General features: G+C 37.8%; 1 protein-coding gene across 2 annotated transcripts; it reads left to right on the top strand.

Annotated features, from left to right (window-relative positions):
• The first annotated feature begins 37,158 nt into the window (after positions 1-37,158).
• USP9X (ubiquitin specific peptidase 9 X-linked) lies at positions 37,159-138,729 on the top strand. Of its 2 annotated transcripts, XM_086766451.1 has the most exons (45): positions 37,159-37,173; positions 56,986-57,239; positions 59,140-59,285; positions 59,591-59,670; positions 65,768-65,880; positions 66,665-66,883; positions 68,115-68,230; positions 68,480-68,731; positions 68,809-68,947; positions 70,578-70,730; positions 74,687-74,791; positions 76,311-76,517; positions 77,434-77,570; positions 83,380-83,513; positions 88,104-88,191; positions 89,725-90,067; positions 91,414-91,509; positions 93,145-93,356; positions 95,002-95,242; positions 95,452-95,601; positions 95,704-95,824; positions 96,299-96,429; positions 96,687-96,965; positions 99,605-99,730; positions 101,899-102,024; positions 105,312-105,478; positions 113,126-113,234; positions 113,826-113,972; positions 114,093-114,239; positions 115,057-115,264; positions 117,605-117,825; positions 118,216-118,406; positions 118,851-119,024; positions 121,220-121,361; positions 121,537-122,287; positions 122,808-122,931; positions 123,843-124,068; positions 125,191-125,320; positions 128,598-128,783; positions 130,509-130,729; positions 131,876-131,964; positions 134,166-134,322; positions 134,773-134,985; positions 135,431-135,526; positions 136,962-138,729. In XM_086766451.1, the coding sequence occupies exons 2-45, from the start codon at positions 57,144-57,146 to the stop codon at positions 137,094-137,096; spliced, it is 7,644 nt and encodes a 2,547-aa protein (XP_086622577.1). In that variant the 5' UTR covers positions 37,159-37,173; positions 56,986-57,143; the 3' UTR covers positions 137,097-138,729. The 2 variants fall into 2 exon arrangements, with proteins under 2 accessions (XP_086622577.1, XP_010119686.1); XM_010121384.2 differs by lacking the exon at positions 37,159-37,173 and having other exon boundaries at positions 115,057-115,279.
• Positions 138,730-144,179: the final 5,450 nt, after the last annotated feature.

Here is a 144,179-nt window from a genome sequence, read left to right as displayed (position 1 = left end):
TAGACAAACAAACAGCACTTCTACAAAATGCACAAGGTCCTAGCAAGTGACAATTGTCTCGTTCATTCTATAGAGTCTACACGGGAGGTATCCTGCCTGTGTGTTGATTTGTGGGAAGGGTTGCGTTTAAAACTGGGCTCTAACTAGCTGACCAGTGTGGGGCATTGTGCGGGGTTGTATAATCCGAATGAAAGACCTTATTGTAATGGGTGCCGCTTATGGCATAGAAAACTGTTGTGAGACGTTCAGGCTCAAGTCCCCTGTTAACACTATCCCAACACCATGCTATTTGTGCAGTGATTGTGTTGCGTTCCCTTAAGGAGCTATCGGAAGACAATCCAAATGAAAGATTAGTATGTTGGAAAGGAAAAAAAAGAAAAGGAAACCAGTGTGTAGATTGCAAAAGTAGAGGTATACTGGAAACCTCACCATCTTTTACTCTAGCCTTCCTACAATGCAGGATTACATCCACTGATGTGGATTTTTCTTTCTTCTATTACACATTCTTACCCAGCAATTTTGTATTTAATGGTAAGTGCCTGAAGAATGTTACAGCATACATAAACTAGGACAAACCCCCAAAGTTGATAAAGCCTGATGTAGACAGTCTGGAGCATTAAAGAAGAAACCAAGGGAATAAACATAAAAGTTCAAGACCTGAGTTGGACTAAAAATGGTTTAAACCTATGTCTGGACTACCAAGATATCTACAGTTACATTAGATCACATTTCAGATATTTGGAAGCAATACAAAGTTTCCTCTGTTAGTAAATTATTCCCTTAACTGTCCACTACAGGGTTTCTTTCATTTCCTCTCCCAAACATCTGGCAGTAGATGCTGCAGAAGCCCACAGTCAGCAAGATACGCAAGCAGGGGCCTAACTTTAGTTCATGAGTCATCTCCGTGGCTCCAGTGGGACAGCTCAGGTGGTTAAAGTTAAGCATGTGCTTAAGTACTTTGCTGAAAAGAAATGAATCTGTGCCAGCGAGAGGTTACTGCCTAGGTGGAGAACTGGTTGGCCGCCTAATGGCATCTCCTTGAGTGTTTATAAAAGGGATTCATTTAAGACATAATTAAAAGGCACATCTCTGCTATGAGAGCAGAGGCTTTTAAAAAGCAGACCGCTGTCAGCCTTTACAGTCTCTTGCAGGCCCCCCGTTAGTGTGGAGCTATTAGTCAAAAATGCTTTAATCAGATTCAGCAGAGCAGAGATCGATTGCTTACCCTTGCCTTACAGGGCTCAGCCAGTCTGTGGGTCGTGGATAGAAAACTGCTGCTCGAGAAGCGGGATACCTATTCTGTTACAAAAGTGTTGCTTTTGTGTAAATAACACTGGTCCATAACTATGTTTCCAGGCAAAAATGTCAGTTGATGGAGTCGTCATTGCAGAGACACAAAACCAGAGCGCTTCCTTTCCGCCATCCAAACATTCATGGAGCTTAAAAATCTTTGTATTTTTAAATCCATTTGAAGCCATTTTATCCAGGCCACGTTGAGTGTCTTCTTTGAAGCCTCGATCACCACAAGGCCTATAATTAATTCTGCTCAGGCTGTAGTCGGGTTTCCACGACACCCCAAGTATTTGCTTTCCCTCCGGCTCCAGTGCTACAAACCCAACCACAGGTAACCAGCTGGTGGTTTCAGTGGGTTTTGGACTTCAGAGTAGGCACATTTGAGCAGTGCTTACTCAGAATATCAATCTTGTATTATCTTGCCTACACAGGAGCCGTATGATGCTTTTGAATAACCCTTTTTAATTAAATCGGATAATTATTTATAACTGAAAGAATGGTTTCAAAACTCTTTTTAAGAGTATCTGTGTCAGCAGTAATTCTTTTTTTTTCCTGAATATAAAAAAAAAAGAAATTTAACTTTTGCCAAAACCAGAACAATTTCTCCTAAGCCCTAATATCTATGTAGTATTTCTCCTTTCACATTTTTCCCCAACTTGTCAAAATTATGAGACTGAAAATTATAAAGCCAGCAGCTTTGCTAGAAAATGTCAGGCAATCCTACATTTTTCAGAAGAACAACAGAGTCTATTTTATGCTGGGCAGCATTGTTTAAAATTGAGTTTCAGAAGTCCTCAATTTTTCATTTCCAAGTGAAGGCTAATGGAGAAATTTCACTTCCAAAGGTAAGATATGGAGCAACCGAAAACAGGGATTTAGAAAAGAACTGCCATCTCAGCAATCGTTTTGAACATTAGTATCTTTTGACATTTTAATACTGGTGGCAGTGATTCACCTAGAAGAGAGACTTAACTAGGATTTGTTTATATGTCTTTCAAATACTAAGCATCAATCATCATGTCTCTATTTTTTCCTCCACAAGGTCTCTATAAGCTCTCAGGGTTTCTCTCATCCGTTGAATCATCATGCAGTATGGACTTTATTATTTACTCCCCATTCAGCATTAAGCAAACTTTTCCGTCCTTCAGTAGTTTTATTCTGTGCCTATTGAACACGGCCTGAATTGGAGACGTGTTCCTGAGGTGGAGAAACCGTGCTAATGGCACATGATGGTGTCTCCATTTCTACCCAGCTGTAAACTCTGCACTGCTCAGAGGCTGAGATCACATGAAAGGCAGATTGTAGCACAGTTGGTTAAGAAAATGAGTATGAAGATAAGTAACAGCATTAGAGGAAAGCACAGAGGAAAGTTTTGAGTTGCCATCTTTAAGAGAAGTTAACTCAGGGCACTTTTTTTTTCATAAAATGCATGGAAAGGTTGCTTTGGCCAGATCCTGGGGAATGGATGCAAGAGAGCATTGTCACACACTAATGCCCTCCTGCTGCTAAGCAAATATCATGGCCTTTATTTGAATACACATGCATAATCAATCCTTGGCAAACAACCCACAAAAACTACCAACAGTTTCCTTGAAATTAAGAACATTCCAGTATTTCTCCAGTGCAAGAAATTTTCACTGCAATGCCTCTGTTCCAGCTGAAGAGCCTTGTCCAGTCCCGCCACGCAGTGAACTGCCCACCTTCCTTTTAAATGGTCGCAGGCAAAACCTGGGTGGAAGCCTGCCATCCTGGGCTGGAGAGGTTCCTGACTTCATTTCAAGGTAGGCAGAGGGATGACAATTCATGCTGTGGGAGAGGAACAGCATTGAAATGGCAAATGAAAATGACCTACCCTGGCAGAGAAGCATAGCAGTGGAGTTCAAGAAGCAAGGCCATTCTCTCCACAGGATCATCATCCGCACCATTTAAATACATGCATAGTCCTTGCAGGCATGTTTCCTGCTTACTCTGGCTAAAGGAAATAAGGTAGCAGGGAATACAAAAGGGTCACGCAAAGGACCTGCATCGAATTACAGCTTGTACAGCTGTCCCTAGAGCAAGACTAGGCTGCCCAGAGAAGACTATGGAGAAAAAGAAGGTTAGTCTAGTAGAAGGAATTCTTCTTTCTGCTCCCTTTCCCCCAGTGTCTCTTTTCCATTCCCTTACCTTTCCCCTGACTCTTCTGTCCTGCTTCCATTCCTTAGAGTAACTTCAAAAAAGTTCTCATAGTTCATCACCAATCTTGTCACTATTTCCTGTACAACCAAGTAGAGAATATAGCCTGAGTATGAATGCTGAGCATCTTGCAGCACAGTCTGGAATCAGCCTTTTCCATCCTCAGTTTCCCCTCTTGTCCCCACCCTGTCCCCATTCCGGTGCTTCAGACCGAATGTGTCTATAGCATGGTCATACACACCGCTGCTGAGAGCTGTCAATGAGCTCTTCTTCTAGCAGTCATTTATTTGTGATCCGACAGGCATATATACTCCATAAAACTTCTTCTTTAAAAGCCTTTTTCTTTACGTTATCTGAAGTGATTGTTTAATAGTACCCTAAATTTACTCACCTGAAATCCCTACCTGAACTTAGGCATCTATCACATCTGCCACAGACCGAATCACAGCAATCTGCTGGATTACTGGTCTCTAGAGACAGAGCTTATCACTCCAAGAACTTGAAAATGCTTCTACATGGCAAAGTCTTATATCCAGGCCAATTACTTATCTAATGCAAAATTTTCTGAGGATCACTTCCATTTAGAGAAGAGGTCAAAAAAAACCCTCTCAAAAATTAATTTTCAATTGCTCTGAGCTAAAGGAATGCAAGAGTGTTTGACGCAGTAGTCATATTAATATGCTCCGTAAGTCTGTCTAGAATAGGAAACGAGTTTAAACAAATTATTTCATACAGTGTCGTTCTGTCTCTGACGAAGAGGAAGTGATACTGTGCCGTGACACTATTTAACCCTTGGAGGACCAAATATTAGCAGCCTGGCTTAAATGACAGTGTTGTTTTGAATGTTTTCTCATCCCAAGCGGAAGTAGAAGCAAGCAGATACGAACTCTTCCTGAGGAGAAAGAAGCTCTCAGAGTGTATGCCTACCTCGTTTTAAAAATGTTACAGAAGTGTATGTTTTTTTTTAATAAAACCAGATAAATATCATTATGCCATGGCCAGTTGTGCCCCCCATTTTAAACTAAACAGCAGATGAAGCCCAAATTTAAGGAGGGGGAAGAACTTGTTCTCAAAAATATATTGTACACATACATAAGTATCTCAGACATATTAAGAACAAATGTAATTTGAACAGACAGCACACTATGTCATAAAACAATGCAAGGGAAGTTTAGCAAACTGTGATGAAGTGTGACTATTTAAAAAATTCTCTGAAGAGTGTTTATTGCCATTAGTATGCTAAGTAGCCCATTACCCACAGCTCCAGAATGAGCGAGTTGAAATCAGCAGTCAAAACCTTTGCTGAAGGAAACAAAATGTACAGACATCAAGGTCGAGCACAATAGGTACCACTTCTGGTACTGCAGCTGTACAAAAGTCTCACCTGTGCACTCTATAAACAAAAAAAATCCCTACTGTGGATACCGTTAAATTGACAAACCTTCATTTCTCACTGCTACAGCAGAACCTCCACCCCTTGGAAGAAATGAGTGCTATCGATGGAAGGGCTGTAGCAACTACATTCTGCTAGTATAACAATGTCTGCAGAAGGGTTTTCTTCTGGCAGCAAAGAATACTTTGCCTCTTTATACCCCCAGGAGACGTAGGTGTGTTTAGAGCTGGCAAAACGCTGTAACAGAGACCTGGGCTTCCACAGCGAACAGTACAGTGCTATTTCTGAATAATTACTGCCTTGAGTGTTTACACAGCCATATATGTAGATTAACGTTCAGAATGGAAATCAAGTAACATCTACCTTTGCCTTTAAGGGGAGACAAATAACAATTTTCTAAACAAGAAATAGATTTTAAGGTGCTAATGGCAAAACAAACCAAAACAAACTTTGTTACAGGTGTCAAGGCTTAGCTGTAAAGAAGCAGCTGTGTGGTCAGCATCACGCTGCATAGAAATATCTGTGTCAGTCCAGAACAAAGCTGAATTTGTGGCAATTTTCTTCTTCTTTCAAAAGCTTTTTGTTCTTTGTCCTTCAGAGAATGGAATGCAGTTCCTTCTTTCATCACTACCTTTCCCTCCGAGTCTGATGCAATTCCTAGTTACTGCTTTGCGATGAGAATGTGTTTATGATTCTGCAAACATGAAGAAATATGTTGCTCTCATTTCCTCATCCTTCAGGCCCTGGGAGATAAATGGTGGGATTCCTCTGGCCAAGTGTGTGCTCCAGCAAGCCCCCAGAGGCTCTCTGCAGTGTCAGCTGGAAAGAAATAGGCCTTTGTAAGGCATGATTCTCTCATTTAAAAATAGCCTCCTAAGGAGAATTTAGCCCCTTTCAAATTTCAGAGATGTATGTATCACCTTTAGATGTTTGTATCTACACCAGGATGGGAGGAACTGTGTCCTAAAAGGGCTTGCTTCTCTCCAGTTGACTCCAAATGGAGCCTTGCCAGCTACATCAGCATAACTGTCTACACTGTAGGGGTCTAAAGTTAGAACAGTCTTGTCCCAAAATGTCCTTCTACCTCAGTCTCTTCAGTAACACTGCTGCACTGGCACGCATGCTTAGCATGTGCTGTGTATTTCTGTAATTCTAGTTTAGGATCTTGCATTTGACAAGAACCCAGCTGCAGGCTGGCCTGCACACGAGAAGTCTAAACTCTCCAGGTCTACCTCTGCAGCTAATGGGACTCACCCTGTCATGGGAACAGTTCCTGTAAGGCGGCAGGTAAAGCTGGCCTTGAATGAGCAGGCAATTGCATTAACAGCACGACAATAAAATGGAGCAATGGCAGATGGCCATGTTACCGCCCATCAGGTAGCTGCTGGTAACCGATCCCACACGCTCACATAGCCTGGCTCAACGGTGGCATGGTGTAACTCAAGGTGTGGTTTGACATTACAGCGAAGCCTGTCTAACAACTCGGTGCAGCTGAAAAGGCAGTCCCGCTCCCCCTCTGCTGTGCCCAGCTCCTATTCCCACCCTTTCTCCTTCTCCTCCTCGCTGACACTGGGGCTCCTCCAGCACTGCTGGGAGTCAGTTAAAACTCACCCTCCAGCAGAAGGGATTCGCTTTCTGCCAGTCTGGCTGACATCAGTGTCAAAGGAGCAGTGATGGGGAGGGCAGGAAGATGTAGATGAGGCCAGAGGGATGGAAAAGGATTGCGCTGACCGAACCTCCAGGGAGCAGTTTTCTATCAAGGCACAATAGCTTTCAGTTGAAGCATGCTCAGAACAAGTTACCCTGCCTCAGGTGATGGGAAGTAACATGTTCAACTACAGTAACTTTATAATTTACCTTGAACTTCCGCTTCCCAGTCTCCTAAAACATTAGAGCATTTCTTCTGAAGGACGACGGTGCTGCCCTTTAATGTGCTAGATGTGCTCCCACCGAGCATGGGAAGCCTTGTTCTCTAAGAAATAACAGGTAGAGTTCAAAACCCTGAGACTATTACATGCTTATCTGCTGCCTTTTCTACTTCAGAGCTTGCACTGACGGGAGATGGATGCCTACAAGCCCTGCCTAGGCTGTCGTCTCAAATTCTGCCTGCCTTCAAAATGGCAATTCAGTAGAGCTCGCAGGTGAGCCATGAAACAGCAGTGATCACTAGACCTTTCTTCTACCAAAATGAGTTGTGGTTTTCTGAGTGCCTTTAATATTAATTTATGCCATTAATACTAATCCATAATCTTTTCAAGTAACTGTTGCTTTATCACCACTTTTTCATTCTTGGCATTACAAAAGGAGATTTGTCTGACTACTTGGTGGAATTTGAAATGGTCACCAGTCTGTGGTCCCTTTTCCTGTCCTGTTACTTTGGTATCTGGAACCAATAACAGACCAGCAAAGTAGCTGGTGAGAAAACTACATGCAAGAGTCAGAGCTCAGTTGAGTCAAGCCTAAGTCCTATCCCAAGGACCTCAAATAAGGCTTCAACAAAAAGGCAGGTATGGGAATAAAGACCATGCTGAGTCAGAGAGGCTTCTGTTGTCATTTTCATGACCATTGTGACTTCTCTGCCCTGACCCAAAGAGCACCGGGGCTGGGGCCTTTTTTTGTTAAAGGAGATGGCCCAATTTCTCTTCTATCTATGGGTGTGATAAAGCCCGTCTGAAAGACTTTTAACCAAATTTGCTGTGGAAGTCATTTGCCAACATCTGGTTCTCTGGCAGCCCCGAGAAAAAGAGCACATGGCCCAGCTCTGCTTCCCACTGGGCTGTTCTGTCTGTGTGCAGAGCTGATGGTGGTGAGGAGGCCCTCACAAGTCTCTTCTCCCTCTGGAAGCAGATGAGGTGAGGTGGATCCTTCCCCTCATCCCCAGGTTCCCCTCAGGTCCCAGGTTGCCTGGTAGCAGCTTCTGATCAACTCCACTGCTGAGCAACACATCCGTATCTTTCTCAGGAGCAGTTACCATCCCCAAATCCTCCAGGCTGCCCTGATTTCCCTATATCACTTATTAATGTTTATAATTACAAATTAAGTGGGCCTGCTGAGTTTGTAATGAAGGCACATTTTTAAATGCTGTAATCAAAGAACTTTCAATTGGATTAAGACTTCAGTGTGGTAGTGGTTTAGTTACAGGAACATGTAAGGACAAACAAGCTTCTGGTGTACTCTTGTCTTTCAGATAGGCCATAGCGAAGTCTTTCTGCCCATTTGTTACTGCTGAATGTTTGATGCTAACTGTGGGTTGAACCCCCATGGCCAGGACTCCTACCTGGCATCCCAGGCAGTGACAGTCAGCCCCAGACATGCTCAGCTCCCAGGGTGAGATGTCACTAGATGCACCTAGTCAACATGACAAATATCAGTGACTGTGAAGAACTCCTTAGGAGGAGCCATCACGTCAAATAAAAGGTTGCACTGTTTAGCAGTGTACTGTTTGACAAACACTACAAGATAGCACAGCCACTGAAAGATCTTGTCCTGCTCTCCCCTTGCCTCCAACCATCATACTCAGCCATGCTACCTTCTCCCCTCCGTTGGCAAAATTGGTTCTATGTCCACAAGGCAAAGTAGCATCAGGAGACTGATCCAGTTGAAGGCAAGCTTTTTTTCTTTCTTTTTTTTTTCCCTAGCTATATCAGTTCCTTGAGCAACTGCACAAATATTTACAATAGCATGAAGAAACAGAGAGCTCAGGGACAGGGGCAAGACGCTGGGAGTGAGCAGAACCACTTAGTGTGACGGGACTGCCAGCACCTGTCTGCTTAAATGTTGCTCAAGTTGAATCCTAAGGAGAAAGGTGAGCATGACTGTCAGCAGAAGTTTAAAGGTGGTTGTTAAGCTCAAGTCCTATAAAGACAAATTGTTGCTAAAATTTGGTAAATGTTAATTAGTTCTGCACTGCAGCTCTAGAAAGGGCAATGCATTTAAACAGCATTAGAAAATGTGGTCTATCAAACAGGCTTCAAACAGTCCCTGTTGGCAAGCCACCTAATCTGGGGCACGGTGAGATGTCGTACTGCAAAGGAGATCTGAGCAATAAGCAAAACACATTGGGACTTCAGTTTCAGTTCTGCTTCATCTTTTTTGCAGCCCAGTCCTTTTCTAGTTACAGTCTTTGAACTTCTCCCAAGCCCACACAAGGACTGGTTGGTAGGCAGGATGTGCTGCAACTGCCAGAGAGAGTAATTGAAACAGAAGTGTGGATGAAGACCATCAGCTGCACACACACACGCATCAATTTAACTCCTTCAATTTAGAAAAGATTAAGATAAATTGGTACGACCTTCTTTTTGGACAAGATTAGAATGTATGTCTTTGGCTTGTCAGGGGCAAAACCAGAGAGCTTTTGAACCATACTACCACCAAAAAAGGGAAACGGCAGTTGTGATTCTATACCAGTTGTAAGACGTTATAACCAAATAGGTACAAAAATAGCTAGGACCTGCTCATATTTTTTGTAGAAATTACCTCTGCATACAGCATACTAAGTTTAATTGTAGTTGATAGCATTTTTCTAGTAGAAAAGTAATTGTTTTATTTTACTGTGGAGTGTTTTGCTTCATCTGTCTGCATTGATATCCTAGCCCCATTGAAGCCACTAAAAAGCCGTCAATGATTTCAGGATGACCAGGAATTCACATTAAAAGATTAATCACAATACAACAAGAATTTAACAAACACAAGTCTATAGTCATTGAATTTTGACTGTTATGCAATTCCTGAGATTTCATGGACATCTGTATTACATTTACTCAGTGTACAGGTAAGAGGTACAAACCAAAATGCATTACTATTTCAAATAGAAAATCAAACAAATAGCTCTGGCCAAGCTGAAGCATCTATGAACAAATCTAAATGCAATTTATCTTTATTATAAAGACTCAGCATTGAAACATGGGTTCTCTGCTGATAAGCATACTGGAAATTATTCCAGCTCCATTTTCAGACATTGATAATAATGATACGATATTAAATTTTATAATTATATCCATTATATCATACAGTATTTGTATGTATATTTAACATATTAAAATTATAATACAATCTTAATAATAATAATAATCATCATCATCATCATCCTTTGTCTATCTTTGAAGGGGCAAATGGAATAAAAGCAAAAGGGTAAGAGTCATTTGTCCACATGTAGATGGTAGACTATGTGTTGCCTTCAGAGAGAGGCCCTTTGGCTGCCTTTAGGAACTGTAGAGAGAAGTGTCATGGGAGTGATTGCCCTCAGTCTAGAGCAGCTCAAATGAACCTACTTTGCCCGGTTTCACACTCTTAAATGTCCACAGGGACACCACCCAATGTTTTATTTATTTAGTAAATTTGAGCAGAGATCAAACATTGGTCTTTCCAAGAGGAGAGAAAACTGTGGTTTTGTCAAGTGTGACTGAAAATAGGAAATTATGATGGCAACAGCTGCTTGGCCTGACCTCTATGTGCTGCCACAGGCATCCATGAACACATTTAGGCGGAAAGGGAAAAGCAGTGTTTGTTAAATTGATTTATTTGTGTTAGCTATGCCATATAAAAGTCCCAGCAGTCAGATTACCTCTCTTAACAGGGCAATGAGAGTGCATATCCCCTAAGGTGCTGAACCAAAATCATCACCTTCACCTGGGAGCCCCTGAGGTGATGCGGGGAAGTTTCAAACCCATCCACAGCTGCTGGAGGGGAAGTTTAAATAAACTGCGTGCTTCCTCAGCACTAAATCCTCCCCTTTGTGAAATGCTTGAAGATGATAGCAAAGCAGATTTTTCATGAGTTTAATGCCACTTGAAGGATTCATGTGAATCCTTCATGGGTTTTGCTTTCGTTTTCAGTATGACTGAATTTTATGGTATAGTCACATCAACTCCTTCATTTTGAATTTGGTTTCAACTCTTGCACCAAGAGATAGCTTCTGTCACTGTGTCTATAGTTAGAGAAAGGCAAGTTTACCCTCTGAACTGCGTAACAAACTGATACAACGCTTTACAGACCCTGTTTTCCTTTTCACAATATTTAGTTCCTCAGACAATAAGCAAGTACTTCACTCTTCTAAAGAGGAGTTTTATTTCCTTCTTATGTACATTACCTCAAGAATGATTAAACTTCAAGCTTATTTTGCAAAATGCAGTTTCTGCTTCATCCAGCAGCTCTCGGCGGCTTGTTTATAGGGTTGTGTGGTGCAGAGTTAGTGCTGGCAGCCCTGCTCATCCACGAGGATGCCCCCACCACATCCCAAGGGGTGAAAGGAAGAAACTTCCTCCTACTCCTTTCTCAGAAGGACGTGGCAGGAAAGAGGGGGCTCGGAGCTACCCCCTTTGGAAGAGCAAACAAAACATTAGTTGCTCCCTGAGGTCTCCCTGGGAAACACACTGCTCTCAGGAGTTCTGGGTATCATGGTTCCTCTCCATAAATATTGCCTAAAAATAGACCTGAAATGTGACTGTTCAAGATACAGCCTGTGGTAAACAAGGAAATTGAGCACATAACCATGCGAAGCTTTGTTTATTTTTCTATTGTGGTGTGTAAACTGTTAAAATCTATTGATTGTAGCTTAATTCAGGGCCAACTGCCAATAAGTGTAAGAAAACCTTCTCTTGTTCCACTGCTTGCTGCAGATCTCATGGGCTACTTGCATGTTACAAGCTTTTCTCCAATAGGTACTTTGATTCATGTAGCTTACAATGTAAATAAATATATTTGTAGATATATGCCAAGTAGTATAAGCATGTATATTACGAGTGCCTAAAATTGTCCATTATAACTTAACTTTCAGTTGCCCATGACTTGGGTAAACACTTTCCAGTTTTTATATCAGATGAAAAGTATAAGCCCATTTTCAAGGCAAAAAAACCCCAACCCACAACCAAACAAAAAACCCACAAACAGCTCAGCCATTTCAAAATAATGAAACACAAGCAATCTAGCTAATATTAACCATTTCCCTTTTTAAATGTATGTTGCTTAAACATTTCTAAAGATAATTGCGAATCAGCAATTGTGGACTTTACAAAAATATCCTTTTTTTTTCTATAAGGAAGCCCATTCAGAGACTTGATAGACTCATAAGTCTTTGATGTGTAGGACAGACTTGCTCAGAGCCACAAGGAACATCACACACTGGACCTGCCACAAAGAACTGAGTCTCTCAGGGAGGACACAGACAAAAATGATGCTGCTTTTCCAGGCTTGCATTGCCAAGGGCAACCATGATTCTGACATTTCTAAACCCTTGAACATGTGAATTTGCAACCTGAAGGATCCTTTAGCTCAGCTTACAGTGTAGGCATTACTTGGTGTGTTTGCATGCATGCCTTCCATGCCTACAGCTTTCCTATGACATCTCAGAGAAAGGCTGCTCAGGAGAGAGTGGCAAGGCATATTCTTGAGAGCCTGATGATAAGGGAACTAGAAAGCCTGATCAACCTCTCTCCATTCCCAGCTTCCTCTGGATGTGCACAGCTGCATCCTCCCACAGGAGATGGAGGAGGTGTGAGACAGAGATGTGTGACACAGTTGACCCCAGCTATCAAAAAAGCTGCTGCCCTCCCTTGTTTAGAGACAAAAACAGGCTGAACTTGCAGGCCTTGCTTTAACGATACTCACTGTAACCTGCCTTACCACTTATACATTATATATTGTGAAAGCAGCACATCCCAAGTGGAAAGACTCAAATGAAGCCGAACCTTCTTTGGGACAACTCTCTGTGTCTCCTGTACACTCCTCCTTAGCCTCTACTTCTTGGGAGCTGGGATACTTTATTTTACCATATGTGCTCTTGAACCCTGGTAGCTGTTCTCCACAGCTCACCCGTGCTCTGGTAAGCTAAAGAAGTCCCCTGACATACATGTAGCCAGTCAGAAAACCATGCAGAGATTCTCAAAAGTGCATGGAAGAAAGACTCCAGGAACCTCATTTTTTGCCACACCGTCACAGTAGTTCACCATTGTCGCACCATTTCTGGCACCCCTGGCTATTGATAGGACTAACAGTCAGCACTGAGAGAAAATTAAGCATGTTGAGCAGTAATACTGCAAGGTGGAAGCCATACACTGTGCTGCTTTCCTTCTCCAAAACCAAACCATAACAGCCCAGAAAAGACAGAAAGAGAACAAAAACAAGAGTATGGAGATTTGATCAATAAGGACTCAGCAATGTCTATGCTGAAGGGTTGTAAAAGGCTATGTGAGCCTTTATAGAAAGCAATGTCTGACTCACACAAGTTGTTTTTTTTTATGGAGCCTGCATCCCATGGCTCTCCTGCCTCCTCTCAGCATGCCTGACATGTTTCTCACCTAGTATAGTATCTTGGGTTCTCTCACCACCACTTCCCTTATGGATATCTATCAGCAGCCCAGCTCCTTCCATAAAGGAGGGGTTTATTCCCTAAACCCATCCATCATACTCTCGGCTTCATCTCATTTCACCGACATTCTTGTTGTTTCTCCTCCCAGCTTGGGAAGATGATGCCCACACATTTGTCATGCAGCAGGAATGTCAGCCAGTCCATGAAGGTAGCCAGGAGGGCAAACTTTGTGGTTTTTCCCCTGCAACAGACTGACCCTTCCCCCCACCGATTTGTCATGCTTTCATCTGGCTCTGAAAAATCCTGGTTGAGTATTACAGTTGGACAGAAGTCTCTTCCTTTCAGATTTTTCTTTAGTGTCTCACCGGGAAAAGGATCTAGGAACCTCACCTTAAAATAAAAGCCTTGCTAGGTACCACCCAAAACCTGTGATGTGGACATGAAACATTACTTTACATTTAAAAAAAAAAACCCCATGGAGCTGAGTGCAGTAATGTTTACAGATCTCTTTTTACTGAATTTACACCTACGGTTTTTGTGCAGCCCATCTCACAAATGACAAACAGAGGCCTACTAAAAATAAGCTGAAAACTGCACAGAGGAACAAGGTTGGTATGGAAAGGATTTTGTTGTTGTTGTTGTTAAGGACAGCGGGAACGAGGGGAAGCGATGGATGCATCATCTTCCATTGCCTCGGCAGGACAAGAGCTGTGAAAGGGCCTAGGCATGCTCAGTGCAACAGAAGAGAAAACGAGAGGGCTGCTGATGACATGCTCTCCGGCATGCAAAAGAGGAACAGAGACTGTAAAAAGATGCTACAGGGAAGGAAGAAGTAAACACAGAGATGGCTGGAGAGTTCCCGGAACAGGGGAGCAGTGGGAAGGCTCGAGGTTGAGAATTCACTGAATCCTCTGTGCAGTTGCTCTGGTCACACCTTTGCCTCTCTTCTCCCTGGGGTGGACAACTGGAAGCTGAGTTACCCTGCCACAACTTCCAGCTGCATGTGCACATGCCCAGGGAGAGACTGCAGCTAGACCAGGCAGAGAGCATATGGGATGATGCAATGTGGATAACTGGAAATTTTGCCCAGTTCAAACTGTCAGGACAGAAGACAAGGTATGAGCACATAATGGGGTTAGACGTACTCCTGACTATACACAATATGTATGTTTTAAATGCCTCAGTCCTAAGAACGTAGCATCCTTAAAGCATGTTATAAGACAGGAATCAGAACAGCTATTATCCCTTGGCTTTTCAAATGGGCAGACCTTTTCAGTAAAGTCCCTCCCTCAGCAATAGGGGCCAGAAAGGCATGAGAAACTAAAGGTCCAGCGCAGTTGGACTGAAGAAAGGGAAACTACAGAGAGAAAAGGGATCCCCACAGTGAACCATACATAGTGGAGGCAGAAGGGTACAAGGGATGGGGCAAGAGAGAGAAAAGGAGATAGTTGTGGTGAGTGGCATCAGAGATGTAATTGTGTCATTGAAGGTCAGAGAAGAAAAGGACAAGTGCAAAAAGAGGCCAAGAGGACTGGAGGAGGCTGACACCATGCAGGAAGAACTGGGCGATGAGGTCTCCTTGGAAAGATTGGGGTACTGGCTTTCACAGCACGCTGGGTAGGAAAGTTTGATTTGCAGCTCTATGACTTGCACTTACAGCCAGCAGCTGAAACTGCCTTGAAAGTACAAACCTATGTCTCCCAAGTACCTATTATTTCTTCTGGACAATAAAGAATCTCAGAAGTTGTTACTGCTCATGCTGAAGAATTTGGCACCAGCAGTAGTTGTTATTGTGTGCACTTATAAAGGTCCCCATCACCAACAGTACTCAAACACAAAAAGAAGTTCACAGAGTTGAGGCAGCCAGGTGTAAACCTGCCTACAGCATGTAATGTTCATTGCTAACAATTTGTAGCTCATTTGAGACAGCCTCTGCCCATGCTCCTGTATGCTATGTTCTGAAAAGAAAGCTTCCAGCACACAGATCTAGTTCACATTCGTAACAGGAGATTATAATTTTAAAATATTTGTCAAGAATTATCAAGAGCTATGCCAGAAATTATTTATACATCAAAAGCATTTATAAAGGGCAGGAGGCTGCCTGGAAAAGTTGATTTTTAGATTGCAAATACTGTGGTATCATGACAGCTTTTCACTGAGAGTTGTAGCACGTGTGTTCGCACTTTTATTATAAATCCTTGTTCAGCTGCTGGAGGAGCTAAAGCCATTCTTAGGTTCTCTAAAAGATCTTTTTAATTCTCAGTTCTCTCTGTGGGAGACTGGAGGCCAGCTATTATTTCCACTTGAAGAGTAGGTACCTAGAAATCTTGACAAGTAGAGTTCTTTGTAAGCAGACAAAAGTAGGCTAAAAGCAAAGACTACATACAGAAATCGAGAATTGTTGGATCTTATTCTAAGTTGTCACATCATTTCTAATATATGCTAAGGACTGTTATTCTTGAAGAAAATACTTTTTTCATAAGCAAAAAAAAATTCATATTTATATTGCTCATAAGAAAGAATATAAAACATCACTAATACAATTCTTCAACAAAGCCAAAAAATGTGTTTAAGTGCTCACCTATGAAAATTTAAAATATTCACTCATTTTATATATCAGTGCATGAAAAGTAACCCCTCTAGAAGAATAAAGTTTATAACAATCTTTTCCCAGTTTTGTGCAGAGGGTATTCTCAGGTGTATTCTGGACATCACCAGTAAATGTGATGGGCAACATGATCCTAATACAGAACCCAAACCTTCTTCCACAAGACTGTACCCAAAGAGAAGTCACACCTGCAGGCCATGGTGGACTGCAAGAGTCAAAAAGAACTGAAGAGCCAGTAACTTACCTCAGTCATTGCTGCAGTGCTAAGCTTCCTACCAAGATTTCCAAAACATCCAGCCTTCCTACAGAATGAAAAAAAAACCAGTAAAGCAGCAGAAAACAACCATTCTAAATCCTTAATACAAGCGCTATTAAATATTTAAATTTCCCTTTTAAGCATGTCTGATTTTGTTTATGTAGCCAGAGTGTGTTTTTCAGTGCCTAATTTTATTTCAGGAGACTTAAGGCACCTAAATCAATATTTACTGCAATGATTCAGTAGAACCACTAAATAAGATATGTCTATAGAATCACAGCATCTTAATATTTTATTTTTAAAAAAGACATCAATTCTAAGAATTGGGATGTAAGAATTATAACCCTGAAACTTCCCACCCTAATTTATGTCCACTGGACAAAGTTTAGAGTAAGAAATATAACCCTGAAATTGTCCACCCTAATTTAAGTGCACTGGACAAAGTTTACTACCATAAATGAGCACCTGTAAAGCAACACCATCACACTATTTTTATCAGTCCTTTATACCACATTAAATTAACAACAGTTTAGGAATCATTCACCGCTTGTCATCCAGTAATATGTTTTTCAGGTTATGTGAAAAAGAGAAGTATCACCAACGTTATCCACATGATATATTCCTTATGCCATCAGCTCTCCAGTATCTAGGGCCTGAGAAACACCATGGACAGGAAAATCCAATGCCAGTGCTGCTGCAGAGCCAAGATTCACTCCGGCATCTCTGTACCACATTCCAGTTTCTGCAAATGCTCATTAGTTGAGCCGGCTCCTTGTAGATAAGATAGGGAAATACAACTGTACCACTGACACAGTCTACTCATGGCTGAAAAACCTTCCCACGGGCTTTGGGGAGTGAATGACCTTAGCAGTTAGACACTCACAAACTTAATTTTTTAAGTCTCAGTCAATGCTTTTAACAAAGTATCTTCCCTGTCAACACAGAAGAAATAAGTAAACCCTTTCTTTTCTAATATTTTTCTTTATTTTGCTGCTTTTCCCAAAGTTACATTTTAAACTGGCCTTTAAGTTAAGGATGAGAAACAGCTGCATGTGTACAGCAGACATCCTAGAGGCAATTAATGAATCCCACGCGTGATTTTTCTTATTTGAATGATTGTTTGATTGTTATTTTCACAATTTGTTTACTTTACATTTGTTGAGGGCCATTTAAATTATTGTTTAAGCCAGAAGGCAGTCCTAACATGGCATAAAATATTAAACATGTTTATATTTTCATAATATAATACGAATCCCCTTTCCAAGCCAGATCCTATCTCTTAAGACAACTTCTTAGATCTTTCTAGTGAACATTCCCTTTCAAATCAGGATAATGGGAGATTGCAAGTCCTACCCCAGCATGTAGAGGCAATAAGCAGTTGTCTTCATGCTTTAGCATGCAATTTGTACAATAACAGGGGGAATTAATGTAATTTGATTTCCTGTGGGTTTATGTCCTTCATCTTTAGACCCTCCCTCTCACTGAGATAACCTCAGGCAGGTAGTCCTCTGGTCTATATGTCCTCTCCTAAAGGGATGCCCCAGGGCTGGCCTGCTGGGCAGCAGGCCTGGTGGCCACGTAGCCATGTCCCTGCCCTGAGGGACGGCGCTCTCCAGCACAGCCACCTCCCCACCACATGGCGCTCAGATAATAAGAGAGTTGCCATGAACGCCCAGAGCAATGCTTTTGTAAAACTACATCAAAAGTATGTTACACTCTGGGTAAGGCCTGCTTGGATACAATTGGAGGGTTACGCTGGACTGCACAGGCTCAGCCTGGTTGGGTCTCACTCCTGCTGTCAGACCTGCTACCCCTGAGCCTCACAGAGGTTTTGCCTTGGAGGGAGCTAATTGGCTCACCCCAAAAAGAGAGCTCCAGAGAGACCTAAGATATGTGCCGTACGGGGCACATGGGGTAGCAGAGCCTAGCAGCACGTGGAGAGCTGGGTGACTGGGTAACACAAACCCAGGTCAAGCCCATGGTCGTCACCATCACACGCTCAGCTCTCCCCACCACCGATGTCCCATTGCTTGCCCCCCAAAAGCTGCCACCTGCCCTGGCTGCTGGCTGAGCAAGAGGAGACCTGCAGTGGGCCTGGTGCGAGCCACTGCCAGCCATCAGCTGGGACAGGCGTAACAATCTGCTCCCCTGTCCCAGCAGGATGCTGAGCTGGTCGCTCTCTTCCATCCAGTCATTCATGATATCTGCAGGAACAAGATTTCCTGACTTCTTTGGGCTGTGCATTTCAGACATGTCTGAGGGAACCAGGGACTAACAGAGCAATTGCATGTATCTGAGTTCCTTAGAGAAATCAAATAAAATTAAGCCAAAAAACGTGGAAGTGAACTTTGTCACCCTGATGTCCTAAACAAGAAAAAGACAAGACCTTCCCCAATTGTCTTGAAGTGCCCCTCCTCATCAAATAAAACAACACATTAATGATAATCGTAATAACTCATGGTTTTCTTTCTTTTAGCTTTTCTTGTGTTAGCAAGAGTCAAGATTTTAGAGCAAATTACTTCTTTTTTGCCTGCTTGTTTGTTAATCAGTTTCTTCCTAGTACATGGATGTTGAGCTTTTATGTTTTAAGTGAGGTAATTTTGTCATCTGCAAGTTCATCACACTAATGCTTTCATTAATGAAAAGGCAAAACCTGATGCATTTCCTTTTATGTTTTTTGAAGTGAATTCTCCAGGATAAAAAAAAAATTATTCTTGCTGGTTGCATTAGCAACATTTACTCTTTGCATTTGTCATTTATTACAACCTTTTCTCCTGCATTATCTCATTTCTTATTAGAAATGCACACTTTTAAAATGTTAGATACTGTTTCCCATCAGTATGTTTTATCACTGGCAAAAATACAGCAGGAGTGCAGCTGGTGGAATTCTGCTATCCTACAGCCATATTTAGTTTTTTAATCAAATTCTTTGTTTTTCTTTCATTCTTATGCAGAAATATCTCTTTAAGGTAGTAAGCATTATTCTGAAGACACACTCAAGCACTGTGTGGGAAATTCCTTTTGGTGATACATTTCTTACTGTCGCATACCATTCTGCCTTGTAATCTATGCAAAAAAAATCATTAAGTCCTCACATTCCATACAGGTGAAGATTTTACTTGGAAAGATGGACAAAGCTATCCATCCTGGCCTTCAAACCATTGTCCAGTGCCACCAAGCACATAATCAGAAGCAAACTTCTTGCAGTTTAATGTATACTAATCACGTCAAGACTGCATCTAATCCAACAATGTAAAACTTGACAACTCTTGTCCATCACAAGGATGTACCAACCACAGCCGAATAATCTTGGATAATAATCCTATCCTTGAGTATCCAGGAATGTAACATACTTCACGCAGTGCATGCTAGCAACCAAAGGAAAGTAAACAATCATCATACCCCAGGAAGAATTCTCACAAAATACCTATAGAGGAAGAAGCACCTACCTGCCAGTGGGTGAATGTTTCTCACAAAAAGGTGATTTCATCCTAATCCTTCAGTCCTGACCCTCAGGAGAAACCTCCTGAAGATGAGTCTGGGAACTATGGGCTCATTTATAGCTCTGCACAATCCCAGAAGCCAGAAACTTAACAGATATATATTTCTGACATTTTATAAACTCTCTTCTCCACCGTTAACCTCTCCTTGTTCTACAGGTTATAAAGCACGAGTTTCTCTTTTTTTCCACAGGAGGCAGCAAGCCTGAAAGTTCGCCATGTCTTAGGCATTCTCCCCTCTCCTGCAGTATGCCCCAAACTTCACAGGTACCAGTCACCTTTATTTTTAAGTGATGATCTAATTGGTACATAACCAGCTCCACTCTGAGCAATCATTCTCAATTCATAGTTTTCTCATAGACTTACAGAATCATGGAACGCATTGGGTTAGAAGGGACCTTTAAAGATCATCCAGTCCAACCCCTGCATCTTTGAAATCTGTTGCTTTTATTTCAGTCGTGAAGAATGGCTTCGTGTGTCTGAAAGCTCGTCTGAATTTTTCAATTATGACAGTTGGCATGTTAAAAAAATACTTCCTCTTCCTGCAAGCCTCATAGCTGCAGCAAAATATTCTATCATCTTTATCTGATATTCCATGATCAATATAGCTATGCATTGTTAAGGTGCTAGAAAAGCCACACTATACTTCCTAATTATTTCTTAGTTTATAATTAAGCATGCACAGTATGCAATCGTTTAACAATACACCACATACACATGTATGGCAGGGAGGGACTTAAGGCTGTCTATTTTCTTTTCACATTTACTCCTATGTGAACAGCTGTGTAGTTGCACCATCACATTATACATTTCTATGTATTTTTAACACTTCTAATAAAATTGACACTGATAACTCATATTTTGATTACCATGGGATACATCTTTTAACTATAATTTGCCTATGTTAAATAAATTACCCATTTTTATTGTACAAAATAACAGAATTTATAGATTATTTAATCTTGCAGTGCTAGGAATATCTATGAAGTCAAAGAAAGTTCTCTGCATACACGGGAGGAATAGCAAGTCAAAGCTAATTAGTTCAGTGAGAATCTGGGAGGAGAATTTGCTTACTGTCTTTGAAATTTTGTGCATCTTGGGTGAGCTGATCAAGGAATAAGTGCTTTGTGACAAGCGGCAAGGCTAATTATACACTTTTAAAAAATAAATTGTTTTAACTAATATTTCCATGCTAATATGCAGTAGTTTCCTAAGTGAATGTGTAGTGCTTACTTAGGCAGCAATAACACTTCTTTTTTCTTGTTTATAAGACAGTTGCTTTTAAAATTTTATGTTCATAGAAGCTGAGTAGTGCACTCAACAGTAAGTAATTTTTTTCCCTTTTACTCTACAGTAGGTTTTAGTGGGAGAAACTCCCTTAAGATATATGTACCAGAAGAGACAAAAATGTGCTGGTGTACTACAGCTATGTGGGATACAGATAGATAGGTAATTGTAATATTTATTAAACTTAAGCTTTTATAAAAGCTAAAACTTTTAGCTTGTATTTTTCTTTAATCAGAAAAAGAAATAAGGGATTTAGGAAGAATAACAGAGCTTTCCAGCATGTTCAAAATTCAGCATGTTGTGTTCTGCTATACTAAACTGGAACATGGGATGAGACAATGAGAAATATTCATTGAAAATAGGCAAATTATTCTTCCTTCATATTTTTTTTTCTATCCAGCCAGTGTGAGAGTAAATCAGAAATTGACTGTCTTTTATGAACACACGAAAGAAAGATGAGAAAGGCAGCAACACATTTGCTGTTGTTTCTCTGCTTCTGTTGCTGTTTCTCTGTATAATATACAGAGAATCTGAAGTTTGTAAACATGCTCCAAGTTAAATTCAGTTGTGTTACAATAGTAATCCTCAATTTCTGACCTGTCTTTTTGGTCTTTAACTAGCAGATTATAGAGTTAGAAAGCAATATTCCTTCCAGAAAATTAAGAAATAGAGTGTGAGAAAACTCTTTTCCAGATGCTTTTGAATTAATTGGGTACTTATCACAGACAGTAAGAAGTACTAATATGATTTAAAATACTTGATTCTAAATTTTGCCATTGAGGGCATCTATATGGCTTTCCAAGATGACCTTTGCTCACCATTCTAAGTGAACAAAAAGGTATCAGCCACATGTAGAAACTGAAAAAAAACCCAAGTGTAATCTTCACGAATTCTTCACAGGTATGAGACTGGGCTAGTCTGTCATGCAAGCACCATCAGCATCTAAATTCAGCACCCTTAAGGTAACTCCAAGATGCTACACCTGAAAAACATGTGCAGCGTGATGAGCCCCACATTCCCTGAGTCCAGTTTACAATTTTAAAACAATTCTTGGAAGAATAAATTTATGTGTGGCTCCTAAGAAAAATTTGGACCCCACATTTTCAATCTACATGTGAAACAATGGTCATCTTGTAATTACTACTCTCTGACACAATGAATTACACCTCTGAAGGAGGGAAATGAGGAATAATGCTTAACTGAAGTCAAACAGTGAGTATCTTCTCGTGCAGCCCAGATACTCACTTAGAAGATCAGCCATTTCCTGAACAGCTGACCAAAACTCAAATCATACAAATGTCCATGAACACTAAGCAAAGGGCACAAATGTGGTTGAATCAAACAGCTGTTTGGTATTAGAATGAGTGTTCTCAAGTACTATGTAGGCAATATTTGGACAGAGTATCCCATTGTTTAGGATAAGTTAAAGAAACCATTCTCTGGAAATAATTGTTTCTGCCCAGGCTCCCACTATCGCATCTCTTTTCTCACCCTATCTTTCTCTCCCATTAGCTGCCATGGCACCTCATCTATGTCTGGTAAAATAGATAAGTGGTTGTCATCAACCCCACTACATGAATTACGCATTATATCTGCTGTCTGAATGCTTCAGATGCTCTGAGCAGCACGTTTTCTCTTCCCCTGGCCCGGGCAGTTTGTAATTCACTTGCAGTCTGCGTGCTGACTAAGGGAAACGTGAGTTGCAGGGTTCCTCCTGGCCCTGACCCCAGGCGCGTGCTTGTCAGTGGCCTCCTTGCTCAGCTTGCTTACAGCTGCAAAACTCGCTTCTGGGCAGACACCCTCCTGGTTGAGAACCCAAATTTCGTATCACCTAATGCCAGAAGGCTGAAAGTAATGCAGCCATTTGCACTTTCTCCACAGCAATGGGAGAAAGGAAAGCAGCTCCGGAGGGCGATGGTGGAATGGGGCGAGTCATGCTCGAGGAGTGACTGCCTTTCCCTGTGGACTGCCCAGGGACACCAGGCTGCCACATCCAACAAGGTGCCCCATTTGTAGGTGGCTACAACCCAGTGAGATGTATCCAGCTGAAACGACTATTATTTAACATGTTAGGAGCCTCATTCTCCTTTGAAATAGAGACAGACTTAAGACAGATTTAGCCCCCTAAGTAAGGGCTAGGGTTGTGCTAAACTGCAATCGGCTGCAGTCTTTCAGCCATATGTTTTTGATACTTGTAACATTCCTTGAATTAAGGTTCAAGGAAAACTTCAAAGTCTACTATTGCTCGGTGAAAAGAATACTACTAATGGCAATAATCCATGGACTTCAGTTGGACTCTCCACCTGAGAAGAGTAAGGAATTAGTCTTTTGTAATGATGTATAGTCACAAATTAAAATCCTTAAGAACTGCTGGCATTTTGGTTCATCTACTAAAAATCTTACTCAGAGAAAAGGAAAAAAACACCAGCATAAAACATAGATGATTTAAGATTTTTTCAGTGATTGCAAGAAATAAAGGAGTAACTACTCTGTCTCTAGGAAGTTAATATAAATTATTTTGTTCACTTCTGTTTTGTTTTGTATTTTCTGTTAAATATTTTAAGATTTGCTGTTAAAGATTTAAAAATATAGAAGTACCACTAAACATGTATTACTACATGTGCATGTAAAAGTGCAAACATGAGGAAAGACAAACAAAATGACATTATGATCTGAAATTTGACTCTCATTTTAACTTAGGAAATAACCGCTAATAAGTTTAAAAGCAGAAGAACTACATAATTCCAGTAGTTAATATTACAAAAAGAAAAGTTACTTGTTGGTATCAGATTTGTCCATTTGGTCTCAATTTGTAACTGAGAGCAGTGCAAAAATAGAAGTAGTGAGAAGTCAATTGGACTTTTAAAGTGTGTTTTGCCTCATATTCAAAAAGGTAAAACACAGAAATAAACTTTACAGCAGAAACTTCAGATTTTTTTCCCTTGATGTTATTTCCATATATTTAGATCCTGAATTATATTTACCTTCCCAAAATAACAGGATTTTTAAAAAAGGAAAAGAATTAGTGTGCTGAGAAAAAGCAGATTGCCTCTGGATGATAAAGGATCTACTTATATATTGTTTCAATAGACCAACTGATATGTCTAGTAAAAACAGCCAACCTTTGATGCATACAAGCCTGTTTTCAGATGTAATAAAAGATATTACCTCTCCTTACAAGTTCTGGCTTGCTGATCACCTTATACCATTCTGGCTACAAAGACAGTGCTATTGCTCAAACATTATTACTACTACCAACCTCCCAGCTAAAACAACACTGCTACTAAAAAGTCCTAGTAAGAGTTTAAATGTATGTAATCTCCCAGAAAGGCTACAGGGCTACATAAAATGCAATATGGCATAAAGTTAATCCGTATTATGTTCTGAAATGACCTGTCACAGTGAGATAATGGAACAGCAATATAATGGCAGTTATCAAAATTCAGTCTTTACAAATCAGCAATATAAACTGACATTTGCTTACTATACTGTTTCATAAAAAGAGAAATGATGATTTTTAGAGAAGTTTTTGACAATGGGAATTATTTGTGCAGGTAACTGGCAATAAAATATAGATAGCTGAGAAAAACCTCTGGCAAAAAAAGAAATGAGTGGAATGACAAACACAGAACTACAGGTTACAAAATCTTACCACTCTGCATGCTGCTCTGTTAAATCCCTCTTTAGACCGAAAAATAAAGATCTTTCATTCCAAGAAAGAAAAAGGAAACTGGTTTTACAAAATTACAAACTTCCTTCCTGTACATATTTTTAGATTTAAACTTTTCTGACAAGCTATTTCATAAAGCTTGGATAAAACTATTGATACAAGATCTGAAATGGATATGTGCTTTGGTTCAAATCACATTAGTCTGTTTGTTTCACATTTTGTGGTTTACTCTTAAATAATCTTTTTCTATTTTTTCTTTCTCTCTGTTCATACCTCTGCTTTTTTTTTTCTTCCATTCCAAAGCTGCAGCAGTAGCCTTTCTCCTATCAGACTACCCTGTTTTGAAACTTTCAATGGTTTCTTAATGATACTTGTTTTCACATGATCCTGTTGTCTAGCTGTTTCCCTGTGTATCCGTTGCCCTCGAGCCTTTCAGCCAGTTTCAATAAACTTTGAAGGAGGGATAAGGGCTTCCAAAGAGAATTTCCTACAAATTTTAGGAAGACCGTTAGTTTGAGGAGGAAGAAACACAAAAGAAGTGCCCACTGTTGGAAAGGCAAGTACAAGTAGTTATTATCCCTCCTGCTTGCTATTAGCTAATTAAGCTTCTGACCTGTCCAGCATATTTAACACAAACCAGGCACTTTAGCATGTGAGGGATGTAATTCAGGGTTGGAGGGAGATCAGGGTTGGAAGGGAACAAGATGCTCAGCCATAGGAAAACAAGCTGCTTTAGTTCTACTGCGCACATAGCAACTCTTGTGTTTAGAAACACTATGTAAGTGAAAATGACCATCCTATAACATGTAATGGATATAATTTGGTGAAAAACAGTCTGCTTCAAGTTTACACTGGTGCAATGACAAACACTCTGTGTGCAGAGATGCATTCAGAAAAACTGAGGAAATGGCAGTAGTTCATGAATCTACAGAATTTCTTGCAGTTTTTTGACAATGTTCTCATCTAGCACGCTTAGGAGTAACATTGACAAGTTTTAAGAACAGTTCCCTTCTTCCCTTACTGTATTCCTAAGGCTGGAAGGAAGTCAGACTTCTGCAAGGTTCATGTGGATGAAGAGGACCATATGGTTGTCAAATCAATTTGTTGAACTCTGTCCAAAGCCTATAAGATGGATACTTTTCACATGGACACCACATGGTTTATCTGAGGACAGTTCAGCTAGGAACCAACTAGACAAGAAAAATAAAGTATTCTGAATTGCTCCCTCCCCAAAAGACGGATGAGATACACTTTTGGGCCTGTAAACAGAAGTTTTGACAACTGGTCTTTGTGATATTTGGTAGACACATAGAGAATTTCCATTTCTGCTATTCACTTAACCCTTATTTGAACAACTAAATGGATAACACCAAAATGCCACAGTATATTTTTCTTATTGTAAGAATTGTTCCTAATCAGACACCATTCCTTCTCCAATATAAGAGACACAGGTCCCTACAAAATCTTTTTCTTATCAGAGTTCTACAACTTCTACCTAAGTATGCATTCTTTTGTAGCTGCAAGTATGGAGCGTAAATTTAGTTAAACTGCCTCTGTGAGTCTTTCAAGGGTGACATTACACTCACTCCAACATCACTGTTAACATCTCATACAACCAGTATGTGGTTGTATGAGATGTATACAAAAGTGGAAAGATGGAAAGTTATGACTATGAAGAGAAATCTTATATTGATGTGAAAAATGGTAATTAAAGCAGCCATCTCAAGAGAAACTAAAATCAAATGTCCATACTTGACCTTTATTTGTAACAGTAAAGAGACGTATCACCACTCCAGAACAGTTTTTGCAACTTCTTGATATATTACTTCCATAGGATTTTTTTTCCCTGATTTTGAATGTTAATTTATATGTACAGCAAGTACTGTACGATACCTCAGAATCACACACCCCCACCCCTACAAGTTTATTAAACTCAGGATAGTATGGAAGGCAGAGATTACAGCTGAGTTTTGGAACATATACACTATAGCTAAACTTTGTAATTTACTGCCTTCAGATTCTGGCTTTGTTCCATACAGAAAAGTCTACATATTTGGTCTTTAAATATAGTCATTACACGCTAAACACTTTAAACCCATCTTAATCATTGGTTATTGCAGTAACTTTATAGGGTTTTGCTTATCAATTTAAGGGATAGAGAGGACAAAGTTCTCACTGAGCTCCAGATACACTAAATCAGATACACTAATCACCGGCCATGTTGGCTAAAAAATATAGGTGTATCAGGGCTCCGAGGGCACTAACAGGGCCCCTCATCAGCTTCCCCTGGGGCCTACCCACACCCCTGCCCAGGACCCCATTTCAGCCCAGCCCATTTCAGCCAAGGCTGCTCCCGGCTGGGGCAGTGGGATGGGCCCAGGCTGCCAGGGCCTGCACAGACACCCTGGGGAGCCCCCGATACTCCTGGCCCCTGGGGAAAAGCTGGTCCCTGGGGTGCCCTGATGAAACCCATTTCCCATGAGGAACATCTCTGCACACCTCTAGAATCGTCTTGTATTTTCATTGTGCCTTACCCAATCAATGGTATACAACAACATGCACACCGAGCACGCGTGTGAAAATATCAGATGATGCCCACCACTTGTGTGTTATATTTGGGAATTGTTACTATTCCCAGTATGAAAATATCATTTAATGATCTATGTAATGTTCTGTTACCACTACGATACAATTATGCTTTACATTAGAAATGACAACTGTGAAAAATGAGAGTTATTTTCTGAAAGAGATGACATCCTTTGATCCAATGTTGCACAAGATTACATACACCTGCACATTATTATTGACAAAATACTATCCAAAATATATGCTGCATAAACCAAAGACTCGGGCGAGTGCAAAGTACTCTTTTCCTTACTGGCACTTACACCCTGGCTCAAATACATCAACGAAAAATTATGTAAACCAAGAGCACTACTCATGTGCCTAAGTGATTTATTGGATTGGGCCCAAAAAATACTGAAAATGTTGCAAGATTGATCCTTGATGTGTCGATCCCTTACAACAAATCTTAATGTCCAAGCAGTAGCTTGTTTGATTTTCAAGCAGTTTTTAATTTTCTTTTTAATATAAACTTTCCTCATCTGCTACACTATTTTGTTTTCTGAAAGCTGGTAGGTGGTATGTAATGCAGCATTTAAGGGGCTGAACCACAAGGAAAAAAAACGATCTCTCATGAGTCTGTGGTAAAATTCTGCTTTCTCTCGTCTGTTATTTCTCTTTTACATGACCCAGTTGCAAAACTCCATAGCATTACTCTGCATCAGAAACATTTTAAGTTTCATTTTTGTCTACAGAGCAGTGTGGCCTCAATCATCATTTAAGAACTGGGAATAAATGCTTGTATCAACATAGAGATTTTCTAAATTCTGAATCATTCCCTCACCAAAATGTTTTGTTTTTAATTTCTTTTGGGTTAGTCAATGAACAACATAACCAGCTAACTTGTAACTGGTTTCACTTTTCATTTGATAGGCTGACTGCATGAGCTGGGAAGCCAGCAGGGAAACGCTTCCATTCCCCACATTTTCACACTGCATTAAAAATGTTGCGAAAGTATTTCTAATCATACCAACGGTTGTGTACAGAGGGGAATTAACCAGGACGACTGAGAAATAAATTATTCTGTTGTAGTTCTCTGCGCAGACACTTGTTTCAGAACAATTAGCGAGTTTCGCAAGTGCCTACCGACTTCCGCCTTCATACCACGGACACTCTTTAATCAGCAACTTATCTCACTCATATCCTTTTGTTTCCATAGTTGCTGCATTTGTAGTACTGGGGAGGCGGGCAAAAAAAGCAAGTGTCTTTTCCAAACATGCTGTACAAGATGAGCCACAACCATGCCCCCAGAGAACTCTGGAAGCCTGAGGGAAGAGCATAGATTTTTGTTTGGGGGAAGAATTCCCCAGTCCGAAGCCTGGTGTGCAGCTTGCTTGTTCAGTAACCACAAAGTGCCATTGCTGTTCCAATATCTTCTTTTATTTGGTGCCATAAATAGCTGTCTACTACAGCCTATTGTGACCTTTGATTAGCAAGGCTACAAGCAACTGCTGGTCTGTCACAGTACTTCAGAATATACTTTTAAAACAGGAAGGAGCTCAAATATAAAAGTAAGAATAAACATGAAGGTATATTTTTTTACATGAAGGTATATATTTTTTCCCCATAGAAGTGCAAAATTCCTCTTATAACCCAGTACGCTTCTGCAAGCTGTACAGAAAGTAGAATCTAAAATCATAAAAATACCACCAAAGGTCCCAGAAAGCTGAAGAGGAATCCGCTTGTTCCCAAACAAAGGTTTCAATTTATTTAATCACAAGTTCTTCTCTTTCTCTTGGCTGAAGGAACCCTTCTTCACAAGAGGAAATACTTGCTACAAGTTGTACCAGTATTGTTTCTACAAGTATTGTTAGTGTATTTTTTTCATTGACTTTTACATGAACTGACAGTCAATTTCTCGGTGGACAATTGCCCACATTATAAAAACCCACTGATGTGTCACCGTTTGGCTGTGCCAAAAAAGCCATAGTAGTTACAAGGAACACGGTATTTGGCCTGTCATTAAAAAAAAAAAAAAAAAAGGGTCTACTTAACAATAAAAAGAAATGAACATAGCCGTTTATTTTTAAGGATAAGAAGTGTCAAAAAATATACAACTACAATTGTTTGAAGTGCTGTTGTGCCTAAGTCATCTTATAAGCAGCAAAGAGGTTGAGGGAGAACACTGCAGCTGGCAAGGAAAGTTAAATGCATTATAGGTGCAGTATTTTTAAACCCTTTCCTAGGAGAACAAACGGGATAAATTGGAAACAGGAGGGAAAGCCCAAAGATACGGGACAAAAAAAGGAGAAAGGAGGCCACAATAACATGCTCAGAGGCATGAAAATCACTGAGATAAAAGGGCTGCTCTTTCTATGATTACACATATTTCTAACCCAAACATGAATAGGCTTACACTTACACAGATTTTTCACCACGGTTATGGCTTGCTTTTATTGTTGGTGAAGAAAATGCATGTAAGACAATTCTTTCAGTCAACAAACTGTTGCATTTGTACAGCGATGAAGCAGCTGCATCCTTTCTTTTGTTTACTGAGTGGTTAATGCAGAGACGTACTTCAAATTTCCTTCCCAAATAATACAAACTGGTGATTAGCAAAAAAAAGGACTAACTCTAACTTTGTTAAAATAGGAAATAACAGTAGGTATCACCATTTGGTTTTGAGCTCTAGCTTTTTACAGGAAAACACCCACCCACAGCTCCTGCAATGAGCAACCGGTATTTTAGTCTTGTCACTGCACAGTCCAAAAGATAAACATTTTGCACAAGAGTTAAGGCTGTTAGCCCTAGCTTCTTGAGCAAATTCCAACCCATGCGACCTAAATTCCTCCTCAGTTTTCAGCTGGATACTATATTTTTAACTTCCTGCTCTGAAATTCTTGAATGATGTTGTTAAAATGAGACTTTGACCTTGGAACAGAGACAAACAAAACAAAACATTAAGCACCATTTCAGGTACTCTCTCAGACGAAGTTCTCCATGCCTGCCAAACTTCTATCCTTCCACAAGGCATGTTTTCCCATTTTTCCCCCCAGCTCTTAAATCCAGGTTTAAAGCCTCCTCAGCATCTGCAGTGACTGGGGTTCTACTGACTTTACACTCTATAAAGTAGTCAGGTACTTAAACGTTAGCATATCAAAAGAAGAAACGAGGGCCATAAGAGATCCATTGGGCTTTTTAAAAATGCCAGTGTCCCCTAACCAGGTATCTGCTCTGGGGGAGGCAGCGTTCTGCTGAGGAATGAAGTCACCCCTGCATGTCAGCTCCGAGGCCCGGCCCAAAGCCCGCTGCGGGACGGCGGGCCCGAGGCCTAGAGCGGGTCAGTGCCCGAGGGGAGGCCCGGCCGTAGCCGAGCTGACCGGTTCCAAAGCCGCTGCCACTGCGCACGCACCGGACAACTCAGCCTCTCCCCCTGCCTGCCCGGGGTTTTCCGGGCCGCGGGCGGCGAGCGGGCACGTCGTAACCGCTGGCGCCGCCCGCCCCTGCCCGCTTCCCCCCAGCTTTGTCCGCTTATCCTCCCGCACGGCGACCCGGAGGCGGCGCGGCGCGCCCCAGCCCCGCCAGGCCCAAGGGAACGCGCCGGCGGCGGGCGCCCAGCTGCCGCCCCCCACCTCGACAGGGCCCAACCCCTCCCTGGCGCTGCCGCGCTGGGCCCAGAAGGCAGCGGCTGCGCTGACGTCATTATCCGGGCCCTCCGCGCGGTTCGCCCGGCGGGTCACAATGGAACCCGCTCGAGCCCAACCGACGTGAAACGGCCGCGCGCGCGCGCACGCGCGCCACTGCCTCCCTCTCCTCCCCGCCACCCCCCCCCCCCGCCTTCCTCGCGCGCGCTCCCTGGCCGCACACACACAGAGGGGTGGGGGCAGGGGCAGGCGGGCCGCGGCCTGGGTCTCGCCGCTGCGGCGTGAGTGACAGCCCAGGGAGGGGGCACGACGGGAGCGGGGAGCGCGTCTCCCCCGTTCGGGTGGCGGAGCCGTCGCCGCCACCGCTGCTGCAGCAGCGCTGAGTCGGGGCTTGCGGCGCGGGCCGGGCGCGGAAGGCTGTGCCGGGGCCGCCATCTTGCCCAGGGCCCCGCCAGACGGAGGTGCGCCGCCGCCGCCGCGTCTCGCCTGGCTCCCCCCCCCGCCTCCCTCCCCCGCCCTCCCCTTCCCCCCGCACGCACGGAGCCGTCAGCGCAGAGCGCTCCCGCCGCCCGGGCCGGCCCCTCCGCTGCCACCTTCCTGCCCGCCCGGTTGCCCCTGTGCGCAGCGGCCGCTGCCGCCCAGCCGAGCCCCGGGCCCCGGCGAGAGGCGCAGGGTGCGTGTGCGCCCCCTCCCCGCGTGCGCCCGGTCCCCGGACGGGGCGGAGCGGAGCGCGCAGGCCCCGGCCAAGCCCCAGCCGGAGCCGAAGCCCAGGGCCGCCGGGCAGGAGCTGGTGACGCAGGAAAAACGCCCCGGCAGTGCCGCCGGCGCCGGAGAGAGCGAAGCGGCCAAGGCCGGGATCCGAAGCGCGGGCAGCGGCGGCGGTGACTTCGTCCTCCCTCCCTCTTCCCGTCGCTGTACACGGCGCCCGCCCGAGGGGGGGGGAGGGAACCGGGGAAGCGGAGCCGCCCCCTCAGTCAGCCGGCTGCACGGCCGGGATCGCGGGGCCTGGCATGAGACTCTGCCCCGCTGGCTGCCTGGGATGAGGCAGTCTCCGGCCGCGCTCCTTCGGCAGCACCCAGGAGGGCACCGGGCCGTCGCAGCAGCAGCCGCGGGACAAGGGGAAGCCGTGCGGGGGTGAGTGGCGGAGCGCCGTGCCCGGGCGGGGCCGGGGCCGGAGGCCGAGGCCGAGACGCGGCGAGGGGAAGCGGCTGCGCGGGGGGCAGCTGTTTGTGCTGCAGCCGGCCGCCGTGCCGTGCCGTGCCGAGCGGAGCGGAGGGAGACGCTGCCCGGGAATGGGGCTCCCCGGGTCGGGGTGCGGGACGGCGGGGTGCGGCGGGGAGAAGGGGGTGAGCCGGGCCCGGCGGGGCGGGGAGCGGGGGTGAGGAGAGGGGGGGGTGGGGATAACGGGCGGCGGGTGGCGGCAGCGCCTCCCTCGCAGCCCCCGGCGTGTGGCCCTGCATCGCTGGTGTTTTGGAGGGCAAGGGAAAATGGCTGACGGCTCCTCATCCTCTCCCCGGCTGCCGGGGGGGGGTGGAGGCGCTCCCCGCCCCGCGCCCCTCGGGGGGCTCTGCCGGGCGGCCCCTCCTGCCGTTCTTTCCACCTCCCCGGTGTCGCCAGGCGAGGAGGGCCTGGTGGCTTCCCCCGCAGCGCCCAGCTTTGCCTCCCCTGGTTCTCGCTTCCCTTCGCACCGAACGCCATTACTGAGGTGGAGTGATTGGAGCCGTGTAGGCCCGGGCGACGCCTGGAAAGAAGGCCTTGCCGAGGCGCTTTTCCTACAGTCTCAATGAAAAGCACCAGCACCAGCTCGTTCACGCCCGCTGTAAACATTATTAACACCTAGGCCACTCCTCTAGTTCTCGGCTTCCAGCAACCCTATTTCGATGCACAGAAAACGTCCGTGGCTTTTTTTGCATCTCCTTCCTCTAGTTCACCCTGCCGCGTCTCCTCGAAGTTACGTCTTAGGGCTTGTCGGTTGCCGTTTATTTTAGGCAGTATAACTCTTTCCCGTTGTCCGGGGTGTGCGGCAGGGGTAGTTGCATGCAGTTTGGCCACGGTTGTTCTCTGTTATTGTCCTCAAGAAAACCGGAGATTACACCAGTTGGATAGGTTGTTGGCTTTTTGTGTGTGTTGGTAATCACTCTGTTAACATGTGCTGTCCTGCTTTGTGCAGTATTGCTTGTATATATAGAGAAAATAATTTATTTTGTTCTTCAATGTTTTTTTTTTCCTCATAGAACCATCCAAAACGGTTGAGGTGGTTTTTAAGATGCCATATTTCATTTTCAGGTTGTTCTCTCAGAAGTCCAGTAAAGTATTTTGAAGATGTACAATAACACCCAACACACAACTGTATAGGAAAAAAAAAATATTTCAGAAAAGATTTGTTCTAATTGAACATTCAAGGAACTCCGAGGCTCACTGTAGACATATTGTGTCTGTCTCAGTTGTCTTCATGTTGTCTGTACAACGTGATTTATATTCACAGTTCTGCAGTTGTATTCATATCGCTGGAGGTTTGTATCAGCCTGAAGACCCTCTGAAGTCGTAGAATCAAAGCTAGCACAAGGCCCACTTTTGTTGACCTAGTTGCAGAACTGGGGCCTGTATTTTTAAAAAGTTGTTGAATTTAGATATTAATATGCAGTATTAAGTATACTAGTGACAGATGGGCTAGGTAACCTGTGTTTTCCAGCAGGCTTCTCAAATGCATGACAAATGAATATTAAAATTGTTATGTTTAAGAAGGGACTGTTGATGGGTGTTGAACGATTGACCTTTATTATGGAATTGAAATGGTGTCTTTAGTAAGAAAGATTTAGGGGTGACTGAAATATGCAGGCAGCTAACTTTATTGTTGATCTTTCAAGGTTTTACTTTGAGAAGTTGTCCGAACTCCCCACCATAAACATTCCTGATACGGTAACAGGTTTATTTCAACAAAGTCTGTCATGCATGAGTGTGTTGGGTTTTTTTTTTTCTTTTGTTTGCTGGTTTTGTTTTGGTTTTGTTTTTTTTTTTTGTAAGAAATAATAACTTTTGATTCTTTGAGTTTAAGTAGTGTTTATTCTTTGAACCAACAAAGTACAGTAGCTAATATCAACAATTTTGGGGAAGCGTATAAAATACATGTATTGATTATTCTGTTGCAGTACACTGGACAACAGTGATGTTTAATGATAGCTTTGAATGAAAACCATAAACATAATCATACAGCTACAGTGGAAGAAACTCAAGTATCAGCATTTTGGCAGAGGGAGGGGGAAATTAGCTAAAAATTAATGTAAGATTGTATCATAGTATCTTTTAAACTTTTCTCTGTATCTCTCTCCAATATCTTTTGTACTTTTGGTTAGATTTTTTAAAATTATACTTATTTTGGGTAGCCTCTGTCTTAATCTCTCCAGGCTGCTGCTTCATGTCTTGCAGAATTTGCCCTTGTGATACTTCTGCCCATTGAATTGACAGGAAGACTACATCTGGAGGTGGTAATGAATAAGGATAGTGGCAGCAAAACTATTTACTCTTTGTCTATCTGTGGAACACTGTAACCCTTATATAAACATTTTATTTCCCACATGTTGGTGGATTTGTACTCGGAAATAGGCCAGTGTAACTACTGTCTGTTCTAAATGCACACGTTAGGTTTCTGCATTTTATTAATATTCCAGTACTCTCATAAGTGAGACCTGGGATAAACAAAAATAATAGATTAGTGTCTTTTCAACAAAATTAAATAGACTCTCTTTAAAGAAAGTAAAGATACCTGTAATACCTTTATGCCAAGACATATTACATTTGAAATTGAGATTAGTTAAGGACTTTCCAATATGAATACAACTTTGGGTAAAAATAAGTAGGAATTCAGTTATTTATTAGTTGGACAAATTACTTTTAAATGGCTTTAAATTTATGTTTCTGTCAGATGTTACTGAAAATATATTAAGTTGCATGGGAAATATTTCTATCCTTCCTGCTGCAGTTTAGAAATAAGTTCAGAACTTATTTCAGGTATTTGAAAGGCAAGCACTTTCATGTTAGGCAGTACTCTGAGTGTACGTGTATGTATATTCTTTTTTTTTCCGAAATACTGTTTTATATATCCTGAGAGATCTAAAAACTGTAGGTGTGTTTTGAAAACCTCCTGAGCGGGATAGCCTCATTTGTGAAGTAAATGAATCAAAGGTGTCCCTTACTGTTTTTTACTTAAAGCGTGATTTTTTTTTTTTAAAAAAAGGCCAAACCCCAAAACTATTACACTTAATTTAATTTCTTTTTTTTTGTAATCACCTTCATCGTTTAATTTAATTTCTTTTTTTTTGTAATCACCTTCATCGTTTAATCAAACCAGTAGTCCTGAATGTTAGCATTGGTATTAATCTGAAGATGTGGACATGGTTTCTCTTGTTCAGGTATCTTAAATTTTTCTTTTAACATGGGTATGTCTCCTCTTGAAGCTCTGTGTAGCGGCATACAGTTTTACTATCCATATCACCCTTGCTTAAAATCAGAGTTCAAAATTTAAAGCTGTACTTGAGGGTATGTTTTGGGCACATAGCTTGGTAATGTCTATCTTTTGTTGTAGTACCTTGCCTTTTACAAAGCTAGCAGTGGTGTGTGCTGTTGCTGTAGACTTGTTTTGTGTCATCATGATGTTTGTAGTATAGAAATATACAACTGCTTTTTTTTTTTTTCCTAACATAACTGAACTTTGTTATGCATACTGTCTCCCTGATACAAACCTAATGAAAAAAGAATTTAAAATTAAGCTGTACTGCTATACCTGCCCTTTACTATCAGTGTAGAACGTTCACCACTATATTTTTTTCCCTCTGTTTTTCTTATGAGGCTTTTATTCTGCAATATCCAGTGGTGATGAAGGACAATTGCTTAGTGGTCTCACCACGCAGTAGTTATGTTTAGGAAGAGCAGTTTGGTAAACCTTAGTGTTGCAGAATGGTAGTTAAAAGAAACACACTTTCCATAGCAGAGGCAAGGGATGGCAAGAAGGTCTTCCATAAGCATATGCTTTCATGCAGTGAGATTTGCATTTTTCTACCTAGGAAGTTTGAGCTACTTTAGCTTCATGTTTTAGAAAAATGCAGTGACATTTTTCATATATTAAATCTAGTTTTTGTTCTTTTATTGATGTAGGAACATCTTAAAGTTCTTACAGTGTTATAAGGAATTCCAGTTTTGTAATTAGTTGCGATATCTTTTGAAAACAGTTGTATTGGCTCTCTCTGTTAAGCCTAAGGCTGTAACATGGCTTGGGAATACGGTTAACAGAGGTTTTGTCTGCACTTCTTGACAGAACCATGTTTTGACTTAGATCTTCTTGTTTAGAGTCTTGAATAGATAGACAGTGGCAGAAAGCCATTCTATCATGACTTTGCACCCTCAAAATGTCAACTATTGCATTTCCAGGATGTTCCAGTGTCCTCCTGAGCCCACTGTGTGCTTTGAGCACTTTTTGTAGATCTGGTTTAGTAAAACAATTTAAAAAATTGTTCGTAAGGTTACAGGAGAGCTGTTAATAACTTTACTGACAATGAAGGAGAGGATGAAAGTAAGGTCTTCAAATAGCCAGTTGTGACTTAATGTAAAATCTTTTTGTTTCCCCTTTTTTTTTCTTCCTTGAGGTAGCTTAACAGCACCACTAGTTCCTATTGCATTTTCTGTTGTGAATTTTCTAATACTTGTTTCGTTTTATAAGAAGCCATGAGTTACTCAATTTATTTGAGAATCGAATTCAATATGCTTGATGCCAAAACTTTTTGCTTGTCAGCTGTTGATGTGTTTTCAAATGAAAATTAAAATGCTAGGAATAAAAACCATTTTGATATATGTATGTTCACAGGCTTGTTTTCTAAAGCAAACATTACTTATGTGTCCTTTTCTTAAAGGACTGGTTTGTATTTGCTGTGAGAGTGTTTACTTGCTTTTGGTTAACTTCTTTTTGTTAGTACATTTCCAAAAGAGATCCATGTGATGCAGATTTAAAATCTAGTGATGTTTGAATGCTAGTATTTTCAGCTTTTTTTTTTTGGTGAAGTTAAAGTGAAGACTGCTTGAAAAGTAATGGATAACTATCAGGAATGTTATCATGGGAAACTTTTATTTATAACATCCTTGATCTGCTTACAAAACCAGTATGTAACCCTGTTTTGTGATTTGGTTTTCCTTTCCTCTGCCAACAGAAAAATGTGATTTTCTTTTATGTAGATCTTTGCATGGCCATTTTAGCAAATCATACTGTTTGGAGGTTAGTATTTAGCCATGAATTCCCTCACAGGAGGGGAATTCCACATTGCATCATGCCTTAAAGATGTACGTCTGTGAATGGAGAACTGTTACAGAATAAACCTTTTTTTTCCAAATTTTAAAGGACATGGAGGAAGTTCTAGGACTAATTTTTCGTTAAGCTTTCATGTAACTCAAGTAGTAGAAAATTGTCCCTGGAAGAGCCTTTGTTTAAGACAAGTAACAGTTTGGGTTTTTTTTTTTTGTAACAGCTAAATGGCAATATAGAATGACATAAAAATGTACATTATAAATTCCATAGGCTCCAATCCTTAAGTCACTTAACTGCAACTCAACCTTTTGCCTTGATTCAGTGGGACTACGTGTGGGAACAGGAAAATAGTGTTTTGCATCAGGGTGATCTTAGCTATAATGCTCTGAAATGGTGAAAGAAGAAAAAGGAGATTGTTTATAAATGTATTCAGTAAAGAAAAAAAAGAGCAGTGATGTGTGCTGAGTAGGATCCCTCTGTAATCAGACAGACTTTTTTGGTTGGAGGGGGGTGTCCTTGCTAGCACCGTGATGTGGAATATTGGTGACAGACTTATATTACTTGAATTTTCTTGTCCAGAAATGAAGGGAAGAAAAATCTCTTACTTTCTTAATATAAGATGAAATGAATATTCTTGTCAAAATATGCTGGCATCTCAGTAAATGAGCCTTGGATCTTTTGGTGGTTAGTTTTTCTGCTGTCTTAGCAGTGGTTACTGCAGTGTGTTTTTGATTAAGTTTCAACAGAACAGGTCCGTACATTTGAAAGTTAAATAAGAAAGGTGCATCTGCTTAGCTTAATTTTTAGGTGAATAGGTTGGTGGAAGACCAAAATTTTGATAAACTAAAAACTTAAGCTATAGTTTAAACCATATTTTATATTAGAGTTTGTATATTTCTAATTTAGAAATAAAATGTTAATTGTTTGGTCATTGCTGACAGTTCCTTTTAATGCATTTTCCTGAATCCTTTAGCTGTGAGGATTTCCGTTATTTTCTAAAAATTGTGACAAACTCTCTGGAGCTTGAAGGTGAAAACTCCAGTGACTTGTTCTACAATTTCAGGTGCCACTTCTGCACAGCCCTTCATATGTCTTGACTGTCTTCCAGACAGTACTTTATTAATCACAGTGGGACCTTAAAATCCCAGGTGCTTTTCCTTGCTGCTTATAATTTTGTGTGTGTGTATACACATACACACAATGGGACATTGCTTTAAGATGATGTACTGACTTTTTTTTCTCTAGTTGAGGTAGTAATGTCAGATTTTTTAAGTGCTTTATAGCTTTCTTGCTGAGTTGGAGTTTCTTCATTATAATTCTGGTAATTAGCAGGAAGATAACCTCCAGATTGCCTGAAAATTCTTACTGTTCTTATTCTTGTAGCAGTTTAGCCAGATTGCTGTGGTTGACAGTTTGTAACGTGTCTAGTGAAGATGTAACTTGAAACCTGGATTCCCCTTATGGCATTTGAGAAGCCTTTAATTTCTTTCCCTTTCCTTCCATGTTTTTAGGATTCTGAACACAGTTAGAATTTTTTTTTTTCATAAAATGAAAAGCTTTGAAGTGAAATTAAAAGCTTCATTTTCATCAATGGCAATCAATGCAGCAAGGTTGCGTAGTGGTAGTGAAACCTTGCTGTAAGCTACTGCGTGTTCAGCCATGGAAAAAACCCAGTGTGATCAGTATCAGCCTCTGGTTAGCAGGTGTATGACTGAAGTTTTTCACTTTATCTGTGCCATCCTAAGATTTTTGACTGGATGAAGGAGAGTTTAGTAATGCGTCCTGCCATGAATTCTCCTTTTTTTTTTTTTTTTTTTTTTTTTTAAATCACTTTCTTGATAATGGAATCATAGAATATTTAGAACCAGTAGCAACTTCTGGATGTGGTGCCTGGAGGCAGCTGGATGAGGATAGTCAATGGCCAACATGGTATTAGTTTAGTTTTATTGCTGGCAAGTAGTAGCCAAAATTGAGTTGGATTTGGAGAGTCAAATGCACTATGTTGATTGATCCTTAGTTGGTTCTTCAGGAGATCATCTTTTCCTAAAATTGAAATTGTGCTCGATGTTTGATGTGCTGTTCGTTTATATGCTTTGTATTTACTTGGGTGCAAGTATCATGCAGGAAGATTGAGGTGTTGTAGAAGATGTATACATTATCTACACCAGCAGCAAGTAACTAACAGTTGAGAGCAGAGAGTCAAAATCTCTCCTGTGAGGGCTGATTCATGCGTTTGAGTACGTGCTTACACTATACTACACCTAAAATATGGTTTTAGGGGTTTTCAGTGTTGAGCCACTGTGGTTCTTCATGGGTCTGGAAATATGATAAATAGTAGTAGTTCACACTTACAATGAAGACTAGTCCTTTGGTTCTACTTTCAGTTATTCTAACAGCAAAATTTTAAATGTGAATTTATCATTGTACGTTGTTTACCTTCTAAATGACAGTTTGAATTCTTTGTTCTTTGAATTCTTTGCTCTTTAACACAATCAGCTTCTCTAGTGTATTTCAAGAATTTAAGTTCTTTTCTCAGAACTTAAATTGCCAGAAATGGCCGGGGGGAGTGGAACGGACGAACAGGAGAAGCCTTAACAACCATGTTGACATTTAAACAGTTCAGCTGCAATGGTTTTTCCATCTATAGGAGTTACAAAGACAGTATTTTTGGGGTACATTTCTGTAGACTGGTACAGCAGGTATAAAAACTTTTTTCTTTGCTTCTTTCACAAGCTCTGGAAATGTTTGTTTTCTCTTAAGATACTTTCTGTGATTTTTAAGATGTTTTCTCTTATTAAGAAAGGAGGACTTCTTTTTAGTTTTTTGTAGTTTACTCCTGCTTGCCTGCTTTGTCTGATGTTATTGGTCTGCTTTAAAGAAACGCTGTGGTGAAATTTTATTGATCTGATAAAATTTGTGTGTATGGATTTACCTTTTCTCCTTTTCCTTCCTGAATATCTTCTGTTTAATTGATTCTGTGTTTTCTTTTGCCATTTTTCCTTTAAAATATTACTTATGAATTCAGAGTGCCCAATTGTGTTAGTGGGTATCCTCCTTTGGACTTTTTTTTTTCTCTCTCCTGCTTCTGGGTAGCTAATGCTTCTGAGTTACTAATGCTTTGTTTCACCAAATTTGGTGAGTTTAGCTGTGTACTTTGGAGAGATTTTACTGCTGGGAAGAAAGTACCTTTTTTTCAGCTATAGTTACATATTATTTCATCAGGACTTTAGGTTTGTGTTATTTCAGAGTGGATTTCTCGGCAGAACTAAAAGCTTAATTTTTAAAATGCTTCAATTTTTCAGTTGAATTGTCAAATGGCTCAGTGAAGTTCCTTAAAAATTGTGTGTGGTGAAAAACAAATGATGCAAAGAGCCTTGGAAAAAATGCACGGGTCATGATCTATTTAAGCATTTTACCGTTTAAGGGGGGTATTTTCACTTGAGCCATGGGTAATTTAAGAAGATTCTTCTAAGTTTACATGAAAGTGGAAAATGGGAAAATACGAGAATTAAACTTGTCATTAAGCCAGTGAGTTTTTTTCCCCCCCACTTAATTATGAACTCTTCCTCCCATTGGATCCTTGACTCAGTCAGTTTGGGAGATGGATTGAATTGGATTGTCGTTCAGTATTTTATCTTTGGAATTCATTCTGTAAATGCATGTGTTACATCAATCTAAATCCTATACTGAGTAGAATTATTCCTCTGTTAATAAACTTGATAGGTGCTTTTCGCGCTGAGCCTGTACATTTCCCAAACATGAATGTATTATTTGTCACATCACTTGGTAAATTAAAAGGCTTGTGTTGCGTTTTGTTTTATTGATGACAAATTGTGGTACAGAGGCTGTAAACTTCAAAAATACGTCCTGTCATAACTTTTCAGTGGATTTTTGTTAGATGTTCAAGTGTTACAGACACAGTTTATGTTGGCTTGAGTTGCTGTTGTGCTCCCTCTCTCTCCCTCAGTTTTGCCTTTATCTCAGTACCCAGAAAAATGAGAGGAGGATAAAGAGATTAATCTGAAAAAGCTGTGATTGCTCCAGCAACATATATGGACAAGACACTAAAAGAATTAACTTCTCAGGGGTTCTATATAGCTGCCTTATAACCCAGAGATTTCCCTTTGACTTCTGCAGTTCTGTTTCTTTTCTTGTGGAACATCATTTAACTTCTGCAACGAATAAGACATGGACAGTTTTTCTTCCTGGTGCCTCAGTCGATTACTCTCTGCCTAGGGGACTTTGATGGAAATGAACTTTAGTTTGATGGAAATGAAATTAACAGTGGAAACCAGATTACCCTGAAAATCCCAAATTATACGGGAGAAAAATGACAAACTGAGCCTTTGACAAATTTAGAGAGCATGTTCTGTCTGTGTGGCTCTCACAGGCACAAAATTTTGTTATATGAAAATTTATTTTGCTAAAACGTAGTGAGGCATTGACTGTCACAGCGGCTATAGCTGTTGTACTCAGTTACTCATACTCTTGTCATCTCTAATTCCACATAATATTTGAATCGTGCAGTCTTGTTTACAATTTCATAACTCTGGCCTTTTTTTTTTTTTTTTTTTTGTTAGGAGAAGTAAAATTTTTGCCAGCTTCTGTGTTTTACATCATCTGCATTACCTGCTGTAGCTTTGTCACTGATTTATGTACTTATGGCCAGATTATTTAAAGTGTTACTGCTAAATGAATTGTCCTGACTCACTGTGATCTGTTAAGTATTCCACTAGCTTTACTGTAATTTCCAGGGCAAAGACAGTTTGTTTTTTTTTTTGCCTTCACCTTCTTAGACTTCTTGCACTTGGCCTTATTTGCTTCAGCTACTTAATATTTCTTTCATGACTGAACTTGTGCTGTTCATGAACTGACATTCCTGGCATTTGTCATATACTAAACAGCTTTCTCTGTGTGCATTTTCCTGTGATATCCATTATGGTTGAGAAAAATTTTGGTCTTTATGACACAACTCTCTTGTCAGGACTCAGCTCTGCTCTAATGTATGTGAACCTTGGTTGCTATCATAGCTAAATTAGTGCTAACTATAATTATCCATATTCTATTTCCTTCCTCTTTCAGGGTGTATTTCATGATAGGTTTGCAGTAATGCTAAAAGTTCTATTCATGGCTATGTATTCTGCCTGTTTCTCATGCCTTTGTTGGTGTTCATATGGCATGTGATGCAGCTGAAAACTAAAATGATTTTCATTCCTTTCTCTCAGTTACCTTTCAGCCAGATTGCCTTCTTGATCTGGCTGACTATGTGGTGACGTAAGGGCTAATACTAGTGGTGAGAAGGTGGTTAGGATGAAAGCCGGCAAGGTCGCCCTCCTTCTCTTGATTGTGGAGACTTGCCTGGTGTCAAACAGACTGTGAAGCTGTACCTTCAGCTAAGGCTTGTCCGTATGCAGAAATATAGTGAAACTTCTGTCCTAAAATTTACCAGAATATAATACTTTTACTGGGGAATAAGATTGCTGTTTTTCACTGAGATTCCAACAATGGAAGTAGAAAAGATCCATGTACACACTGGTGGCAAAACTACCTTATAAGAGTTGTGTTGCTGTCACTTTGTGCTGGTTTAAGCACTGTCCCTAAAAAGAACAGTTTCAATTCCTCTTGTCCCTCTTGGCCTGTGGTGGATTCAGCTGAAAACCAGTATCTTTATTTTGTGTATGGAAGGGAGTTGCTCTTTAGCAAGGGGGTTTATGGGATTTAGCAGTTAACCATTTGCAGTGTGGGGAGGAGACTGCTCCTAATGTGTGTTTTGAAAATTTTCTTTGTGTGTGGTGGATTGGTTTTTTTTAATGACTTTCTGGTTTTCAGACATAGCTGCAACAGAGGTTTTAAACTCATCCGCAGTCCTTACAGTGTGGTAGCAGTTGATCGTTATCTCCTGCATTTCTTAATAAAGTAAGTTATGACGTCCTTTTGGATGGGTTTTATAGATAAAGGGATATTAAGTTTCTGGGACAGTGGCGTCACTTTTTGGTTGTGGGAGGGAGTGTGTACAGCAGAAATAAGTCTCCTGTTTCCAGCTCTGCTTGGTTCTTAACGTACTTTCTAGGGGCTTCCTTACTTGTTCCTGTCCATCTTCCTCTGCTGCTTACCTTTTTGCATTTACATCAAACCACAGCCTTTGTTGTGCTGGCAGAAGGAGCATTAAGACAGAAAACAAAACTGCTGTTCCTGTTGCCACCTCTTATTTCCCTGCAGAGAGGCCAGGATTTTTAAGGGGAGCTGTTAATACAAGTTCTCTGGAGCAGATAGGTTGTTTTCAGTGATTTCTTGAGCATTCAGTCTGCTGAGGCAGATGGCTTGTATGAGTTTAGCTGGAATGGAGCGTGCTTAAGACAGTCTTTTAAAAAAAAAAAGCTATCATTGCACCTCTAGTGAGCTTGTGCAAGCTTGATTTTTCAGAGCAACTATCTTCAGACTGAAATGGTGTAAGGCAACAGGAAATGGCAAAATGTTTATTTGCAGATAGTTGGCATGGAACTGTACAAGAATCTCCAGGCTGAGTCAGGCAGTTACTACACTGAAAACTAGTTGGAAGTTTGACTGAGTTTGTTAAGCAGTTATGAAGAGGCTTATTGAAACAAGAATTTTAATGCTGATACCATTTTTTTTTCTGTATTTAAGGCATTTTAGATAATGCTTGATGATGATGATGGTAGTGTCTGAGTTCCTGTGCTTAGTTTGTGCTTCCTGATTGAGTGTTAAATGAAAAGCAGAGTTGAAAAAAAAGTGAAATTAAGGCTAGTACAATGATGGAAATACTTTAAACATTTGAATTTAAAGCATTTCAAAATATCTAGGTATTTCACAAAGTTAATTTTGTCATGATTCAAGAACGTAAAATGCTTGCAACTTAATATCTGATTTAGATGCTGTACTGTGCTTTAATTATTTGCAGTTAACCAGTAAGTTATGTGAATTTTACACTTTGAGGGGAAATTTCTATAATGTGTTGATAGTGTCATAAGATACTAGGAGTATAGTCTTTGAATGATTTTCTTTAGTGTAATGTTTAACATTGTTTAGAGAAGCATTTAAATTCTCCGTGGAAAACGCAAAGAGAGTCAGAAGGGGCTAGCCTGATTTTTGCAGGCTAACTTTAAACTTCGCGTTTCTAACAGAAGCTTTGTAGTATAATTGTGGTAGTGGCAGTGGGTACTGCACGCTATGGTGGTGATAAGTCAGGTGCTGTGTCTAAGCATGGTTTAACAAAGACTAACACACAAGTAAAATGTAGAAATAACATTGTAGTAATAGCCGTAATTCATGGGCTGAATGGCTTTAGACAACATTTCAAATATTTATAGTGCTGAATTTTGTAAAGTCTTATGTGCGGTAAACTATGAATAATTTCATGTTTTAAAGCCACAAGTGGAATGAACTTGGAAGATGCCGTTATACTTCCTTCAAATACTTGAGAGAGAATGAAGGTAGCAAAAGCCATTCAGCACCTACCAGTAGCGTGGTAGAATATACGAACCTCATCAGATACAGCAGAAACCTTGATATATTTATCTGTCTCTGGGGGAATCCCAGGCTGGGAATGCCACTGAACCCGAGGAATGATGATTTGAACATTTGTACAGTTCACTGCGACCTTCCAAGGATGGCGCATTGAAGTGTTGCTTCCTTTTTTGCTCTGTTCCCCAGGAAGAATTGAAATTGTGAATAGCATTAAATTGCCCTACTGTAGAAGATCAAAGGGAGCACTTTTGATTTAAACTTTTTTCATTAAGTTGTTAGATTTTTGTCTGCAGTTAACGTTACGTGTAGTCCTTAGGCAGCTGGACAAACTAGGGGATCATTGTAGGTCCCTTCCAACTGAAAAATACTCTATTCTTAAATATTCAGGTTGTTGGAGGAGGCAGATACTTATAAACTTATAAACTCATAGTTTTACCTTCATCAGTCCTGCCTACAAAATTGTGCTAAAAAAAAATGCCTGAGATTTCTTTGAGCGCTGCAGCAAAAGAACAACGCAACTTCCAAGGAAGTTTCAAAGGTCAGCAGAGCTAGAGAATGAAAGTTCTTAGCAATCATTAAGGGTTTGAGCCCAGCTCCCCAAAAGAAGTGAGATATTTTGTGAACGCTTTTAGGAATTCACAAAACTCATGTTCTTCTCTGGTTAACTGTAGGAGCTGATTTAGTGAGAAATTATAGAAACTAATGCAACCTAAAAATAACAATAAAAACTTCCTGCATAAGTTGCAGAACTGAAGTTCTGGATATGTGTCAATGCTTTCACTACCTGTAGAGTATCAGATACAAACCCCAAAGGTTTTACCAAGTTAAAAGTCCGAGGATTTGATAATGAAAGAAGAAAGGATTATCCTTTCCTAAAGATGGAATTGAAGGAGCTTCTAAAGTGTTTCTGGAGTTTGTGGTTTGGAGGAAAACTCTTTGTTTCTTCAATCTGAATGTGAGTATTGTGGACTTTTTATGTCAAATCTGAGCAAAATGAAAAAAAAAAAAAAACCCAAAACAACCCAACATTCTTTGCTATGAAATGGTGTCATGTCCAAACACAAACAAAATCAAGTAGGCTTAAGCTACTGCTAAGTATAGTATTGATGACGTTCATCTCACAAAATTAAAAGTGAGACTGACAGCTCATTAGTAAAAAAATTTTTTGGCCTTGTTTTAATTTACTTCAGTACTTTAGTATGGGTACTGCTCAACACAAAAACATACATATAATAGACCTTCTTCTTATGTTAGCTGAGTTGCATAAAAGATTACATGTTAACAAAACCAGACTTGATTTGTTTGTTTTAACATTACCTTGTAGAAGCTAGGATACTTCTTGGGTTGTATGAAGGAACTTTCTTGCTGAGTTCTTGCTTTCAGGAAAAGTAGACTTTGGTAAAAATGGTGTTTACTGCTCTTTCTCTGGCATGATTTAACTACTTTTAAGAGCCTTTTGCTGAAGTGCTTTTTTGGCTTTGTTTTTTAATGCTGAAGACTTATCGGTATTCTTTCCTGTGCATAGCTGGTAGTAATTTTTTTACACTCTACTTTTACTGATATTGTTTCAAACCTGTTAAACCTAGACCTTCCTCACCATTCAGTTCTATGTTTTGTCGATATTTTGTGTCTGCTGTCTGCTTTAATTTCCAACACAAAACCATAACAATGTCATGGTACTTAGTTCCTCCTATATTGGAAGATACAATTCCTAACCCCTTTTAGTAGGGCACTTGCAATGGATGGAGATACTACTTCAGTGTTACCCAGTGTTCTGGGAGTGCATTCAGCATCCTCTTCTTGCTTGTTATAGAATCATAGAGTAGGTTGGAATGGAATGGACCTTTTTAAAGGCCATCTAGTCCGACCCCTCTGCAAGGAGCAGGGACATCTCCAACCAGATCAGGATGCTCAGAGACTCATCCAGCCTGGCCTTGAAGAATAGTGTTACTGCATATATTACTCTCTATCATTTATGCTTTAAAAGTTATGTTTAAAGATAGTTTCTGTGTATGGACATTATTTTAAATTGAAAGTGTAGCTCTGTATCATTGGTAGTTTTATTAGCTGGTCGTCTTAGCTCTATGTGCTATTTCGGACAGCCAAGAAATGTTTTCTTGTGTGACTAACCAAAGATTTGCAAAACAGACATTTAGATATATTGGTTCTGTTCTTGAGGTGTACAGCTTAAAAGCTCTTAGCATGAAAGAATATCTTACTTTATTTATAACAGCAGGCTTCAGAGCTGAAAAGGAAATACTGTAATATCATGCAGAAAATTGTGTAGCTCTTCTCAAAAGTTGTAGGGAAAAGGCAGGTCCTCACTGATTTTGTTTATGTGCTTGATTGGCAATGATTTCTTTTTTTGAAAAGAAAATGTCTGTTAGATATACAATTCATATAGTACTTGCTTGCTGGCTTCTCAGTTCTTTTTCTCCTTTGATAGGCCCAAAAGTTAGGAGAGTAGAAATAGCAGTCTTAAGAGGACACCTTTATTCCCTTACTGCAAGGGAATAAGATAAATAGCAGTTGGAAACCCCAGAACAACTAGACTGCCTTGAAGGTGGATGGTCTCTGGTGTTCTGTTCTGTGGCCACACTTGTAATGGGTTCAGATATTATTTTCAGCATGTTGCGCTCTCATCTTGCTGGGGAAGCTAATTGGTGTGGAGGGTGTCTTTGTTGCTACTTTTCGCTAGATGTAGAAGACGGTAATTCATAAGCTTCATATCAGTTCTGCGACCAAAATTATATGCTTTTGTTAAAAAGACAATAGTCTTGACATTTACTCTTGCTACAAACATGTAATTGTGGTGTTCACATGCGCTTGCTTTTGTAGAATAATCATGCTTCTAGTCATGTTTCCTGATACATACAAAGTTTTTTTATATGTCCTTTTTTTTTTTCCAGGAGAATGACCTGACACTTAGCTATGTTAGCGCATGTTTTATTCTGCCAGGCTTAGCGGGTCATCCAGATTACTCTGTGACATGCTATCATTGTTTATCACCCTACTAGTTTGTGTTCCGTGTGCAGAATTTATTAGTAATTTTGTAGTTTTGTCTGTGTTATGGTAATATTGGATAGTACAGGATTGAGAATTGATATGTGAAGGATTCAGTTAGAAATGTCCCAGTTTGTTAAAATCATGTTAATTATTCTGGCTTCAATCAGTAGAGATTATATTTTTAAGAATATGTTTTGTTTACTGTAAATTTAATCAGACAAGCATGTAAAAGTGCAGTACAGAAATTCAGGTAGTCACTAATGTCTTTCACATTTATGATAAAGAAAAGTATTAAATTGATCTTATTTATGAGATCATAGGAAGTTACATTAGTGGCTATGAGTTTCACTAAGTGGGTTTATGTCCAGAGATGGTAGTTTGATTTCTTCTCTCTGTCCCCCCTACTCCTCCCCCCCGTTCCTTTCTGTGCTATTTTGGACTATATCCTGTTTTTCAAGATCTAGTAGAATTTATGTCTGTGGATTTATCTGAATTCTTGATCGTATCGTAAAACTCTTGAGTGCAGCTTATCTGGGTTTTCTGATTTTAAAATATTTAGTATAAGTTGTTTTAATGTACTACTTTATAAATATTGGAAAATGAGTTTTTTGTTATAACATTGCTGTGTCTTTTGTGTTTAGATTCAGAGCAGAAATATTACTTAATACCATGGCAGAAGAGGCTAAGATGTTTAACATTCATGATTTAATTTATTTATAAATCATTTATTTAATGATTTAAAATAAAAAATATTTTATTTTAAAATAAAATAAAAAATCATTTAATTTATATGATGGTTGTTAGGATGTTTTAAATGTATGAATTATAATAATATGTGTATATTAGGAAATACATATTAGCTCAAAAATAAGGATAATCCATTAGAATAAATTTGGAGACCATGTATTAAATGAATTTCATTAAGAAAAAAAATACTTCGGGATACACCATTCTGTTTTGTTTGTACATTGCAATATGTTTATCCAAAACTAAATTTTGTTTTAAGTGCAAGAAAAATGAGGTCTTGTTTTATATCTGCATTAGTATACAAACCTATAAGTTTTCCTGAAACAGCTTTAAAGACTCATTCCACTAGGAAACTGAACCTGTTGCTATCACTGTCCAGTTGTTTTCTGAACCACTGCTAGATATTGTTATACTAATACCAAGTAAAACTTTCAATACCAGTTCAGAAATATAGTTTACACCTGTGTGGTCTTACGAAGAATATTAATTGGGAAGAATTGTAGGCTGTATCGTGCGCATCCTCATGCAGGGAAAACACAGAGATGAGTGCTACTGTGTAAATTTAGGTGTCTGGTCTGGTGTCTCTTTCAGACTTAGTACATCCCATTGTATACATTCCCAAAGCTTTTTGTTCCCTTTTTGTAGTGTTTCAGCAACTAGTAGGAAGCCATTGATACTTTAATGCTCAGAAATTTTAAAACTTCTTCTATTGCCTAGTGCTTTGCTGTAAAAAATAATGTCTTGCAGAGAAAAGCCTTAATCACTTACGTGAAATTAAACCAATATTTTTTGCTGCCTGTAATAGTGAGCATGCATTTTGATTTTTTTTCCCCGTTGACTTTTGAGCATCTAGTAACAATGCTCTTTGTAGCAAAAAGGTAGAGCAGTCAAGTTGAATATGAAGTAACATTGTAAGTTAATTATCCCTTTTAAAAATGAGGTACGATTAAATATTTTTAAAAAGGTCTAACAGTATAACATCTTGCAGTTATTAGCACTTGGATTAATGCTTTAAGAAACAAACAGGGTTCTTAAAGTTCTTAAAGTTCTTTTGACAGTGAACTTTGCTGTATAGTTTGGAGAATTGTAACTATTACATCCATTTTGGAACTGGATGAACAGCTTGAAAGATTTGATATGGCCATGACCAAACTACAGATTTAATAATCAGAAATAAGGTACCAAGGACATTTAATTAGTCTTTGGGCAAACTTTAGGCGCAGTGTTTTCTTGCAATAGTGATAAGTAGACATGATATAATAATTACTCCATAGATGACAGAGTATCAACTGCAAATGTGTGTATTCCTTTTAATCTAGGACATTAAATATAAACATTAAACCATGATTTGTCCTTGCTTACAGTGTTCTGCTGCTACCTGTAAAGAACTGAGGTTGCAGTTGAACCCACAATGTCAACTCAATCCTAATTGGCTGTATTGCCAAGAACACGTTTTGCATTGCGGAAGGACAGCCTCCTGCATAAATAAACTGTAGCATCATTGGAAAAAATGTATAGCAATGTGTTGCTTAGCAGCATGAGATAGAATCTGTGTGAAATTGTACATACTAAAGTTCTTAGATCTGATTTTTTTTTTTTTATTTTAGTTTTGAGGTTGTTTCCTGTTGTAGCTCATTCTTTAATACAAGGTGAAAGGAAGTCTTGCCCAGTTGTTTGCATGTTCATTATGAATTCAAGAAAAGGGCTGCATAGTAAGTGAAAGTCATAGTTCAAAACATTTAAGCAGTTTTTGAAATTGATGTTAGCATTTTCCAGATAGAAGTGACTTTCTGAGTTTGCTTTTCTTAGGTTATAGTACATGTATTTACCAGTGCTTTTTTAAATTCACTTGACTTCATTCTAATCTTGGCAAGTCTGGTTTGTTTCACTGTCATAATCAAAACCCTTATCTCCCAGTATAAAAACCCACATCATCTAGCTACTTACCAGTGCCTTGGATGTAGTTTTTTAATCACTTGGAAATGTTTAAAACAAGAATTTAAATAATAGAATTGCAAAGGCTATAAATGTTATGTCCCTCCTCCTTCTATCATTCAGACATATTGAATATAATTGAGGATATGGTTTCATACCAGTGAAACCAGTGTAACTCCCACTGAAAGCTTCTGAGAGTGAAGGAATGGTCATACTGGGTGAGAGGCCCAGTCTTGCTCAGCACTCTGTGACAGTAGCCTGAAATGTATGCGTACAGCAAGGGCACAGCTTGGTGAAGGCAGCACAGTTAATTGCTGTTCAAATAACATTTGAAGGTTTTGTATGTAAGGCGTTGACTTCTTGCCTTCTTGGTGTTGTGTCTTTGGCATTCTCCTCTTTACTGTCACGTGAGCAAAAACACTTCTTCAGAACTGGAACTGAAATTGACTTTTCTGTTTAGTAGCCAGAACTAAGTGTATGATCTGAAGACCTGCTCTCTTGTTACATTATCTGAGAAAAAGCATCGTGTACCTTAAGTAACTAGTGGTACACTATCTAACTGTTAAATGCAGGCTACATGTTATGCCTGATATAGTTAAATGTAGTCGGATTCTGCTCTTCATCAGCATGTCTCAAGTCTGGTTATGTGAGAAACCAGTACCATTGTCCAGTTTTCTGTTTGGAATTTTTTTTTTTCAAAAGGTGAAATAATCCACGTGGTTTTGCTGTAACAGAGCTATATTAAAAAAAAAATGCTCTTTGTATCATTAGGCCTCCTGTGTCTAGTTGTTTGGTTTTGGGTTTGTTTTGTTTTGGTTTTGGTTTTTTTTTTTTTTTTTTTTTGGATAGTGATGGGAGAAATATTGAGTTCTCTATCCCTGTTCTTGAGTTATGCCATGGGTACTTTAGTTCTCTTAAGACAGAGTGTAAATATGTCATTTTCCTTTCTTTGAGGTTGTTGAACTTTGTTTTTCCCAAATGTCATTCCCATTAAGGCTTCAATCTTTGAATGTCTTCAGAACTTTAAGTTTTCAAGCAGACCTCTGTGTAAGTTCCCCAGTGCTCTGAAGTATGGATGGAAGACAATAGCTGTCACACCTGTAAGTGTAATGCGGATAATATTCATATTTGTTGCTCAAGGAGGAGGAAATCTAATTGCTTAAAACTAGCATTTTCTGCAGCATTCCTCTACAGTCTCTTCAGCATAGAATGCTGTATAGCTGATAGTTGAAGGTTTGAATGCATTTAGATGACTCCTTTGAGACCATATTGATGGGATTGAGAGTTGTGGTCCCTCTCCTTTGCCCTTAACCTGACAATAAGCTTTGATGCTTTATTTTGGAAGTTCACTTTCTGTGCTTTTACTGCTTGCTTAAATTCATATGAATGGTAGGTGTAGGAGCGTCTTGGATGAAGTGAAGCTGCCTACCATTAAGTAAATGTAGCTTAGCTACACTTAGTCTCAACACTAAGTTTGAAGTTTAAAAAAAAAAAAAAAATCACAACCAAAAAAAAGCCAACAAATCTGAAAGAGCTGAAGTATGTTTCAGGACATCCCTCTTTATTTTGTCATATGATATTGAGGGCAAACACAATTGTGCATCTAATGCCATATTGGATATTCCCGGTGTTCCAGAAACATGCTGCCAAGTGTCTTAATTTCAGATGTATGATGTGGAAAGATCAACCAAAAATGTTACTTGAAGTAACTTGTTTTCAAATGAGAATAGTTTTAGTTCATAGCAATTATAGTTACTCAAAATTGGTCTTTTACTGTATCACTTAGAAATTTACTGCTTTGAAATAATGTGTTGGAGCCTGGTGCAGTTGACTAAGTCCCATGTATACTCACTTCTTTGCTAGAAGGAATCTAAATTAATTGTAATATAAACTATTTGAAATAACCTTTGCTGCTTATCAGGTATTTTTGAAACGTTGGAAGTTAGACACTTCTTGCTAAAATGAATAGTAACTTAATAACAAGTTTTTCATTAATCATTGAATAAATTTCCCTTCTAGTGCCTGTCAGTGCTTATGAGCAAATTGCTGGGACCACCAGTTTTCTATTCTGATTATATAAATAATTTCCTTCTTTCTGAAAAACACAAGGCGTAGAGAAGAAAGAAAATGATAAATGTGTGGGGGTGTGTATGGAGTATAACTACTGAATTAGGTCAGTGTTACAGTTTTGGGGGAGGTATTCTTAGATGAGAAGGCGTTTTGATTCAAATAAAGGAATAAGGTAGAAGGTTAGATTCCTAAGTCTAGAATTTTTAGATTAGAATCATGTTGTAACCCTCAGGATGAGTCAGTATTAGAATTTTAAGAAGGCAGTTCCCAGAATGCTGTATGAAACAAATCTGTGATACCTCTCAACCTAACGTTTGTATTGCTACAGTTAAGGTTTTTTTTGCTTTACAGCACTTACGATGAAAAGGTACATCTTCTGTCAATCCTGTTAAGATAGGAACATCATTCTATAAATAATCCTGGAGAAAAAAAAAATTGTGTATTTTCTTTGCATAATTGTGTGATTTTTAGGAACCCCTTTTGTTATGTGTTGAGTAGACCAGTATCCTGGCATACATTGTTAGCACACTGCAGAGTAGACTTTGCGGCACGTATACTCACTCGTATATAACCAGAAAACTTTAAATAAAGGAAAAATAGGTCTCTGTCCCTAGATAGGGCTTAGGTAATGCACATGAATACTGAATTTTATTTTGAGGTCTGCTGCTGTCACCTGTCACCTTGTATTTGCTTTTTTTTCTGAAATGCTATGTTATAAGTAGCTAATTTAGGAGAAAGGCTGTATATACTGAGGTATTTCAGTTACTTTTGAGGAGGTTCTTTGAGAAATTTGGATGAAAGCTGTTGTAGAAGTCAACTGTATTACAAAATTGTGTATGTTCCTTGATCATCATATGCTGAAATGCCATCCTTTGTATTTACTGTTACCCTGTAACAGAGTAATACGTACATATAAATACATTTACTTCTTATCTAGCACTTACCCAGGAACCTCTGTCTGATGTTTTTTTTCCTGGGTTTTGAAAAGGTGCTTGATTTCCGCCCCCACACACACCTCCCACCCCCAGTGTAATTAACCTAATCTGCACACAGAGCTGAGGTTGTTGGCTGTGGAAGCTAAGATGAGACTCAGATGTGCAGCTGTACTGAACGCTTGAGCCTGGAAGCCAGGACCCCTCCCCGGAGGGCAGTGCTGGGTCCAGGGTCCTCTGTGCAGTCTGCTGGTGCACTGCTGGTATGCTGCTTGGACCAGGTGGTGTCTTCTAAATGGGGAGCATGCAGAGTCAAAAAACCTATAGTTGCCTTTTCCTGATGTTCCCAAAATGACAAGGAGTCAGGTGACGCAAAAGCTGACATTGACCTATAGTTTAGTGGTGGATCAGAGTGATGTAAAGAGATGGGAAAAGCATGACAGATTGGAATTTACTCAGTTGGCAATCAAAAGCAAATGTCAGTGGGATTTATTTGACTCTGTCTTCATAGCCTCATACATTGCTTGATTAACAATGCAGTAGTTAGTTTGTCATTTAGTAGATCTCTCTCTCCATCTTGACAGATGTTATCAAAACATTTATTCAGAGCTTTAGGTAAAGATTATAATTATTTTTTGGTAACAAGACCTAGTGTGCTGAATACAAAATCATATACAGTAGAAATGAGATGTGTATATAAAAATTTATATAGATTCTCCATGAGAATTCAGCTGGATACAGGCAGTTTGAATTGTTTCTATTGGGCTGTCTGCATATTCAAAACCAAGATGTCACTGCATTGGTTTACATTTGTTTATAAATAATCAAATCAGTTATAAATAGGTGTCAAGGCTCTTCTTGAGCTGACACAAACTGTGCCTTGGTGAGTTTTAACACTAGAAAATGAAATTGAATAGTCTGATTTAAAAGAATTTATAGGAATTTGGAATTTAATGGTTAATCAGTTCTAGAGGGATTAAAGCAGTAACATGTTTTCTGTGGGCATAGTTTGATGTTTTTTTCTAAGACATAAATGGTTAAATTAATGGCTGAAAACAGGACTGGTAAATTGCTCTTTTAATACTGTTTAAAATGCATAAATTGGGTGATGATTTGTGCGTACAAAAGTATGTTTGTATACTCTCTGTAATTAGAAGGAAAGTACCTGAAGAAGGATATCCTTGCAATTTAGAACATGCAGAGACTACAAGAAGCAATTGGACCATTTATTGGGGATGGAGTGGTTTCAATTAGCTGCAGCATACCTTGAAGTTACTTTTATATCTCTGAGGGTATCATACGAATGGACGGGGAGAAGCAATGGACTGGCTTAAGAAGTTGGTCTTGTCTTATGCACATGGCCAAGCCAAATGAACTTGTCTGGAGGCCCTGAAATACACTTTTCAGGGAATGTAGTTTAAGTAATATACATAGAGTATCGTGATCAGAGTCTTAAGCAAATGGTTAGTAAATAAAAGGAAGAAAAAAGTATGTTAGTTCTCTATGTAAATATTCTGTATTTACTGGTGTCTACAAAATGGTATATTTTTGTGACATGGATTTTGTTTTACTCTGAAATCTACAAGATTTTGAATACGTTGGTTATTTCAGTAGTAGTTTTCTTATATCTCCTAGTTAAATTGTATCACTTACCTTAAGCAGAAAGGAATTTACGGGAATTCTTTGCCAAGAGCCTTCAGCTGTGCACACAGGCAAAATCTAAGGGTAAATCCACACTAGTGGAAGTCAGTCTAACAATAGACCTGCAGTTTTGTCCTGGCTCCCTGGCTGGCCTTAGGATGAGTATTGTCTGGCCTTGCAGTACACCAGTTTGGGTAATTAAAGAAACTGAAAAATGGTCATAGTCTTTGTAAGCTTGGGTTTGTTGTTGGTTTTTTTGTTGTTGTTGTTTCCTTTAGTACTCTGAACCTCATGATAGTTCAGCCAAAAGCATTAGACTAGAAAGAGATGAGATTGAAACAGCTTGCACTTGATCTAAGTTAGTGTGGAACCACAGCTGCAGGTGGTCACTGCTTTCTGTAGTTTAAGCCGACCTAGACCTATTCCTGCTGAAAGGAGCTGTTTAACCCTTTTCTTGCTTCTTTGCTACCTCACTCCTTGTGCTAGCACAAGCTTTTGTGTGACCATTATTATGAACCAGACCTGTTAAGGAAGAATGGTGGTGTTTAAAGAAGGTTTATTGTAGCAGTAGAGCTGTCTTAAGGCTGTTGAAAGTACACTATAAGTTGGCAGAACTTTGATTTCATTGGTTTATGCAAGTACCTAGAAGCCTCGATCAGGTAGTGCAGGGGAACTGGCTACATTGAACTGCACTGGACTACAGTGTCTATGTGTTTGTATATATGTGTACATGTATATATATGGCAGGAAACAGTCTTGCTAATGCTTACTAGCTGGTGGTCTTTCTGAGCATGAACAGAAAACAATTAAATACTCAGAAGAGTATTTTAAAAAGAACATTTAAAAGACATTTTAAAAAGAACACGAATTAAAGTAAGTTAGTTTTTAAAATTGCATTTTAAAAACCAGTTTCTTCTTGAAGAACATTTAAGTTGGTAATGCCTTTGTTCTGGACTTAGCAGGCTTACTAAGCCCCATGAATATGAATTTTGAAGGGTGGGGATGGATTACAATTGACTGTATTCAAAGAATTCAGTTTTGTTCGAAAGTGAACATTATTTTAGTGACAATATTAAAGATCTCTAAATTTGTTGGTGCTGTTAACATTGGAGACTGAGTGGGGAGGAATAGCGTATTCAGTCAAAATTTTTATTGTATATGTAACTAATCTTGTGAATTTGCACAGTTTAGGAAAGGATTTTCAAATGTCTTGGAGAAAAGACAACAGTGTTGAAAATTAATTTGAGATGAGAGGTCATAATAAACCAGTTACAAATATGCATAGTGTTACAGCAGAAATTTCACTCTAACTTGTTAACTTGAAGCTTTTGCTGATTGAATTAGGAACTTAGCACCGTGAAATGAATCTTGCTGAAAGCTCCTACAATTACTTCTATCACCCTACTTGGCTTTTGAACTTTGAGTACTGTAGTGCTTGGAAGTCTCAGTTGCTCTGGAAAATTACATTTCATCTTCTGTGGTTATACAGTGCCCTGTGGTATAGAGTAGAACTGCTGGTATAACTTGATGCAACTCTTTATTTCTGTATTTAAATGATACACAGTGAAGTTGAAGTACATGGTGATTATTGAACTGTTGGTGTATCATTATTACATGATGAATAAGTAAAGCTGATGTCACAATTTTCTTCTTATAATCCACTAAAGTACTTGGTGGGGATGTGATGGGCTTTGTAATGTACTCAGGCTTTCATAGACACCTACTGGAAGAAGGGAATACAGGTCAGCTCCCTTTCATCTGCAGTTGGACAGTGTCAGGAGAAGACTATTGAAAAAGATGATAAAATTTGGCTGTTCATGCTGTAAACCAAGTCATTTCCTCATAGAACTCGATCAGCACTTTGAATTCAAGTTGAAAATCTACTGTAGCAATTCAAGTCCAGTAGAGTCAGAGTAAAAGCAGCATTTTGGATGTGTGTTAGCGTCTCAGTTGTATAGAGGTAATTATCAGTGTGATTTTTACGTAGAATATTAAAATAATGTTAAATATTTCAAATGTTTCCTTCTGCTGATGTCAGTTATCCTCAATAAAAAGAAATACTAAGTCTAAACTAAAAGTTTCTTTATAACTGTGTATTTGGTTTTGTAGTGTTCTTTCCAGGGTATGGATTACTTTTATAAATGTGTGTCAATATAGCATATTGTCTTTTTTTTTTTTTTTCAGGTTATGCAATGGTCTCTGCAAGATGGCATGTTCTTGAGTTGGAGCTTTTTAAGGCAAGCATATGCTGGTACTTCAGCTTTACTAAGTGGACTATAATTTCTTCTCTCACAACAACTACATAAGCAGACAAAATTGCAAAGATCTGCCCTGTGTCGAGTATGACAGCCACGACTCGTGGCTCTCCGGTAGGAGGGAATGATAGCCAGGGCCAGGCTCCTGATGGACAGTCCCAGCCTCCCCTCCAGCAGAATCAGGTATGATGTTAACAATCAAGTTGTCTTAAAATAATAGGGTTAGTTCTTTAGAAGCAATGTTTCTGAATTATTTGAGTTTGTATATTCCTAGATATTTCTAGTTAAGTTAGATATATTTTTTTCTGTGTGTCTGGAAGTACAAAAAGATTTTGAGGGATGAAGGCAGTGTTGTTGGCAAAGAAGATGCTGTTAGGGAGCAACACTGCATTGCAAAAGATGCTCACTTTTCAGGCAGTGGCATAGTTCTTTCAAGCATATTTCTTTTGGATAAGAAGCCTTCTCGTAATAATATCAGAAGCTTCCTCAAAACCACATTGCAGACTTACCTGCCACAGACTGGTAAAACTACTCTCTGTGAGTTCTGTTTATACTCAGTTCTGCAAAAGTACTTTTTGGATAAAACAGCTTACAAGCGAATATCAGATTTTTAAGACCAGCTTCATCTAGGTCTCTGTTCATTGTACTAGACTTCCTGAACAATTTACCTGTTCAACAGAAATATGCTTATCCTGCTTTCAAAAGACAAGAAAAAACTTTCAAATGCTACATCATAATGTGATGATTCTTTTTTGTTGGGGAAAAAAATATAAGAAAAGATCATTTTAAACAGTGCAGCCAAACTCATTTAAAAGAAAAGCCATGCTTTGTTATTTAATTCAGTATAAAGATTATATTTATTTAGTACCTTAAGGTTTAATGGTTGTTGTTTCCTGAGAATGAATTGTGGTGGGCTGACCCTGGCTGCCAGGTAAGCCCCCACCCTGTCATTCACTCCCTCTGCCTCAGTGGGACAGGGGAGAGAATTGGAAGAGAAAAGTGAGAAATTATATGAGTTGAGATAAAGGCAGTTTAATAAGGCAAGGGGTAGGGGGAGAAACAAGTGATGCAAATGCAGTCACTCACCACCAGCTGATGGATGCCCGGCTAGTCCCCAAGCAACAGCTACCTTGGACTCCCCACCCCTCCCAGTTTTCTTGCCAAGTGGGACATGATGCGGTATGGAGTACCTCTTTGGTCAGTTCAGGTCAGCTGTCCCAACTGTGTCCCCTCCTAGCCTCTTGCCCACTTCCAGCCTACTTACAGCTGGGGGGCAAAGTGAGAAGCACAAGGCCTTGAATCTGTGCAGGCTCTATTTAGCAACAACTGAAGCACTGCTCTGTTATCAATACTGTTTTGGTCACAAATCCAAAACCCAGCACCATACAGGGTGCTGTGAAGAAAGTTAACTGCTTGCCAACCAGATGCAGTGAACATGTGAAAAATTTTCTTCAGATTTTGATCCTCTTTTACCCTCCTAAATCTTGCTGTTCTGATTTGGGTTTTTATTATTATCAGTTCACACTATTTCTGGATACGAATAAGCTTGCATCTACAAAATTCATTGTATTTTGCATGGCCCATCAAAGTGGACTTAACTAATCTTGTTCTTGGGGATTGGTTAGGTAGCCAGCCGTAGTCGTCTGTCACTCATTTTTAACAAACATTTTTAGAAAATTTTTTTCATGATTTTTTTCTTTTGTGCTGTTGCTGAAGTTTGTCTTTTTACCCAAAATAATCATCTTTTCTGCAGAAGATTTGTAAAAACTGGAACATCCCTGTATGTCTTTATTTTCACCTTCTAGATAGGTGATCTTCTGAAAGCAGTAGTCTGCTACCAAAAATCCCACTTTCCTCACTGGGAAAGTAGTTTAATTTTTAAACTGTTGAGATAGAAAGCATATAGCACATTTTATGCTCTAGTTTTTGTTAGTAAATCTGAAATAAAATTATTTTAGTATATTTTATGATGACAAGTACTTACTTCATATGATTCTTTGAAACATAATTTCAAGAAAAAATGCCATAATAAGTGGCACGCAAGTGCGGGCAGTATTTAAAGTATTTTGCATACCAATTTTAGACTTCTTCACCTGATTCTTCCAATGAGAACTCCCCAGCTACCCCGCCTGATGAGCAGGGCCAAGGAGATCCTCCACCTCAGCTTGAAGATGAGGAGCCTGCATTTCCACACACAGACCTGGCAAAGTTGGATGACATGATCAACAGGTATTTTTACACTTTTTTTCAGAGGATGTAGATTATTTGTGCAAATATCTTGATAGTGGAATCAGGATTCTTGCATCTTTGTTTCACTGGATACTTTTTTTTACTAGGTTAGAGTTGTAAAGAGAAGGAGGTTCAAATTAGCATGGGGTGTTTTGGTTTGTTTTTTTTTTTATGGAGTGCTCATCAGGGCATTTAAAAATGTATCTTGTTACTCTATATTAAAAGCATTACAAATGAGCAAAGATTCTTGATTTTTAAGAAATACTATTGAGATATGGGGTGATTTGTTCTCTTTTTGAATGTAGGCCTCGATGGGTTGTTCCTGTATTGCCGAAGGGGGAATTAGAAGTTCTTCTAGAAGCTGCTATCGACCTAAGTAAAAAAGGTAAGTTGAAAAAAAAACAATTAATGATTATTGGGCCAGTGTGTGAAGTCTTTTCTTGGTCTTTTGAATCCCTGATGGAGGCTTAAAAATTCTTAATTATTTCTGTTACAACCCTGGTCCTGATGATTGTGTCAGAGTGGTATGCAGAACCTTCATAGATCAGAAATTTTGGAAAGCCATCGGTGTAGTTAGAAATTGGGTACCATAGCATGAGCAGAGAAGTTGAGTAAGCTCGCAGCAATAAAAATCTTGTTATTTCTGTCCTACCTCTTTTTGGTATTCAGTTCGATATCAGAGCTAGTGAGTTTTGTCTTTATAACAGATGATAAAGCTCAAAGAATTCTAGTTTTTTAAAACTAAGTTACAAATCTGACTTTCCAGATGTCTTGCCATAAATGTTTGTTCAGATTTGGCACATATATACTTTTGAAAATGTCAGAGGAAAGTTAGAATTTTAAGCAGCATGACTTAGACTAATAATTCTACCATATTGCTTGCTGTGTCTGCCTTACTTGGAAGCAGGAGGGTTACATGTCAGGAATGTGTGTTTGCTGAATTGTACTAGTCAGATTGACAAGTTTGTCATGTGTTCTGAAAAGTTCTGTTTTCCTGGAAAGTTGTTTTGGTCTCCTGTTCAGGTCAGTATTTGTTGCCTCAGTATTTGAGTAATAATAGAAGTCAATCAAATTATTTTTCTGGGAGATCTACACTTAACCTCCTAGTTATGTTTTAAATGTAGTGACATATCAAGTGCCTGTTCCTTGCTTTTGCATAGCTGGAGCAGGATGCCTGCATTTCCACATTAATAAAGGTTATTCTTGGGCAGTTCTAAGAATAAAAAGCTGATTGCAGTCATGATATTCTGGGTTATCTTGATTCTTTTCTGTCTTTTTTTGCTTTGGGGTACTCTCTGGAGAAACAAAATTTAGGGTGCTCATTTGTGATCCAAAACAGAATAATGACATGTTTTTGCTGGTACTGATTTGTCAGCATGTAGTTTTGCTTGGAACTGGCTCCTTTGCATGTAGCTGGGTCTGGCAGGAATCCTGAGGTGCGTGTAAAATTTTCGAATGATCACATGTGTTCAGGAGCAAAAGAAATGCCAATTTATGGAAAGAAAATGCAGCTATGTGTCTGGGCTGTTGGAACAGTGCAGTAAAAAGAAATTTTCTGCTTGTGATTTGTGAGAGAGGAGATGTATGTACTGCCAGATGTTAAATCGTCTTTAAAAAAAACCAAAACCCAAAAACTATCAATGTAACGAAGTAATAAGAACAGAATGAGATTTTTGGCTACTCCCAACATTAATGTACTTCTTCAAAGTGTCAGACTTGGATGAAAGTTCCCAAACAAAAAGTCTCTTTTTCCTCTAGAACTTGTGAAAAACAGTGCTTTATGCACTTTGATTTTTATTAGGTTGTTCATGTCCCATTCTGCAAAGGACTTCTGTGTTGCTATTAATTATTCTTCCTCTTGCCCTCTGGATGAATTCCTGCCTGTGTATGTATGCAAGGATTATTGTCTAAGGAGAAAACAAGGAAAGCTGTTAGAAGTAGTTGTTTGTTAATTGTGTTACCTTTACAGTTACATCCTAGGTGGTTTTTCTTTTCCTTGCTACCTGAAGTTATGTGAATGCTAAGATGATTCTTTTAAAAACAACTTTCAGTGCTCCAGGAAAATGGTAGTACGCTCACTTGGTGTAACTGACACTGTTTGGGTAGCTCAAAACTTGGTGGATGCTTTTTCAGAGCTATGTGTATAGAGAGAAGCAATGTAAGTGGTTCTGTTGTGTACATTTTTTAATAGATCTAAAAACGTGTTCCATTATCTCAGTACACCTTGCTACATGTCTACGGGCATTTGTCTTAATTTGAGGATTTCAGTTTCAAAAGAGAAGAACTGAAAGGAGAAATTGAAAAATAACCAGCTGTTGAATTATATAAATTTTATATTGCAGTCTGTAACTCATTTAGATTGTCAACCAATAAAACATAAAAAAAGCCCACTGAACTTTTTTATCAAGCACCATTTTCTAGTGGTTAGGGTTCTTAAGTAGCTTTTATTCCTAACATTGCCAGTGGCCATCGGGATTGGCATTCTGGAGTGACTCTGGGGTAGCTGCTGTCATTGTGACCCTGTGTATAAAATAGGAGTGATATTTGCATCCCTTTAAAATCTTTTCAGGAACTGAAATTGGAAGGGACATAACTGAACTGAACTGAAAGTTCTCATAAGAATTAGATGTCATCATTACCACCTTCAAGTGCAAGGAGCAAATTTGACAGGGTAGTATGAACCCTGTCTAGACTGTGACTTGCATTGTTCCTGGCAGATGCATTTATTTATGGAAGATAATCTTTTTATGTGTAGGCATCGATGTATTATTCTTCATTAAGCAAGCCATGAGACGATCAAATGATAGTCTGGAGTTACTTGCTAATAGAAGAAAACCTATTTGAAAAATAGTGTTTAATAGCAAGACTAATGTTTATCTTCACAATAATTCTGGAATACTTATGAAGTGGTTTGCGTAATGAAATTTGCTCCAGAAATAAATATTAGAGTGAGATGGATGCTATAAATGTAAAAGCTTTTTTTAAAAAAGATTTGTTATAGGTTTCTGATTTTTTATAGGCTAGAATATTCTCCGCTCTTTCTTTCAAAATCCTCTCAACAGCTCTACATTGCTCTGTGTTTGTTGTGGATTTTGTTGCTTCTAGTGTTTACATTCACTTCTTAACATGCTGACAAAACTTTCCAATGTGACACACACAAGCAAGATGCAAGGCAACTTTTAGAATTTGAGGCTTATTTAAACTGAAAGGAGATTTCAGTGCACCACTTAAACCTTCAACCTTCATCCCAAATCTTTGTTTTTGGTTAATTATAAAGGCTTACAAAGTGGAAAAGTGTAGAGAGGCAAGATCTAGAGCCTCAAAAAAAAGGATGTGTGTGCATGGGTATATGTGCATCCAAAATATAGGAAGCCCAGTAACGGGAGTTGTTTCCAGCATCCTTTCTAAAGACTGTCTCTGGATGATCCATCTGCACTTCTGTGGTACTACTCTTGAGTTCCTTACTGAAGCTGTATCTTCTGCATTTTCTTGAAAGGGTTATTTTCAGTCCTATTTCTAAAGCAAGGACATGAGATTTGTGTTGTCGTGTTCCAAAGTTTCTTAGCCAGGTATTTGGGCTAGAACCAATTCAGTGAAATTAACTACAGCAGGGCTGATGCAGAAGGATTCTCATGCTCCTGATGGTTAAGTGTTATTGAAAGTCTTTCAGAATCTGAGTGTGCCGTGTGTAACCACTGTGCCCACAGGCAAGTATGCGTTTCTCTAGAGCTCATTATCTCCAGGTCACTGTCAGTTCTGCAGGGTATGAGTCAGCCCTTAGCAAGCTGCTGAAAGGTTTCTGTGCTGCACTTCCTGAGGCTCCAGATCTGGGGTGGCTTCACTGGCACAGCGCCATACCAGTGTGTGGAGCCAGCTCAACTCTGGGGTTGCAGCTACAAAGTTGTGTAATCCAAAGTCCTGGAGGAGAGCAGTTGGGTGATTTTGCTTGCGGCCTTGGTGCCCGAACCCTGATGCATGTGTTGAATACCACTCGCATGCATCAGAGTTTGTTCATCTGCAGTTGGACCTGGACTGACAAGTTTTGTGGACCCAGAGTGTTTCTGCTTTTGTGGCAGGGTTAATACACTATGTGATTTATCTGGCAAATTGACCACTTTTGAGCACAAGTACAGAAATAAAATGACCCTCTGTTCTCCCTCCAATTGCCTAATTGCTGCTCCTGCATACTGTATGTTGCACATCGCCTTTTCCTTTCATATTAACTTTTTTTTTCTCACTGTGTAATCCATTTCCCCAACTTTTCTCTAAATACTTCACTCAGGGCTGCATGCACTTACTTATCTGTTGTATTCTTCCTTATCCTTCTCTCCCCTCAGAATTTGGACAACAGGGAGAAAAATGACTGCTTGCGGTCTTACCTAAGAGCTAGTGATACTGAATCTGATTCAAGCAGTAGCTGCCAGATGTCTAGTGTAATTGCTGTTTCTCTTTGCACTGTCTTTGGATTACTCTTGCTTTCACTCCCAACCTGCTGTCTTCTAGGACTGCTGTACCCTGCTTTTGATGATACTCTGGTCCTTGTAGACACCTAGCCTTGATTCCTTCCATAAGTGTCATCTGTTGTTTCAGTGTTATGCAGCATTGTGGGAGAAGGTAGAAGGTGATTTTGTGTGTGTGTATATATATAGAGAGAGTATATCCAGGAGTCATACAAGTATCTTGTAAGGTTCTACATTTTCCCTCTCTTTCCAAGTTCAGTGAAGTACAGAAAGGGTGATGTATTTTGAAACTTACTCTGTTTTGGTATTCCTGAACTTGGTTTGAAATGTCTTGCTGACTGAAGCTGGCCAGCTGTTTGGGGGAAGATGGTCCAAGAAGTACTTGAAAATTTGAGAGATATCTAAGGAGCATTAAAATAACTTGAGTGTCTGCTTTAAATTTTTGTTCGAGGATTGAGCTTACTGTTACGTTTGGATTCAGAAAGGAGCATTTCCCCTAGGTCAAGTTAGCCACATTGGATGCCTTCCCTGTCCTCTGTTTGGTATAGGGTGAAGTTGCCATCTTTACCTCCTTGAGGAGTTAATTTAAGAAAGTCCTTTGTTTACTGCAGGTGTGTAAGTTTTAGGCAGTGTCCATTTTTCTTCTCTTCATTTGTTATGTTGTCATTGCTGTGACTTGTGGCCTTTTGTTACTGGTCTTAGCACTTACAATATAGCGTAGGGATGTCAGGTATCCAGACTGCAAGCTACATAGGAAGATAACAGGGAGTTTCTTACACTTGACCACATAGTGTATGTCATGTACATCTGGTAGTGATAAAAAGAGGTAACACTGAAGTAGTTTTCGAGGAGGTGACAGGAGATCTCCAAAGATTCCTGCTTTACTCAAGTTGCTTGGGAGCTGCATACACAGGCCGTTACAGGAGTTTGGAAAGCTTGTGTGGTATGTACTAACAAGCAGGGCAGATTTTTTTGTGACTGCTTTTGAAAGGAAACTCTGTTGTACAATTGTTTATGACTTTGAGGAACTTTAATTCGATAACCCAAATCAATCCTTCCCAAACCAGTGGAAGTTACTGTCAGGATGTCTCATTAAGGAGGTTGTGGGAGAGGTGTGGTTGTAGCAGTAGTTTTTGTGAATCTGGACACCATAGATTTGTTGAATGCTAAGATTCCCTGATTGAAAATTAAACTTAATCTGTAAAGAAACTGGAGACAGGTCACAGTTTTCTTCTTATAATGTGCCCGGTGGCTTTTGTTGTTTCCAGTGTGTACTGATACATGTTTGATGTATTTTTCTGTTGACTTCTAGCCCTATTTAGATTTTCTAACTGAACTTTTTGAAGGGGAAATTCAGATTTCTTGATGTACTGGGTTATAAGTAATTGCAGAGTTTCAAAATAGCTAAAAGAAAAGTACGGAGCACCATTCTTTAATTTTAAACTTGACATATGGTGGCTGCAAAGGTTTATGGCTGTGTTGGGGTCTGGCAGCAGAATTACAAGAAACTATACATCGAGTGAGATTGAGACACAGAAGGATTCATGTTTATTTTTGCGGGTTAATTGTATCGGGGAAGGTAAACAGGTCTCACCCTTTCTCCTCTTCACTCACTGAGTTTTACTGGTATAAACTAAATAAGAGAAGAACATAAATGCAGGTATACCAGCAGAATGGAAGATAAAGATTGTACTTCCTGTAATTTTTGCTGCTGTATCTTTGAGTATTACAAGTATAGGCAAAAAAAACCCTATCACATGTTTTTAAAATAATTTTAAAATTATCTAAAGGAGTGCAATTTTTGAGGTGCCTTTACTAGAATATTAACCTGTCAAGTTTTTGTGCATTCAAATTTATGTAAGTTTGTCTTCATCCAAGACTTCTCTTTCTATAATAATTATGAAACTTTGAACACCAAACCTTTGAAGTCCAAATGACTGTCAGTATTTAAAAGTTCATCAGTAGCAACTGATGAAATTGCGTATCTAATACTTTGTTTTTTTCTTTTCTATTTTAAAATAGGCCTTGATGTCAAAAGTGAAGCATGCCAGCGATTTTTTCGAGATGGGTTAACAATATCTTTCACAAAAATCCTTACAGATGAGGCAGTGAGTGGCTGGAAATTTGAGATTCATGTGAGTTTTAAAAGTTGTGTTTCTGAAAAGCATTGTAATTAAAATAAGGAAGGAGAGTGCCTTTTCGTGACTGAGGAGACTGCAGAGACTGAATCTCATTTTTGAAACTCATCTCAACAGAGAACTGGGAGAACTGTGGTATATATGACTCTTGGAGTTGGGAGGGAAAGTCATCCTTCTGCCATTGTTTCATCTTACTGTCTCTGGTGTTTTTGGAAGGAAATAAAACATGAGATATGATATGGGGAGGAACTGAACTTTGTATGTTCAGTAGTGCAGCTCTTGTTAGGCAGACTGTCTTTAGCAAGATGACTAGAGACCTGCTTATTTTTATGTGTGTGCTAGGACATGAAAACTTGCTTTTTTAGTAAAAGCTTTTAGCAATCTGCTAACTTCTCAATGTTTATAGCAGCTGTTTGAATATAAAAACTACCTGTTGGACAGCTAGTCACATGCCAAATTAGAAACTGTGAAGATCTGCATAAACAAATTAAAATTTGTGAGAGAAGTGAGGGAAAGAAGGAGAACTTAATAGTTCAGTGGTGATTTGCTAATGTCTCAACCAAAAATTTTGTATCTTTTTTCCTAGATTTAATTTTTGGCTGAAAACAGATAGCTTAAAGTTTGTTTAAAGCCTTTGGTGGAGGAAGTACAAATTAAAATACAATGTTGTAAAACTCTTATGCAACTCTACATGCCACGTACATGTGGTTCAGAGTTTATAGTTAATATTCATCGTATAGTCACCTGCCATATTCTTGATTGTTGTTCTTTTTCTTAATAGAGATGTATTATTAACAACACACATCGACTAGTGGAACTCTGTGTGGCCAAGCTGTCCCAAGATTGGTTTCCCCTTCTTGAACTTCTTGCCATGGCCTTAAATCCTCACTGCAAATTCCATCTGTACAATGGTACTCGTCCCTCAGAAACAGTTCCTGCAGGAGTCCAGCTCGCTGAAGATGAACTTTATGCCCGTCCTCCTGACCCACGATCACCAAAGGTATGAGAACATTTTCAGACCTGTATTTTTAATTTTATGCCGTCTTACCTAATTACACAGTAGCCATAGAGAAGTGTTTTAGCAGGGGGGTAAAAAAAAAACCAAACCTTAGTTCTCTGTATCACTAAGATGTTCTGCTGCTTTTGACTTGTACATTAAATCATGATCGGTTAAATTTCCCCTTCTAACTCTTGCAGTCTTTGGTCCACAGTCAAACTGTATCATGAGTTTCCTTGTTAAGCTGGCACAACTCTATTGGAATGCCATTCCTACTGTGTTAATTGGCTTGGTTGTGTTTGCTGGTTGATGGATTTACCTTCTTGCTCAACATGGTTTTGTAGGTGATATATTTCGAAGAGGAGATTATATGCTAAAGTAGGAATTTTCTCTCCCTTTTCTTAGTAGAAGTGTTTCTCATTGGACATGGGATGCTAGTGTCAGTGCGACTTTTGGGTTTGTTTTTTGGTTTGGTTTTTTTGTGGGGGGGTCGTGGAGACTTTTTCAGTAGTGGATTTTTGTGTTTGGTTTTTTGTTTGTTTGGGGATTTAGTTTGTTTGGGTTGTGGGTTTTTTTGTTGTTTTGGTTTGGTTTTTTTGAACTGGCAGAGCAGGATACTAATCTAGTCTTGTTCTTCGGTCTGAATTTTTCAGAATTGTGCTCCAGATGGCTCAAGAGCTAACTGTGTTATATTTTTGTTGTTTTCTTCCTTTTTTTTTTTTTTTTCCTCCTTTTTAGTAGAACTGCTAGCTATTGATATGTGAGAACCAAAGATAAATAAATCTGTGTCCTTGGACTTCCTTGCATTGCTAACTGTATTTAGAAGAATGTTATTTTGCATTCTTACTGCTTTTATATGCAGCATTATCACATCCAGGACCAGGAAAAAATACCAGAATCGTCATGCCTTCTGTAGTAACTTAGCAGCCAAAGATAACCTTGAAGTGTAGTCATTTTTATTCCTACATATCTGATAAAATTCTTTGAATAACTAATATACAGCATCATGTTTTTTAACATGATAATGGAAAAGATTGTGTTGCCTGTCTCTAAGCATTTCCTTAAAAATTGAATATTTAAACTATATAGGCAAATTCACTGTCAGTTCTGTTACGTTTTAACAGTTTATTGTGTAAGGACTACATTAAAGCAAGTTTTGTAACTGATAGATATTTGAAAGTATTTTTAGATGCTAGTTGTAAATGTCAGAAAGTAACTGCTTGTTATATTGCAGGGTTGGCTAGTAGATCTTATAAACAAGTTTGGCACGTTAAATGGATTTCAGATCTTGCATGATCGCTTCATGAGTGGATCAGCATTGAATGTTCAGATAATTGCAGCTCTCATCAAGTAAGTTTTAAAAAAATAATAATTTACCTATTTTGAAAAGTTGAGTAAAATACTATGGTTTTTAGCATAAAACTTACTCTTTTCTTGAAGCACTTCCCCTCACTCCATCTCTTAACTACTTGTGTTTATCTTCAACATTTAATGTGCTTGTAAATAGACTTGAGTTTCTTGAATGAATTGCTCATTACTGTCTTAACATTACACAACTACCAATTATGGCACTTTGATTCCTTTTTTCTTTCTTTTTAGGCCATTTGGACAATGTTACGAATTTCTAACATTGCATACAGTGAAGAAATATTTCCTTCCAATTATAGAAATGGTTCCACAATTTTTAGAAAATTTAACAGATGATGAACTGAAAAAAGAAGCAAAGAATGAAGCCAAAAATGATGCTCTGTCAATGATAATCAAATCTCTAAAGAACTTAGCTTCAAGAGTTCCAGGACAAGAAGAAACTGTAAAAAACTTAGAAATATTTAGATTAAAAATGATACTTAGGTAAGATGCTGCTCCTAATATGATATGCTACTTCTGACTTTTTTCCCCACACTTCTCACATTTAATTTCTCTTGTAGGTTGTTACAAATTTCTTCCTTCAATGGTAAAATGAATGCACTAAATGAAGTTAACAAAGTAATATCCAGTGTGTCATATTATACTCATCGGCACGGAAATCCTGAAGAGGAAGAATGGCTTACAGCTGAAAGAATGGCAGTAAGTTTTCCTATTCACTGAAATTCATTGAACAGATTTTTCTTTCTCCTTATTACTTGTACAAGTAGTTATGTATTATGGATCCTACACACACTGCTAATTTTCATATCTCGTGTTACAAAGAGTAGGTATCACGTCATGGTGGTAAGTCATTTTAGTAGTCTTTCTGTGAAAAATTGCTGTGTATATTTCAGAAGTGCTGTTGAGAATTACTTTCAGTGCTGCTAGAAACATGCTTTAAAAAGGGATCCTTTAACAGTATGAGTTTTACATAAACTTTTTTTTTACAAAAAAGTTTTTACAAAACTTTTTTTTTTACAAAAAAAAAAAAAAAACACCAGCAAAACTAAATAAAACAGCTGTGATTAATTTGAGACTTCAGTGCCACTGTACCTAAAAATTGTTCATTTAAAATAAGGATCCAGGCTGGTTTTTGTGCTTCAAGTATTTTTTCTCATTAGAGTTCTAAGTGACTGCTGTGCTTTTCACATTTCAGAACCTGGATTGTTTGGTACAGAAAGTTCTAGCTATCACATTTAAATTTTTGTTTATTTATTTAATATTTACATACTTTGACTACTGCTTCATGCTTGAGTGCATATTTAGGGAACTATTAAAATAAGCATTTATAAAGTTAAAATAAGGACAATTTTATCTTCATCTTTGTGAAATTTAATTGTGTTAAGTGATTTTTGGACTGTTCTGCCTCATCTTTGTGACTGGCTACCTGTTGTGAGGTTTATAATCTGCAGAAGGACTGCTGACAAAAAAAGTGACTGCAGTTTGACTTTTTAAAGCAATAGCAGGAAGTAGGTTTCTTTTTTTTTTTTTTTTTTTTTACATATTCCCTGTAGTTTGACATCTCAGACAAGACTTTTGTTTTAGAATGAAATATTCTAGATTTAAGTATTTAACAAGATTAGCTTGAGTATTGTACGTATGTAATCAAGGACACTGTCGGAAGGTATGATACCATGTACGTCTGTTTTCTTTTTCAGTGCTCAAAGCACACACTGCTTTGCTTCAGTTGTAACAAAAAATGCATTACTATAATCTGACTGTGTCAATGAAAAAAATTACATCTGCTTAAGGCTTGAATATTTGCCTCTAATTCAATTAGAAGTATTTTTAAAAAACCCCTAGAAGTGGCAGTACTTAAGTAATATTTTAGTCTTTATGTATGCCTTTTTTGTGTGATATACTGTAGACGTACCAGTAAAGATAGAAGTGTCTTAAGCAATTCGATTTTGCTATTTAGTGATTCTGAAGAAAAATTTGGATCCCCGAATAGAAGAGTTAACTGTTCTTCCCATTGGCTTTTCGTGTTTGAAGTTGTTGGACATTTTTATGCTTTGAGTTCATTATTTTAATATGCCTGAAAAAACAATTCCTCTTAAGATATCACAATGACTAGCATACTGGATTATTTTAAATGCTGATTTTTTAGAGAAGAAGTGAAAGTTAGAGATAAGTACCTTCATCTGGTGCTGCATCTTTCTCATGTCTCCAAATTAGAATATTGTATATAAAGTCATTAATCTGTAACAGGTTTACATTTTTCTTTTTAGCTTAAATGTCAGTGATAGCACTTCAATAATTTGAGATGGCACTACTTTCTTTTTATATTCAGGAATGGATCCAGCAGAATAATATTTTGTCAATTGTGTTGAGAGATAGTCTTCATCAACCTCAGTATGTAGAGAAGTTAGAGAAAATTCTTCGTTTTGTCATCAAAGAGAAAGCCCTCACTTTGCAGGATCTTGACAACATTTGGGCTGCACAGGTAAAGAATTCAGCTGCTTGTGTGTTACTGCACAGGAGAGATCTTGTTCTGTGTCATATACTGAGAAGACAGTGACTTGTGCTTCTTATGCTTGATGTTAGACAAAAAAATACAATTCTGAAATCAAATGATGTTATTTTTTGGGGGATCCTGGATCTCAAATTTGTCTTCTCAAATGTCTTCAGTAGGAAGGGTCAACTGCACATGTACGTTAAGTCTAAAGGAACAGTTCAGAACATGATGCAAAGATTATCCTTTTTAAGTGTTAAGGAACCCTCAACATTAAGCAAAGTCTAGATTATGAAAGAACATAATACATATTATGACTTGATATATTAAAATGCATTAAGAGTATGTTTACCACAGTTGTATATTTTTTTTTCCTGGGCAGGATGCTATTAATAAGGCTTATAATAATGACTGTTCTAGAATTTGTTTAACAGCAAAATACTTCCTTTGTGTTGTAATGATTATTTTTGACAAATTAAAGTCTTGCGATATTGGGTTGTTTACTTAAAAGATTGGTGAAGCTGGGCTTCCTAGCTGTGGGCTGCGTGAGTTTAGCACACGTAAAGGGTAGCTGAAGAGACAAAGTCATTACTAATTATTGAGTAGACAGGAAAAAAAAAGGTCATTTTAGGATAGAAGCAAACATGAATACATATATCCTTGTTCATAAGTAATTGGTAGTGAAACTGTTACTTGTACAAGTAGGCCCTTAGGCCAGTCTTTCAAGTGTGGGAAGGCTAAATCTGCTTTCCAAGATAGAGGACTGTACTGGTTTTGGCAGGGATAGAGTTAAATTTCTTCATAATAACTTATATGAGGCTAGGTAGATAAAGCAAAAGATTTACCTCTTAAACTCTTTATCTGAACCCACAAATTTTCTCACTTCTGCCCTTCTGAGGCTCTCCCACATCCCGCTGTGGGGTGGGGAGTGAGTAAGCAGCTGGGCAGTGCATAGTTGCCAGCTGGGGTTATACCATGACAAGCGCTAATACAGGAATTGGTTAGTATTATGTGCCTAGTTTACGTGTGTTTACGTTCTTCTGAAACTGTAACAGTTTGGCTTAAGTGGATTTAACCAGGTGTCCCTATTTTCAGGCATGCTATTCCCCGGTTGTGTTTAAAGCACTTAAGACTGTGGATTATGTAGTGGAGGGTTAGCTTGAGATCTCTGGTGTTTCAACTAACTTCGTAATCTCTATACTTCAATTCCAGCATGATAGTAACTGCATAGGCTGAAACTCAGAAAGTTTTTATTTTCTCATTGTCTCTAAGTCCTGTTTAGAAAATTACATCATGTAACAGTAATACACAGATTCCTTGAATTAAGGTCTGTGATAATACTGTTAGTTTTCAGCTTGTGGTCTGTAGACCTTTCCAAACTGTCTTTGTATGTACGGAGTCTGTGGCGAAAAAAAGACTTTGAGAAATTAGTTTGCTGTTAGTACGCTTGTATTAGCTATATTAGAGCCTCATATTTTATAACAAGAAAGAAAAAAAAACAACCCTGAAATCTGGGGAAAAAAAGTCTTCCAAGAAATTTTATTACTCATAGTGCCTGGAAATGGGACATGTGGATAAGCTGGTTTAAGCCAAAATTTTTACCCTTCCAGGAAAGTGTAAACAACTGGTGCAACCCTTAAAAGACAGGGATAATCCACCTCAACAGTTGCAAAAAAAATTTAGGCATAAATCTTCCATGCTTTTAAATATCTGACTTTCAGTTAGGGAGTTGCCACAGTGCACTTGCTGCAGTTTGCACTGTATTTTTTGTGTGTGTGAAAGTTGATTTCAGTAAGTATTACTCAGGTAGATGGTTTCACTGTGGCTTTGGCTGTGGAATTAAAATGGACTAAAATGTAAGAATACCAAAATCTGCTAATACAGAATTATTTTTGCCAACTTCTCTGCTCCCTGTGTTTAGTGTTTTTTAGAAGCAGTGGTTTAATAAGAACTTCTAAGACTAGCTGGAGCATGAAATTCAGTAGCGAGGAGTTGATTTACCGTGTGCCTTTATATAACAGGCTGGCTATTTTAGCTCTTGCTCAGTGCAGCAGTGGTGTGGTTTTGCTTTCAGGCTAGAACCATTGCACTGCTGTCTGGGTTTAGAGGCTGAGCATGCACAAATTTACAGTTGATGGTATAGAAGTGCCCTGAGAATCTCTGTGTACAACTAGAATAAAAAAAAAAGTTGTTTATGAAAAGTAATAAAATCATGCAGCTTTTGCCTTTTGAAGGCAACAGAGTTTTTAAGTTTTATTGAAGTGGTTTTTTTTGTCTTACAAAGTGAGTGCTTGCAAAACAGAAGTATATTTGATTTAAGGAATAATGTTGGAAGTCTCTAAAGGCAAGCATTAAGTTGCAGGCTTTAAGTTGAGTTGCAGGGCAGATCCAGCTGGTGAAGAAATAAGGTTGCAGAGGTTAGTGTTGGAATCTCACTACTTACATTCTGGAGCATTTAACTAGAACTTGACATGCGCTTCCCTGTTCCAGTACAGAAAGCTGACAGTTCACATACCAGGTTCCTTACCTTCTCCTACTGTCTCGAAATGCTTCCCCGGCCTTTTGTCTTCTGAAGGGCTTCCCTGTGTCTGTTAAAAACATCCCAAGACAAGATTGTTATGTGCCTTATTCTTAGTCTTCTTGCCCTGCCCCTCGAGGAGCCATGCGTACTTCTCCTTTTACTTGTTATATTGTAGATGCTCTTTCTGCCCTGTATGCTCTCAGTTTTTCTTTCTATTCAGGAAATGGTCTGGTCAGAGAAAAAAAAAATTGCACAATGTTTTGTAAAATCAAGTGGAATAAGTGGTTTAGTAATGCCCTCTCTCATAATGTGACCCATAACATGAAAATGAATGTTACTACTTAAATTCACTTTTTTAAAAGAAGAATTTATGACACACTATAAAGAATTTACGGCATCGCCTGTAAAAAAGCTGTTAGTCTCTTTTTTTTTTTTTGTTTGTTTTTAAGTGAACTACTGATGCAAGCTTTTAGAAGGAAATGAATTTCAAAACTGCTTATGCATGCATTTTTAATACTGTACAAGATTAATTGCATCAGAGTTTGTTTTCTAAGTATTTGTTTCACGTTTTTTATTTTACACTTAACGGGAAATTTTTCAACAGTAATTCAGCTATTGATTGACGTAGTCCAAAATGGTTGGTTTTGAGTGCAGATTTAAAGTATGGGGTGCGTTTTCCAGCCTGGGCATGTAGTAAGGAAATTCCCTTCTTGCCCAGAGATAAAAATAGAGCTAATTGGTTTTTTCCTTATAGTCTTCCTCCTTACATGACAAAATTGTGATATACACCAAACTCCCATTTCAAACAGTGTCTTGTATGTAACTCAACATCTTGCCATTAGTTGTTTGATTGTTGGGCTGTAAGTTTATAAGCTGTTGGATGTTAAAATGTTATCTTTCAACAGCTTGTTTGTAATAGAAAGCTTTAGTTGTCCTTGAATCCACTAGCACAAAGGAAGTACTTCAGCCTGAGAAACTATGTGGAAATACTAAAATTGTTTTACAGCTTAAAACATCTCAATTAAATTCATTGAGGAAGTGGATTTTGAGTCCTTTCTTAAAAAAAAAAAAAAAAATCCCCCAAGCCCCCCTACATTAAATTAAAATGCTGATTTGTAAGTTAAAATACCTTTTTAGACTTCATTGTCTACTGTCCCAGCATGATTTTGTTAAAATAAATATTGTGACACTGCAGTATTTATATTATAAATAAATACTTGTGTGCACTCATGTAGAGCACACTTATGTACTTAGACACACAAGGGAAATCTAAATATTGTGACTTCTCAGTGACTCCCACAGCATCAGCTTTTCTTGCTGGCCACCTCAACCAGTCTTCTTGTAAAAATGATGTAGGATGTCTGGCTGCGTTGACTTCATATGAATTACGACAAATGTTGGTGGATTCTTTTTGTCTTCTTGACAGGCAGGAAAACATGAAGCCATTGTAAAAAATGTACATGATCTCCTTGCAAAATTAGCTTGGGATTTCTCTCCTGAACAGCTTGATCACCTGTTTGATTGTTTTAAGGTAACTATGCATATTTTGACTGTATTCAGAAAAATGTTTTGTGAAGTTGCATACAGATTTGATATTCTCTCTCAACATGTACTTTCTACTTATTTTAGATATGGGCAATTTCCTTGTGTTAAAAGGCTTCTTAATGTGTATAGCAACAGTCTGTAATATTTAATATTAGAAATGCTAGATTGTGCTGTTCTTTAACTAGCAGTCATTGTGAGATTTTTTTATTTGCTTCCTGTCTCAAGCAAAGATTAGTTATGCTAGTTTAATTGTCAATTTTATTTTCTGGTTTAAATGCTTTGGGATAATGCATATTTGTTGAGGCCTATAGTCTTAAAGTGACATTTAGAAATCCTAGGAATATTGAATTTTTCAAGCAAAATAAGTTATTTATCTTAAATACCTTTTATTCCAAATTATTACGTGGTGGTGGTTTAGTAAATGTTTTTCTCCTAGCATTGGATTAGGTTTCATCAAGTTTACCGGGCATTGCTGCTTTTGATCTTTAAGTAGAGGAGATCAGTGAGTTCTGTTTTCTGCTCCCTCAACTTCCTCTTTATCATATAATAATTTTTTTCTCCAGTTAACAGAGATACAGAATGAAGCAGTCTCAGGAAGATAATGTTGAATGTTTATAAATGTACAATGATTTGACTCAAATCACAAAGCAACTTGTTTCTGAAAGTTTATGTTACTCGCTGGCTTTTTATGTATGCTGGCATTGGCGTTTGTAGCTTCCAGTAGTAGTGCTGTCCAGCTTGTTTTCCTGTTTCGCTTCCAGGAGGAGATCTGCTGTACTAGAAAACGGAACCCAGCTTTGTAGACTTGGTTTTCTGTTTTTAGATAAATACACTGTAGTCACATTTTGGCTTACATACCATTTGTGATCCAGTTAATGGGGATCTCCTAGTTTGGTAAATATAGGTCTAATGTTCTGTAATCTGGATACTGAACTAAATGCTCAGAAATTCTGTGTGTAAACTGTTGCAATTTTCTCTGACCTTGAGAGATGGACACGAAGTAATGTTATATTGGAAACCTAGTCAGAAAAAGTTTAACTTAGTGTAGAGGATGTTTGTTTTAGTCAGATTCAGAGGCACCAATGATATTAAAATTTTACTCATTTAGCAATTATAGGTTATTTAAGAAGTCTTTTAAGTATAAGCACAGGAGTTTTGAGAAAGCATTTGCAGGAAACAGCTGAATCCACTCTATTTTGGCTGTTGGTGAACTCATCAATGGTTATGTTAATTTTTACAAGCACATCTGTGACCTTTAAAGAAAGATCCTTTTTTTTCAAGTCTTAAGTTGAATACACTTTGTTATAAACACTACAAGAGCTATTTAATTGTGTCTGACTTAGGTGTTGATCTGATGTGCTATTTATTTTTAATGAAAGAAAATAATGTGAGAGTTCTTCATAAAGTTGCATCATTTTACTGTTGCATTGTTTCTTAACGGTGCAGGTTATGTGTGGAATTAAAAAAAAAGACTGGTTTTCATATCAAATAAAATATTTTCTTAGGCAAGTTGGACAAATGCAAGCAAGAAACAGCGTGAGAAACTACTTGAGTTAATTCGTCGTCTTGCAGAGGATGACAAGGATGGTGTGATGGCACACAAAGTGCTGAACCTTTTGTGGAATTTGGCACATAGTGATGATGTACCAGTTGATATCATGGACCAGGCTCTCAGTGCCCATATTAAAATCTTAGATTACAGCTGTTCACAGGTGAGTAATCTGGTGTGTTCTATTGTGAAATCGGTCACTGGCAGTTTCCTTCCGACTCCATGAAAAATTAAAGTGATGTGGTAATTTATCGGAAATATTCCTTATCATAGATTTGTATTATTCTACCCACATCCATGTATTTTGAAAATGTTACAGGACATACTTTAAATAACACAATTTGTGCTTTAGTTGGAGAGAGTGAAATCAGTTTGCCAGTCTTGTTGTAATTGGTGACGTACTGTAATGACCACATTGGAGGAACTGGAAAAGAACCCTACCAAAGTAAATAGGGAGGAATGGAAAAACAACCTTCCTTCTGTCTTTGCTTTTTTTTTTAACTCTATTATTCTCACTTTTTTGGGGGTCAAGACATATAAGGAAGTCCTTATATGTCTTGTATAATACTAGAAAGGACAGTGAAAACTATTACATACTCTCCTTCTCCATCCAAACTTCTGTGGAAGTCTTCCAGAATAATAATTCATTGTAATTTGAAATTAATCCATTATCTGTTTTGACAGCCTGTGGCAGTTTTTGTTTCTTACTTGTTAAGAAACAGTTTCTCATTGTTTCTTGGTATTTTATAGCAATTTACTCTTGAGTACAAGTGAGTAGAAACAAATTAAAGAAGGGGAGGAGCAAATTATTTAAACACTGGTGATCCTATCTAGCTATAGATTTTCTTAAATACATACTGAATGCTTGAGTGCTTGAAGGCAGAGAGTTTGTAACACTGATGGCTTCTGCCAACGTGTAGTGCTGCTCAGGTCCTTTTCTTATGCTGTATGTTTCAGAACTCAGTTGATCTAGTATTTGCATGGCTTTGTCTGTTCTGTTCTATCTTGGAAACAAAGTAAAGGAATGATGATAGTTTATGCAATATACTTGATTTTTATTATACCATTTGTTCTTTAAGGATCGAGATACACAAAAGATCCAATGGATAGATCGTTTTATAGAAGAGCTTCGCACAAATGACAAATGGGTCATTCCTGCACTGAAACAAATTAGAGAAATTTGCAGTTTGTTTGGTGAAGCACCGCAGAACTTGAGGTAAGAGTGGAATGCAAATAAAATTTTGTCTGTTAAAAGTCAAAAGGCTTGGAATGAGGCAGACTTTAAAATTTAACATCTTTGTTGGCGATGTGAACAGTGGGATCGAGTGCACCCCTCAATGATGCCAAGCTCTGTGGTGTGGTCAGCATGCTGGAGGGAAGGGATGCCATCCAGAGGGGCCTTGTCAGGCTGGAGAGATGGGCCCATGCAAACCTCATGAAGTTCAACAAGGCCAAGTGCAAGGTCCTGCACATGGGTCAGGGCAATCCCAAGCACAAATACAGGCTGGGCGGAGAATGGATCAAGAGCAGCCCTGAGGAGAAGGACTTGAGGGTACTGGTGGGTGAGGAGCTCGGCATGAGTCAGCGATGTGTGCTTGCAGCCCAGAAAGCCACTCGCATCCTAGGCTGCGTCTAAAGAAGTGTGGCCAGCAGGTCAAGGGAGGTGGTTCTGCCCCTGTACTCTGCTTTCAGGAGACCCCACCTGGCATAGTGCATCCAGCTATGGAGCCACCAACATGAGAAGAGTGTGGACCTCTTGGAGTGAGTCCAGAAGAGGCCATGAAGATGATAAGAGGGCTGGAGCACCTCTCCTATGAGGACAGGCTGAGAGAGTTGGGGCTATTCAGCCTGAAGGCTCTGGGGAGACCATGTATAGCAGCCTTCCAGGACATAAAGAGGACTTAAAAAAAACTGGAGAGGGACTTTTGACAAGGGCATGGAGTGATAGGACAGAGGGTAATGGCTTATAAACTGGAGAAGGGTAGATTTAGACTAGATATAAGGAAGAAGTCCTTTACAATGAGGGTGGTGAGGCACTGGAACAGAGGTGGCAGATGCCTCATTCCTGGAAACATTCAAGGCCAGGTTGGATGGGGCTTTGAGCAACCTGGTTGAGTGGAAAGTGGCCGTGGCAATGGCAGAGGGGTTATAAGTAGATGATCTTTGAAGGTCCCTTCCAACCCAAACTGTTCCATGATTCTGTGAAATCATAATCTATATTTGAAGATGTTCTTGAGTTTGTTTTAATATGTATAAATAGCCTCTAAAAGCTCAGACACTTACGTTCAGTAAGAGAGAATTAACTGTTTCCTCAAACATGCTGTTACTAGTTCTTAGAATAGTCGTCAGATTTGTAGAAAATCTGTTTTTGTTATTGCTGCCTAACAATGGAATTAGTTTACAAAGTATAAATGTACTTTATGTGCATACATGTATAAGACTGGGGGGGGGGAGTTTGTTTTTTTAAAGGAAGAAAAAAGAAAAGCCATTGTCGTTTGAACTTGTTAAAATACACATGCTTATTTTCATTATTTTAAATGTCTTCTCACTACAGAAGTATCTGAGATTTTGCGCCCCTAGGATTTTTTCGTATCTACATCAGAATTTTTTCAAACTCCAGAAAAACATTGTTTGCTTATCAGTGTTGCATAATTGCTTTCTTTTAGTTCTTGTAAGCAGGTAAACAATTCAAATCAATGTTGCTATAACCATCTGCTTACATGAAGGATCAAGGCAGGGAAAGTTGAAGAAAATAAGCTTTCAGTTTACACAACACCGTGCTCTTACTGATGCCATTTTAAGGAGCTGTGATAATATTACATTCCTGGCATTTGGAAGTTTCTTTAGTATGCAACATATTTCTCAGTTTCTATGACATTTGAATCCTTTAGAGTTTCACATTAATGACTGTTTGCAAGATGTCTCTTTTCTCTGTCTTGGAGTCCTTAACCTTTTACGTGCTATGGGATCTACCTGGTTATTTGTGGTACTTGTTCAAGTTGGATGCTTTTTAGCACAATGCCTTAACGAAGAGGCTTTAAGTAATTACTGAAGCAGAGCTCATTCAAGGCACTGATTAGATTTCTGCTCTGAATTAATCCTGAGAAGAACCTGTTTTCTTTTGATTGGGGAAATTTAGGTCCCCTCTATGGTATAGGTACAGTTAGATGGTTTTAACATATCTTTTTGTTTTGTTTGTTGTTGTTGTTGTTTTGGTTGTTTTGTTTTTTTTTTTTTCTGTCAGACTGTCTCTTCCGTTCCTCAGATTTAAGGAAGTCTGTATTGCAGTATGTGATAATACCTCATTATTATGCAGTATTTGAAAATCCACATGGCGGGAAAGTAAACTTTGAATTCAAAGTTTTGATCAATGGACTTACAAAGATCTCATCCACTGGAGAAGCCTTTGTTAGCAAGATAGTGTTGAGGGAGTTTTTTTTAGTCGGCTGATATTACTGCCGAGGTGACTGGAGAACCTAGTGAGTGAAAACATCATTTTGAAGTAGTCAGAGACTTTCCAGTCCTCTGAGTTTTCTGGTAACTCAACATTGCAGTGCATGTATCTAATACCTGTTCTGTCAGCTTACCTTATCTGACTTAAAAGTTTAATCTCTAGCATCTTTCTAGAATTTGTATTGAAAATACATCAGAACAAATGTTTGTGATAACTGCCTCAAAAGCATTTCACAGAGCTTTCAGTGTGCAACATTAATCCTATAATGTATATAGTGGTCTTTTAGGGTGGTTCAGTTGATTGGCATTGGCAATTAAAAGTTTGGTCCAGAACAACTAAGGCTGCTGAGTCTTGGCAAAAATGAATATAAATTATCTTATGCCATTGGCACTGTAGAGATTCTTTTGAGGAGGAAGATTTAATTGTTGCTAGTTATTAATGCAGTTGAGCAAAGTGACAAATTAGTTACACAGTTGCTTTGGCAAAATTTAACTCCTTGACCACAAAGAAATGCTGCATGTTCCAGGAAGTTTAGCTTAACCACAATTGCAGCAGCACAAGAAAATAATTCTTACTTAGGTGCAAGGATACTTATTAAGGAATAGTCAACTTTGTTACTCAACATTTTGACCTTTAGCATACAGATAATTAATCATCTTAATTTTCTCTGTGTTGGCTGATGGAGGTAGAGCCTCCTGTAGACCAGTTTCAAGTACTTAAGTTAGACCTAGATCTACTCAAGCAGTGTAAGATTGGTCTCCTAAATTACTTTCCCAGAAGAAGTAACCGAACATTGCGAGGACCTTCTGTAAGAGTTTAGGGGTTTTGTTTGTGCTTTAAGGCAACAATGATGCTAGCTAGATTCAAGTCACTTTTTTAGTAAGTAGTAGGATTTGTTGGGTTGGTTTGTGGTTATTTGGATCTTTAATGTCTGCTTTTAATGGTACATAGCATTTGTTTGTGTAGTAGAACTGTCAGCCTCAAAAGCTCAGTTACATGAGCAGTATTATGTTGGGCAGGTTATATGTGCAGATAATTTAAATGGATTTTTTAAAAAATTATTTAAGTTGTTTGGAATTTTGCCTTTGTCATTTGACCATTATTTTTCTAGCAAATTAGCATACATCCTAACTATTAAATGTCCTTTTTAGTATTTCCAAAGTACTTTGGTACCCATTTCAAAATGCTAGTTTTTTTTCTTATACATTGGCTTTTGATAGCCATTTAGTAGAAACAGAATGAAAAGATTAATTAACTGAGGAGCAAGAAAAGTTGAAGTTATTACTAAAGGAATGTGTCTCAGTGGCAACATAATCATTTAGCCTAACCTCAGATGCTTAAGGGAATAATACTATGGTTGTATGTGGAGTTTGTTTTAATTCTAGAAAGCATGCTAGGAAGTCATCTTAGATCAGCTTTTTTTCTGTGCCTGAAGACAGTCATCTTGCCTTTGACTCCATTCTAGCACATGACCAAAATAACATTTTACACATTGCTCACAAATACTGTGTAACAACTCATAGCTCATAACCCTAGTTCTTACAGTTATTCAACCTTTAGAAGTAGTTGCTAACAAAGATGAATCCATGTGTCCAAATTTGTTGTTTGTACGTTTGATTGAGAAAGGAGGAAAGTAAAAAAATGTCTAGTGCAGAAGTTTATTTAGTCTTCTGCTGATAATGCTTTCTTTTTGTGATATTTTGTAAGGTTGATACAAATGCCTAATATTATGAGTATATAAATACACATGCCAATAGGTTCATTCAGCAGAATACTGTCTTGCTTCTGCTTGTTCCTTTAGTTATCCCATCATGCATATTTCCTAAATACCCAATGTTCTTATTTACTGTTATCCTTTGTAAACGCATCTCTATTTAGAGGTAACATATCGGGTAGCCGCTAAAATAGAGACATCCAGTCTTTTGCTGGTTTTGCTGCTGGTTTACGCTGAGCAAGGAGAGTTGATGGAGAGGGAATTAGTGTAATTGGAAAGTTTCTCAAAAACAGAGGATGTTCTTTCTGGGTGTATAAAGTCCTGTATGCTTTTGTCTATTTTGTTTTTTCTCCAGCAAATGTATGGGTCCCTTTTTTAAACACTTCTTGTGTTTTAAGTTCCACTTTCAAGCTGTTTTGGAAGGTCTACATGTTATGAGGTCTGGCCTTCTGAAGACCTCTGTGCTTAGCAGGCCAAATTCTGTTGGTTGCAGACAACAGAAATATTGGAAGGGTGTTGTTGGCTTCTGTCTTTTAAACCCAGTGACAGTGATCTTTGGTGAATCAATTTGTCTGTTGTTGTTACATGTGCAGTGAAATGTGGTTATCAGCTCATGTTTGAACTGGGATTTATTGCCTTCCCTACTGTTCTCAAAAGGTATGGCAATACCCTAGAGTGCTGTAGGTCATCTAATAGGGAGACCTTGTTTCCTAGGAAGGATGAGAGTTTCTACCTGTAATCCATTCAGCTAATTTTGGGGTCTGCTTTCTTTAGTGTTGAAGGAAAGGAGAACAGTTCTGAAATCACATTTATATTTCTTCGAGGAAGGCTATGAGATGAGCTGAGTGGCAATACAATGAGGAACGCCTTTCTTTTTCTCTGCACAACCCTCACCCCCCCTTTTTTTTTCCTCTTTTTTTTTTTTTTTTTCTTTTTTTTTTCCTCCTCCTCTCTTTACCATGGAAGAACAGTGCAAGTTTGTATTGTTTATGCAGCCAAGGTCAGTGCTCTGATCTGCAAAAGAAGTTCAGGCATTTCAAGACTGTTCTGCAGAGGTGATTAGTCCCTAAGTTCTAGAATTTGATGGTGTTCATGGCATGTGGGTTTTAGACTCAAGCTCTGTATTTTCTCTTGCAGTTTACTTTTGTAATCTAAATATGTCTAATATTGCTTGAGAGCAGCATTTTTGGTCAGATCTTGATAACAGACTTAAATTACTATGTATTTATTTATTTGGAGTATTCCTTCTTCCACTTTCCTGTTTTTTTTTCTTAGAATATATGCTCTGCATAACTGTTTGTTTTGTTTGTACCAATGTTTTTTCAAGTAGATACTGTTACAAAAAAAACCCAAACAATGCAGACTTGTGCAGTTTTTTGAAGTACTGAAGGAAATGACATGATTATTGGCTAGTGTTCTTTCACTGTAGTTTGAAGACCATGAGCTTTCATTTTGAAAATTGACCTAGTTTTACTTACTGTTTTAATATCAAATTTAGAAAAGAATATCAGATGGATATGCAAGAAATTGTGGTTATGCATATGGTAGTGGTAGTACAGTTGAGGGTCTCTGTATCTCCTATTCAGTTTCTGGGCAGGTGCTTCTATTCCTGTCTTGCTGTGGATATTTTTCCTGCAGCATACTGAGCTGCTCGGATTGCTTTGATATTTCTCGTACATGCTGTAACTGTATATAATCCTCATTAATTAACTGGTTTTTTTAATAACTGGTAAAAACTGTTGATGTGTCAGAAGAAAAAAGAATTGGAATTTGCATCAGAGTTTCTAAAATGTTTTTCTGTACTGTTAGGTGCAAGACTTCTCTGCTTTTCTTATAACACTTGTATTTTAATTTCAGTCAAACTCAGCGAAGTCCCCATGTGTTTTACCGACATGACTTAATCAATCAACTTCAGCACAATCATGCCCTAGTTACATTAGTTGCAGAAAATCTCTCTGCCTATATGGAAAGCATGAGGCAGTATGCTAAAGGTAAGTTTTAAAATAAAAATTGTCTTATAAATGTTGTGTGTGAAAACTCCAGTTGAAAATGAATTACAAGCAAATTCTCATAATGAAATAAGTATTAAGTTTATTTCATTTTAAATCATCTATGGGATTAATAGCCTTTGTGGTGTCTACTTGGCCAAGAAAAGCTTAAAATGTAAACCTTTTGTTTCATCATTGAAAATGTGGTGTGTTTTACAGCAGAATATGGGGAAATGGCAGCTTTTGTTTATCTGTGGATTGATAAACATCATCTAGTCCTACTTAGGCTAGGGTGAGTTTTTTTGCAGGAAGTTCTAATGATTACCTTGGATTTTGTCTCACTCCTAGTTTTCTATTTTTGTAGGCTGCTTTGAGAAGTGTTTTAATCACCTCTGTTTGAAGCCAGTATTTGGAATTTGTCAGAGAGGACACTAGACCACAGAGATACCGTTTCTTTTTACCATGCAACTCAGTTTCTGTTTAGTTGCTTTCTCACTGCTTTTGTTATTAGCTGCTGTTGTGGCAGCGCATCATGTTAACATTCATGTATTTTGGGCTAAACTCAACCCTTCACTGATGAGTTTAAACTCTTACTCTGGAGTGGCTTTCTAGCTACTGCAGTAGAAGTAGGGAGGTGAATGATGGACCACAGACCTCCTTGTTTTACTGGGTCGCAATACTTATTGAATTAAGCTAACAGAAGTGTGAGGAGGAGATTTACGCCCCTCCCACATCTACTTTACTAACCCGAACTAGGGACCATTCTACCCTGACATCATAACATCCTACCAGCTACATCTCAAAAATGCCACGGTATGTTATGTAGGAATTCAGTGTAGATTGTTCAGAGAGAACAGGATGTTTGCACATCGTAAAGTGTGTGTGTGTGTCTTCTAATGCTTAGGTAACTTGCCTGGACACTTCTAGTTTGGGATTCATTTAAGTTTGGATTACTTGATTAAAACATATCCAAAACACATCCTTGGAGATTTGTTTGGATAGTAGTGCTGTATGAAGATGGTAGCTTCAGCTAGATATGGATCAATAAAAATGACACTTAAGCTAAATCTGCAGCTGTATTTCTCTATTCAGGAATACAAGAAGGGATTCACCCTAATTTAAGTTCCTTAGTTCATGATAGCATTGCTCTAATTGATGTTAAAATAATATTAAATACTTTTCTCTGTTCTCAAGCCATACTATCTTAGGCTTAGCCTTCTCTGGAAAAGTGGAATAGAGCAAGTATTATTTAATGTAACTTCTGTAAGCTGTTGAAGTGCTCTTCAACTTAGCTCAAGTGATGCAAAAATGCAATTTAATTTATGACGAACTTTGCATCTTAACTATATGGATAGCTTAGAATCTATGATTCTTTCCTTCTGTTGGACTTGGGCCATCTTTGAAATCTGGGTTTTGGCCTCAGGATTGTGAAGGAAACTTAATCAACAACTATGTTCTAATGCAATGTTATCTTTGTCCAAAAATAACCTACACATACTGTTAAAGTATGAACTATTATTCATTAATGTCAATTACTTTGAAGCCAGAGGTCATTTGTGAGAATATTGTTTACCTGTCAAATTGTTGATGACTTTGGCAGAAAAATTGGGCTAGTGTCTTGCATGATTCTTGTGCCTAAAAACACATGCCCTGCCCCTCCCCGTCCTGTGATGACTCGGTAAAGCAGTAATACAAGCGTCTTCAGCACTGTATGAATGACAAGTGTGCAGACTTTAAATTGAATCTCATTACAAAGCAATTAAATTGTGTTTTCTTGAGATGAAGCGGCTGTAGAACTTCTACTTGTTTGCATCAGAGTACAAAACCAAATGAACAGTAGTGTGGAATTTTGAGTTTTTAACTAGATGCTTTATCGCATGTATAAGGACAGCCGGAAAATACAACCTAATGTTCCTGATATTGTTTGCCTTCTGTGCCTTCCTGGAGGAGGAGAAAAGATGGGGGGGGGGGGGAGGGGGGCAGGGAACAGAATAAATGAAAGGAGGAGAAAGATTATTATGATTGTGAGGACAGAAAGAAAGAACTGGACAGCTGTAAAATTAAGCTGAGCTGGAGAAGATGAATGAGACAGAGGGAGAAAATTCAAGGCAAGCATCCAAACAGCAGAGGTCAAACAGATGCCATAGGAAGAAAAAAAAAATCCACTTGCCCACAGATCTTTTTGGCAGTTAATGCCACAATTACTATGTGATTTGTTGGTGGGTTTTTTTGTATTAATTTTGAGTTTGCCGTATTTTTATTTTCCTTAAAGGCTTTTATAGTTGTGTTCTGTGAAGGGGAATAATGTTATTCACTAATGCATATTCTTTTCTATCATACTCCCTTTTATATGCTTGCCTCTTTAAGGTTAAAGAAAAGCCTAATCTATGTTTCAGAATTTTTTCCATGATCTGTGACTTTCTTTTCTACTGAACTTGCCCTTTCCTCCAACTCTGCAAAGTCCTCCATGGGATGAGACAACTGCTATTGTGTTGTGTAGTCCTGAAGGAGGAGGTCACAGTTGAATCTTTTTGACTATTTATCAAAGACTTTCTGAAAATTTGAAAAGATTGCTAGCCAGTTCTTCCTTATCTTCTGTTTTTCTGAAGTAATAAAAAAATCAAAAGTGTTAATGAAATGTAATTATTTTTAGAAATTGTGCCATGTCATCTTCTGTGTGTGTTTATCACTAATTATACTTGATCAAAAAACAACTGGTTGAAAATTTATAATTTCTCTGTTCATTCACTGTTTCTGTATGTATTAAGAACTTTTAAGGAGATCACACTTAGACTTGCTGTAGGATGAACAGAGTAGAAAATAAATCAGGCAAATGTAGGAAGAATATGAGATAGAGATTATTTAGGGACACTGATTCTTTTTTTTTTGGTTTTTTTTTTTTTTTGAGTTCAGAGTTTTTCAGAATTCTTAAGTACATACATTTTGCCTTTGGGCACATGACTGGCCTTCAGTAGTTGAATTCTTCTATCATTGCCACTGTTGACACTTGCGTCTATGAATTAATCTCTGCTCAGAAAAAGAAAGCCCAGATAGTCCCCCTAATTCAACCAGCCAACCAACAACACCACCTCTCCCTCACCAAAATGAAATCAAACAAAAAAAACCATCCAAAATACCAAACACTTGAGGTAATTAGTTTTAATTTCTCTGCAATATACTTATCTACCATAATTATTTATTCTGTTAGGCCCACAGCATATTTTTCAAGTTTTCTACTTCTAATACATAAATAATTTTTGTTCTGCTACTTTTATATTATTTCTTCAGATTTTTTTCACATTTCTTCTTTTGATAATTGCCCATTTGTGCTCACTTCATTAGGGCTAACATTTAAATTTTTGAAGAATTTCTGGTGAATGTAATGTAAGCATCAGTTAAGTACTAGTCTTCTGTTTTTCCTTTAATTTTTAAGCTCATGTATGTTTTGCAGTTTTGTAGAGAGAGCAGTATTTATGACAATTATTTTTCTCCTCATTTTGAAACACTGATGATGCACTTCAGCTGTTGTTGAGGAAGGAGTTCCCTCCTTGGTACAGTAGGAGATACTGATTTTCAGTTCTGAAGATAAATTTTACCATGAGTCCGGATGTTGTCCTGATACAATCATGGTACAGTCTCCCACAGCTGGGTCATCTTAGTAACTGCATAATCTGTATACCTTTGCAACTAAGAAACATAGCATTAATGAGTTTATAATGATGAAATATTACTAGTACAGATCAAAGCAATGCAAGTGCAGATCTAGATTGTGTCTCTTAAAAAAAAACAAACAAAACAAACAAAAAACCCCAAAACACAAAACCAGAACCACACCAAAACCAAGTTTCTATCGAGCAAACAGCTGTCTGTTAAACAAAATATTGTGCTGAAATTTGATAAAATGCAGATAAAAGTTTGACTTCTTGCCATACTTTCAACAACTGTTTCCAGCTTGTCAGTATTGCAGGCATTTGTTTTTTGTGCTTGGACACTTACAGTAAATAAAGTTGTTCTATGCTTTCCTCCTCTAAGCGATGTCGTGTATGTAGCTACTTATAAAAGTGTTAAAGAACTGGAGTCATTATTTCCTCTGGGGAGGAAAAACCCTAAAAATTAAAAACTGAAATTTTGGAAAAGGTGCTCTGTAACAAAACTAAAGCATCCTCAGAAAAAAAATAACGCTAGATTGTCTGAATTACATGCATGGTATACTTTTATTTTAACTGACTTCTGTCTTCAAACTGAATACTTGAAATAAGGAAAAATGTATTCAAATGAGTAGAATGCAAGTTCTTAGTTCTTCTTTAGTACTTCCATTATACTGAATGATGAGCACATGTATCTATGCACAAGTGTTTGTTGATTTGATTATAGATCTCAGTAATTTTTGCCTATACCCATTTTAATTTAGGATTAAATTCTAACTGATAATAGGCTGCTGAAAATTATTTTCATACGTTGAACTGAAAATTTATTGTTCTTTGAGTGGTTTTAATTATGTTCAGAATAACAAGTCTTCAAACACATCCTGTCTTTTAGAGTCAGCATGTCTTTCCTGGATGTATTGTCTAAGAAAACTTTTTATATTTGCAGAGCATGGTGAATATGATCCTCAAACTGTAAGACCAGGAAGCAGATACAGTCATGTGCAGGAAGTACAGGAGCGACTGAACTTCTTACGGTTAGTTTTAACCTGATCATTTGTTTAACTTCTGTAAGAATACTTTAAAGAAACCCTTCCCCTCAGTATTTGAATGTTTTTGTATTGGTTTGTGGGTTTTTTGGTTTTGTTTTGTTTTTTGATTATTTTTTTTTTCTGAGAGGGCTTCTGTGCTAGTATTGGAATATTCAAATAAATTTTACTGGGATCTTTGCAATTGAAGACTCTGATTCTGCACTAAGATTTGTATGGGCTTTTTCCATGTGCAGAACCCTAGTGAATTGAATACAGTGTGCATGTGGACACAGTTATTCCACGTATGGATATGCCTATGTGTCCTTATTTCTTGTACCACACCAGAGTTAAATCCATGATCATAAAGTGACATGTACTTGTGTCAGACACTGATGTTAGGTTGTCAGCAACTGAGCCTTAGAAAAAGGTTGCAATAAGAAAAAATTACTTGGATGACTTCCGACCAGCTACTGCTTTTGAGTAAAATAAGAAAACAAAAGATCTTTGCTCATCACAGAGCTGCGGTATGTTGGTGCTTTAGGCTCTCCGTCTTGGCTTTTTCTTGCTCGGTTTTAACCTTTTATAGACAAGTGAAAATACATTAACTGTCAAGTTCTGAAGTATTTTTCACTTGTTTTCTAACTGAGATATTTTTTTCTTCTTAAAATTTTACCAAGAGATTTTATGAATTGAACTGAAATGTTAAACAATTGTTTAATTAAATTATGCAATAGCGTATGGATAGCTGCCTTAATGTATCACTCCTGCATGTTAAAAATTGTAACTTCCTTTAAGTTCACTAGATGTTAATTTAAAGAAATTAATGAAATCCCAAGGCTGTCGAATGTAGAACATGGTAGGCAGCAATTTCTGAAAAGCGGCGCTGTAACTTAGTCCCTGATTACTTTTACAAAGAAAAGTTCTTGAATCAGAAAAATTATTCTGAAGAACTTTGATTATCGTTTGTTCTTCCTGAAACTTTCTTAGTTTAGTGTTAGTGCTCAGAATTGAAGTTCTTAATAGTTCTTTGATAATATTTTAACACAAATAAAAAAGTTGCTTAAATAAAGGGAAAAATTTCCATTTCATTGACTTCTGCTTCTGGCTCTGTTCCATAGAATGGATACCTTATTTTGTGATTTTGCTAAAGTGAGTGCTAAAACGTAGTGAATGATTGCAGAAGTAATTTAATGTCTTACATTGTGATGTGGCTTTTAAATTAAATATTTTACGTTAGAAGATTTGCATTTGTTTGTATATAACATGTAAAGAGTGCTTAGTATTTTAGTGCAAAACAGTTTTTGCTGCATTTTGTTCCTTTTTTGTTTGGACTATAAGGTCTTGATCCATTTGAACTGGCTAAGAAATCATGGGGCTAATTGTGAGTGCACTGATGATGTAAATGAGATTTTCAAGGTTGTACTTATGATATATACATGAATAATATGCATATTCACCTTTTTGCCTGTACTTTTTACTGATTGTAACTCTTGATGTTTATTAGACAGTACTGTTAATTGTCTCTTTGTTTTGCTCAAGATTTTTGTTGAAGGATGGTCAGCTGTGGCTCTGTGCCCCTCAGGCGAAGCAAATATGGAAGTGTTTAGCTGAAAATGCGGTTTATCTTTGTGATCGTGAAGCCTGTTTTAAATGGTATTCCAAACTAATGGGGGATGAACCAGACTTAGACCCTGACATTAATAAGGACTTCTTTGAAAATAATGTGCTTCAGCTGGATCCTTCCCTATTAACAGAAAATGGAATGAAATGTTTTGAACGTTTCTTCAAAGCTGTGAACTGTCGAGAAGGAAAGCTAGTAGCAAAGAGACGAGCCTATATGATGGATGATCTGGAATTAATAGGATTAGACTACCTTTGGAGGGTAAGTTAATTGGAGGAAACATCTGAAAGGTTAACTGCTAAGTCTTTTTGAGTATCTTTTTATGGTTTTAGTTATAGACTGAAATTACAAAAAGCTACTTTTTCAAACTAAATGCATGGATATTGACTTGTCTTCACAGCAAGTATGCACGTTGGTAACTTTGCAGACTGATTGTTCAATGGAAAGTTACTTGAAACATCAAGTATATTTGTGCATTCACATGAGATTAAAAATTTGCTTGTACTATGCTAGAAGAAAGGATTGTTCCAGGGGAATTATCTGTAGGTTTCTCTCTCTCTCACATGCATGTTAGAACTAAACACTTTTTTTGTGCAGTTCATAAGCTAGTTCATGTCATTCCTTTTAGTGTTGTGAACTGAAGTGATTCTAGATTAGACCAAGTTATCACTGGTCTGATTCTTTCTCTTAAATCCACAACCTAAACATGGTTATAGCTTTTCAATAGAAAGACTGTAGCTTTCTGAAGCTTGCCAGATCTATTAGTGAAAAACATCAGTGTCTAATTTGATACTTAACTTGTTCAGAGTATTTCTCATTTTCAGGAGCTACATGAGAACCCATGGTAGCACACTATGACAAGATTATCTTGAATGTGTTATGTAAAATGTGCTGTATATAAAAGAGCAGTCTTCAGTAATTTGGTTGTGGCTTGTTGGAAGAGTTAGGTATTTTAATCATGGTGATCATAGTTATCATAATTTTTGTAGAAATAAGTTTTCACACAATGTTTCTGTACGAAGTGCCCACATAATGCTAGTGTGCTTTCGTTGTGGGAATCAACTGACTTGTATCTGTGCTGCCGTTTGGCATCACGACAGAACTTACAGAGCTTCAGCGCAGTATTCTGCAAGGATTGTCGCTAAGGGCTGCTTTCAGACCTGGTGGCTAATGATGAAAGCATAGATTATCAGGTTAGAAACAGAACTCATTTGCCTTTTTCCCCTTCCACCCACTCACAGCCATTTAAAATATTTTAAAATTCTGTTTCTAAATCTTTTGTGGTCTAGATTATTTAAGCATCTGTGAAAACAGTTGTCATTCTCTGAAGGTAGTGAAAATGAAAATGTAATGTGAAGATGAATATATAAACACTATTTTAATTCTGGTTATAAAGCATTGGCTCTTTTGCTAACTCTGAACTCCAGTTAATTCTTAATTTGTGAGTTGTATTGATTGTATTTTGTAACTAAGCATTTTGTTCACTTTTACCTTGTAAATAATTAGACCTACTATTGTGTCGATACTTACGTAGTTGTTTTGATCTAAAACTTTATACCAGAAAGTTTTAAGATCTTCTAATGCTTTTTTTTTTTTTGTTATGGTAGGTTGTGATTCAGGGAAATGATGACATCGCAAACAGAGCAATAGATCTTCTTAAAGAGATCTATACTAATCTTGGCCCAAGGTTACAAGTTAATCAGGTAAAAAAAAAAAAACATGCAACAAGAAAACTGAGATATAATATGATAGAAAAACAGTGATAAAATTCAATTTGGTGATATTTTTATATTTGAAAGTTTTGAAAACAGAGAATAGTTTTCATGTTTTAGAGAGTATACTCCTGAGTCCAGCCATCAGGTTCTAGTCAAAAGCAGAATTAAGAGGTTTTTTCTGATATTTACAGACTGAACTCTGATTTTTTTTTTTTTTTTTTTTACATTAAATTAATCTGTTGTATTTACTGTTTCTACTCAGAAGACAGTTCATATCATATGCTTATGTAAGCCTTTTGTTGAACTTCCAGCTGTGGTACTTAGTTGGACTAGTATGTTCACTGGATGGGTCTGTTGAGTGTTGTCACAAGCTAATCTAATCTGTTTTATGTCATGTCCCTTACAAAGGGGTCACAGTGTTTCCATATAGTGGTCAAGTTGAGCTCTAGCAAATCAGGTATTTTCTCCTTATGTTAATATTTGCTGGGAGCTGCATTTCAGTGAGCAGAGAAAAGAGGTAATGAGTTTCGGAAAGCTCAAAGGAAGTGGACTGTGGGGATTTCACAAATTTGGGGGGGATTGTTGTCCTCCAGACAGTCTCCAGTTGGTAGCTTGCCAGTTGTATTTCTTAAAACTCCAGTTTCCGTACTTGTCCTCAAAAACAATTTAGTCCCTCAAAAACAATTTTAGTCTTCAGAGCTGCCAGTCTGCTAGATAACAGCACAGCTGCTCTAGGTGATGCATTTACAGCCATTCAAGCTGTATCTTACTGTGGGGGCAGATGGGCTGTATGCTTCTTTCCTGCTATAGGTCTGGGCTTACTAAGCACACATAGATCTGTCCATCTGCACATGGTTAGATATGACACTTCCAAGAAGTGTTGGATTTACTTAACACGCACACAAGTATTTTGTTTCAGTATGCTGGTAACTCCTCTTCTCCTGAACCGCCTCTAAGAAAAGTGGCTACTGGACTGTGGTTTACTGCCATAGCTATGACTGTTAATGTTTTTGTTGCAGACTACTACCTGGAGACACTACACTTTTTTTCTACAGTGATACTATAGGTTATATGTCAGTCTAGGTCAGGAGCAAGGAGGTGTTAGGTATGAGGCAGAAGGATGAGATGCCACTATATTGAATCGAGGTCAAAATCCATTTCTGAGTTTAAGCAGGAAAAGAGCACGTATGGAACCAGATTATGTGATTTGGGGGGGTGGGACACATAGTTGTTTTGGTGGTCTGTAAATGTTCTGTGTTCTTGTTTAGTGTAAAGTAAGTTAACCTGTACTATATTGTCAGCTAGAGATTCTTTAACATAGTCTGAGGAAATGAATAAGAGAAAGTCCAGTTTAGTGTTCTCTGTGCAAATTTTCACTTTTTCTATTTAAGTGCAAGTTTGCACTGTACAGTTACAGCTGCTGAAGACATGCAAGATTTTTTTAAGCACCCACTAAATTAGAGCTGTTTATCAATGGAAGTTGATCCTAAAGTGCAATAAAACAACTTCATAAAGTAACTTACCTGGTTTGGGTTTTTTTTTTACTTGTACCATTGGATTATCCTGTTGAAAAGGTGGTTTTTAATATTTCTTGTAATTGCACCAATTTTTTAATGTAATTAGGTAGTGATTCATGAAGACTTCATTCAGTCCTGTTTTGATCGTCTAAAAGCCTCCTATGATACATTATGTGTGTTGGATGGAGATAAAGACAGTATCAATTGTGCAAGACAAGAAGCAATACGAATGGTCAGAGTGCTGACTGTTTTAAGAGAGTACATAAATGAATGTGACAGTGATTACCACGAAGAGAGAACTATTCTGCCTATGTCAAGGTACACATGAAAATGCACTGCTGTGATTTTAATTTCTGTTAACTAAAATATTAGTAATATCTTTGTGATTTTTGCGTTCTAAAGTGTTTCTATTCAGGGAATGTATTTATAGAGTTTCAAAATTCCATTTTCTCTGCTAATACAGCTAAACTCTGATCTGTAGTGGGAAAAAAAAAAAACAACTTGAAAGATTGGGCAAATACAGACAGATATGAAAGGGATAGCAGACCTGAGAATAAACTTTGTTCTGTAACTAATGCTATGTACCTTGTGGCTAGGTTGTTTTGCATGTATTTCCTTTTTTTAGGTAATTCTTTGAAAGCAATACCATCCTTTAAGTTAGCACTGGCAAATCTTTATTTTTCATACTCCTCTCATACAAAAAACGTGTTGTTGATATATGTCTTCATCTTCCAGAATTGTTTACAGAGATACTCATCTTACTTTGCAAACTTGAATTTAGGATTATCTCTAAGTGAAATATTTTGTGGAAGTTTCTCATCAAAAGGGGAAGAAAAAAGCAGCTGCACCTTCTTTAACTCTCTTTGGTACAAAGCAAAAAGAAACACTTAAATCTAATGTTGTATAAATATTTCCACAAACAAAATACTTTATTTCCTGAGAGAGGAAAGCAGAACAGAAAACTATTTAAGTGTTCCAGTGTTAGTAGCTGTTGTCTGTGGGAAGAAAGTTTCAAAAATACATCAGAAATACACTGAGTTTGCTATGGATTCATGATGCAGCTAACATATTTTTAGACATGGTGGGGGTTTGTTGTCTTCTTATTTTAAATGCCCTTTTTGTCAAGAAAATTGACGAGATTGCTGTTTCTTCATAATATGTCAGTAGTTTGCAGTGCTCCTAGAGCATGTTTATTGTATATATTGATTGATTAGTCCTAAGTAAGTTCTCTTGTTGATTACAAGTGCATCTTTTTTATACGGGCTGCTTATTTGATTAGACTTAACTTTTTCACAGGTCTTGTTAGCAAAGAGCTTTTATGAGGAGTTTTTGCCTTCTTTTATTGCCTGGAATTAGTTTGTTGGGCTTATCTGGGCACATATGTCCTAATGAGTCCTGTGCCATTTTGCAAAGTGTGATCACTGCTGGTGTAAAAATGCTGCTTCTTTTTTTTTGGCGTCTGAATTTTTTTAAAGCATTTTGATTTTTTTTAAATTGAGTTCTAATATATAACTTTTAACAGCTTTTGACAGAAGACATTAAGACTTGGTAACCTGATGGCTTTTTCTGATCTTAGTGTATTTAAAACTGAACTGTTTTGCTAAAAGAGCAAAACATAGTTGCCAGTCTGAGCTTTATTTGCACATTTTGATAAGGAAATTACAAGCAAGAGAAAGGATCTAAAACTTTGTAAGAGACTTTTAGGAATTCTGTCAGTGTTCCTAACCTGACTGTAAAGTTGACTGTGTTTTTGATGCACTTGTGCAAAGTGTGGCTTCTTGAAAGTTTCTGTGTATGTTATATTTGCATAATTGCTAGTGCTGTCACAAAATAGTCTCATGCTGCAGTATACTGCTATACATAAAGATTTGATGTTGAAATATCTACAACACGAAATACAGCATGAAAAATAATTTATTTAATAAGGGCAAAAATAACTTTTGTCTGGTTTGTTTATTTTCAGAGCTTTCCGTGGTAAACATATCACACTGGTAGTTCGTTTCCCAAACCAAGGCCGACAGGTGGAAGATTTGGATATTTGGTCTCATACAAACGACACAATTGGTCAAGTACGGCGTTGTATTCTCAATCGTATTAAAGCCAACAGTGCACACACAAAAGTAGAACTGTTCATTGGTGGTGAGCTGGTGGACCCTGCAGATGACAGAAAATTAATAGGGCAGTTGAATCTCAAAGATAAAACGGTAAGTATTGCAGATTGATTATTTCTGTCAATTCAGATGTTACTTCCCTTTTGTAAATGCCTGAAAACCACCATGCGTGGGATCACTTATTAATGTGAAATAGTTTTGTTCCTCCTTATTTTATTATGCCATCAACATTATATCAGATACTTATTTAGTAAAGATTCTTCATTTTTGCATAGTTTTGATACTATGTTTATGTTTTTCAGCTAATTACGGCTAAGCTTACACAGATAAATTCTAATATGCCCTCAAGTCCAGATAGTTCCTCTGACTCTTCAACTGGTTCTCCGGGCAACCATGGCAATCACTACAGTGATGGTCCAAATCCAGAAGTTGAAAGCTGTTTGCCTGGAGTGGTAAGCATATACTTAGGTTCTGAAATGAACAGTTTAAAAGCATTTTTTCAATACTTTGTCTTTAATGATTTTTATGGGATTTTTTTATTTGCTTATTTTAAGATCATGTCACTGCATCCTCGATACATCTCTTTTCTTTGGCAAGTTGCAGACTTGGGCAGTAGCCTAAATATGCCACCTCTCAGAGATGGAGCACGTGTTCTTATGAAACTCATGCCACCAGGTAAAACTTAATTATATTCAGTTTTATATTGTCATATCCTGTATAATAGTTTATCACCTGTTATATAAAAATTGAGTTAGGGGAGTATTTTCCGCTTTCTGGTAATTTATTTATACTGTAATTCATGACTGTTATCCTAGTTAGGATTGTATGTATTTCCCAAATTTTTATTTCTTGTCTGTCGTATAAAGTCGCATAGTTCGTGGTTGGTAGTGGGGTTTAGTGCCGCAGTGCAGTGAAAATGGGCAGGAGCATTGTATTTTGGAGTGGTTTTGTAGCACTGCTTTAATAGGATCACTTTTGTACTGACAGAAATAATCATTGCACAACACTTCATAATCTGATCTTGTCAGTTACATTTTTGCAGCTTTTCTGATATACTTAAAGTTTTCCAGATATATAATTGTAAATACTACTGGCTTATTGTGGAGTAGTTGTGTTATAAAATGTTTATAAGTTGTGTTTTTATTGCAGATAACACGACGGTTGAGAAACTAAGAGCTATTTGTTTAGACCATGCAAAGCTTGGGGAAAGCAGCCTTAGTCCGTCTCTTGATTCTTTATTCTTTGGTCCTTCTGCCTCACAAGTGCTGTATCTAACAGAGGTTTGTGATGCTTTGCCTGTTCTTTAAAAATCTTCAGTTCTCTCTTTGGCAGTCCTTTCTGTAATGTTGTGGAAGCCTAAGATCAAATTCTGATTGGAAATTAGCAATTGAAAATACTTAATTTACTGGAATAAACTGGTGGATGGCCAGTGCTGTCAAATCATTGCTTAAGTAGTATTCAAATGTAGTCTGATGTTCAAACATCTGTATTCAAGTTAGTATATTTCTGTTAGTTAACTCTGTATTTTGTTCTACAGGTAGTTTATGCCTTGTTAATGCCTGCCAGTGCACCTCTGGGAGAAGATGCCAGTGACTTCCAATACAACTTCTTAAAAAGTGGTGGTTTGCCTCTTGTATTGAGCATGCTGACTAGAAATAACTTCCTGCCAAATGCAGATATGGAAACTCGAAGGGGTGCCTACCTTAATGCTCTGAAAATAGCCAAATTATTGCTAACAGCAATTGGATATGGCCATGTTCGAGCTGTGGCAGAAGCTTGTCAGCCAGTTGTGGAAGGCACAAGTACAATTTCACCGGTAATATAAATCTTCCTTGATGCAAATAGTAATGTACTCTGGTTTTTGTATTGTCTGCAGCAACATCTGTCTGCTCTCCATTAAGGGTCTCTTTGAGCGAGTTGCATGTCAATAACTCACAGTACTTTCAGATAATGTTGCCTGGCAATTCCAAAAAAAGAAATCAACTTACTAAACAGATCCCGTTTCTTTCTGACTGTAGAAAAGTTGGTTGTGAGATCCACCTGCTCTGTATATGATTTTCAATGTTTTGCATTGTCAGTACAGGTAACTTTCCATTTTCAGGTGCATCTATACCATCAATGTGAATTCTGATTTTTTTTTGAGCTGCTGAGTCTATTGAAGGATATGCCTCTGAATTTCTTGTGTCTCCTATTCATGTGTAGTTCATAAACCAACAGAACTGACGTTGAGTCATGCTAGCCCTTTTTCTGTACAAAAATAAGTCCTTGGCTTGCTAGATTATTAATTCTGTCTATTGCTGGTAGAAAATTCTTGCAGATAACAAATAGGTACATTGCAAAGTTAAGTACTGATAGTTGAAAGGTGTCCTACCCTATAATTTCTCAGAGTTAGAAAAGGAAAATGTAACACAGCTATTCTAAACTGTGATCTCATGCGTCTATAGTAGTGGATTTTGTGTGTGTTTAATATGGCTAGTTAGTTTTTCTACATCTGGAGAAATACGTTGTTGGTCAAGATTTTGTTTCTGCCCTCTTACAGTAGGTATACAGCATAGAGCCTCAAAATTAAAATTTACTGCTGTTCTTCTTGGGCATTTGCTTCCACATATTCCAGCTTTTTTTTTTTTTCTTTCTTTTGTGAAGTTCCATCCTGAATAGTTACTTGAGCTATCAACCTGTACTCAAGAATCCGTAGAGGGCCTCGCTTCAGAGCACTTTCTTCCAAAATATTTACCAAGATCCATCTCTGAAGCAGAGAAGTACATTCCCCTGAAGTCTGAAAAATAAATACCTGTTCTGGTTACCCCCATCTGTTGGGAGATACCAGATCCATTGTTTTTCAAGGAAATCAAAAATCTTGATGATTATGAAGAGGTTAAGATCCCTTTTCGTGTCTCATGTTAAAATAGAAACATCTTAAAGCAAACGTGCTTGGCACCCTATCCTTCATCTCTTCAAAATGAGTAAATTTTACTGCTCTGTTTTGTAATTAAAATTATTCAAAAGGCAGTTTGGAACACAGATAACATCAGTTGAGTCTTGATGTACTGTTTGAAACAGATTTATGCTCACCACTTAGGAGGTGGTAATGTTTGTCCATGACTACTGACAGTCATTGCGAAGTGTTGGAAACATCTAACCTTATTATTTTGGAAAAAAGTTACTCTTGCTGTCATCATCATCATCCAGTTTGAAGGACTTTGGTCTTTATATTGTTGCAGCACCAATAACCTTACACCTTGGGATGGAGGTGGGATTTGTAAATACCTTTGTTCTATCATACCTAAAGCAGAAGTAGCGTAGCGTAGCTTTCTGTCCTGGCTTTGCATCGGTACTTAAGAGAATGAGGTAACCAAGACTGTGCATCTGCAGTATTCCAGTTACGGGTCTGCTGCTGTCACTAGAACCTTTTAAATTGTCATTTTTTTTCCTTGCTCTCATAGAAACTTGAATCAATAATGTTGTTAAACATAGTATTCTGATGCATAGATCCTGATTTGCCACCATATATATTGTTTTATCTTTTTACAGCCCACCTCTGTTAGCTAATTGCCTGTGTAAGCTCTATTACAGTCTTCAGTGGGAGTTCTGTAATTTTGCTCCCTGAATCAAGTGTCTTAATGAAACTGATGAAGCAAAGAGATGTGACCACTGCCAGGTGTTACAGACCAACTTCACAGTGTCTCTTTTGAGCAGCATTTGAGACTGGTTTTTTGGATGAAATGGTTAGAAAATGAAAAAACTATTTTATACAAGAAGCTTTAACTTCTGACCACAGCACACAAGTGCTTGCTTTTCAAGCAAGTTTGTCTGTGAGAAGGAAGCAACTATTTCAGATTTGAACTGTCAAAACTATGGAGCCCTGTCAGCCCAAGGAGAAGGAACTCTATGCTCAAACCAGTACAGAAAACAAAAACTTGTCTTGCTCCTGTTTCTATTGTGAAAGTGTGATAAAGAACAGGAGGCATAATCCAGTACAGAATTCTTCTATAGGGTTTTAACTCAGATGTTTAAAATGTATTTAACTATAAGGAGCATTGCAGCCATGTTCTATCTGGACACTATTAGCTAATCCAGGGGGAGACCTGTTGTTTTAGCAAACCCTTTCTTTCCTACATCAACAGAAAGAGAAGGAGACATTGTAATTCTAAATGTTGTTAACTTGAAATAGTCTGATCAACAAACAAACCCCCAAACATAAGCAGTTTTGAGCAAGTGCCTCTGCTCTTAACTACTTGTACTCTATGATCGTGCATTGTAGCATACGGTGTCTTCAGATGTGGTGGTATCTATTTGAAAATGAGGGGGTTTATTTTTCTTGGAGTTTCTGTAAGTAGTTTTTCTTCCAAGATATTACCTACTTCTACCAAACCTTTCCAAGTACCTTTATATTTTAGTATCTTCTTGCTTTCTTTTTTCCATGTAAAAATAAATGTAAGAAATACTTTCTTCCAGATAAACCAGGCTACGCATGACCAGGCAGTGGTGCTACAAAATGCCCTACAAAACATTCCTAATCCAACTTCAGAATGCATGCTAAGAAATGTAGCAATACGTCTTGCACAGCAAATATCTGATGAGGTTAGTGAATTCCTTTCTGCATCACCTTTTTTCCCTGTAGTATCTTTTTATTTTGTTTTAATCCTTAAATTTATTGCTTTGCAAGACATGGATTTTCCTTCTAAAATGTCATGAAATGTTTTACATGATATTCATATGGTTCATAAGCTGTTAACTAATTGAAGGTATATATATTGAAAACACATTAATGATACAAATGAAAAATTGTATTGTGGAGCTTGGTAGAGTTAAACAATGTGCTTTGCAAATATAATAGTCTTATCTGTATGGTACTGTTTGGTATGACCAAACCCCATTTGGATTTGGAATTATGAGTCATGTTAGTGAATACATTAGTGAATTCTGCTCAATTCAGCAGAAGCTAAAATTGGGACTACTGCAACTTCCACTTCTACAGTGAATCAGGATCCCTCAGTTTCCAGCGTGGAAGCAGTTACTATTGTTTTTCTGTGCTGTATAGAATCTCTGCAAAGCTATCTCCAAAGCAGTTATGAGCTATCTAAATAAAAGTAGTCTTGTATTATCATCTTAAAGTTGAAAAGTACACTGTTTCCTCTGAACGAAGAGCAGTGTCTAAAGAAAGCACAATGTACTAGGCTGCAGGACCGAACCGTCTGCCTTTAGTTAGTGGTGGTATTGCATCCGTAAGTGATTGTGTAAAATCAGCCATTTGAACTCTGATTTAATTAACTTCCGTCCACAGAAGAAATGTCTTTTGAGGTGAGAGATTAAGAAAGATTTTTAATTGTGCCTTTGTCCTTTTTGGAGCACTTCTAATAAATAATAAATCATTTTTCTTTCACTAGGCCATCAAAGCAAACAAAATCTGAATCTCTTCTACGAGAATCTACACAATATTGCTGTTAAAGTATCATCTATAATTTTCTGGCATAATTAAAACTGCTGTACATCTGTATTTCTTGTGTATTGTAGTTTGCCTTTAAAATACTTTTTTTTTTCTTTTAATGTTTTGATTGCCAAAGACTTTCAACACAATTAAAAAAAAAAAATCTGATGTGGTTTCTGTAGGCCAGACAGAAGACTACAGCATAGAAAGAAATCTGTCACCTTTTAAAAAATTTTTATTCTTTAAGATTTTGAAACTATGATGAGATTAAAAAAGAATTTTTTTTTTTTTCTACGTGACAATTTTTCCATGTGGTGCTGTTACTGCAAGGTTGCTTTGCTTGTGGCAAAGTTGAAATACCTATTGTTTTTCTTGTAACTACTGTTAATGTCCATATCAGTAGCAAGAATGCACGTTGTTCAGTTTTCCTGATGCAGCTAGCTTAGTAGTTAAGCTTCGAAGAGTTTCCTTTTTTTATTAAGTCTGAGCATTAGAAAAATGGCCGTTGAAAGTTTTGAGAACTGTCTACCGTCTGCTATTAAAGATTGCCCTTTTTTTTTTTTGACATTTCTCATTTGAATATAGGCTCCAGATAGGTTGGGGTTTTTTTTGAACTTGGTGCAAACTATAAATGATGACAGTTGTAGTATGTTTTGTAATGTTTGTGTATCAGTAGAAACTAGTGGATGTTAACTCTGACCATGCCAAAAATACTGAAGAGTGAGTCTACATTCATAAGATATGTGAACTGTGTTCTTCCTCATTTTAAACCCTGCATAACTTTAATATAGAACAATCCCTTTATTTATTAATCACATACTTCATTATTATTAGTTTGTCTGGCTGTCAGCTAGCACAATAAATAATCATGATGGGGACAAACCCCAAAATAACTTCAACTTCCTACATTACTGAAGAGGCTAGCTGCCTTCCAGATGTGTGCTTGGTGGTTTGTTGGGTTTTTTCCCCCCAAACAAAACTGGTTTAGCATTGAAGCCAGTAGTTTCTGCTGAATCTTACTCAGAATCAAAGAGTTGGTGGTTATTTATAAAAAATGTTAACTTTCCTGTGATTCCTGGCTTGTAGCATTACAATTTAAGATTCTGTAATGTATCTAAAATACATGCTACTTTCTATTAAAAAATGAAAGTGACATACAAATGCTTTTCAAGATACAACATTTTTTTTTTCTCTATTTAAGGGCAAATTCTTTGTTAAATTTTAAACTTTCTGTAAATACATTTGTGGGAACCTAGAATCCATTGTAATGTAACTTGCAACGGCATTTTAATGTTGCTTTGGTTTATTTCTCTTTTTTCAGGCTTCAAAATACATCCCTGATATCTGTGTTATTAGGGCTGTACAAAAAATTGTTTGGGCGTCAGGTTGTGGGTCAGTTCAGCTGGTTTTCAGCTCGAATGAGGAAATCAGTAAAATCTATGAAAAGGTAAGAATTCTGAAGCAACTTCTGTTCTATATAACTGTTCCTTTGCTTACTCAAGGGACAGTGTCAACCAGGTCAGACTTAGTGTGATGAGCTTTTTGGTAGTTATCTTGGTGATGATGCATTTCAGAGTCTAGTATGATGTGTCAGTTGTCTTACCACAGTTTAATTATTCTATTCCAGGTTCCTTTTCTTGGTAGCTATTTAATTGTAGCTTGAGTCTGATGTCAGTTCAAAAATGCACCAGTTCTGTAAGCTGCTGTAACATTTTTTCAGCCTAGTTAAATTTCCGTATCTAAATAAGAAATAAGCACTTCTCTGCAATGCTGATTTTTCTAGTCTTCTGGTGTAAAAAGCTTATTCTATGGAAGTTGATTTAAAGCATATGAACAGTCTAGAATGAGAAGCAAGAGCTAACTGATATGAAATTAGCATTGAAGCACTTGGCAAGACAAAATAATTGCTCATCCTATATGTCTTTATGTCTTTTTTTCCTTTTGTTACGTAGGTATGTAGACAGTCTTCATGGTTTCACATGTGGCTTATGCAAATAGTTTGGAGATCAGGATTGTATATTAGTATGTTATACACCCAATGCTTAATGAATGTTGCTTACAGTTATAGGAAATGGTAATCTGTATTTTGACAGTGATTAAAAAAAATATTTTTGTTCTCTGAACATCTTCACTTGTTTGCCTTATAAAATCAGGTTTAGTACTCTTCAATACTTGCCTGAAAGTAAAAGAGAAAGGAATATATATGGAAGTTTTATTCTTGATATATTAGTTGATGTGCTTAAATGATCAATTAGAAGAAGAACTTCAGCAAAATGCAACACCTTTCCATTTAGCTTATGTAGTGGTATAATGGCATCTGCTTCTATTGTTGTGAGAACGACTTCTTCATTAAATAAGCTGGCAGGTGTTTTTGGGGAGATGATAGGACTTGCATGTAAAAAGTGGTTTAATTAGCATGACAGTCCAGGCACGTGAAGATGTGCTCTTATATCTGTACATTGCATGTTTTAAGAGCAGTAGTGCCTTAGAGAAAATACACATAAAAGAAAATATACCTAAATGGGTTTTTTTGGGTGAAAATTGGACAGTTAAAGTTCTGTAAAAATACTTTGAAACAACTGAAGTTTTAAAATAGATGAAATTTAAGCTGTGCATTATCAATCATCCTTCAGAGTTTTTTGTGTTTGTGTAGGGTTTGCTTTTTTTTAATTGACACTTAAATGGACATTTGTAATAAATGGCAGTTGCATTTGATTTATCTTAAGCAAAAGGGAAATGAAAATTGAAGGGGAAAATTGGAAACTAAACAGAGGAGGTAATTGCAGAGGTAAGAAGAAGGGGGAATAAAGTACATTTTGTTAAAAACATTAAAAGATAGGAAAGTGGCACAGAAATAGAGGAATATGATGCAAGGAAAGACATTCTTAATTTAAGAAATTATGTTTGGTTATAGATGAGATGAAGTTACTTCAATGGTAGCTTTATAAAGATTGAATATACTGGTGGTTGGCGAACACTGGCTTAGAGAAAAAAGTATTTTAAGAAAAATGCTTTCAGTTTTCTCAGTTGGCCACTAAACCTTAGACTTCTAACTCATACGTTTGTAGGAGCATTTTGTTAAGTCTGTGGGTAGAGATTTATCATTAAATGTTAGTTTAAGAAGCAAAGCAGACTGATTTTTGTGGAATCAAAAGTGACATGTCAGGTTTCCTAAAAACATCAAAGGTAACTACGGTGAATGTTTTTTTTTCAAGAGACATTTCAGAGTAACCCTATCAAGTATGACTTCTGAGAGAATGTTCTGAGCTCTTGAAGAAGCTTCTCAACTTAACTAGTCAACTCAATTAAACTTTAAAGTCAAGATAAATTATTTTGAGAGTGTAATTTTAATGGAGTCTCTTCTGCCTCCTGCCTCAAAAAATTCTAGTGTGAGAGTCCTCTCAGTGGTTGAAGACGACTGTGTGTGACTTACAAACTGCTATTTCCTTATTGTCTCAGAGAAGATCCATACCCATGTGAAGTACTGCAAGTATGCTGCTTGTACAGACCCGTCAGGTCTTGGTGCCCAAGTATAGGGAAGTGCTTTGTTGAGTAGAAAATGCACTTTGCCTTTCTACTAGATCCCTGCACCCATGCAGAAGTAACTTTCTTTTCTAAGCAGGGTTTCAGTGCAGAGCAGGTGCAGTCTTGAACTTGTTGAAAACATTCTGCTTTTACTTTTGTATCTTGATGTGTCAGAATCATGACATCTTCCTCCTGCAGTGGTAGTGACTGTCTCTGATTAGCTGTTATGCAAAGACAAAATAGTGTCTCTGTTGCCAGACTGAGATATACTTTGTCCTTTTCTGCTGCTGGTTACAGTTAGTTACCTCTTCTGCATTGTGATCCCTTCTTTCTGCCTACTTCATAACCTTTCCCTATATAAAACATTTACTTTATGTCTCTGGTTAATGTTGCTAACCTGCAGCCATGATTACTGATGAATTAAGATTGAAACCTGCTCACATTCAGTTTCTTTGGAACTTCTTCAAGCTAATTGATTTTGGCTTAAATGGAAGAGAGGGCTTGCTTTTTTTGTCAAAGTGCTTATTTTGAGAAAATACACCGAAATAAACTAATTTGATTCAAGTATTTAATTGAAAGAATAGTGTATGTAACATATATATTAGAAATTTTATCCTTTTATATTTCAAAAGTTACCACAGCAACTACGTTTGAAATTTGGTTCAGTTGTTTTGTGTTTCTGAAAAATAGTGAAGTGCTGGATAAATTCTAGCAGTATTAAGCAGCTTTTGGTGTGAGTATCAAAGCTTTGTAAAACTGGACTTCTTGATGAGCACTATGGCCTTTCTCTGTTTAAATTAGTAACTGTTTGCAAAGCTTTACACTCCACGTTCTCTTGAGTAGTGAAGAGAATGATCTTATTTTAAAATTTAGAAAAGCAAGCAAACAAAACCTAAATACAAACCAACAAAAAAACCCAGTGGTACTAACTGATGTAACTTTTGCCTACAAGCTTCCTATTTAACTCTGGCTCCTTAAGTTTGTGCTTGAAATTCTCGTTTGGGAAGCACCATGCTGGAAGTTCAGGTCATCTTGCATAGCGCTTTGAATCACATCTGAGTGGAGTGCATAGAATACTTGTTGCTGATAATCACTTAGTATAGAAATTTGTGTTTTGTGTTTGTATTTAGTGTATATACCTTGGAGACAATTGGGTTTCTTGGGATTTTTTTCTGTACCTACTTTCTGCTCTCTTGCTTGTTTTCACAGACAAATGCAGGAAATGAACCAGACATGGAAGATGAACAAGTTTGCTGTGAAGCATTGGAGGTGATGACCCTGTGTTTTGCTTTGATTCCAACGGCACTGGATGCACTCAGTAAAGAAAAGGCATGGCAGACATTTATCATTGATTTGCTATTGCACTGTCACAGCAAGTAAGTCTTGGTGTTTGGTTTTTTTAATCACATGTATTATTTTGCAATTCAAAATTAATGTAAAGCTTAAACGCAGAGCAGTGACTTCTTAAGTGATTTTTCTGCAATTGTCTTAATTTATTGTTTAGCGATATAATTCTGTAATTTGCCTACCTATCCTAAAGTGGTAGGTCATCATCTTTGTACTTGTGAGGAGGATTTTGTCAAGCCAGATGGATGCCTGATAATGTTCTACTGATGGCTTTAGAACAACTTATTGAGGGTAAAATAATAGATACGTCATGTTTTTCAGAAATTCTGTGACTATTCAGGAAAAAAAAAGGGTTTATGGCCTTTGGAAGAAGGGGCAGGCAACTCAGGAGGACTGCAAGGATGTTGTGAGGTTATGCGGGGAGAAAGCTAGAAGGGCCAAAGCCCAACTAGAACTTAAATCTGTCTACTACCATAAAAAACAATTAATAATGTTTCTATAAATATATTGGCAACGAAAGGAGGATCTCCATCCATTATTGGATATAGGGGGAAACACAGTGACAAAGGATGAGGAAAAGGCTGAGGTACTCAATACCTTGTTTGCCTTAGTCTTTAGTAGTAATATCAGATGTTCTCCAGGTACCCAGCCACCTGAGCTGGAAGGCATGAACGAGGAGCAGAATGAAGCCCCCGTAATACAAAGGGAAATGGTTAGTGACCTGCTACACTGCTTAGACACACGCGAGTCTATGGGACCAAGTGGGATCCTCTGTAGGGTACTGACAGAGCTGGTGGAAGTGCTCACCAAGCCACTTTCCATCATTTACCAGGAGTCTTGGCTAACCAAGGACATCCCAGTTGACTGGAGGTTAGCAAATGTGATGCCCATCTACAAGAAGGGCCAGAAGGATGATCTGGGGAACTGCAAGCCTGTCAGTTTGACCTCGGTGCCAGGGAAAAGGTTACGGTGAATCTCCTCTTGAGTGCCATCATGCAGCACGTACAGGACAACTGGGTGATCAGACCCAATCACCATGAGTTTATGTAAGGCGGGTCCTACTTGACTAACCTGATCTCCTTCTATGACAAGGTGGCCCACTTAGTGGATGGGGGAAAGACTGGATTTTGTCTACCTAGGCTTCAATAAAGCCTTTGGCGCTGTTTCCCACAGCATTCTCTTGGAGAAAGTTGCTGCTCGTGGCTTGGACAGGCATACTCTTTGGGTAAAAAACTGGCTGGATGGCCAGGCCCAAAGACTTGTGGTGCATGGAGTTAAATCCAGTTGGTGGTTGGTCACAAGTGGTGTTCCCCTGTGGGGCCAGTTCTGTTTAATCACTTTATCAATGATCTGGATGAGGGGATTGAGTGCACTCTCAGTAAGTTTGCTGATGACACCAAGCTGCGCAGGAGTGTTGATCTGTTGTTTCTGCTTGAGGGCAGAAAGGCTCTACAGAAGGATCTGAATAGGCTGGATCAATGGACCAAGGCCAGCTGTATGAAATGTAACAAGGCCAAGTGCCAAGTCCTGCACTTGGATCACAATAACCCCGTGCAACACTACAGATTTGGGGAAGAGTAGCTGGAAAGCTCCCTGGCAAAAAAGAATGTAGGGGTATTGATTGACAGCTGGATGAGTATGAGCCAGCAATGCGCCCAGGTGGCCAAGAAGGCCAACAGCATCCTACCTTGTATCAGAAATAGCATGGCCAACAGGAATAAGGAAGTGATTGTCCCCCTGTACTTGATGCTGGTGAGGCCACACCTTGAATACTGTGTGCAGTTTTGGGCCCCTCAATACAAGGAATACACCGAGGTGCTGGAGCACGACCAGAGAAGGGCAACGAAGCTGGTTGTGGGTCTGGAGCACAAGTCTGAGGAGGAGTGGCTAAGGGAACTGAGGTGGTTTAGTCCATAGAAAAGGAGGCTGAGGGGAGACCTTATCGCTCTCTACAACTCCCTGAAAGGAGGTTATAATGAGGTGAGTGTAGGTCTCTTCTCCCAAGTACCAAGTGATAGGATGAGAGGAAACGGCCTCAAGTTGTGCAGGGGAGGGTTAGATTTGATAATAGGAAAAATTTCTTCACCAAAAGGGTTGTCAAGCATTGGAACAGGCTGCCCAGGGAGGTGGTGGAGTCACCATCCCTGGAGGTATTTAAAAGACCTGTAGATGCAGAGCGTAGGGATGTGGTTTAGTGGTGGACTTGACAGTGCTAGGTTAACTGTTGACACTTGATGATCTTAAAGGTCTTTTCCAACTGAAACGATTCTGTGATTCTACTTGCTACATGAGAATATTTAAGTGACTTACATATAGAAGAACTTTCCTATACTTTTTCTGATAAGTATCTCATTGATGCAGTAGCAGCATCTTGATGGAACACTTAGCACTGTTGGGGGACAGACAGACAGGGAAAACCAACAGGAGCCAAGAGCGATGTGCTTCAGTTGCCCTTCAGTCCTGCCAAAGAATTCAAGGATCTCTCTTTGTCTCCAAGCTATTCCTACAGTTCTCCTTAGACAGCATCTGTACGATACAGCATCTATATGATGCGTGTCTTGTGAATTTTATCCTAACTGAAAATGTGTTGTGAAGTACTCGGGGTGTATTTTCAGAAGACATCCAGGTGGAAAGTTTTTTGTATGTTGTTACTAAAGTTATTAATACTTTGGACTGTTAATAAAGATTTAATTCTAGTTTTGTTAAGGTATCTCCACTGTTGTTCCATTAATATTTTGCCTTTCTTTGAGAAATGACAGAGATCAGAAGTTAGCGAAGTTGTTTAAGCCTTTCAGTATACTTTAAATAGAGTCAGATTGTGGTGCTCTGAGATGACTGGGGTCAGAATTTCAGTACTGTGTTTTGGGTTTTTTACTTTTCTAGGTAAAACAGGCTGGAAAGTCTTATGTTCAGGAATATTCACCATAACAAAAGTATTAATAGTATCATCACAGTATCTCTTTACTACGAACTATTTCCACACGTTGATGAAACTGTGGAGTTATCAGAATCCTACAAGCTTTATTAGTTTCCAGTGTATGATACAGGATGTTGAATTTTCAGCTTCAGTGAAGCTTGTTATTGTCACTTAACAAAACATGCTGACAAATGTGTGTTGTAGTTTTGCACATTAAGTGAAACAAGCTGTCTTTCACTATTTTTGGTAACGTTCAAGGCTGATGAGTAAGAAATTGCTACATTTTATTTTTAAAACTGTCAACAGTTGATATCAAGTTACTGTTTTGACAGTAAGTGTATGTTGACCGCATGTCAAATTTGGAGTACTGGTACAACTGAACAGCATGGACAAGTGTTAGTACTGCCTTATCCTTTGACTTTTTTTTTTTTTTTAATGTATCCAGAGATTTATCAGATTTGTGGCTTTTTTACATGATCTTAATTGTACCAATATAAATAATCAGTAATCAGTAATCTTTATCATTGATTCCACTGTAGTTATCTGACTTACTGGTACTGTACTTGAATTTAAGTGACACTTCTCAAGTGTTCATCAGCATTTGGTTACATTTCAGTTAGTGTTTGGTATCAACACTTTGCAAACAGAAGTATTTCTTTGCCTATTAAGTTCAGTAGGCAGTTCTCACATTTAGTTTGTAAGAAAGAAGTGGGTTTGCACAAATAATAATTTTTGAGAACTTACAGATTTGGCCACTGTATTAGGTAATAATCTTTGTGATCTCTGTGCTTATTCCTTGGCGTTATTACAACATTAGAACTTGTGAGGCTGCTTCTGGTGTGACTTGTCTCATGAAGTGGTCTTAAAATTTTTCTTTAAGCTTTGAATATCACAAACTGAGATTCTTGTCATTTTATGTGGGTGGAAACCTGTCATCACAGCTAGGTATCTCCCTTCTTTTGTTTTTCTCTGCCACCGTTTATCAGGTGTCAAGGTTAAAAGTTTCTTATCTGCAATCACTTTCACTGGTTTGGGTTAATAGGCCAGGGTTTTGTCATCAAGAATAACTGAAAGAAGAAAATACTGAAATATTCTTTTGTTACTATGAATCTATTTTGTGATCCTTCCTACTCTAAAAATGCTGTGCCATAAGGCCTTTTTTTTCTGCAAGAACTCACAGAATAGCTGTGTTCGTGTTTACTTTAAAAAAAAAAAAAAACCCAAACCAAAACCCTCTGTAGAATAAGTACGTTAAACTGTTAATTGGTTACAAAAATAATTAGTCTGCTTTGTTTTAAATTTACAGTACAGTGTAAAATATTCAAGTAGTTACTAGCAAGATAGTGATGTTCTGTTTTTACAAACAGAATAGTGCAAGTTACAGATCTACACCAAAGATGACTTGTTTCCACTCTTTCAGTCTTTAGAAACTGCACACGCTCTTTGTGAGGATTTTTCTGTTCTGGTCATATTTCCCTAAGGAAGTGAACTATTGTTTCAAATCAGAAACTTCTAAATCTAAGTCTTACATAATTTAGTCTCTACATTTCACTTGCAGGTTCTATCTAACACAGTTTGTGATGGAGGTAGAAGGTCCTTTTAGCAAAACCTGCAGTCTTGATTTGCAGATGGGGAGTATCTGTCATGGTTTTGCCAGTCTCTTCCAATGGTTACTCTTGCTTTGACTGAATTTGAATTTGAGCTTTGACTGAATTTGAATCCTAGCTATTTCATATTGTTACGCCTAGTGAATAGTTGACTATTGTACTTTTTTCATAAAATATTGGAATAAACTACATGTGTCTCCTTCTCTTTAAACATGTTTTGTTGGCTTAGCAGCCCAAGTCTGAACAGCAGTGGCTTAGTACCCTGGTATGTTAGCCTTTTGCACTTTAAAAATAAGAGTAGCATTAATGGATGGGGTTGGTTTGGGTTTTTTTTTATCAGAGAGAACAAAATTTTTAAAGGCTTCTCTTATCCAAGTGGGCTGCTGCTCAGCTCCTTATCTCTGTTTGCTTTCTCCACCAGAATGGGAAATGAGCTGAATTTATTGTATGGAAAAATGGTTCATACTGTCAGTAAAAGAAGCTAACCGCTCAGCTCTTTTCTCTCATATGCTTCTAAAATTTCTGATATATGTGATAATCTCACTTAGAATCCAGCTTTTCATTATTACATAATGGTTAGAATAGCATAAACATGAGTAGAAATGGAAGACTGATTTGAAAATTAAGATAGTGAAGTCAAACTAAACTAAAAAATTAGTTCCTCTTCTGAATTAACGTGGAAACAAATTTAGTGTTTGCAGTGCAGGGAAAGTTTAGCAAATACCAGGCAGAATTCTGAATACCCTTCCATTTTCAACTATTGTTCTCTAGTCTCCTGTCCTCAATCAGAGAACAATGTGAGCAAAAATATGCATGTGAGAAAATGTTTTTGGTGCCCCATAAAAGACAAGGAAAATGATCAAGTTCAGACCTCACAAGTATGATCGTTCTGGAAAAGATCAGATGGATTGGTGGGTTTTGTTTGTTTCTTTCAGAGGTTGAGATTGTATGGGCCTTCTGCTGTTTCCTCATAGCACAACCGTGCTACCTAGAAATTGAGAAACAGAATGCAAAATGTTTAATAATAAATACTAGAGCAGTTTTTACTCTTCCAGGTAATTGATTCTGTAGTGGTGACCCCTGGATACAAGACTGGCTTAGTCAACAGTAGGTAGCCGAACAGTTAGTCCTAAATGATCCTGGAACCCAGAAGTATTCCACTGATGGCTGCAAAATGTTCAATGGTCATACATCTGTGGCCCAAATAAATAAAAATTCTTACTGCCCCTGTAAAGCAGTGGCACTGGCCCATTGAAGAGGCTGACTTTGGTTAACTAAACAGAAGTCTGTATCCTGGAGCTATCAATAGGATGGGATTCAGGTTGCCTGCCTTAGTGGAGGCATTTGGCCTCCAGCTGTTTCGTCAGGTGAGTGTGAGTTCATCATGCAACTCATGTCCTATGTGCCAGCTCTATGCTGTTGCCATGATGTCTAACATGGCACTGGATGCCTGCGTTTAGGCAACTGCATCCCTGCCATGGTTCCTTAGGAGCTCTTAGATTGTTATAGCCTCATGAAAATATAATACTTGTGTTTAAATACTACATCCTTAGAGACATAACAGTGTGAAATATGTGTTTCCTTGGTCACATTTGTCACTTCAGGAAAATACCACCTTTCTCTATTTCATTCTGCCTTTAAGTACATGAACCTAAGGAGTGTCTGTGATGTGTCCCAAGCAGTTGCATCTTAAAATAAAGTTCTGTTAGAAGTTTTGTGAAAACATTAGCTCAGCAATTGGATTCCATAAAATATCAGTTATTATTAAGAGCAAACAGACCCCCTCCACCCCATGGTCTTCTGCAATTCAAAGCAATGTAGTAGAGTTTGGAAAGATCAGAGAAGGGTAACAAGGGAGATCAAAGCTCTGAAATGACTTCCATCTGAGGAACAGCTGAATAGCTTGGGGCACTTTGTATTGGAGAAGAGATAAATGGTGGGAGGAGAATACCACAGAGACCTTTAAAATCAGGAGGAGCAAAGGGAGAATAAAGAGAGAACAATGTTTCTTTGTGTAAGAAATTCTTGAGCATAACATTTAAGCAGTGTAAACTTTCAATTTGGGAATAGTTTGAGGCATTCCTTCATTAATTTGTCCAGTGAGGGCTATGTAATACTCCTTTTGGTAGTCTTTCTGAACCACAAATCGTTAGAAGCTGAGGGAACACTCTGGAGAAGTATCACTGCATGCTTCCCTCTTGTGCACTTTTCTAGGTGTATACCAGAGACAGGGTGCTCAGCTAGGTGCGTCTTTGCTCTGACCTCATGGTCATTCTTGCATGTCTTTGAAGCACAGTTAACCACACATGAAAGAACTCTTGAAGGAAATAGAATTCTTTCATGTGCTTTCCACAGTGACCTCATGGGCAGAAGACAATGATGGCCACACCAAAAAGACACTGTAAAATTCTGTTTCTTGTATGTTGAGATACTCTCATAAAGCACAGCATTCATTTATGTTTTTCCCCACTCAAGCAGAGTTGTTTCTAACAGTTTTTACAAGATAATAATGCTCAGGCAATTAATCTTACAACTTGAAAGAATAGGGTTTGTTTTAATTATTTTTTTCCTTAGGCTCATCCATCCCCACATTATTCCAGTGGTAAGATTAAGTTCTTAGGTGGAAAATTTCCTTTATTGCTAGCCACTTGCATTTTCAGGGGGTCATCTTTTCTCATTTCTTACTAATGATAAATTTTGATCACTTCATAGATACTCAGCAAACTGCTGTAGTGATACATAGGAGCAGTTTTACTAGACTAGTTCTATTATGTCTTTCAGGCACACCTGGTGCTTAATTAGAAAAAAAAAAAACAAACAGAAAAATTAATTTAAAGATTGCAAATTGCTTGTGTTATTCGGTATTTCCTGGTAGTTGCGAAGGCTTAGTGGTTAGGTGCTGATAAGTTTCCTTTTCTTTTACCTTTAAATATTTGATTTGTGGAACCAGTTTTGTAATAGTAATTCATTTCACTACAAGGAGAAACAATATCATGGGTAGTGAATAATTAAAGTATTCCCATTTATTACATTATGTGCAGTTTTAGAAAATGGCATTAAGCAGATAAGCACAATTTTTTTATTTTTTTTTTTTTTAATGTCCTGTTTGGATAGAAAGATTGTATTTAATGTTTCTGTTAAATGATTTCCAGAACTGTTCGTCAGATGGCACAGGAGCAGTTCTTTTTAATGGCCACCAGGTGTTGCATGGGACAGAGACCTCTCCTTTTCTTCATTACCCTGCTGTTCACTGTTCTAGGGGTAAGTTTTTAGAGGTAAAGGCTTAAGTACAATGTGAGTTTCTCTAAAAAGTTATAAAACAAAATACCTACAAGAAAAGGCAAATTGCTATTAATAACAGTTGCTAAATATAGATTCCTTTTGACCTATAGGCGAGCAGCGCAGTCGATTTCAATTTGAGTTAGATGAGCGGGAGAGTGACTTTTTTGCGTTTTCTGATAAGAACATGAACAGTAAGCTTTAATAGAAGCATTTGATCTTCAGTGAATGCTAACCTTCAAGTAAAAGTCGTTACCAGATTAGATAGATACCTGCAGTTATTGGCTTCTTTTACTGGGCCTGGCAAGGCTTTTCAATTCTGTGTGCTCATGGCTATCTTGAACATTTAATCACTACACTTTGTTTCCCATTCAGGTACAGAAATTCCTACTAAAATAGTCCAGAAGTCATTCATTAACAGCTAAATGCAATTGTGAACTTTGAAAAGATAACAAATGATCTTACATCTCTCTTCTTTCCTATTGACTGCCAGTTTTAGGGAAAATCTGATAGTGATGCACTGTAAATAGAAGCTTGTGTGAATTATGTACCATTTGCTTTTGGTTTCCATAGAGTACCGCAAGAGAGCGAGCTAAGCACTCTGGAGACTACTTCACTCTCTTAAGACATCTTCTTAACTATGCTTACAACAGTAATATAAATGTACCCAATGCTGAAGTTCTTCTCAATAATGAAATTGACTGGCTGAAGCGGATTAGGGTAAGTTTTAGGATCAATTTATTGCTGATGGTCAGCTTTTGGCTGCTTTGTTTTAACGTGCGGTTTTAAGCTTGGAAATGTATATTATTTAGAGTATCCCAACTTTCTCTTAAATGGCAGGATGAAGTAAAAAGAACAGGAGAAACAGGTGTTGAAGAGACTATCTTAGAGGGTCACCTTGGTGTAACAAAAGAGTTGTTGGCATTCCAGACACCTGAGAAGAAATACCATATTGGTTGTGAAAAAGGAGGTGCTAATCTCATTAAAGTAAGTTCAAGCTTTTTGACCTATGGAGTTGTTCAGTTTTGGGTTTTTTTTAAATTATAAATAGGTAAAAAGAAGCTTAACATCTTGTCTGTAACCATAAAAGGTCTCAATTTAACTGTTTGACAAGGGCTTCTGATTGGAGTTTAATGTTTTCTTTAAAAATATATTTTTTTTAAATTACACATTTTGTTCATAAGAGTACTTAACATTCTCATTCTTCAGAACCACTGCGTGTGAAGTTGCTGTGACCTAGTGAGCTGTTTTTTGAAGGCTCGGCAGACATCACACAGCAGTAGTGAGCTAGATACAGGACAGTCCTGTACAAGACTGCTTTCTTTCATTACCCCTGTATTGTCTTTTCTCCACATGTTCTTAATTAGTACTATTAATGTTTATGACAGATTTAAACAACTGCATGAAGCTTGAGTATCTCTTTAATCAGATGTGTTTTCTTTGTACCTCTGATATTGTATAGCAGCAATGTTGGTTTTTTGCAGCACTAACTGATTAAAGTTTTGTAGGCAATATTGGTTTGGCAGAAGAAAATTTTTACCAGTCAATAATAATACAGATTTATTTTTAACTTGTGGGGAGAGGGTGTGTGTGCAGGCAACCACTTTAGGATGGAATTATTGTTTAAAACCTTAAAGCTCATTATGTTGTTGGTCTCAATTTTAACTCTTGATTTTTTTAAGTACTCCGCTAGTCCTCAGACATTCACTTATATAGTGATGCTTATTCTCTTATGAAATAGTGTGTGTTTCTTTGGTAACAAGTGATCTATTTTCTTTTGTTGTTTGTTTTTTTTTTTTTCCAGGAGCTGATAGATGATTTCATCTTTCCAGCATCCAATGTTTATCTACAATATATGAGAAATGGAGAATTGCCTGCTGAGCAGGCCATACCAGTCTGTAGTTCACCAGCTACTATTAATGCTGGCTTTGAGCTACTAGTTGCACTAGCAGTTGGATGTGTCCGAAATCTCAAGCAGATAGTAGACACCTTGACTGAAATGTATTACATAGGTACAGCAATCACTAGTATGTATTTTTAATTATCTATTTTCTACTTTTTAATGTTTGTTATGTATAAGTTTTGATTATATTCTTAACTGAACTAGATGCTGGGGTTTTTAGTTTGTGGTTTGTTTGTGGCTGCTTTTAATGTTGCAAAATCAGGCTGTCAGAATTTAGAAAAGTTTGTTAGTGTAGCCTTTGTTCTTTATGCAGTAAATGTACTGACTTGCATTACATGGTTGTGTCCAAGTTCCAGTGCCAGTCACTTTACACAGTGTGACCCTTCCTACCCCAATCTCTGGCTACTCCCCTTTGTCCATACCAGCTCCCAGGAACCTCATTCGATCTGTATCTTCTACTTTTGTCTCATTGTTTCAGACTCTGCCTAACCAATCCCAGAACCTCATCAGGTATCTTCAGCTTAGTTTTAGTGCCAGTCTCTTGGTTGCTCACCTAATTTGTCATCATTGTCTGCACACAGACACAGGTCCACTGTCCTGCTTCCCTTTTCAGCTCTGTACTCATTCTCTGCTTGTCATAGTCCTTTCTCAAGTGTTTGTTCTCTCAGTTTTGGCCTGTCTCAGCACAGCTCTGCACTTAAAGAACTTTCTCCTTTTCACTGGAGAAAGATTGTAGCAATTGTTGTATGTACAAAAGCTTACAAATGTTAGTGTTTCAAAAGCTGATCGTCAAATGAACCTTGGGCTGATTTTCACAGGTGAAGATGGCAAAAGGCCCATACTTAACACAGATTTTGTTATCAATAAAAAGCATGTAAGACTTTCTTAAAAATGAACAAATAGGAGCATATTTTCTGCAGCCCTAAATGGGATAGCTAAACCATTTTGGCTATAATACCAACAGGGAAAGAAAGGGGCAAGAGGAAGAGGGCAGTATGACATGCACCAAATTCTACCTGATTTTGTGGAGAAAGGCTGAGAGGGTTGGAGTTGTTCAGCCTGGAGAAGAGGCTTGGGGAGACCTTACTGCACCCTTTCGATATATAAAGGGGACTTACAAGAGAGATGAAGAGGGGCTTTTTACCAGGACCTGTAATGACAGGACAAAGGGCAAAAATTTTAAACTGAAAGAGGGTAGATTTAAATTGAATGTAAAGAATAAATTCTTTACAATAAGGCTGATGAGATACTGGAACAAGTTGCGCAGATAAATGGTAGATGCCCCATTCCTGGAAGTGTTCAAGGCGGGTAGGCTGGGGCTTTGGGTAACCTGATAATGGAAGGTGTCCCTGCCCATGGCAGAGGGGTTTGGCTTAGGTATCTTTAAAGGTCCCTTCCAACCCAAACCATTCTGTGATTTAACAGAATGTTTAAACTTGTATAGTTAGCAAAACTAGAAATAGTATCCCATAGTGGGAATTGGCCACTGTCTCTCAAAATGACAATGCTACTTGCCCATTTGGTGGTATCAGTGAGTCATTTGAGTTAGTTTTTCAGTCTCTTCCTGTTTGATTCCATCTCAAATGAACAAATTAAAAGGGCAGCTTTATGCTTTTCCCCCTGCCTCATACTTTTTTCTTTACTCTTTTCTATTGGAAAGTGGTATATTTCTGACTGCCTCACAATTAGAAGGATTTTATGGCATTTCCTTCTACTCAAATATTTCATAAGCACAATAGAACGCTGGATCTCCATAGTACCTCAGAAGAGAGAACACATGTATGAACTGTGCATGCTGTGTGTTTCATATACCAAGTAAAGCTTGCTTGTGAACATGCATGCTCTCTTACTTTGTTTTACATCAGAATTTTTGTGTTTAAAAACCACAGAACAACAGGGTAGTGTAGGAAACCTTTGATTGTAAATGTACTCTGAAGAGATGTGAGAGATCTGAGGGAGAAGACTCAGGAGAAAAAAAAAAATCTATCACAAGTCATATAGATAGCATTATCTATAACTGTTATCCATCCTGGCAACGAAAAACGAAGCATAAGTGAAATATTGTAATTTTAAAAGGATTATAAATTTGTGAAATGCTTATAAATTGGTCGTATATTCTAGATTCATTCAGCTGAATTCCTCAGCTAAGAATCTTGCTGGTATCAAGGGAAAACTTCTGTTCATACATAAATAGACTAAAATTTTATCTGACCACCTTTTTAGTTGCGCAGTAAAAGAAAATAGTGTAATGTTAAGGTTACAGATAGAACTATCATTCATAGAAGTTGTGTTAATTTTAGCAATCAAGTTTTCTGGTGGAACATTTCTTTTATTAAACTACAGTGTGATACAGACTAATACTAATTTTCAGCAACTGTCCTTTGTACTGATGGTCTAATTCTTTTAAAGCAAAATAGTTTCCTAATCGCATTCTGCTATTTTCTTTCAGCTTGTGAAGCGCTTACAGAATGGGAATATTTGCCACCTGTTGGGCCTCGACCACCAAAGGGATTTGTGGGACTGAAAAATGCTGGTGCCACTTGTTACATGAATTCTGTCATTCAGCAGCTGTACATGATTCCAGCCATCAGGAATGGGATTCTTGCAATTGAAGGCACAGGCAGTGATGTAGATGATGACATGTCTGGGGATGAAAAGCAGGACAATGAGGTGAATTTAATTATGTAGAACTTGCTTATCTTTAAAATAGAATTATTTTTTATGAAAAGATCTTAACAAGTTACTAATCACTTTGCTTTCCACTGCTAGCAGTGGGGACAATAGCATAATATGTCTTGCTTGAATAGACTTGGTGCCAGAGAGGCAGTTCAAAAGCGTCAAGTAGCAAGGTTTGCAGACTTCTTCTTAATGGATTTGAACTTGAAGGCATCGTACACCATTTCTGCCACTAGAACTCCGTTACGGCACACAAAGTCTTCATTTGTTTCTTCAGATGAGAATATAAAACACCTTAGAATGTTAAATTAAACACAGGATACAACTAGCTATAAGACAACTACATATCAAAATTAATTGCACAAATTTTCTTCTTCTTTTCAGAGCAATGTTGACCCACGAGATGATGTGTTTGGTTATCCACATCAGTATGAAGACAAACCAGCACTGAGTAAAACAGAAGATAGAAAAGAGTACAATATTGGAGTTCTGAGGCATCTCCAAGTAATTTTTGGTCATTTAGCAGCTTCTAGGCTACAGTACTATGTACCAAGAGGGTTTTGGAAACAATTTAGGTAAATAGAAAATTTAGTATTGATTTCTGTTCACTGGGCCACTGAAATGCACCAAAACTAGTTGTAGTAGAAGAAATTATAGTGATGTTAAGTGTAAACTAGCAGAAATTGTTCAGCATTTTACCTGTTATGCTACCTCTTCAACATTCTCTAGAAGTCTGTTAATAAACCAAAATTTACAGGAAGGTGGTTATTTTGAATTCTAGCAGTACTTGGCCTTGAGACTAAAAACTAAGTATGAAGTTATACACAAAAGCTTATTTTTATGTACCAGTAAGTAAGTGTCAGGGACAGAGTAACAGTTGATATAATGCATCACAAATCAATAAATAATTTTACCCATTAAGAAGGAAGTGTTAGTAGCTTGAATAATATTTTTTTAGAAAATAAATTGTTGGAGAACAAAACAAAAAATATTTGACAAGAATGTGCTTTTGTTTTCAGACTTTGGGGTGAACCTGTAAATCTTCGTGAACAACATGATGCTTTAGAATTTTTTAATTCCTTGGTGGACAGTTTAGATGAAGCTTTAAAAGCTTTGGGCCATCCAGCAATGTTAAGTAAAGTTTTAGGAGGGTCCTTTGCTGATCAGAAGATTTGTCAAGGATGCCCACATCGGTAAGTATTTAAGATTCTCCTTTTTTACAGAAAAACAACCTGTGTTTGAGTCCTTGTAAGTGACTAAAGAGTCAGTAGTCGGATTTTTGTGGTGATGTGGTTTTGGTGTTTTTTGAAACTAATAGAATTTGCTACCTTGTTTTTTCTACAGCCTGAACATTAGTTTGTCTTCATGGACCTTGAAATACTTGATTGTTATTTTTCCTACTTAGCAGACTGTATCTGAAGCATTGTGTTTTAATCAAAGGAGGAAAAGATACAGCTTTTTATGTTAAAAGTGAAACAACTTAGGGACCAAATGCAGTGTATAAAATTTGAAGACATGACCAACAGCTGTTACTGTCTTCCGTCTTCCATAGTGTGTGGTATGGCTTTTTAATTCCAATGAGTAAAACTCCTTTCAGACTCACTGTCTAAGCTGTAGTTTGGGAGAATGATGTAGAAGGTTTGTATTTTTCTCAAGATTTCTGCTGCATTTTTAATTAACTTCGAATGTGAATACTGAAATTCAGCTTTATATACAGTATGGAAAAAAACCCACCAAATCAGGCTGTAAGTCTGTAGCTGACTTATCTTGATGATGGCGATCAATGACAAACGCCTAGTGAAGGAAAAGAACTAGGCATTACACAGTTGTACTTCTTTAGACTTTTTCTTCTATGTGCCTTTTGAGGTGAAAGATGAGAATTGTGTGCAGGATTCAAGATAGCCTGATGATGGACTTGGTTTTTCTTCAGCAGTTGACTCTTTTTAATATAGTGTTAAATTCTGTATCACTAACTTCTTAGTGTTCACTACATCTTTCAGATTGTGTAATTCTTAAACAATATAGATCTCTCCTCACATTACCACTGCAAGTTATTTTTATTGTGAAAGTCTGTCATCTGGTGTTATCCTTCAATTAGCTATTGAAATACAGGAAAAAACACTGATACAAACTGATTTTATTGTGGTAATCTTTCAACTTCAGTTGAGCTCATGTGTGAATTAGAAGAACTTATAAGTGGAACATCTTAAGTTTCATGGGTTAAAATGTGTGACCAGAAGTAAGTTGAAATATTACAAGACAAAATGAAAGCACTGATTTTATTTTACATGCAATGGGTAATTAAATGGAAGATACAGATATGAAGCAACGTGAGTTACTATTCATTCCTGATATTATGTACTGTCCTGAAGTATTGCCTGTCTTTTTGGAACTCTACTGGATTTGCATAATTGTACTTCTTAATAAAAATGTTACCTTGATTGTAGTTTAGGGAGGAGAAAACTGATGATAAACCAAACTATTGGATTGGGGTATGACAGATTAACAGCCTTTCTAAATTTGTAGGTTATTTAAGAGATGAATGAGTATTACTGTTTTGGTTGGAGTGTTTCTAAATATTAATTTATTCACTGTTATAAAATCCTTTGTATGCTTGATTGCATATCAGAGAACAAGCCCTGCAGGGTTGTGTTGGAATAGATGCAGCTTTTTAAATTTATTCGTTGCTTCTTTATCTTTAAAAAATAATAATTGTTTCAAAGATGTCTTAACTGGTTGTGTCTCAAGCATTGCTGGTTTATTGCTAGGAATTTGTTTGAAGGTCATCTCGCAACACAGTAAACCAAAGCTAGTCAGAAATACGCAAAGTGGTTTTATGAAGACAGCTATTCACATATTTCAGATAGAAAAATTTAAAAGCTTTTTAAAAAAAAAAATCGAGTTTGACCTGTTGTCTTTAGATACGATACATATTTGTGTTTATCAGCCTAATTCCTGACAGTAAAGTTCAGCAATGGTAAAAGTACTCTACTTTGCCGTCTGTGCTTCTCTACTAGCTTAATTTAGCCAAGAGTCTGTCATGCTACTTTAGGTACTTTAAAAACAGTATGTGCTAAAAGATTCAACTTCCACAATCTTTTCAGTGAACTTGAGGCATACAAGTCATTTCTATGATCTTGATAAAATAACTGTAGTTAGTGCAGATCAAAAAATACAGTATGTAGATACTGTAATGTGATCATAGGAAGACTGCAATAAAAAAGAGTTCAGTTTTGTTTTGTTTTGGTTTTTACTGATTAGCTCCCTTTGCCAGAAGTTGACATCAATGCTGAATAAAGCTTTTGCAGTGAGGTGTTTTGTAACACCTGTGAAACATGAAAGTTGAACATGTTTTTACGGTTCTCTTAATCTATCTGTTCTTTGCTAGATACGAATGTGAGGAATCCTTCACAACTCTGAATGTAGATATAAGAAATCACCAAAACCTTCTTGATTCTTTGGAACAGTACGTCAAAGGAGATTTATTGGAAGGTGCAAATGCATATCATTGTGAAAAATGCAACAAAAAGGTAATGATTCCATATGTATGAAATCTGTGTAAAACTGTGGTGTTACAGCCATACCAAGTTCAGCCTTAGTTCATATTCAGGGAAAGACGTTATCCTTGAACTGCTGAATTTGGTTGTTGGTAAGAGTATATGAATGGAAACTTAAGAGCTGGTAACTGTTCGTGTCCTTTTTTAGGTTGATACAGTGAAACGCTTGTTGATTAAGAAGTTGCCTCCAGTTCTTGCAATCCAGTTGAAACGATTTGATTATGACTGGGAAAGGGAATGTGCAATCAAGTTCAATGATTATTTTGAATTTCCACGAGAGCTGGACATGGAGCCTTACACAGTGGCAGGCGTAGCTAAATTGGAAGGAGATGATGTAAATCCCGAAAATCAGATAATACAAAACGAACAGTCAGAAAACGAACATTCTGGGAGCACGAAATACAGGCTTGTTGGTGTACTTGTACACAGTGGCCAGGCCAGTGGTGGACACTATTACTCTTATATCATCCAGAGGAATGGTGGAGATGGTGAGAAAAATCGGTGGTATAAATTTGATGATGGAGATGTGACTGAGTGTAAAATGGATGATGATGAAGAAATGAAAAACCAGTGTTTTGGTGGAGAATACATGGGAGAAGTGTTTGATCATATGATGAAGCGTATGTCCTACAGACGCCAGAAGAGGTGGTGGAATGCTTATATTCTTTTTTATGAACGTATGGACACAATAGACAAAGACAATGAACTAATAAAATATATTTCAGAACTCACTATCACCACTAAACCCCATCAGATTAAAATGCCATCGGCCATTGAACGAAGCGTACGGAAGCAGAATGTGCAGTTCATGCATAACCGTATGCAGTACAGCCTAGAATATTTCCAGTTCATAAAGAAGTTGCTTACATGTAATAGTGTCTACTTAAATCCTCCTCCAGGTTAGTATGTTAGTGCAATAATTATAGATTGATTTACTGCAAGAAGAATTTTCATTCATGTTGTCAAGAATTTGTCTAGCTGGTGAAAATTTTATGCATTCTGCTTTGAACGCTCTGTCTTTCTGGATTTCTGCAGTTAAACATCTGTTGTTGAGTTGTTAATCAGTGATAACATGCCAGAATATTTAGCAAAAAATACTTCGATAAACTATCAACTGTTATTCAGCTTATGCACTAAGTAAAGTTAAAACACTTAAGTTTGTGGGCTGCTCTGCTGAAGACAGTTCTTAAAGGTGAGATGCTGAATTTCTGAAAATTAGACGTATGTTATCCTCCAGGTACTTGTTACTGTCTTAAAACTTTTGAAATGATACTTTACAGAAGCTAGAGGCTGTTTTGATCAAGTTTCCTGTTAAAATTGGAACACAATGTCAGACAAAACAGTAATCTGTAATCAGTTAAATTATTAAAAGTAAATTGCTTTTACTTTGTTTACACGAATACTTTGATTTTTCTTTAGGACAAGATCATCTGTTGCCTGAAGCAGAAGAAATAACTATGATTAGTATTCAGCTTGCTGCTAGATTTCTCTTCACCACAGGATTTCATACAAAGAAAATAGTCCGTGGCCCTGCTAGTGATTGGTATCTTGTCTTTTAAAAACAATTACAGTTTCGGAAGTTCAATGTCTGTTAAAAGAATCCCGGTTATATACATATGACAATAAAAGGTGTTAGTGGTCTGTCCCATTTTCACCATTCCTTCATATACATGGTCAAGGTGCACATGAAAAGGGGGGAAAACTTGAACAGAAAATACTGGGAAGAAACTGAAAACTGAACCTTAGAATAAGCTGCTGAGCTGAACAGCTTCAAAATTCATTTTCAGACAAGAAGCAGATTTAAGTCCTGTTTGTCTTTTTAAAAGAAGGTTTTTTCCGATAGCAACTTTCAGAGTAGCTAAGTTACTCCTGTTATTTTAAGAGATCAAGAGAGTTGATAATTGCAGGAAGAAGGACAGTCACACAAGACCCTCTCTGGAACAGATATTTTATTCTTTTGAGGTTTTGGATTTATTTTTTTTTTTTTTTAGATCTGTAAATGAGAATGTAAATTCCTGATAGGTTACATATTTAGTTACTTGGTTTATACACAGCTCATAAAATCCACTTCACATGTTCTCCACTGTTCGCCCTCTCCCCCAGTTCCGATACAGGGGAAATGACGGCTGCCAATTTAGGACCTGCATTGAGTAGTAGCTTGGGAGTTAGAAGATGTAATCCTGTCTTAGTTCTTATGAGTGATAGAAGTAAAATGCTACAGTTACTTCCATTAAAAACTTAACATTTAGCTTTTTAATTTGTGATTGCTAGGAACAGTGTGTGTTACTGTAGGAACTACAATTTATCTGAGTGTAAGCATTTTGTGAGCAAAAATGTTTGGGGATGGCCTTTAACATGTATTTTCTTCAAATTCTGCAAAAGAGTATGTCTGCCGAAATTCATTAATGTCTAAGTTTGGTCATAATCTCTCAGTTGTGTAATCTTCTATTTCAGGTATGATGCGTTATGCATCCTTCTTCGTCACAGCAAGAATGTACGCTTTTGGTTTGCACACAACGTCCTTTTTAATGTTTCAAACCGCTTCTCTGAGTACCTTTTGGAATGCCCTAGTGCTGAAGTGAGGGGTGCATTTGCAAAACTTATAGTATTTATTGCACATTTTTCATTGCAAGATGGACCATGTCCTTCACCTTTTGCCTCTCCTGGACCTTCCAGTCAGGTATTTAATTTTCTAATGAACAGCTTTTGAAACTTATTATTTCTTCTTCATTATAAACATTTAATGTTAAGTAAATTCTAGAGTAGGTGCGTCAGTGTTGACAGGAAAGCTGTACAGTCTGTTTTGCACTATATACATCAAGTTAACTTGACCAATTTGTGTGGGAGTTGCTGTCAGAGGGTTTCAGTTTCCCCTCATTTGTAAATGTCTGTGAAGACTTTAGTGAGTTGAGTTGTGAGTGCGAAATCTGCAAAATAAAAGTAGTGGCTTATAATATAGCAACATGTAGAGAGTGAACCCTTGTTTTTCATTTAGAATTAAAAACCAACCAAACAAACCTGAAACAAATAAAATATCCAAACAACAAAAATGAATGAGAGAAAAACCAACAAAAAACCAAACAAAACCCATGAAAACATGCAGAAGTTCCCAAAGTTTCTTCCCCTCTATCCTGCAACATTGAAATTGTCAAAAATTATAACTTTGCATAGGAGTAGGCAGACCTAATTCTATACACCTAGAACTGACAAAAAAACCCCGAAAGCTTAATGTAATATTAGCTTGTCATAACAGTGTTTTTGTTTAAACTGTATTAAAATTTAAAAGATTTAAAAGATCAACCTTAAGTCTACAGTAAGACACTTTTTCTTTGTATTGTTCCACTTCCTTTCTCCGAATGTTTTCATTACTATATCCAGCAAAAGAATTTGTATTAAGTTAAAGCTACATATGCTTTAACAGTGGTTTATTTCATGAGGTACTTGTGATACACCTGTGGAGATGTTTTTGTTGTCTGCCTTAGTCTGTGAAGTTCATGGTGGAACTCTGTCTGCTTTTCTGAGTATTTGAGCCTAGATGCTATTAGAGAAAAAGCTCCATTAAAAAGCTTCTATACCTGCATAATTTCTTGCACATACCTGGTATTTAGTGATGGGAGTCTTAGTCCCTGTATGTCTGTCTTAACTGTGTGTGAGATACAGAAGACTACCAACTGCTACTATTTTGGAGCTTGTATGAATCCCATACCTTTTAACTAGTTCTGTTTTCTGCCATAGTAGAAAGTATAACATCAATAAAGATTTGGTAGGTTCAGTCCCTAATATTAAAACTTTTTTTTTATAGGCTTATGATAACTTAAGTTTAAGTGATCACTTACTGAGAGCGGTACTAAATCTTCTAAGAAGGGAAGTATCTGAACATGGGCGCCATTTGCAGCAGTATTTCAATCTGTTTGTGATGTATGCCAATCTAGGTAAGCAAATTACACACACTTATACTGATGACACTGTAATAAGCTATTTTTTATTAATGAACCAGTTACACAGGTAACAGCAGGAAAATCCAGTTTTTTGACCTCAAGCAGATTGTTATCATTAAATGCCATGTAGACGCTCTCTAGAGTATCTGTGTTCCTCCAGTTTGGAGTTTGAGTTTTTAGTCTTCCTGCCATCCTTGGAAGATTAACACAGTAACCTTGGAGCCATAAGAATGTGTTGTTCTAAGAGAGTGTGGGGTTGGAAAAAATGGCAAGAGAGATGATGGTTTGTTCAGGGCTCCTTTGCAGAGAGGTCATGAGACTCAAGAAGCATGTGGGGCTGTTGACTGGTGTGAGTCTGAAGAAGTTGAGGAGTATAAAATTTTAAAAAAGAGATGCATAATTCTATGTTACGGAAACATCAGTACAGATGGTCATATTTTGTTCTGTATATTCCAATTTTGCCCTTTTAATATTAATTTCTTTAGTTCACCTTAGAAGTTCACAGCTATGAATGCAAAACACTGGTTATGTATCTGTCTTCCCTTTAAAGACTCTTTGGGAGGCTGAGGAAATAGCTCAGTCTGTTTTTGTTCTTAGACATTATTGCTTGCCAGAATGCTTTCACCATAGACGCCATTATGATGTAAAAGAATGCAGGAATTGGGAAATTCCATTGTAAGTTTATCAGGTATTGTAGTTTGTCCAAGATAAAGAGACAAGAAAAGCCAATGGCTTTGCAATATAGGAAGGCTTAAGTAAAGTTCTCCTAAGCTTGAGACAGTGATTCCTTTCGTAGGGACTAGAGTCCTAAATGTTCTGATGAAAGATTAGAGATTGAGTGTGATCGCAAATGAATGCATTTTTTAGCACCTTTGAGTGCAAGACTAGTAGGACTACCTGTATTTGCAGGTGCTACACTTAAGACCTATTATACACACGCGACAATATAACCAAGATGAGATGGTTATCAGTTTTGTTGTGATCGCACATGAAATATTGTCTGTGTCACTTCATCCTCACCATGTTTTTTCAAGATCTAAATTGTATCCAGCATTATGAAAACAGGAATAAGTATAGATTTAGAAGTATACAAAAACTTGTATTAAATTCTGGATTATGTAGGTTCTTTGCATAGAAAGTCACTAGCCTGTATACTAAGATGAGAATAAAGTAATACTAATAGTATCTGAAGTAGCTATTCCAAACAAAAAATTGCTTTTGCAGTTAAATTGAGATCAGTCCTATTCGCATACAGATAAACAGCTGTAATTGTGCTTTCTCTTAGCATTATCAGTATGCTGAAAATCAGTTGATCATTGATTGAATAAACTGTTTCTCAAGTGGGTTAATCCATTCCTGCTTTGTGTATTTGGCCTGAGGAAGAGCAATTAAGAGTAATGAAATGCAAGCCAAATGAATGAAGGATTGCTTTTGCACTTTCGGGTTGATGAAGGTAGTTACAGGAATTGTGACAGAGCTCTGCATTCTTACTTTCCCCTGTTATTAGGGTCTTCTCTCGAGGACCTGTTTCTGTTTCACATGTGGTAGCCTAAGTGACAAAGCGTCTTTCTCTACAGCAAGTTCTAACAAGATATGATATTCTTCCACAGTGAAAGAATACTCTCTCCCTGTAACACAAGATATGTTGATCATTATCATCCTTTTATGTAAAGTAGTATGAAGCTAGGAGATCCATTCCCTTGGAAATTTTACAAAAAGCCCGTAACACTGAGCAGCTCAGTCATTGCTGGTTATCAGCTTATGCAGGCAAGTTATAAATGTGAATTTCCATTAAGTTACTTTGTGACTGAAGTCTTAAGCAAGTGTATCAGTCCAAATTTAGTTATTTCAGTATTTCCACATACAATTGACACACTCCCAGAGAGTTCTGGAAGCTCTTTAAGATTGTCTGCCCACATGAAAGGAATTTAATTTCCTATCTGTAAAATTAATCTGGGCAATTGTGTTAATTTAATTTCACATACAATGTATGTTGCTTTCATATACTTTGTCTACCGAAGCATTCTCTGTCAGGCAGGGTTCCATCATGACCCCCAGAGTGGACTTAATGTCATTACAGAGAAGAGAAATGCATTTCTTCTGCTCTAACTTACCTTTTCTTCTTTACTAGCTTTTCATAGTCAGCTAGTGCAGTTGAAGCCCCTGACTAGGAAAGCACTCAGAAGCCAGATGGGAAAGTATAACTAAATTTTATTTCTGAGTCTGATCATTATCACAGTCCACCCTGCAAGATACACATGGAAATATTAAACAGTTGTGCTTGTTTTACTACTATTAACTGAAGGTTTCTGTATGGATGTAGAGTGTTCATTTGGCAAAAGCCACAATACATCATTCCTGCAACGCCCCAAGTTCTGTGAAACAGATTAAATTGTCGGATGTTTTGAGAAATCACATAGTATATGGTTCATGTCAAAGCACGCGAGAGATCAGTTTTACAAAGAATGTTACTATAAAACTAACATCATCAAAAAGATACTGTAGAAGAGCTCTTATAAGGTGCTATCTGGATTCCTCATTCTTGTCAGAAAGGTGGCAGGTAAGGTCCAGTTGTGTTTCAGAATAAGACAAAACTTAAAAATGTATGAAAAATCATTACTTTTAACCAAATTGAGAAACAGAATACAAGATCAGAAGGGACATATCAGATTTACTGGTAAGTACTTGTGTAGTATGTGCAAGGTATTCTTGCAGTGAAACTAGCTGTATGTTTGGATTTTTTGCTTGGTTGGGTTTTGGTTCCTTTTGGAGGTTTTCTCATTTTTTGGAGTTTTTTTTTCTTAAATTGATTTTGTCACTCTTATTTACAGTTACTGCATAGTACAGCACAGTTGGAAATGTCTTAAATTTGTAATTGATGTATCTAGGACATGATGGAAAAATAAAGAAATATACTGTGGGGCGTGCTTGTCCTTTCCTGAGCCTCACAATAGAAAGATTAATTCTTTGCTGTTAACACAGATGCTAGTTACTTAGATGCTAATGAGCAGTGTTAAGAAATTGTAGTCATTTACAAATCTCCTTCAATGTGATTTTTCAGATGAACATGATTTTCTTGTGCATCTTTACTGATCTGATTATTTTTTTTCCCCAGTATAAGTGATGGTTATAATAAAATCCAGCAACTGAAAAGTTATGAATAATGTAAACATTAGTTTTCTTTTTAAGGAAAAAAATAAAAGTATTGTCAGTGCCAGAAACAGTGGGTTTTTTTTTCTTCTCTTCATTTTCCCTCCTCTCCCCTATAAAGGTGTAGCAGAGAAGACCCAACTTCTGAAACTAAATGTTCCTGCAACCTTCATGCTTGTGGCTCTGGATGAAGGTCCAGGTCCTCCAATTAAATACCAGTATGCTGAACTGGGGAAGCTATACACTGTCGTGTCACAACTGATCCGTTGTTGCAATGTGTCATCGCGGATGCAGTCTTCTATCAATGGTACAGTGAATTTTAAGTTTTTCTTAGATTACATGAAAATGTGAGTAATTGTGCATATTTAGCTGTGTCGGGGCTGAACTACGACAAGCTGTTACGTGTAGTAAACTGGATAAGCTGGAGAAATTGTTGCCTTTTATGTTTAACCACTCCTTTTGTTTAAAGACAGAAATCTCTTTGTCATAAGGAAAACTGATTTGCTATACCAGCGTACTAAAAAGCACAAGACAGAAATCTGTTCTGTATTTTATGCTTCTTGGCTTATTTGTTAAAGATACAGGAAAACAACTGAGTAGTAAAGTGGTAGTTTGTTGATTACAAAATAGTAATGATTATAGAATAGTTTAAGCTCATTGTAAAGAGTTGCATGAAGATCATTTAATTCTGAGTAGGCAATAAAATAATAGATTACTTTTATGTTACCAGTACAAAAGTAATGTGTACGGGAAAAACCCTAGAGCAGGCTTTGAAATGGCTAATTCTGCTTAGCAGTAAAGAGATAGCTGTTCAAAATGGTTTGGTGTTTGTTTGCAGTCAAGGAGACAAACAGAAGCCAGCACTTTAATTTATAAAAAATAAAGAATCAGCTAGAAATTGGTTGACCACAGTGTAAATTATTAATATCTCCAGTAGTTGAATAGAGTGCAGTTATTTTTGAGAAATGGTGACAGAATATTGGGCTATATGGACTTTATAGCCTATATATGTACATGTTCTATTAAGCATATTTTAGAAAACCTAATTAGGAATCTGTAGAAAAGCTATTTAATGGCAAACTCATTACAGCTTGATGTGTCAGGCTATAAAGTCAATAGGCTAGAATGTGCTATAGTAAGATTAATGAACTGAAAATTTTACTGTGCTATAATAAGCTTCAGAAACATTTGTCAATTTTGATTTGGTTTCGTTTCTGGTGTGTTATTTGAGGGTTATACTGGAAATATATTCCACCTATGAAAAATAATTGTATATTCACTGTATTTGTAATGTTGTACTAAAAAGAATTATTTTGTATGAACATTACTCTGACTACTAATTATGATTACTAATTTGCAGAGTAAAGTTATTTTTTTTTCTTCAGCATATTAAGCTAGAAAAGTTCTCTCTTGGACTTCTGGGCATCTTCAAACAATAACTAAAAACACTGCTAAATTTAGAAACTTCAGGAGCAAATCAACAATGTTTCCTTACACAAAATTAAACTTACTAAATAAGATCTATTCATTTTTATTCTTTCAAGAGTGTATTGCTTCTCTCTATGCTCTGGAGATTCAGACAAGACTATTCTGACAGATATTCCTCTGAACCCTTTCTCATTGCCTAGTGAAGTAAATAGACCTTGTGTTCTAAAATATGATATATTTGTGCTGTGTTACACAAGCAGTGAAGCAGTTAAATTCAGGAAAAAAAGAGGATTTCACTCAGGAAGCTCTCAGTAATTTCTCTTCTTGCGTATGAACATATCTCCAGCTATTCTGCTTTGATTGTCACTGCATAATCTTACTGAGAGGTAGAAATAGCTCTCTCAGGCAGCAAGTATCAGACTTCACAATCAGAAAACTAGTTATTTCATAACATAGAATTTTTCAAAGAAAATCAACTCTTAGGGAGAGTTTGGGTTTCTTCTCTAGCTGTTGTTTTTTAATGAATTGCACCAATTTATATTTTGTTGTGTCTATACTGAAAGTACTTCAGTACCTTTTAATCTGTAATAACTGCTTGTTCTAGGTAATCCCCCACTTGCCAACCCTTACGGTGACCCTAATTTATCTCAACCTATAATGGCACTTCAGCAGAACGTAGCAGACATTTTGTTTGTAAGAACTAGTTACGTGAAGAAAATTATTGAAGATTGCAGCAACTCTGAAGAGACCATCAAATTGCTTCGTTTCTGCTGTTGGGAGAATCCTCAGTTCTCTTCCACTGTCCTCAGTGAACTTCTTTGGCAGGTAAAAATAAAAAGCTAGGAGAAAGCTGGGGATATAAATGTGTATGATGCAAGATCCTGTATTTTTGTATAGGATTGCTGTATTAAATACTGAATAGGTGCTTGATAAATAAACTTTGCTTAATGTGGTGGCATCCTCTGTCAGTATTTAAACTTTTGGGTCTATACATCATGTTGGAGTACTATGAGAAGTCCTTTCATGAGTTTAGGAAAGCAGTCGACCTCTTATGAGTTAGGAATGCTATGTTAAGGGTGGAAAACAATTAGACTGAGGGGGTTTTTTTTATGTATTGCAAGAGCATTTCCTTCAGCTTTTCTGTCATTATCCATAAAAGAGCTTCTTGTGCTGCATGGACAGTTAGAATAATTTCCTAAGATCTCCCTTGCATTTATTTTGAGTATGTTCGTAAGGTTGTTTTTTACAAGTCTGCAGAACATAATTGGCTTCAGACTCAGGAAAGAACTTTGGGACTGTCTTGTTTTTCTCTTTGTAATCTCTGAAAGGTTAGCCACACTTTTCCACTGCAAATAAATTTTTTTACTTCTGTTAGTTCATCTTTATATTCACTCTTTTTTTTTTTTCCATGTAAACATCACATTTTTCTACATCCTTTTGTTTGGCGCTTGAAAGAATCATAATAAAAATCACTTTTCTGATATTTTGCTAGCCGTGTATTTTACACTTTAGGATAACCTTTGAAGATAATCTTTGAACATACTGTCTAAAAGTAACAATATTAGTGAAAAATACTGTTTTGTAATTTTGCTTTTCTGAAAGTATTTTTTAAGGTAGCTTCTTCAGCATTTCATGCTTGGGGACTTTAGATCAATTGTGTTAGAAGGTCCTGAGGAAACATTTTTTGTCCTGTACAAAACCTACTATGTTTCCAAAAAAAAAAGCCAAAACAAACCCCAAACAGAACAAAGAAAAAAAAAAAACCAAAACAAAAGCCCAACAAAACCACAACCCCCAAAAAACCTTGACACAATCAACATTTTTTTAAAAAAGTATTCATTGTATCTTTAAATATCCTTTAATTTACAGTAAACTTCACTTCAAATTAATTGTGTGTTTGTGTATTGCACCATGTGATCTACAGGCTTCCAAGAATGCTTTCTTATGTTCTCTGCATTTTCACTTTTTAAGGTTGCATATTCATATACATATGAGCTTCGACCTTATTTGGATCTGCTTCTGCAAATCCTACTAATTGAGGACTCTTGGCAAACTCACAGGTTAGTATTTACCTGTCTTTTTATAATTCAAGTTTATTATGTTTTGTATAGCTTGTTTTCCCAGTGGTTCTGTTGTTAATATTTTCAAGAGGTTTTTTTTAAATATATATCAAATAAAATCAAAGGAATAAAACTTTTTTTTTCCCCACTTTAATCTCTATTCTTTAGACAAATCTATAATTTTTCCACCTTGACGTTCCTTACTATTGAGAAATTTGCTACTTGGCCGTATAAACACAAGATTTTTCACATAGAAGAGAATGTGCCACTTAGGCCAGACTAATTGGTATTTACTGTGAGATGCTTAAATTAATTCTTAGAAATATCTCATTCAAGAGGGTCAAATGATAGCCTGGTCTTACTAAGCAGCATGTTGGTTGTAATTGTGATACCAAGACATGGATAAAGTGTGAACTTGAGAGAAAAGTGTATTTCATACATAAATATTCTCTATGTGATCACTTTTTAATGGAATTTTAACTTCAGTGTATTTAATATTTGTCCAGTTTCAAGCCTAATATTTATATGTCTACAGAAGAAGGCTTTTGAAAGTTGAGATTTAAAAAATGTAATTATTGCAAATACCGACTATTTCAGAGAATAGTCAGTTCCTCAGGAGTTTTATGTAGGAGTAGGTGAGGTAACACAAAATAAATGTAATCAACATACTATCTGTCAGCATTTCAAAATGTCACTGTTTCACAGTAAGTGAATATAGATAGTATCTGATTTACTGAATCATTTGCAACCGTGCCCGATATGACATTTAAGATACTTTGAGTAAGAGCACATTTGCCATGTGCAATAAGGGTATTGGAATGAACTCATGTGCTTAACCTGTAGAAGTAGACCACACTCTTAGGATTTTATCAGTTGCCTAGCCTTACTTTAGAACATACTCTAAGAGAAGACAATGGTCTGGCTTAACTGCACTCCAGAACATGAAGACTGAGTTGGAGGGACTTCTTCATTTTCTTTATAGGATTTACAGCTTAGGTAAGGGACGAGAATACATATATAGGCTTTTCAGTTTTGCATATATAATGCAGTTTGTTTATGTTTTCTTCCCGATAAACAAATACTTGTGTGAGATGTCTTCAAGGCCACAGAACACTGGAGGATGGGCATACTTTTGTAGATGTGAAGTAAAGTAATACACTTTAGGGTGGAAACACAGATGAGAAATCATGGAAGTAGTTGTTTGAGGTAGCGCTATGTCTGAAATAATGGAGTCTGAAGGCAGTTAAATGTTGTAGTATGGCTTTCACAATACTGGGAGATGTACATCACTGTGTATTCAAGAAAGTATCAGAAATAGCAGTGTTTGCTGGAATTGTGTTAGGCTTCAGCAGAGGGATATTAAGTGGCCAGCTGCAGTCATCGTCTGATTTCTTGCTGCCACTTTTGGCAGTAGCTTGAAGTACTAGTCTCTGTCCTGTTCTTGGTTTTGCTGTGATAGTCACAGAGTTTTAATGATCTTTGTCTTCTCTTTCAGCAAAAACCCAAATAATATAACTGTTCATAGTAAATGCTAATATCTTCTATTTGTAGAAAACAAACACGTGATCTTGGGCAGTGTGCATCCTTCGGTGCTCCTTGTGTTCTTGTACTGTGAGATGGCTGCTGCTGTTCTCTGGCATCAGACCTGCTCTCAAATTTTTTCTTGATTTGACAAGTTAAAGTGCTGAGTTTGTGGTAATAGTGTTACGAGTACCATTAAGTTAAATCAGCTGAAGTAAAACTCATCATCATTTTACAGATGGAGTCTAGATTGCTGGCTGCCGGGAGTCTGTTTGCTGACTGTTGCCAGGGCTATAAGAAAAGAGAGCAATTGGTTTTCCTCAGTGAGTGTAGCTCTTCGAGATACCAGTGTAGGTTCTGTGCCCTCTTCTTGGGTTTTTCTCAAAGCCAAAAGTATGTCAGTTCTCGGTTCTTGCACAGTTTCAGGGTGGCAATTAATCCCTCTACCCTTTGGTCGAAAGCAGAAGGCACAGAAAGTGGGCTTAGTTCCAGGCAATGAGTCCCTTATCCCCATGCACAAATATGTACCATTCGTTCCTCTTCAGAGGAACTGCGTCTGAAAGAGTGTGTCTTTGGGAAGCGCAATTGTAACATAAGTAACCGTTCTGTTGAGAAGTCTTAATTCAAATACTAAAACCCTAACACTTGAAGTTTTTGTTTTTTTATTTTTCTTTTTGTAGGATTCACAATGCACTTAAGGGAATCCCGGATGACAGGGATGGGCTGTTTGACACCATTCAGCGCTCTAAGAATCATTACCAGAAAAGAGCTTACCAGTGTATAAAGTGCATGGTAGCTCTCTTCAGCAACTGTCCTGTAGCCTACCAGATCCTTCAGGTGATACCTTTCATTCTGTTTCTTGCTGCTTTTCTTTTCCAGTTCTGTGTAAAAACCAGAAAACTAAAAAAACCCCACCAAACAAAAAAAAAGAACACCAGAACCAAAACAAAGCCCACCATCGTTATTCAGTTTTCATTGCCTTGATGAAATGACAACTTCCAAGTACAACTCATTTGAACCTTCCTATATCAGAAGGTCATTATATGGGATTGAGAGCAATTTAGTTAAACTGACACTTATGATTCTGTGATGCAGCTGCAAATCTGCAGACTTAATTTCAAAGTTGAAGTTTTCTTTGTGCAAAAAAGAGTATTTCAGGGAGTCTTTTGAGCAGCAGCATATGTGTTGGTAGTCTGTTCTCCAATAGCTAACATATAGAAAGGGAAAAATATTTCTGTTTTGAAGAACAGAGAAAGTAATTCTGACTTTTTAATTTTCCATCTGCAGAGCAATGGAGACTTGAAGAGAAAATGGACCTGGGCAGTAGAATGGCTTGGAGACGAGCTTGAGCGTAGACCATACACTGGCAATCCGCAGTACACCTATAATAATTGGTCTCCACCAATACAAAGCAATGAAACATCAAATGGCTACTTCCTAGAGAGATCACACAGTGCTAGAATGACTCTTGCAAAAGCTTGTGAACTCTGCCCAGAGGAGGTAAAGAATTAATTTGACTTCTGGTAAAAAATTTGAGTAAATTGCTTCTATAAATAGTTAACCTTAGCAACAGTCTCCAGTCATTATAGAGGTAACACATTTTGTAAGTGTTTTATAAATACAGATTTCTGGTTTTGTTGGCTTCAGTTACATACTGCTGTGCCTTTTTCCACTTGTATTACTATAGACATCTGTCACTTAAAGAATTAGCAATATAGAATTGAAATTGTTGATTTAAAGTAGTTATGAATGAGTCTGTTTTTCTAATAATATGTTGATAGTGGGAATTTTTATGTAGTACAATACCAGCCATGGGTGACACTGTGGGGTGGAATTTTTCTCGAAGTATGTCTGAAACAGTCACTTGCTTGTAGGATTGGTTCTGGATGGAATAATCGTAATATGTCTAACCTAAGTAAATTAAATGGGTTTTTTCAAACTTTAGGAACCAGATGATCCTGATGCCCCAGATGAACATGAGTCTTCGCCACCTGAAGATGCCCCGCTGTATCCCCATTCACCTGGTTCCCAGTATCAACAGGTAAAAGCTCAGAGTTGAACCATCTATTCAGAGTTCCAGGGTAGCTTCTTTTAGCGTTTATGGTAACTTAAATTATAGGCATTTAGCCAGAAGCATGTTACTGTCAAATATCACACTTGGAGGAATAAAGATAAAGATACATCTCCATTTTGCCAGGAACAGTTTCGCTGTCAGAGTTGCAGGTGAGAATTTTGATGTTATCGGTTCAGGGATTAATCAGCCATAGAAAGAGCAGAGGGACAGATGTCATCACAGTCCAGTGCATACTCAAGTCGATTCTGTCATATTTGTTGACATTGGTAATACTTTGTGAGTTGCTTTTAAATACGAAGTCAAGCCTCAAGGCCTGAATTTCAGTTTAGGTAATTTGAAAGCTTTCAGAAAAAATGCAGATGGCTTGCTTATATATAATTTGTGCTATGAACACTAGTATCTAAATCTGTATTTATGTTAAATGGCTGCTTTGTTAGTATCTTTCAGTGGAAAGCCAGATCTGAAAGAAATCATTACCAGGTTTTTTCTTGAATTGACTAAATTAGTAGGTCCCCCACTAAGTTGCCATTTTTTGTTCCAATTCATTTTATATATTCCAAATCTGCTAATTTAATTTCCTTTCCTGCCCAAACCCATCTTGCCTCCATCTTGCTTTCCTTATTTGATGTTCTCAGCAGAGCAGTTGGTAAGTCATGGAGATTTTCCCACTCCTTTCTGAGCTTCTGAGTTCAGGCACATACCGTAACCTCACCATTACCCGTGTGATCTGTTCACTTTCTTGCAAGAGATGGCATTTCTCACTAACACACACAATCCTCGTATTCCTAGTTTCTCCGCAGTTGGTTAAACTCCGCAAAACAGTAGGTAGATGAGATGTTTTCATTTGCCAGATGTGCATATGATGTTTCAAATTGGGACAGAGCATCTGGAGAAAACTGCTGGTCTAGATTTCATTCAGTTCTGTAACATTAAAGTTTTCCGTCTTAAAAAATAAAGTATGCTGCGTAAATACAGGCATGCTTTTTCCGTTGTCTTTAGAAAAAATTCAAGCTGGTTGAATCTGATAAAATATGTGCACAGTTTAATGTCCACAGCACATAGGCAGCCTCTTTCTGTCTCCCTTTTTTAGTTTCTTGCTGCTTTTGCTTTGCATGTAAATGTTTGTTGTTCAAAAACTGAGATGACTACTTTAACTAATCCTTTTATCGTTACAAGTTGAAAGCTTGTTTACCTTCTGTGTAAATTAAAAAGGTAAGTGAAAGACATGATTCGGAGGAATGAAGAAACCGATGTGTGTTCATATAGATATTGCTGCACAAGAAGCTCAGTGTGCTTGCGCATACTTTTCAGTCATCTGAATGTAAAGGGGTAAAGCAAGTAACGGATTAGGAAATGGTCCAGAATTTTAATGTCCCTTTAAAATGTTTATGCTTCATTGCAGAATAACCACGTGCATGGACAGCCATATACAGGCCCGGCAGCACATCATATGAACAACCCTCAGCGAACTGGCCAACGAGCACAAGAAAATTACGAAGGCAGTGAAGAAGTTTCCCCACCTCAGACGAAAGATTAGTGAAAATGCACATAATCAATTAACTTGCTCCATCAAGACTGTGCACCCAGGCCTTACAGTCCAACCTTTCTCTGTGTCTGGCTAATATTTAAAACTAGAAAAACTATTCCTAATCAACATGGAGTGGAGAGTCTATTCACTGTCTTATCTGCAGAAAATTGCTGTCAATATATAACCCGCCTGCAGTGGAAAGTGTATAGTGTTTTGTAATAAATGGCCTGATGCTAATGTGTAAATGGCAAAGGTGTATATAGTATATTAATGTTTGACTGTTAATTCTTGAGCAAGAAACTTTTTTTTTTGTCTTGATGAGACTCACAGATCTACAAAAACAAAAAAATAATTTCTTGATATATCTGCTGCGCTCTGCAACCAGTGTTGCCTGCCTCACGGCAGTCGGATCAACTCCTTTACGAAAAAGCCTATCCATGTCAACCACAAAAATAGTTTCATGTTAATTCTTTGCCACTGGAGTCGATTTTACTATGAGCAACGTAATGGCTGGTAACCTTTTAATTATTTGGTTGATGTGGAAAATTGGTGATGTAACATTGTTTCTAGATCTTTTTTCATTGCCTTTTTCATTCTGGTATTAGGTTAATCACTTTGAAGCTATAGTTATGCTGTAACATTTAGCATGGCTTCACACCAAGTTAGTGTAGCCAAGGGGGGGGGTGGGGGGGGGGGGACGTGACAGCAGTTGTCCCAATGTGACAACTGCATTGCTCAAACTTTTTCTTCTTACACCTAGACTATAAAATGGGGAGGGAAAATGTGACAAACAAGTGGTTTTCAGTTTCACATATGTTCCTCACTTCTGATGTTTAACAGTTCTGTCTCTGGGTGGGATAAAGAACACTTAGTTTTCAGTAATAGGAATTTAAAAGATTTAAAACAAATATGCAAAAATTTGCTATGCCAGGATGCCTGGAGCATAATAGACTGTATTTGGTGTGCTTGTTTTGTTTCTTTGGTAGAGCTTATTAGATAAACTTCTGACACTTTCCTTCTACTGCATCCCAGTGAAGTGGAAGTCAACAAAGTCACACAGTACTTGTGAGTGCCACTGCACCAAGTTAACTTGCTGGTTTTCTGCTCGTTCACAGTTCTACTTGAAAGCGAGAATTGTCTTAGCTCTTTATCCATTTTACAGGAAATCTTAACATTAGAAGCAGGGTTTAATTATAAAAGAAACTACTGGTTAGTCAAATACAATTCTGAGGTATCTCTATTCCAGAATAAACATTTGTTTAAAGACTTCAAGAAACGCATCAGTAAATACTGTATTTAAATGAAAATTGGTAACTTTGAATGTGTGTAATTTTTTTGGAACCTGTCTAAAAACCAAATACCCCTGCAAAACAGATACAGCCCACCCTATACTATTTAAATATTTTGCTGTTTTATTTTATAGAAATTATTTTGCTGAATTCACAAATAGAATTTGATTTAAGAAGAATGTTTTGTCCTGTGGTGTGTGTTGTTTTGGGTTTTTTTTTTTTAATTGGACTGCACAGAAAGGTGAATTCTGTGCAGTGGCACTATGCTGAATTCTGGAACAACAGTCACATTGAGATTCTGTGCACAAAAAAAAAAATTGGCCCTTAAGAATAAAATAATCAGGACAATTACACTGTAAAAGTTTCTTAATGTGATTTCTCTTGTACTTTTTGTATGTTTTTATATATACATATATATATTTAATGAGCACAAGCTTGATGGTGTTTTTTACAAATGAGTTGATAGAAACAAAGCTGCTTATCAAATTAAAGATCTGTAGTTTTGAAATGAACAGAGGGAAATTCAGTTGCGAGTGCATTCTTACGCATTTAGTATAATAAGGGACACAGGAAGATTTTTGAATATGCTCTGTAGCGATGATCACTTTTGTGCTTCCATGTTTTCCCTAGTGCTCAAGTTAATACCAACTTTTTCATAGTTTTTTAGTAATACCATTTTACCTGAACTTCATAAATTTGGATAGCGTGTTCCCATTTATGTTTGGGAATGCTTGTTGGAGGTTTTAACTCAAAAATTCTACCCTGAGTACTCAAGTTGAAATAGTTTGGATTTATTTGGACCAGTAATTGTTAAACAAGCTATCTCAGAGGTGGTCATTATGTATTTTTTACTGTATAGGTAAAATATAGTTCAGCCTTGCCAAATGTGTTTGCTTTTAATAGTGCAATGATTGTAGAGACATGTCAAACCTGTGACACTTAAAGGCTGTGACTCTCTTCAGTCATACACACCTCTGTCCCTGAATTGAGAGTGACTGCAGTGGCACTTGTTTTCCAGGTGGCAAATTGAGAATGTTGTGCATCTTTGTGACTCTGAAGAAGGATAGCCTGTATTGCTTGTTGCAGCTGCCGTTTTTAAAAGGATGGCTATAGTAAAAGGTGCAATGTTTGCTTCGCTCTAGGCAAAACAATTTCAAATTGTACTTAACAAGTATTGTGTGGGAAAAAAGTTTCATATGCGTGTTACTGTCCCAGCATTTTAGCAGCGGTCATTTTCAGGTGATACGCAGTACCTCATTGGTGATGGCACACTTCAAAATAGTAGTCCTCAAAGTGCCTAAAGATTGAATTCCCCCATCACTAATTTCAGTCTCGTTTTCCGTTTAGGACAGTTACTAGGGAATCTCTGGTCTTCCATAAAATGAGCCAATAAATAAGCAAAGCAATTACTCACATTTCTTACAATGTAACATCAAATACATAGAAACTGAAAATTCATAGGTGGTGTTATATGATGGTTAATGTGTAGTTTGACCTAGGGGGAAATCTATAACCGTACTAAGCAGAATTTCTCCCTCTTGTACATTTGGATTGTGGTTGTTTAGTGACTGAAATAAGCTTTTAACACTTGCTCTTGTGCGATGTTAAAAGATCAGTACAGCCAGACATAAAAGGAATCCAGTTGCTGTTTGTGTATCAGTAAATGTACTGTTTCAGTCACAAACTACACCTGAGTTATCCCACTGACAGTGAGATTGCACAGGGTTCAGTCAAAGCTGAATTTGCCATGCAGAACCTGATTTTTTTGTGGTGATGCATAAGCAGAAAAGGACTCCGCTTGACTTGGGATTTTTCAGATTATTTTCCCTGCTAACTACCAGCTCTCAAAATTTAAGTGCTCTATTTTTAAAGCTAGTATATCTTGCTGAAATTAAATTCCACAATGACATTTCATATTTTTTTCAAATTGAAACTTCACTTTAGATGACGTGAGAAAATTGTGTTATTTTGTTGTGCCTAGCTTGTGTGTTTTAGTATATTTATAATCAAAAAGCACTTCAGTTCCAGAATTTTCTATATATTTCTTAAGTTCTAGGACAGAACAAGATTAGCTATTCTGCTGAAGTTAGTGGGGAAAATCGGCTGCTGTAGCAATTTTCTTTATTTTTGGTTTCAATAAATTTTGTCTACCTCCGAGTCTTTTGCCAGAAATGAATAGGCTGATAAACTATATCCAGGCAAAGTGGCTCAACGTTTTTGTTGGTACATGTTTCAGTTATTAGGCATTGCAGTGAGGCTCTCAGTGCAATGAATTTAACTTCAAATGGAAGTTAAAAGACTAACTGTGTAAATCAGAGGCAGAAGTGGCGCATTAGGAAATTTGCAGAGTAACCAATTAAATGTTTATATATCTTAGTTAAACCTTGTTAGTCCACACATGCAAATCCACACTGAAAGCAAATTCACCCCTGTGGTGAAAGAACGCACACCTTAATTTTTGGGAGGGTGAGATGCTGATGCTGACCTCGCATTTCTTAAGAGAGGTGTGGAAGTTTCCTGTTTATGGCCCTGCTCCAGCACAGTGTAATTGAGACAACTGTAATTTTGGCTCCCTGTCTTCTCTCTTGCTATGCTCTCCCATCGTGTTCCTAATACCACTTTTCTCACATCCATGAGGTCTTGGGAATAAAATCTAAACCTGCCTTTTGTCTAGAGCAAGACAAAAGAGGCTTTCTGGGAAAGAAGTGGGAACCGTCTTGTAAATACTGCGTGCTGCACAATAATAAACAGAGAGCGAGGTGAAAGAAACCCAGCTACATCCTTCTGCATGATTTCTGTTGCTCTTGCAAGTGGTCTCATGAGGAAGATGACAGCAAATGGCTCTTCAAAGCTCAGCACGTTTTCTTTCTGGCTTGCAGGTAGAATCAATCCACACCAGTGCAGTAAAGATCGCTGTGCAGCAGCAGCCCAAGCAACAGGCCCTATGTATGCCTTCCATACTCTTCCAGGGTGTTCATTGTACCTTACTTCTGTGAGTCTTTGGGGATCGTTGTGCGAATACATACGTTTACGCTGAGACTTGCCCTCTGTTACAGACTAGACACTTCTACTGCACTAGAAGGGCTTTAACCCAGTCTGAGCACTGTCACTTTCTACTTCTTAAGGTTCATACTATATATATGTATATGAAAAAAAAAAACCCCCTCTCCTTCTAAGGTATAAAAATTGCCCTTGGACTAACTATTTTTAAATGTCAAGTAGCCATTCTTTTGTCCTTTTTACAAGAGCAAGTGTTCAGTCCTGCTCCTGTAGTGTCTGTTACGGTAGGCTGCTCACAGATGTGTGTTGACATAGGTTCCAGCACTTAAGTTCAAAGATCCTCATCCTGTAATCTGATTTTTCAACACAAGCTGTGGTGGATTCATGGATTTCAACGGCATTTGTATGAGTCTTCTTGATTTCAGCACCCTAATAGTTGAAAATTGGTGATATGTTGCAGGGATCAAGCCAAATAAGTCAGTGGGTGGCACAAAAGGTGGCTGTCTTACCTGCTTTATTTACACTTACTTGCAGACAATGAAATCGGAACAAGCACAGGAGAACCAATTTCTGAAGGAGAAGAACACTCTCCTGAATAAGGGCTAACTTTTCACCAGATTTTAAATACCCAACTCTGTTTTCTTAGCTTTAGAATTCTTGAAAGCCACATTTTGATAATAAAACTGACCTACAGGCTGTTTACTTAGAAGAATTTGATATAGCCTTAATTATATCAGCACAATTCTGAAATGACAGTGTCATTCTTCAGTGGTCAAAATAATGTGCAAATGTCTTTAAGTTTCTAACAACGAGCTAACTATGAATAATGAATGTAGGAGGAAACAAGTAAACAGGTTCTGTGAATTCATCCAAAGTCAAACCATAGAAAAATATCCCGTGCAGGAAAGCAAGATCATTCCCTCCCTCTCTCTGTCTGTACAGTATTTAAAGTGTCTGGTAATGTTAATGTTCATTCTTAATTTACAACTGCTGTTCCAGTAACTTGGTTTTTATTGCCCTAAGCAGTGTCAGCTGCACAGTTTGCAGCATCCCTGATGCATTTGCAGTTACGTCCCCTCTAGTCCTTACCGGAGCAAAATCTTTAAATTATTTTTTCCCGTATAAGCCAGTTCCCTATTCTGCATTTCCATTTTCATTGGCATGATGTGCTGTTTCTGTTTTCATACAATGACTGGGACTGGATGAACACTTTCCAAATGTGATTTCACCTGAGCCGTTAAGCAAGCAGTTGAGTTCCTTTTCTGTAACGATACCTCTGTGGATGCAGCTTTTAAAAGTATTGGCCTTTTTTTGTGGCATCATTTATTGAAATGCTGTTCAGTTCTTGTCCATCACTCCCAAATTCTTGTCTATCACTTCTTACTATTCTTTCTTCCCAGGCTTCTCACTCTGGATTGTCAGGATCATTTCTCTATATAATATTTTTGTGTTTTCTTGAAATGAAGTCCCTTCACTTGCCATGATGTTTTTACTTCCTCTTCTGCCTGTACCTGCTGTTTTGCTGTTAGCTGCTACAAAAGAACCATGTTTGCCAGGCAGCCTGGCTCTTCAAACCAGAGCTTTTTTACAGTGCATCAGCAGCAGCCACAGCCTTGGCCAGGCGGGCTTTGCCATCTCTTAAATCTTCTCGGAATTTGTGTGGGATATGAAAGCTTCGTGCTACTGGTGGCAGTCTTGAATTTAAATAGCTTGTAGCTTATTGGGTGTTGTCTGGGTTTGGTTTTTTTTGCTTCATTTTCTATCTTGAACAGTTTCTGCGGGTGAATAAAAATGGTAGATCTTGCTGGAATCTACCCTGGAAAAGAAGGCTGATTGAAAACTTGGACACTTGTTAATATATTTTATTGTATTTAAATATCTGGTAGGTGCTTTAGAGTCCTTAGAAAGTTTTATGGAAGAAAATTCAAAAGCTTAGAAACACGAAGACAAAGGTCTTCAAGATTTAATGATACTCACAAATTCTATCTACCTGTCCTGCTGTGTGAAATAACAGAAATTGAAATATTTCACTAAAGGTCGTGCTGTGTGAAATCCCTCGGGAACTGGAGATGCTGAGTGTGCTTTGCCTGGGCTCACACCACTGGTAGCAGCGGAGTGTGAGCCCTCCAGTGTGAAGTCGCCTGAACCACCAGCTTCCCCAAGCTCCGACAAATTGATTTCTAGCAGGAAGTTTATTAGGTAGCATATAAAGCATTTTCTATTATGTTTCTTCTCAAAGATCTCTACCGAGTTGAATCCTCCGAGCAAATAAAGACAGGGAGTGGGCTGAGTGAGAGGCTTTGCAGGCTTGTTCTCTTAATACCTTCTACCTCTTGACGTTCATTGCCGAGCTGCTGCAGGCTGATACGCCGGTAAGTGTCTTCAGCAGCATGACAGTTTCTTCTGGGTCGGGCCAATATTGAGCAGAAATACCTGGTCAGGCTGTCTGCTGGGCAGGCACAAGGCAGACCTGCCTCCCCCTAGGGATGTATGAAATTGTTTAAAACATGACTCCAAGAGTAGGGATGTATGTTTTTATAGCAAGATGAGGGGTCTCGCATTTTTTTCAGGTGGCACCACATGGACTCACAAACACTTCTGCTCAGTCTCTCGTGCTACCTCCTTACCCATGTGAAGTAGCATAAAACCCTTTCACAACTAACACTGTTCCAATAACGCAGCAGCAGGGGGGTACATCGGTTCCTACCAATGTTGATCTGGTGAGGGGTTAGAAAGGAAGGGATGCCAGAATGTGAAGAGCCAGAATTCTGCAGATCAACCCAGATGTTTGTCTAGAAGGAAA

The sequence above is a fragment of the Chlamydotis macqueenii genome, chromosome 1 (assembly GCF_036417535.1).
Source record: "Chlamydotis macqueenii isolate bChlMac1 chromosome 1, bChlMac1.mat, whole genome shotgun sequence".
Lineage (NCBI taxonomy): Eukaryota > Metazoa > Chordata > Aves > Otidiformes > Otididae > Chlamydotis > Chlamydotis macqueenii.
The sequence above is the reverse complement of the archived record's forward strand: the minus strand, read 5'-3'. Positions and strand labels throughout refer to the sequence as shown.

Coding starts and splice junctions, on each gene's coding strand:
- USP9X (XM_010121384.2), top strand. CDS start 57,144: ATGACAGCCACGACTCGTGGCTCTCCGGTAGGAGGGAATGATAGCCAG. Junction 83,514..88,103: donor CATGAGGCAGTATGCTAAAG/GTAAGTTTTAAA, acceptor TTATATTTGCAG/AGCATGGTGAATATGATCCT. Junction 95,602..95,703: donor AAAGCTGTTTGCCTGGAGTG/GTAAGCATATAC, acceptor GCTTATTTTAAG/ATCATGTCACTGCATCCTCG.